General features: G+C 45.5%; 1 protein-coding gene across 1 annotated transcript; it reads right to left on the bottom strand.

Moving 5' to 3' along the window:
- Positions 1 to 61,923: 61,923 nt before the first annotated feature.
- SLC25A28 (solute carrier family 25 member 28) lies at positions 61,924 to 110,339 on the bottom strand. Its single transcript, XM_085606315.1, has 4 exons — positions 109,838 to 110,339; positions 78,383 to 78,611; positions 72,943 to 72,999; positions 61,924 to 64,889 (listed from the first exon to the last, which is right to left on the bottom strand). The coding sequence occupies exons 1-4, from the start codon at positions 110,150 to 110,152 to the stop codon at positions 64,369 to 64,371; spliced, it is 1,122 nt and encodes a 373-aa protein (XP_085462441.1). The 5' UTR covers positions 110,153 to 110,339; the 3' UTR covers positions 61,924 to 64,368.
- Positions 110,340 to 144,179: the final 33,840 nt, after the last annotated feature.

Here is a 144,179-nt window from a genome sequence, read left to right as displayed (position 1 = left end):
CTGAGCGGGTGGCGGGGCTGGAGGGTAGCGGGTATTGAGTGGTAACTCTCATTCATTCGTCCCCTGACAGCGCGATACCAGCGGTCCAAACAGCGGGGCTCATCATTAATACTGAAAGATAGCGAATGGAGCGGCATGTCTGACAGTGGAGGGGGGGTAGTTGGAGGGATTGGGGGTGGGCAGAGGGTGTTTTGTCAATTTGTTATCTATTGCGGAGGCTTGCAGCGAGGCCTCGCTGAACACTTTTGAACTGGATCCTCTGGAAGGGGCTATAGACCGTGCCTAGCCAGACACTGCTGACGATGTGCGGGTTTGAAGGACCAAGGGGGGGAATAGGGGTAAGAGGAGTTCCAGGGGCCTTGGATACGGTATGTGCAAGATGAGAGCTCAGCATTGGGGGCCTAGGGAACGAATCTGTCTTATGATGTGGAGGGTAGTGGGACATCGATGCAACAGAAGTTGTTTGGGAGGACTTGACAGGAACTCTAGAGAATGTGACTTGGTCAGGCACGGCTCATTTCGCATTAGTCATTGTTGTGCTTACTGTTATGTCGAAATAAAGCTGCAATAAAGTTTGTTTAAAAAAAAACGAATAAGGGGGTATAAAGCAACAAGAACAACGGGGTGTTCGGAACATAAGCAGGCGGGGTGAGAGGTGATTAAGCAACACAAACAATTGCTGACCTTATACAATTAACACTGGACTCCATGGTGCCATTCCTAAACGCATTAAAATCTGCCACTTTCTTTATGCTGCAGTAGGATGGATATTTACCAACAGCTGTATTTTCTGCTAGTTGTAGCAGTAGGTGCTGGCCTAGAACAGCCTTAGCTTGCATAAAGATGTTGTTTTTCAGGATGTAAATGGCATCCGCCAGCAATACCAGTAAGCGTTTCCATTGTTTTAAAAACAAAATGCCACAATGTTCACATTTGCAGCGATAAGGATCTGTTACAATACCTCATGAAACCAATCTTGTTTTTTTAGAAATAATTTGTCCATCTTAATAAGCCCAGTATTGACAATGAGCTGGCAAGTCCTTGTACCACAGTCTTGGACTTTCGAGATACCATGGGCAGCTGCGTTCTACTCTCCAAGTTCTAGAAGGCATGCTTCAGAAATTGCAACATACGACGACAATGTGGCCACCATCTTACAGTTGTTGTGTTTCCTGTCCGTAAAAGTGTGAGCAGGGAACAAACTTTATGTTCTCTGCCCGCACTCGCCAAGGTAGAGAACACCGCAGCAGTCATCCTGCCTCAGGGGAATGGGGTCCCTGAGCCGGTGAACTGCATGGGGAGGGGGGCCGGACGCACCTCCCCAAAATGTAAAACTTGGCCCTAGGCGATGGGGCCCACAGGAGTTTGGGAGAGCGGCGGCACACCCCCACTCCATTGCTAATCCAACCAGCCCCCAGGTATGGAGTCCCCAAGGCCTCTAAGAGGCTCAAGCAGGGAGGAAGGGGGGGTGGGGGGGAATTGAACACCCTTCTCCAATTGAATTGAAATCGACCCTAGCAGATGGGGTTCCCGAAATCTTCTTAATACTCGGGGAGCACAGATGTACACTCCCCTCCCCTATATATGCGTGCGGCCCCAAGGGATAGGGTTCCTGAAGCGTCAAGAAGGCTCATAGAAGGTGGAACGATGGGAAACTGTGAATTTAAATGACAAGAACAGTTTTAAACAAATAGTCAATCCCACAAATCATAAACTGTAGGTGCACAGTTTCATTGCACGCTTAGGATGCCCCTCCAGTTCTGTTCAGCAAATAGGAAGACACCTAAATAATATGCCAACAGAAGGGAGTGGCTCTTTGAGTTGACAGCTTGCTTCTCTTCTGGTAATTCATTGTTGGAATTCATGAACCTTTAATAGCAAAGTGTCTACTTGCCTCTAACGCTGCTCAGGATCAGCATCAACTCATATAAAATTGAACCAAATAAAGAATGTAAGCTGTATAGGGTAAGCATTCTCAAAGCTCAATCTGGAAAGTAACAGTTTTGATGTGTAGTTGTGCAGTTTCTAGACACTCATAGTCATGACCTGGTTCATGCGGGCCTCAAGTGGCCCCAGTTTGAAACCAGTACCCGGTTTGCACTCTCTCCAGGCTTGTGGACTTCCTCTGGATCCAGCTCTTGGCCGTGATTAACTGCACAAGCTATGCCCAGTCTGGACTTCTCTGCTTACCTTTGAGACTTCTGAGCAGAATGCATCACCTTAGGCCTCAGGGCCAGCTGATCTCATAGCTTCACTCATGGTCCTGAAAAACGTCATCATGCTCACCAGTCTCACGGTGATAGTTCTCATTAGCTCCAGAGTTCTAGTTCCAGTACCTACTTTAACGTTCTTTCTTCAGTACCTGCTGGAAGGTCCAGCTCCAAGTAAAAGTAGTCAGACACTTGGGGGTTTTGCTTGCATCCTTCCCCTCGTGGCTCTGTAAAGGGAGCACCCTCGTCTTGAGGAAATCAAACCAGGTTTTATTGGTTTTTGACTTTTTTTTTTTACAATCCACAATACAATGATGCATCTGTGATGGAGGCTTTCTGTATCAGGCCCTGCAATCCAAAGGTGTGCTCTGTGGTCTGAAGGGGTATACTACATGCAACTGAGCATGACCACCATAAACCCACTAGGTTGCTATAGAGTGACTATCATGACACAGATGAAATCATAGTGGCAGGAAAGACCTTTTTGCCTCTCTTCTTCCAGGGGGAATCATCTACTGGCTTCCTGTGTATTTTAAAATTGGTCTGCTAGTCCTTTGCACTAGGTTATTTGGTCCATCCACGTGTAATCTCTGTGTGTAAAGGACATGTGTAGCTTAGATTCCATTGTGTTTTCCTGAAGCCAGGTGGTACCTGACATGAACGGTGGAGAGAACCCTCGGATGACAATGTGAAATACAGGACTCTTCTAGGATATTCCAGAGTTACTGCCTAATGGGTCACACTTTAGCATTTGGAGAAAAGGAGACAGAGTGTCCCTTTCTAGATTAGGGAAACATCACTTACACTTTTATGTCTCATTTTTCTTACAAAGAGCTTTCTTCCCATCCCCCCTTTGGTTACCAGATAGTTAAGTTCAAAGAAATAAGTAAAAGGCAACAACTGGCCAAAACTAGTCTCAGAATTGACTGTTGAAATACACATACACTGTCTGCATTTTTAGTATAAAGATGGGACAGAAACTTCCAGTTAAGATGCTAATATTTGCACTGAAGTTGAATTAGCCAAATTATCTGCCCAGAACAAGGAATTGAAAGAGGACCTTGAACGTTTAGAAAACTATTCTCAGCGTAACAACCTAAGGATTTTTTTTTTTTGAAAATTTTATTGAACAATAAATCAGTTACAAGCATGGGCCTACAACCACCAGGGCCGGCCGCTAGATTCAGAAAGGATCATACAGTACTTAAGGCAGTAGTCGACTCCCGGGCCCAGTCCCGTACACGGCTCCGGATAGTACTAGGGAAGCAGGATACATAGGTTTAGCATAAATAACAAATAAAAACAAAAGGCGAGGCATAAGGACAAAAAGTGTGGGTCAGGCTACCTCCGGGGGACTCTACTTCAGACCTTCAAATAGCTATCAAGAGGAAGGAGTACTGATAGGTCGGGGGGGGTCACGGGAGAGGAACGTCTATATTCGGTTATTCCAAAAGTCGCAAGGAACCATCAAGGGTCAGGGGGACAAAGCAATATCGGTGTCCACTAGGGGGGGAGTACAGATACCCCCACGATACGCGTTCCATTGCCCCCAGATTCTACCCCATGCCCCCGGTTTACCACGAGCCACATACACAGTCTTCTCCCTGAACATGCACCAGTCCATGTTCTCCTTCCATACGGACACGGTGGGAGGCCGCTGGGAACCCCATAGCTGCGCTATATCTCTCTTGGCAATCATGTTCCCCAGGGCCGCCCACCGAGTCTGAGCCGCGTTATAATCATTGGGCTCCCACACATTCAGGACACAGCGACGCACCTCTGGCAACAGCGCAACCCCGGTGACTTGTCCCATGACCACATGAACCCGGCGCCAGTATTCAGCCACCTCACGGCACTCCCAAAGGATATGGAGAAAGGTGGCACTGAGCCCACATCCCCGCTTACAGAGCCCGTCTTCAGAAAATCCCATCGAGACCAAACGGGGACCCGTCACATACACCCGGTGGAGAATCTTAAGCTGGACCAGGCGGAGACGGGCTGGAATGGCCACTTCCTTGGGGGACGACAGTGCGGACTGCCAGTCCTCGTCATCCAGTTCCACCCCATCCCCCGTCCACGCCTCCCGGAGGCGCACCAAGAGGTCAGCCCGATTATTGATAAGTTTTTTATAAATTAAAGAGATAGTACTGTCGGGGACATGACCATCGAGTATGCGGTCCTTGAGGGGCGAAGAAGCCGGGATCTTGGTCCCCTCCCCAAAAACAGAGAGCAGGGCATGCCGAACCTGGGCGTAGCGAAAGAACTCCCTTTCCGTAAGTTCGTATTCGCTCTGGAGCGCCGCAAATGTTTTAACCGCACCCTTAATCCATAAGTCTCCCACTCTACTAATACCAATCGTGTCCCAACGTTCAAACCCCTTCGTTGTCCAGAGGCTTCCCAGTCGGTCGGAGGCAAACAGGGGAGTAGCACATGTTAGTCGCTCACTCCAGCCCATGGCTACATTGGCCGCCCTCCAGATCCGTACCGCAATCTTAGTAGGGCCCGTAAGGGTCCGTCCAGCCGAGCTGGAGTAAAGTGCCCTGTTATAATTTCCGCCGGGAAGCAGGAATTTATCCATCTCATACGCCGGATTCAAGCCAGGCGCATACGTGGCATGGTTAATGGCCGATAGCTGTGAGGCCCAATAATACCTGCGAATGTCGGGAAGCGCGATGCCCCCGTCATACCAGGGGAGAGTAAGCTTTGCCAGAGCGATACGAGCCCGTCCGTCCCACACCAGTCTCCTCTGCAGGCTCTCCACCTCCCGAAAGTAGGACACAGGAATGACATCGAAGGAGTTCTGAAGTGCATAGAGGAATCTGGGAAGGGACATCATTTTAAACAGCGCTGCCCGACCCAGCGGGGACAAGGGCAGCCTACACCACCGAGCCGTGTCCTCCCTCAAACGCCGAAGTGGAAGCAGGAGATTCTGCTCATAGCGAGCCACCGGGTCCATCGAGACGTATATTCCCAGGTATTTAAAGCCGGACAGAGATAATTGGATCGGAAGCCGAGGCGGCAAGAGAGGAGGGTCGCCGGAGATAGGATAGACACAGGATTTAGACCAGTTGATCGTTAGACCCGAATTTCTCCCAAAGGAAGTCAGAACATCAAAGAGAACATTAAGCGACTGCCGCGGCGAGGTGAGATACAGGAGAATATCGTCTGCATACAATGAGACCCGATCCTCGAAGCCCGGGGCCCACCGGATCCCTCTGAGCGAGGGCTCCCAGCGGAGCCAAGCAGCGAGCGGCTCCAGGGCAAGAGCAAAGAGCAGAGGGGACAACGGGCACCCCTGCCTCGTACCCCTACCGAGAGCGAAGGGCCGAGAGACCCGACCATTAACCACCACCTGAGCCATGGGTCCCGTGTAAAGAAGCTTCACCCAGCCAAGAAATCCTTTCCCAAAGCCGAATTTGGTCAAGACAGCCCAGAGGAATGGCCACTCGATGGTGTCAAAGGCCATCGTGGCGTCTAAAGAAACCAGCACGGCCGGTTCGGAGAGGTACGCCGCCCTGGCGAGGGCGCCGTGAAGACGCCGCAAGTTAAGAGCGGTGTTACGGTGAGGGATGAAGCCGCATTGATCAGGATGAATCAGATCGCAGATGACGCTCAACAAACGATTGGCAAGGACTTTGGCCAGGATTTTAGGTTCTGCGTTTAGCAGTGAAATAGGCCTATAGGAGGCACAGCGGTCTCGTGGCTTACCGTCCTTGGGGATCACGACTATCGTAGCCAGACGCTGGTCGTCAGGAAGGGAGCCTGCCTCAAGGGACTCCTGAAACATACGACGGAGGAAGGGCGCGAGTTTATCCGGGCGCAACTTATATAATTCAATAGGCAGACCGTTGGGACCCATCGCCTTGCCCGAACGAAGGGACCGAATCGCAGATGCAATTTCATCTACAGACAAGGGGGCGTCCAGCTGCTCACGGTCTTCGACGGACAGGCAGGGCAAAGCAATATCCCTCAGCAGAAGGCAAGAGTCTTCCTCGTCCCTATCAGTCACCGGGGAGTACACGGCCCGGAGGTGGTCAGCAAAACATTCCACAATCTCGCCAGGCTCAGTCAGACACACTCCATCCGAGACACGCAGCTCCGGGACCACACGATTCACTCTCTCCTTCTTATCCAGCCACGCAATCAACTTTCCCGCCTTGTCCCCGGCATCATACAATCGACCCTGCTGCTCCCTATACATCGTTTTGGCAGCGTCAGTGACAAGAGACCTGTATTCAAACTGTTTCAGGCTGAGGGCATGGAGCCCGTCCGGAGTGACACCCGTCTCCAAGGCCGACTCCAGCCCCGAGATGTCAGTCTCCAGCTTCACCACTGCCTCACTCTTATGTTTCTTAGCCACCACTATCTGGGAGAGGGCGTGTCCGCGGATTACGGTTTTAAAAGCTTCCCACAGGGACCTTGCGGACGACACCGACCCCTCGTTTTCAAGGAAGTATTGGTCCATAGCCTTAACCAGACTGTCGCGAGTCGTAGGGTCTCGCAGGTACCACGGGTTGATGGGAGCGATCCGCCCTGCAGACCGCGACTCGGTGTCAAAGAGCAACCACAGCGGGGAATGATCGGAGATACCCTGCGCCAGGTGCCTAATCTCTCGTATCCGACCAGTCTGTGCCGCGGGCATAAGGAAATAGTCTAACCTAGAAAGACTCCCATGCGCCCCAGAGTGAAAGGTGTACTGACATTGGGTCGGATGCATTAATCTCCAACTATCTACCAGACCGAAGGTCTCCAGCAGTCCACCAAGCCACGCCTGGGCAGCGGGGAGGGCCCTGGGTGGGTGACGATCCAGGTCACCCGAAACCACCGAATTAAAGTCCCCGCCCATAAGCAAAAGACTATCCGGAAGTTCAAGCAGCATTCGACCCAAGTCCGCAAAGGTGGAGTTCTGGAGGCCCGGGGGGACGTAAACTGAGACCAAGGAAAGGGGCTGCCCCTCCCACCTTCCAGTCAGACACACATAGCGCCCTCTGTCGTCCGAGATTACCCCAGTGATATCCAACGGAAGTGAGGATCGCAGGAGAATGCCCACCCCCCTGGAACCAGTTGTGAAACCAGAATGGGCCACGAGGCGGTATCCCCCCCTGTTCATTGCATGACAAACATTACCAACCAGATGCGTCTCCTGGATAAACACCACATCAGGAGTCAGACGGCGCAAATACTGCAGTACTACACCCCGTTTGATACGGTCCCCCAACCCATTGACGTTCCACGACATCAGCCTCAACCCGTCCCCCCCATCCCCTCCAATAGATCAAAGGCCCCCCATTCAGTAGCACAGTTCCCGAATCTGGACAAAAATCAGTACCTCGCCCTGCAAACGAAAAACACACAGCAAAACAACCCCTCCCTCCCCCCAACCCCCCCCCAAAAACAACTCCCCCCACCCTGCACCCCTGCGGGCCAGAAAACCCCCCCAACTTGCAGTGTGCCTGTCGCCCTCCTAACCCCATTCTACGAAAAGACCCCGGAGGAGGAAAGGGGCCCGTCCCCGCCCGCCCCCCACACAGGTCCTAGCGAGACAAAATGAACAAAAGAAGTAAAACCCATCTGAACAGTGCAAAATGGCAGAATCAAGGACCAAAAGTCACTCCAAAGGGGACCCGTCACCTTCGGCGCCCGCAGAGGGCCCAGGACGGCCACCTCTGTCTGGCAGCGAGTCCAGCCAGTCACTCACGGCCACAGGAGAGTCAAAAAAGGCAGTCCGATCCTCATGTTCCACTCGGAGTTTTGCAGGGTAGAGCATAGAGTACTTTAGGCCCAGTTCACGGAGACGACGCTTCACCCCCTGGAATCCCATCCGCTGTTTCTGGACAAGTTGGGTAAAGTCCGGATAAAAGTTAATGGATGAGTTCTCATGACGAACCGGGCCGTGGACCCGTGAGGCCTGCAGAATCGCATCTCGGTCTCTATAGTGGAACAGTTTGGCCACGATAGGCCTCGGGGGGGCCCCCGGCCGCGGCCGACCGCCCGGAACTCGATGTGCCCGCTCCACGGCAAAGAACTTGCTTAGGCCTGCAGGGGCCAACTGTTGGAGGATGAGTTCCTCGACCAGGAGGTCAACCGGGCGGTTGTCAGAGGACTCCGGTACGCCTATGACACGGATGTTGTTGCGTCGGGCCCGTCCCTCGAAGTCCTCCAGCCGCCGAGCCATCTGATCGTTGACCGCCTTAATGTCACCCAGCGCGGCCTGCAGGTCCGACACATCCGCACCAAGGGCGGAGGTCCGCGCATCGAGAGCCTGAACCCTCTCGTTAGTTTTAGAGAGGTCTGCCCGAATTAAGGTGACATCGATTGCCACCGTGTCGATTTTATGGGCCAGGGCCTCGTTTTGCGTGGCGATGGTTTCCCTGATGCCATCAATGGCGCCCATGATGTCCTGCAGGGAAAGCTCCGGAGAAACGGTCGTGCCACCGCCGGCGGCATCCGGGGGGGGGGCGGTCGCTCCAGGGGACCCTCTGCCCTGAGTGTAGCGGTCCATGTTGTTGGCCTGGACCGGTCCCCCGCGGAGGGAGGCCTTAGTCTTACGCCCCTCGGGGCCCCCCTTGCCCCCCATGTGGTCACGGATACCGAAGGGGACCGCCGATCAAGAGTCGTAGGGGCACCGGCACCGCAGACCAGCGCCTCACCAAGGACCACAAGATAGCGGTGCGGGGGGACCCAAGGCGATGGGCACACTAGTGGTGGGTGGAGACAAGGCCTCGTGCAGAGGCCAAGGAAACACCTCGCCACATCAAGGGCGTTCGCAGGCCAGCCCCCTGAAGTCCAAAAGTGAAACCGAAAGTGGTAGAGCGGCCACTGGCACCGCACTGCAGCCGCTGTTGTTCAATTACGACACGGCTCCACGGTTCACCCTCGCCCCGGGCACCTCCGTCGGGTGGGTCCCCAAAGTTCGAACAACGACAAATCAGGATTCCCAGGTCCGATTCGAGTTCTGAAAAGAGATACGTGCTCAGCCGGTCTTCATCTGCCAGATTCCATAAACCACATCAGGATATTCTCAGGATAAATTCCGAGGAGCAGCAAGGGTCCGGGGAGCCCTGTGCTCACGCGACCATCTTGGATGCGCGCTAGGCTCCTCCCAACCTAAGGATTTTAAATGTTCCTGAAGCCTTGGAGGGATCCGATATTAAGGGATTTGTGATATCTGTATTAAAGGGATCAGTCTTAAAAGACGCGCCAGAAGTTGATCATGTACACGAAATACAGAGGGTGCATCGTGACCCTTTTAGGAGGAACCTCGCCAAATAAAAACCCAGAAAGATATTGGTTATTTGTTTAACTTATTCAGTTAAGGAACAAATCCTGTCCTCTGCTTTAAAAAAAAGGCTCTATTTCTTACAACAGCTCTAACCCCTTCTCCTTTCGGATTAGATCAGATATTGCCCACACAACTGCAACTAGACAGTGGGAGCTGGGGAGAAGGCTGGAAGAGTTAAATAGAATCGGGACCAAGGCACAGTTGAAGTTTCCTGCGTTACTTCGTGTAATGTAGAACAACCATATGTACCAGATAAAAACTGGCGAGGAAGCGGATGCACTAATAGAGAAGATTAGGGATGAGCGGGGGGGGAATAAACAGGGGGGATAGTGAATAAAGCTCGCTTCACTTTGAAAAGTGTGTTTTTGGCAAGAACTGGGGATTAGTCATTTTTGTTTAAGGGGGAAACATGAGCCGAATAGGCTTAGCCTATTGAATGGGAGGGTTCCTCATGGGAATTCAGGGAACTAGGGGTTGGGGGGGGTTGGGAGAGGGGTCACGGGTGGGTTGCAGCGGGTAAAAAATAAATTAATCAACCTCATCTCACCTTAGAATTCAGAATACTCTGTACAGAGGTAAATGGCAGGAAAGCAAGGTCAAGGGGGTAGAAGGACCATCTTTATTACTTGGAACGTGAATGGGTTGAGGTGTCCTAGAAGGCGAAAGTTGATCCTTAAATATCTGGAACTTTCTTCTGCTCAAATTTGCATATTGCAGGAGATGCACCTGAGCTATACTGAGAGCTGTCTAATTTTCGTTAAAGTCCCTTGGATAAAATGCTATAGTGTGTCAAATCAGACGTCACACAGTAGGGGTGTGGCAATTCTGGTTAAACATGGTGTTCCCTGCTCCATAAATAAATCACAATCAGATTCCTCAGGAAGGTGGTTAGTAGTCCAATTAACGCTAGAGAACACAGATCTAGTGTGTGCCTCTTTTTATGGTCCGAATGTGGATGACCCGACCTACATTTGTAAATTACAATCGATACTGACTCTGGAATCTCCCCCTTATGTTATCGGTGGAGATTTTAATGTTCTGTTAGATCCATTAAAAGACAGATCTAATCCGAGTCACTATGTAGGTGCCCCGAAGATACGTCGTGCTTTATTAAATATGATACAAGATCTGGATCTGGTTGATACTTGCAGGGCTAAGAAGGGAGCCCAGCAGGGTTTTACGTTCTATATTAAAAAAAAATAGCCACTCCTCCAGGATCGACTATATATTTATAGATAGATTAACCCTGAATGGTCTGGATGGGATTTCTGTTCTGCCGAGTCACCTTTCAGACCATGCCCCAGTACAATTTGTTTATCAGGTAAAAGGGTTGCAGCCTCAGTCCAGATGGACTTTAAATAGAGTTAAGCTTTTGGATCCGGTAGTTATAGAGGCTGCGAAGTCTTCCTCTATAGAATTTTTTTCTTTAAATATGGGTTCTACCTCAATGGATTATATCTGGGACGCATATAAGGCGAGTCTAAGGGGGAAGCTTCATGGTATTATTTGTTTTCAAAATTGAGCGGAGGTGGGGGTATTTAAAGGTATCGAGAGGAAAATAAGTCAATTGGAGAATGAGAGAAATGGGTTAAGTAATGGCGATCCAGAGCGCTTATCGCAAGTCCTGAAGGACTTAGATGAAGCACGACAGGAATATAGAGGGAAACTGAATGCAAAGTGCAGAGCACAATGGCACTCTAGAAACATGCAAAATTTCGAATACGGGGAAAAAGCGGGAGTATTGTTGGCCTGGAAGGCCAGAGCTGATCGTGCCAGGAATAACATCAGAGAATTAATAATTAATAACAATGGGGAAACATTAAGTAATTTTGACGATATGCAAACTTGTCTTCCCTCTTTTTTTTCAGATCTTTATAAAGAGGATTTGGCACCATCTTTGAGCTCTATACAATCATGGTTGAGTAATAAATCGCTGTCCTCTCTTTCAGAGGAGAGCAGGAATAGTTAAATGCCCCATTCACTTTGGAGGAAATATCCGAGCAAATTAAAAAATCTAAGAACAAAAAAGCTGCGGGTTCGGACTCACTTCCAAGTGAAGTATATAAACATCTTGCAGAAGAATTGACCCCAGTATTGGATATTTTCTTCAACTCAGTCTACTGTCCCATGGGTAGGGTCCCCGAGTCTTGGAAGCAGGCAACAATAGTTCTGATCTTAAAACCAGGTAAGGACCCTCTAAAAGCAGACACATATCGTCCAATCTCCCTGCTAAATGCCGACTATAAGATCTTTATGGGTATATTGGTGGGGAGGTTGGTCCCAAAGTTGGTCAACACAGATCAGAAGGGTTTTGTTGCGGGAAGGTACATCCAGGAGCAGACGCAACTGTTAATAGGAAATATCGACCTGGCTATTCAGAGAACAGATCCCTTGGCCGTAGTCGCTTTGGACGCGGCCAAGGCATTTGACAGAGTCTGCTGGGTGAACCTTTGGGAAGTATTGGAGGTAATGGGATTCGGACCCATTTTTATCCAAACACTGCGAAATTGTTATCAGGGAGCTTCAGCACGGATCCTTTTAAATGGTTTATTGACTTCAAGTTTTAATATCCAGAGGGGAACCAGGCAGGGATGTCCGATTTCACCTCTTTTATTCAATATCTACATAGAACCATTGGCACAAGCTATCAGGCTGGACGACTCGATCTATCCCTTTAGGTCTGAACATTATAGCTGTAAGATGGCTCTGTATGCCGATGACCTAATACTATACACAAGTAATCCAGAGGTGGTTATTCCCCGGGTTGAGGCGTTACTGGCAGAATTTGGCTCCCTGTCTGGTTACTCAGTTAATAAATAAAAAACAGGGGTAATGTGCTGGAATTCGGATCAATGGACAGGAGCAGTTAGTACAGAGTTTAGATATTTGGGGATCTGTTGTTAAAGCCTTGGAAAAGATCCCTCAGATTAATCTAAATAGAGTCATCAAAGAAATAGATCGCCTGTTTAGTCGATGGAGGAATCTTCCCTTAACCATTTACGCGAAAATTAATCTGGTAAAGATGGTAATTCTCCCTAAGCTTACCTACCTATTTTCTACTATACCTCTTACCTTTCCAAATAAGGGTATTAGTAAGGTTCAGAGTAGGATAGGGAGTTTTGTGTGGGGGGACAAAGGGGTTCGGTTGGCCTGGAAGAAACTAAGACGCAGACTTAGTAAAGGGGGGCAGGCCCTTCCTGATATTAGATGGTATGCGGTAGCTTTCCAGTTTAAAAGCATTTGGATGCTATTTGTAAAACCAGAGGAGTCAGATTGGGGTAGGCTGTTAGGGGAGATGGTGAGAGCTGAAGGAGGGGGTTGGGGCCAGGCTTTTCTATATAAGTTCGGGGCTCCTAAGTTTTTCAAGCAAGTTCGCCTGAAGGTAGTGAGGGCTCCCTTGGAGCTGTGGTATAAGGTTAGACTCAGATTGGGGAATGGATACTATTCAGTCCTTGCCCCCATTTGGGAGGCACCCGGAACACCGGGATGCCTTAAAGACAGTCTGGCGGTGCCTATGAGGCGGGCCGGTATTAACACCTGGTCTGAGTTTGCAGACTCCGATGGGATTCACCCCTGGGAATATCTGAGAACTAGGATCAGTGCTGGATTCTCTAGATTTAAATATCTACAATTAGTATCCTAGTTCGATGTAGAAAAAGGGGAAGTTATAGGAAATGGGGAGGTTGAAAGGTTGTGTCAATCTATTCACCCATTGAAGAAGGAAACCTCAGTATGGTACCATCATTTAATTGAAGCTGAAGATCAGGAGATTCCTCCTTCAACGTCGGTGTAGGCCCAAACCCCCCTTGGCCTCACAATAGAATCTCTTTTTGAGCCCTCCTTGAAGGTATTATATAAGCATGTTAAACCTGCTAGTTTAAAAAAGAACCATTTTTTTGTTAACAACAGACTTTACTATACCCCAGCGAAGATAGCCAAGTTTGTCTCAGCCCCCCCCCCCCCCCCCCACCCCCCCAAGTGTCCGAGATGCCTGCTACCTTTGGCTAACGACCTACATGTCTTTTTTGAGTGTCCGGAACTGAAAATCTTCTGGAAGGAGGTCGGTGACTCTCTCCGAGACATTTTTAAGACCAATATTGATATCAATTTGTCATTCGTTTTTTTGGGAGATGACGGCATAGTCCGTCAAACAGTCTCTCAGTTATTTAGAGGCTTATTACTATATCTGTTTCTATTAGCTCGGAGAGAGATCTGTAGGAAATGGAAAGACCCCCTACCGACGAAAAGGGAGGACTGGCTTAAAGCCTCGTTTGCTATGGCCCGACTGGAATATGATGGTGCAGAGGATAAGCCATTTAACATCTGGCATCCTCTTATGAGTTGGGGTCGTAACTTACGATTAATATAGTTGGTCCAATGATTACACCAAATTCCCTTATGAAAAAAAAAAAAATGAATTGGTCGGGGGACCAACACGAATGCGGTAAGCCGGGAGGCCCATAGATCGTTATAGCGGCTTCATAAGACCCGCAGAGGCGTAAATGGTGAGATGAGGACCAAAAACTAAAAGAAAAATGCTAATATTTGCCTGCCAGAATCCAAGGTCCCACACCAGTGGTGATGGAGCATCTCCTTTGTACTCCAGGGATAGGATATTCACCTATACACACTTACGGAAGAGAGGTACATGCTAAACTTGCTCTTCTCACATAACTGTTAATCCAAAAAGGAAGTAGGGGCACGACTATTATGAAAAGGATCTCTATATCCGAGAGGGGTGATTTGGTGTCGCAATTTATCATCACATTAACGTTTGGACCTTAATATCCCCAAATATTCTTAAACCCTCAGCAGATTCTCCGAAGCAAGATCTGTAGATAGTATGTTGGAACTCACCATTCCGGCGAGACAAAGACATACAGAATGGGTCCCTCAGAACTCCAATTAATTATATCCACATCCACCATCAGGTCCCCTTTGCCAGGTTAAGGACCAGAAACCTGGTGAGTTCTACAAACTGCCAGTAGTTGCTACTTTGTGGCTTGCCTTCAGGAAAGATCTTGACCAACCAATTAAAGGGGGGAATTTGGAACTACACTTGCACAAAGAAGACACTGTCTAGAAGAGAGTTAGTTAAGAAGCTGAGGTTACTATGAATTAGGCCACCATTGCAACTCAGAAGCAACCTCACAACTCACATGGATGGGTGAAGTCAGAGTGTTCCTGCAGCGTGTGCTGACCCATGGAAGCATCCAGTGCCCATGGGGCCTTCCTGAACATTGCCAACACACCTTGCTGTTAACCACATGGAGGAGCTTTCCACCTAAAAATGCAAAGTGCTGAGTAACACATGAACACATTCAGCAGTCACATATGACTGATCAGTACCCAGGAGGAAGGAGTTCTTGTCATAAGAAAGGCCATAGGACGATGCACTATGTTCAGTCGAGCCTGACCCTGGGAGGGCTTCAAACTCTATTTGGGCAGGCAGCTTGTGTTTGAGCCAGAGGAAGAAAACAAGAAGCCAGGACTCACTAGATCACAAGCAAGGCAACCTGCACACATCTACTTCAATGCAGGCTCTGCTAATGCTCTCCTGACTAGGCAGGCACCTAAAAAGCTATGGCAGACTGCGAATCTGATAGCGGAGCCTGGCGAGGAGCAGATAATCCCTACTCAATGGGCCAAGCAGTTAGTATGCCACAGAGAGGGGCTAGACCCAATGACCACGAACTGGTCTTTAATGTAGGAACTTACAACCCCTGAAACAGTGAGGCGGGGTAGGAGGGGAATTCATATTTTCATTTAACCTGAACTTGACCAGCTGGTGAGGGATCATTAGTCTTAACACAGGAGAGAGAACGACATCAGGACAATTTCTCTGGGGATTTCATTAATAAGGAGAGGTCTATTTTGTGTAGTTACTCATTGGGATCTGTCTGAAGTTGAACAAGGATCGTGCTCACAATTGAACTGTGACAAATTATTACCATACCGGTGTAACATGTAAGGCCCGAATTACGATGCTGGTCGGACATCGTGTGCCCCACTGTAGGGGATTACTTTCCAACCGACAGTCGGACGGGCTCCTTGAGCCCGTTGGTATCGTCAGTCGGTCCCTCCGCATGCTGCCTCGACCGCCGCACATCCTAATGCGGTAGTCGGACCGCAACCAACAGGCCATCGTTGCGGTCCGACCGACATCATATGTATAGTATTGTGTTGTGTGCAAACGTAAATTACTTTTTTCTTTCTTAAGTAAAACTACTGGGTGATTTATTGATTACTATTGGATGCTATATTGAGTTCTGAATCTCAAACCTCATACCACCTTAATGAGTCACTCTTGAACTGCTAAGCTTCACTGCCTGAAGGTAAAGTGCTAAAGGGATGCAGTTGGAGTTCACTTTTGGGCTCAATATTAAGGTTAAGACATTTGACACCAGTGGTGAAAGGCTCATATTGAAACAATCTGAGCCTGATAACCCTCGACTGCACTGGCACTGCTGAAAAGGTCCCACATGCACCAACTAAAGACCTTTACCCCGTATTACATCACTACTAACTCGGTCTTGTGGAGAAATATTAACAACTCACCTGGTTCTATGGAGGCTGCCAGTTGTCTAGGTGTCATAACCTCTTCTTTAGATTCTTGGAACTTTTACACTTCATCCTGGTTTTTTTCGAGTTTTAAGTACAACAAAAGTTATGGCTTTCCACCAAATAGTGCTTCAAAACTCAGTACTCCGTTTTCTTTTCACTCACGAAAAGATCCATAAATAAACATGGAATCCCAGAACCTTCCACCATGAGTTTGTACTAGTATAGCTGAACATTTCTTTATAACTTTTTAAAATATTTCTGTAGGAGCCTTAACAGACCGGTGTTAACCTTATTTGCATTAATTTCATAGTGCAAACAAGATCTGTACACCATTATGTACAGAAAAGGCAGGACAGGCCTGTTTAGCAGGTATGTAAACAGATAAGGAAATCCAAGGTACATTTTGTAAATGTAGACTACAGGCTGATCCCTGCTGAATTAATTATTATACTGCCATGACATCACATTCAGCACACAGGACATGACCAGACCGTGGATGCATTTAAACATGATAGGTATGTACCATGCACCACACAAGTGTACCCTCTCTCCTACTCACCCTTCACATGTGCTGCTCGCCCCATGAAACTCTGTGGCATTAGTCGCACGTGAGTAAAGGAGTGGTGAATCCATGTTTCTCCTGCAGGACTAACACCACCACCATACAGGGTAGTGCAGGTCATCGACTGATACTTTGTTGGTGACTTTTTGATTAGGGACCACAATTTACAGGTGAGATGTGGGATTGTGATTTATCTGAGATTCTTGACAAGCGAACCCACCAACCTGGCGTCCTCATCAGTGGTGTAATGAGGAACTGGTGACATATGTCCTCTGCAACACTGATAAGCTAGGCTCGCGTGTTCGCCTTGTTGAGAGGACAGTGCGCCTCAAGTTCCTAGGACAAGATTCCTTATGATATGTTATCTTGGTATGGTATTTGTGTGTCCTTGTAGCAGTCTAGACTGTGGTGCTTTTTATCCTGTGTGTCTTTGGAGACAAAAATGTATTCACTAAGCCTCTTATGTCTGTACTACAGTGGCTATGGGGAGGGGAGGCTGGGACAGGAAAGGAACCTGAAGGACAGGTACATTAACAGGCGGCTGTGACACTTTAAGAGTAGCCAGCCTTTTCAGACAGTAGCAGAAACTGTACTTCATCTTCTGCTGCAGGATTTACTCAATGGAAAACCCTCAACACTCTAGGGGCTCCTCGGGTACAGAAATGGTTCTGTTTTTCCATGATCAGATACTTGACATCAGGATGTTCAAACTTGACACAAAGTTAAAAACACATTGGACAGACCTTCACTTAAAAATGATCAAAACAGATCATTTTTGTCTAGCCTGAAGCATTTTAAAGGTGTGGAGCTTTAAGAGATGACCGAGTTTAGTAGGTTACCCAGGGTAGCAGCTGAGCAGGCCCAAATACCGCAGTTAGTCACATTGTCAAACTATGTCAATTTGCATGGCAAAAAGATGTCTCCATGTTGCATTTTGTTTTTTTTCCTGTTGCAGGTGCTAGGACCAGGCGCACAAGTGGAGTACTTTTTTATTAGAAGTGTAAGAGTGCTGGGTGGTAGGGCTTTTGGGAATCCCTACAGATTCCAGAATGTTCCATCACAGGAATGTTAGGAACTGCATGATTTTAGCAAAGTGTGAGGTTTGCAGGGTATTCTGAGAAAGAAAACATACTGGCATCCATTCAAGTTCGCAATTCCCGGGGATCCTCTATGCGTCTAGTTTTCAAAAATATTCTGAGTTAAGTGGATTTGCCTGAGTGGGTGATGGCAGAGTCCATGCCTAAATATTGGTGCTACCCTATCCCCAAAATGGGTAATTTTTCATGCCAAAAACTAACCCTGGGTGGCTAACTCCGCTCCACCAGCAGAGTTTTGCCAACTCTGCTCTCCTTGGGAATGCGAAGTTCAGGCAAAAACTCCGACTATGCGGCATAGCGGCGTTAGCCCCTGAGCCCACGCCCTGAACAGGAAATAATAATAATATTAAACAAGTTTATAAAGCGCCTGGTTACACTAGACAAGTGTGTCCCCGCGCTACGGTGCAGCCTAGTGGCCCTCTGACATAACATGTAATTTACAGCCCCTCACAGAAAGAGACCATAGTGGTCACTCTGCGGTAAAAAGATATGTTTTCAGTTCCTTATGGAAAGCTGCCTCTGATGCCTCCAACCAGAGCCTCCACAGAAGTTTGTTCCACTGCTGAGCTGCCAGAAAGCGAAAGGAGCGGCCACCCATCCTTACTTTCCTGATGAGAGGTATACTAACCTGTCCCGTCCCTCTGGATCTTAACTGACGGGTAGGAATATATGGAATTAAAAGATTGGATAGGTAGGTAGGCCCCTTCCCCTGTAAGATCCGATGGCTAACACAGAGAGCTTTGAACAGGATTCGTTTCTTGATCGGAAGCCAATGCAAGGTGGCCAGAGCCCTCTTAGAGGGAGCTCTCTTAGGCAGCATCAAAACCAAGCGAGCTGCCGTGTTCTGGATACGCTTCAGCCTCTGAGTGCATTTGACATTAGCTCCCAAATAGAGGACATTCCCATAATCCAGCCTTGATGTTACCAAGGCATGGACCATGGTTTTCCTGCCTGTAATAGGTAGCAAATCCAAGATCTTCCGGAGTCCCCGCAGAACTCCAAAACATGTGCCCGCCACTCGTCTTGTATGGTGCTCAAATGAGAGCTTAGTATCAAGCCACACCCCTAAATTCCTGACCTGTTCGCTAGGCATGGGAGTGGGCCCCAGCAACTGTGGCCACCAAGCCGATGCCCACACTGATGGAGCCTTCCCTGTGATGATCACCTCCGTTTTGTTTCCATTCAATTTAAGACAGTTACTAGCCATCCAGGACGCTAATTCTTGCATACATGTTGTGAAGTTACTGGCTGCCTTCTCATCTGGTTGTGTGAGAGACACAACCAGTTGAGTATTGTCAGCATAGGACACAACCTTAACCCCAAATCTTTCCGTGGTCTCAGCCACCGGAGTGACATAAAGATTAAATAGGGTCGGACTGAGGGTGGACCCCTGTGGCACCCCCTGTTTCAGCCTGATGTTTTTTGGCCGATAGGGTCCCTGCGCTACCTGAAAACTGCAATCTTGCAGAAAGGATTCCATCCATTCCCAAGCCTTACCAACCACCCCACCCTTTCTAAGACACTGTAGCAACGAATGATGGGCTACAGTGTCAAATGCGGCACTTAGATCTAATAAAATTAAGGCCGCTGTTTGTCCCTCATCCACATATTTCTGTATGGTCTCAGTAGACAAGAGCAGAGCCGGTTCAGTCGAGTAAGAGGCTCGAAAACCTGATTGGGTCGGTGGAGAAGACTATGTTTATTAACATGAGCCGTCAGTTGGTTATTAACAATCTTCTCTGTGATCTTCGCAAAGTAAGGTAGGAGCGAAATAGGTCGCAGATTATCCAATTGATCCATACGGACATGAGGTTTCTTTTTCAAAGGGAGAACAACAGCTTCCTTCCATTTTTTAGTAACAGTACCTGTACTAAACGAAAGATCTAAAAGATGTCTGATATAGGGCTCAAGGGTCTCAATGCTCCCTCTCAGCACCTTGGGCGATGCCAGATCTTTGGGCGAGCCAGACTTAATGTTAGCAGCTAACTTGTTTAGGGTATTGCCGGAAGGAACAGTGAACGTATCAAGATATCTGTCCTCGTTATATTACTGGGTACATCATTGTCTATACACCCCTCCCGAGCTGCGACCGGGAAAGTGGAATAGATCTTCCTTACCTTCTCAGCAAAGAAGTCAGCCACCCGATTGCAGGACTCTACTGAGCCTACCAGGGGTGTTTCAATATTAGACAAGGAGGTAATTGCCTTAAAGACAGTGAATAACTCCTTGACCGAGTTCTCCGCTGTTTCTATCCTCTCCTTGTAATAGGAAGCCCGCGTCTTTCTAATTAGGGCATGGTAGCCCTTAAGGCTAGCTTTATATTAACTCCTGCCCAACGCCGAAAAGCCACTTCTCCTGTGTCTTTCAAAGCGCTTACAAGCGGTCTTTGCCAATCTAAGTTCTTACCCAAACCATATTGCAGATTTTCTTTGTCTCCCTTTCTCCTTCAGAGACCAGGGTGCATTACTATCGAGTGCCTCACTGATGCGGCTATCTAAAGCATCCAAGGCAGATTCAATTTCCAAGCCACCCGGAGGCCCCCCCTGTACAAGGGCCTTGTTAAATCATTACCTGTCCTGGTGTCCCCGCAGTCCTCCCAAGACGTACAAAGTAGGGGTTTGCATCTGGCAAGGACAGCGAGGAGGAGAGGCCACGGTGAGGAGTAGGGTAACCCGGAGAGGCCAGATCAGGTAAGTGATTTCACATTTTTTAAAAATAGGGTTGAGTTTTTTTCAACTCTGTGGGACTCCGCGTAGTGGCACTCCGCCAACCGTTATCAAAAATTTGATATCTCTACATTAAACTTTGGGATCTTTCCTGTCGTGGGCAACAGACCCATCCACATACCTGGGTCGGCATTTTTATCAGGGAAGTGTGGAACACAGAGAAGTAATGCTTCCTGTTAATAGTCAGGCCCGTTTCCGTGATCCTATCCACCTGGTCTTAACGAGCCAGGATACCCGCTGGGTGACAGTCTGCGCTATACAAGTATGCCATACAATACAATACAATACAAAGAATAGTACAACGTTTGTTATCAATTGAGCTGCTTTCCATTTTTGACTTCTAAGGGTAAGCCAGTGTAGAAGAAAAAAAACATTTTACAAAATGCCTTCTGAATGGCGTTGTAATAGGGTACCTCAAATTTGTAGTTGTACAAATAACCTCTATTTCTAAACTCAGTATCTTGGGCACATGTTTCATTCATTACATTTTACCATATGAACTGAAGCACAGTTGGTACACAATGAAAATCATTATAAGCGGCAGCTGAGTGTTGGCTCTGGAATTTAGGTCTTTTTGGACAATTTAACGGTATATTACTTTTATACATCAGTCAATGGGGAAAATAATTACAGATGAAAAAGTCACCAATTTGTAGTTGTAGTTCAGGGTTGATAGCGCAGCTTTCACCAAACATGGCATCAACCTAAAAAAAGAGCTTTCGGGAATACTCGATAGGGGCTTTGGCTCCACGTCCATGTTGGTAGCCAGGAGAATATGTTTTGATTGGGCAGAAGTGGTGTGCTTCCAAAGACGAGTGCATGTCCGCCACACAGCTATGATTAATACTGTATTGCATTTGTATATCCAGCTGGTTGGGCCAGCAGCAGTATGGCTGCCTAGAGAAGGTTCACTAACAGGTATAAAGGGTCAGGCTTACAACAGAATGGAGCGTGCTCCTTCAAGGGGCAGACACGTCACAGTAATGCTGCGAAAGTGTCTCAGATAAGGACATCATTTATGTGTTTGGTTTCCCTGGCAGCAGTACAGGAAGGGAGGCCAGTGATGAGGAATGCACTGCTGTTTTCCAGTTCCAGCAGCCACCTCCTTCCATCATTTACTTTAGGCTTCAGATTGCAGTTGTGTGTTTGAAAGCAGTATGGGATGCTCATGCTACTCTAATCTACATGCATTTTACATACTTTACTTATTTTTAATTCCTATACTGACTGTTCCCAAGCAGGGGCGTAACAAACGCCCCCGCAGCCCCCGCGGTGCGGGGGGCCCCCAGTCTTCAGTAGGTGAAGGGGGCCCCCTCAGCTCTTCAGTAAAGAGCTGTGAAAGGCTTGCTCTAGAAAGCAGGTGCAGTCTGCAGCCTGCTCCTCCCGCAGACCCAGGGCTGAACTGAAGAGAAACAAAAGTAACAAGTTACATTGTTTCTCTTCAGTCAGAGCCGGCCGGAAAAGGGATGGGGCCCTGCACTCTTCAGAAACACCGGGCTTTCAGGGAGAGAGGTTAGACTTGTAAAGAGCAGGGCAGATAACATTCTGCAGCGTTGTCGGTAAGTCTAGCAGTTTTGATTTTGAGTTTTCATTGTGAGCTCCTTCAAAAAACATGCTATGTTGTGGGTTGATAACAAATGCCTGATATGTTTTAAAATGCTGCATTTACATTTCTACAGATAGGTTATCTGGGACTTTAATTAGTCCCAGCTGTAAATATCCTCCTGTCGCTGACCCTTTTCTTTGTCTCACACCACTAACAAGTGCAGGATATGTTACCTCCTGCCAGGCCCAAACATGAGCCATGGCCCTCCCAGTGAATCTGCCACCGATGTACAACTACAATAAAAACTGTGCAGATGACTGGTGATTTACGATCCTGCTGCAGAGTAACCATTTGTCTGTTGGTAGTTTTTAAATGCTGATAAACTGAATTTTATGGGAATAGCTCAGTGGGTTACTACCTCTGTCACAGATATCCTTGTGTTACTTGCAGTTCAGAAGTTACTATCCTAACATAGGACAGTGACCTATGAACTGTCTTTAAAAAGCTGCATACAAACTTCGCTTTTTTGTATTGTGATATAGTTAGAACTTCTCCATTCCTTCATTATTCTAATGTTGCCAAAAAGAGTTTGTTTGGGCAGTTATACATTTTTATCAGTAAAGCCAACCCCCAACCACTGGAGTACTCTTTAAATCCTGAGTTTGTGCTTCTCCAGTCCAAACCCCCGTAAAATATATTGCCCACCAGTATGGATGACGTGATTTCTACACCTTGTAATCCTCATTGGTTTATGTGACATTCCCCATAGACTGATTTATTGTCTCTGTATAATGCGTGCTGTTATGTAAAGTACTGTGACACCCTAAACTCATATGAGTAGCGCTGTACAACAAATGGAATGGATATGAGAGAGGGGCAACGGAGAGATGAGGGGCACAAGTGGAGGGTGGCAGTGAGGGAATCCGAGGAAGAGGTCATGGGGTGGGGAGCTACGGAGAGATGAGGGGCGCTGGTGGAGGGTGGCAGTGAGGGAGTCAGAGGAGGAGGTCACGGGGTGGGGGGAACTACAGAGAGATGAGGGGCACTAGTGGAGAGTGGCAGTGAGGGAAGCCGAGGAGGAGGTCCTGGAGTGGGGGTGGAGCTGCGGAAAGATGAGGGGCACTAGTGGAGGGTGGCAGTGAGGGAAAACGAGGAAGAGGTAATGGGGTGGGGAGCTACAGTGAGATGAGGAGCACTGGTGGAGGGTGGCAGTGAGGGAGTCAGAGGAGGAGGTCACGGGGTGGGGGGAACAGCAGAGTGATGAGGGGCACTAGTGGAGGGTGGCAGTGAGGGAATCCGAGGAGGAGGTCACAGGGTGGAGGGGAACTGCAGAGAGATGAGGGGTACTGGTGGAGGGCGGCAGTGAAGAAATCTGAGGAGGAGGTCATGGGGTGGGGGGAACTACAGAGAGATGAGGGGCGCTGGTGGAGGGAGCAGTGAGGGAATCTGAGGAGGAGGTCATGGGGTGGGGGGGCTATGTAGAAATGAGGGGCACTAGTGGAGGTTGGCAGTGAGGGAAGCGGAGGAGGAGGTCATGAGGTGGGGGAACTACAGAGAGCTGAGGGGCACTAGTGGGGGGTGGCAGTGAGGGAATCCAAAGAGGAGGTCACGGGTGGGGGGATCTATGGAGAGATGAGGGGTGCTGGTGGAGGGTGGCAGTGAAGGAATCTGAGGAGGAGGTTATGGGGGTGGGGGGAATTATGGAGAAATGAGGGGCACTGGTGGAGGGTGGCAGTGAGGGAATCTGAGGAGGAGGTCAGGGGTGGGGGGGAACTACAGAGAGATGAGGGGCACTGGTGGAGGGTGGCAGTGAGGTAATCCGAGGAGGAGGTCATGGGGCTCGGGGGGAATTACAGAGAGATGAGGGGCGCTGGTTGAGGGAGCAGTGAGGGAATCTGAGGAGGAGGTCATGGGGTGGGGGTGCTACAGAGAAATGAGAGGCACTAGTGAAGGATGGCAGCGAGGGAAGCCGAGGAGGAGGTCATGGGGTGGGGGGAACTATAGAGAGATGAGGGGCACTAGTGGAGGGTGGCAGTGAAGGAATCTGATGAGGGGGAACTACAGAGAGATGAGGGGCACTGATGGAGGGTGGCAGGGAATCCGAGGAAGAGGTCATGGGGTGGGGGGAAATACGAAGCTATGAGGGGCGCTGGTGGAGGGTGGCAGTGAGGGAATCTGAGGAGGAGGTCATGGGGTGTGGGGGAGCTACAGAAAGATGGGGGACACTGGTGGAGGGTGGTAGTTAGGGAGTCTGAGGAGGAGGCCATGAGGGGGAGTGGCTATGGCGAGAGGAAGGGTAGTGTTGGAGGGTGGTAGTTAAGCTATCTACAGAGAAAGAGGTCAAAAAAGAGGTCAAAAAGATGTTTGCACCAGCAATAAAGCCGGCCCTGTCATGGCCTTTCTGTTTTCATTTATTTAATTAACAGTCAGGTGATTAGGACAACTGTGGAGCATACTTTATCATGCATGCTAATTATTTTTACTGCTATATTCAATGTTTCAAGTTTGAAGGTGATTTTACTATTGTTTTTTACGGGGAATAGTGAAAGTGGAACTGAATGGTTGCTGATATGTGGCTAGGGCCCAAGGTCAGGTGTGAGATAAGGTGTGATGGTGAAGGGTGGTAGAAAAGTGGATAATCAAGCCTGTAAGAGAGTGCGCTGCAGAGTCAGAGGTCAGGTGGAGGTAGTAATGAAGAGGGTTTCTCCCTGAAGGCTCGCACAGAGGGAGCCCGGGTAGGTTCACTTGCTTGATACTCCCACCTTAGAAACTTCCTCTTCCCATCAAAGGGACATTGCATGGAAGAAAAGCACTTTTTGAGAGTGATAACATTTAGAAAGAGACTTTGAAAAGAGTGCGTTTTACTGTGCCTTGTAAGAGTAAGGAGAGATAAAGGAGGGCCCAGAAGCAGGCCTGGCTAGATATATAAGTGATAAATTGGGCCAGCAGTGGCCCACCCGAATGTACCCTTGGCCCACCCAAATAAAAATTCCTGGAGCCGGGCCTACCTCCTGCCCCCAATTTTACCATTCCCCGTCCCACCCTTCGTGTTAGTTGGCACTAGCTTGGTTTTATTTTACCTTTGCCAATGCTTGATTACTTGCTTCACAAGCATTGGCTGCCGCTGCATGGCTCCCACGTTCTGGCCTCACACTTCGGAGCTGAGGAGACCCGTCCCCTGTTGCTGTAGACGCCTTGGTGCTGTTGCTCCACCCTGGTGTAGGCTGCCAGCTCCTCACCCTGCTCCTAAACCTCTTACTCATCAGCTCACAGCCTCACATCTACCGGGGCACATGAGCTGAGCTACCGGGAGCCGTTTGTGTTGGCCTTGGTGCTGTTCTGTGGTATTGCTTGCTGTGCTGGAAGGTGAAAGGGCTCCTTCCTGTCCACCTCTAAACAGGTGCCGGGGACTACAGAGAAAGGGGGCCGGGATTGACAACCCTTGTTGCATGTGACAATAAATGACCTAGTATTACATTCTCTCTATAATGGTGAGTTCAAATCAGAACATGCCAAATGTGGCCCTCGGGGTAAACGCACTGCTACTGGGCGCCAGAGACACACAAAAATCACTATTCGGCTCCCGGGCATCGGCTAAGCTTTATCCAAACAGTTCTGTAGAGCTGCTCACGTGGTATTAAGAAGTGTTTTCTTGCACTTTTTCGTCGAACAGCACGTCACAGAGACCGGTCTGTGTGCAACCCATTAATAAAACAAATTGCACCTCTCCCAGTGGCATAGCGTTAACTTTTGTTGAAATAGTGCCAAGAAACACGCTTATGCTGTTTGTGAGCGCTATAATACATATAAATTGTACCTATTTCAGCTGCACGCAAGTTACCAACTGAAGCGTGTTACAATATCGCTTAATAGAAGGTCCTTGCTCTTCATCTGATGTGTACATAAAATGAAAAGCATGTCATGCTTTGTTAGCACTGGAGTCGTAGAAGAATATGGAAGGATTTGCTGTCTGTGTCTTTCTTTTCTCATCTTGGTCTCTTTCAATCTTACTTTCATTAATCTTGCACTTAATTTACTAACTTTTCCTACTTATGCCTACTGCAGATTTTTGTTTCTACTCATATGTTGCATACTTCCTCTTACTGTGCTACGTAACCTCTTAATTTTACCTTTCTCTTACACCTCATATTTGTTCCCACTCTTACGTTTTATTATTCCAACATACTCTTGCTTCCACATACAATTTATTACGCCTATTTCCTCCTGCTCTTACTCATTTCTCCTCTTACTCCTATTACGTCTTCTAACTGCTATTCTTACTTTTGCTACCGTATTTACCAATGCCCTTATTACCATTAACTTAGTCCTACCTACTCCTACTTGCACTCTTACTCCTGCATACTCCTACTTGAACCTACCTTCCACTACTTTTACATCTAAATACTTCAGCTCTTCTGCTTAGCCCTTCTTATGCCTATTCTTACTCATACTTGGGAGAGGAGTTGGCCTAACGGCTAGGGCGGTCGACCTCGAATCTGGGGAACTGGGTTCGAGTTTCAACAATGACGCTGAACATCCTGTGATTCTGGGCAAATCACTTAATCTCCCTGTGCCTAACAAATATGAATGTGTCCTCATGTAACGCAACTGGTGCTCATGTAAAGCGCTATGATACCCGATACGGGTCAAGTTCGAGCTATATAAAACTCCATAAAATAAATATAAAATAAAAAAAATGAACAGGATCTGCTCGGTCGCATTGGAAGGTAAACAAGCATTTGCAATGCAATTGGTCTCGCATTTGTGAGAGTTAGAGCTATTGACATTGTAAAGGACAGTGTATTCTACCTATGTGTTTTCTGCTTGGAGTGGAGTGAATGTGTGTGGTGTCAAGTGGACATATGTGGTTTGGATTAGAATTGTTAGTTGTGGAATTGTGTTGTGTGGATTGGATCTGTGTAGCGAAATAATGTAATTATGTGGATAGTAATTGTGTGGTATTGAGTGTACTGGAATTATGTGGAGTGGGATTGTGTGTCATGGAGTGGGATTGTGTGTCTTGGAGTGAGATTATCTGGAATGGTATTTTGCGTTGTAGAGTGGTATGTAGTGGAGTTTACTTATGTGGTGTGCTGTTAAATATTATAGCATGATGTGGAATTTTGTGGTGTAGATTGGATGTATTCTGTTGTTGGTTTGAATTCTGTAGTTTGTTGTTGAATTATGTGGTGTGGAATGGAAATGTGTAGAGTTGAAATGTGTGACGTGGAAGTGTTCGCTGCTGGGTGAAAATTATGTTGAGTGGTATCATGAGGCATGGTGTGAAGTGTAGTTATGTGGAATGTTGCTACGCGGCAGACTGGATTTATGTGGAGTGTATTTATGCAATATGGATGAGAGCATAATTATGTGGAGGTTAATTATGTGGTGCTGAGTGGTATTATGTGGAGTAATTATGTGTGATGAATTGTGTGGGGATGAATTGTGGAATTGTGAGACGTGTGGAATTATGTGGCATGGTGTGGTGTATAATTGTGCGGAGTGGAATTATGTAGCATGTTGCAGAGTTGTATTTTGTGGAGGGTAATTCTGTGTTTTAAAGTTGAGTGTAAATATGTTGTGTGACGTATAATTATATAGGTTGAAGTGGAATTATGTATACTTAAATTGTGTTGTGTGGAGTGTAATTATGTGGTTGGAGTGCTATTAAGTTGTGTGGAATGTTATTATGTGATGTGGACTTATGTGGTATGGAGTGAAGTAGAAGTATATGTTTTTTCATTTTTAGGATTGTAATTATGTGGTATGGAATGTAGGGTTAAATTATTTATAGTTGAATTGTGTGGCATGGAATTATGAGATGTTCAAATGTGCTGAGTTTGGTAGAATTAGGTAGCGTGGATTTGAGCAAGCTGTGCACGCTAAGGCTTTTATGTCATGGGGTATAAAGTTGACGATTGTCTATTTTTCTTTGTAAAAATAATTTGGGCTGTTTCTTTACCTTCCGGTACATTTCTGAACAATTTGTTTAGCTAAATTGTAATGTTGCTTTGTGTGCGCATGCAGGGAAGAACGAGTGTATGCAAAAAATCATCCTATGTCTCAGTATTAACTTCCACACCTCTAAACAATAATCCCAATCCTAGAATGAGTTATCCGTTTGCTTTACAACAGTTAGTAAAACAAGGAAGTGCTTTGCGAGTCTGTAAGTAGCAAAGGTTTTAAAGGGACTTTTTTTTGTGCAAAGTATTGCTTTTCCCAGTTCAAGGAAGGGATAAAAAAATATCTTCAGATAATAATAGGGGTGACAGGATGGTGCGATAGCAGAATATTGATTTGTGTGGATCTGGCGAGGACTGCGGGCAGCAAGTGCTTGATACGCTATTTGCATAAGAAAATACTATATAGTTTTTTTGTTATCCTCCATTAGTTATTAGTAAGGAAGAGGGAAGAGAAGCGTTCACCGACAGCATTCGGTTAGTCTTAGGGAGACAAAGAATGCTGTGGTCTGTGGTAGATGGCGCCCAGAAGGCGTACGAACTGCCAAAGAAAGGAAGTGGAAATGCGCTTTAGACGTTGCTGGTATTGATGGCTACTGTGCGGTTGCAGACTTCGCTGGGCTGACAGTTGGTGGGGAAATGCTACGTTGTCATTGTAGGTTTAATTCATGAATCGCTCATTCTCTCTGGTGTTTGTCCTTGGGGTACTTGTTGACTGGTGCTACATATGGGATCTGGTTTGCCTTTGACAGCAGGTATGGTTTAGTGGGGTACATAGTGTAAATTAATGTTGGCGTGAGGAAACAAAAATCGGACCCTTTGTAAATTTGATATTATTGTGTGCATCATGCAGAGGATGAAAAGTAGCAGGAACGGTTTTGATGCCGTATAGGCTAGCAGGAAGAAATGTTTTGAGGTGGTCAGTTGCAGAGATTGTTCAACATTTTTAAAACTTCCATAGTGGCATTGGGGAGGCCAGCAGCTGAAAGGCTCTGTCTTTACTGGTAGGCAGTGGTTAGATGGTGACCGGTCATCAGTCTTTCTGTGGGTGATGGACAGGGGAGCAGTAGGCGGCGGTCACAGGTTTGCAGTGACATCCGAGGGGTGGTTTTAAAGGCGGGCAGAAAAGCATAATTGCGGGTTTCATAGGGGTGAGGGTAGAGTGTAATGGATGAGTTAGTAGCAGGCAAGACGGAAGTGATCTGCGTTTGGAGGTGGTTAACTGAGAGGGCTTCGCTTGAAGGTGGCTCATCAAGTAGGAGGATGTGTTTGGTGGGCCGGCTGGAGGCAGTGTTATGTAACTTTGCTGGAGGGCGCGCCAGCATTTACTGATGTATGTAAATCGCTCGATGAGAGGGCGGATGTGACCAATAGAGGAACCAGAATCCTTTTTTTATGGCTGGGGTGAGCCCCTGCAGTATGGCGGGTCGCTGGCCTGAGGGCTCTTGACTAGCGAGGAGAATGGGGGGCCCCCTCCATGTACTTTGCAGGGGGGCCCCCTCAAGTTTCGTTACGCCACTGTTCCCAAGCCTCACTCTAGCTCCAATCCCTCACCCATTTTTAGGTCTCGGCCGACCCAGCGCATGCGCTGGTCTGGCGAGACTTATTGAGAGGGCTCCAAAAAGAGCTACCAGGCCGCTTTGATGTTTGATCACGATCGCGATCACTTTCACCTTCGCGGCCGCACGGCCTCTTGGCATAGCCAATAGGTCTCGCTTTTGGGACCTTATAAGTATTTAGTTATGCAACTGTTGCATGGCTAAACACTTATAAGGTCCCAAAGGCGAGACCTATTGGCTATGCCAATGCTTGTTCATGTTTCCACCAACTACTCATTTCTGCAAAAGGGTTAGGAGCCAAGTTTGCAGCGGGTCCTCAAGTGATTGCTTTTCGAGAGGAACCCACAACTATCCCATCGTAACGTTTAACCAGCTGCATGCAATGCTTGGTGGTGGTTCCCAAGTCCAGGAGTTTGCCATCTGTGCTGGTGCCCGACTTGGGTCTCCATAAAAGTAAGTGAAGAGGCAGAGTCAAAGTGTGCTCTTCTGTCCAATGCAGGAGTAGTGCCTATAAGTTCACCCTTTTGTATAAGGCGCTCAATTAGGGCCATTTGAAGCCAATACTGTCTGATTTGTGTGCATGTTGCAATGCGCACTACTGTTTGAATGTTCTGTATGCATTTCCGTTTCCGGTGATTTCTGTATTTCCCTATTTGGGTAAAAGTCTGTCATTTTTCCACCCTGCGGTACACAGATAATGTATGTTTCTTTGGCAGCCACCATACGGTATATCGAGGCAGACAACATGATCACACAAACACAGTGCACTTCCAACAAATCTGTATATGCAGCTGAACATCTAGGTCTTTAAAATTCATGAACCACTTTTAAACATCCGAGAAAGGACACATGTCCAATCAAACTAAGACAAGGAGCTACCGGGGAAGACGGGGCCAACATCTGCTCATGCTGGTTCTTTCTTCAGCGTCATAAAGCCCAGAGGCAAATGTAGTACTTAAAAAATCCACATACACACCATGTAACCTGCCACTGAGTCATTAAAACTAGTAACGGCTATATATCTCAATGTGCTTTTAAGTGGACGGTCTTGTGCCCTATTCGTCCAGAGGAGCGGTTAAAGAGCGCATGTTCCGCACTATATATCTGGACGTTCTGTTAAACAGAACAGGATGTGCAGGAAGTCTTTCCCCTAATGTCAGCTTAAATGCTACATATTCAAAATTAGTGATGTGTTGGATTAAACATCAAAGATGTACTAAATTGTTTATCTGGTTTCCTTGTGAAATACCTCAGATATACTCTACTTAGAAAGATAGCTGGCTATACAGACGGCTCTGTGCTGTTTATACCAATGTTCACCTAATTAGCACAAATTCACCTCTAATGTTTTTCCATCACCTAGCACAAATTCTAAAGTTTATCCACGTTTTAATGGGTTTAAATCTTCCACACTTCTTTCATCACAAACTGTAAATAACCGGTTTTACTATTTACAGGGTATAATGGACCTAAAGACTTCCTGTTAATAAATAGATAATTTAGCATGACAAGGTACATAATATCATACCAACCGTATAATTACCAACAGAGTAAAAGAAAAACTCTTTTTTGAAGATGAATGCTGTTGCTACAGCAGGGAAAAACACCACTACCAAATATCTCAGATCACATTTGAAATATCATAACCCAGTATTTCTGATCGACCTCGACACCTAATTTCTTCCTATTTTTGGCTGCCCTTTTTCCACTTTTAGCACAAGCCAGTTCAATTGCGTTGGAAAATGAACATTGCTTTCGATATGTAAGCATATCAAACACATATTTGCCACATAATTGCTTGACATGGGCAGTTAGATAATGGAACTTCTGAAAAGTTTGTGTAAGCTGAAGGTCACACAGCGGCAGAACCATTAACTTGTTCAGTGTGGCTTCAGAAATCGCAAAGTTCTAATCCAAACTTGCCCGCATGGAGTAATCCTGGACAAACAACACTTAATTAAGTCATCCTTTGTCCCTTCATAAATGTTGCAAACAGCAGAAACGATCCAGAACAAGGGTGCTGCTTATTTGTACCTTCAATTTTAAAGGGTGGTTTTGGTTTAAAAAATATATATATATATTACCTATTATAGTAAGGACCATGTTTCCATGGGAAAAGCGTTTTTTTTGGACTTGACTATATCTTTGGCGCACTATGGTGAATCGTCACTAAATTTACCCAAAAAGTGTCACAGTGAGTCTTGTACATGGAAGGTTTAGGGGTGCTCTGTCAAGTGGTGTCCGTGAAAAAGGGGGGGTGGTCAATAAAAGTGCATTTCCCATGTTAATTCCCAAAGACTCTTTAGACACGGTTGCAGCATGAACCGCTGAACGGAATTACACCATGATTTGGAAGAAAGCTAGCTTTTGGTCAGCAGACTGTGCATTTTAGTTAGCTCAGGCAACTACAACTGCGTAATTTCTCTGGTTTTGTACGAGTGAAATGTGAGCCTAACTATATCCCTGTAATCTTTGTTTTTTTCAGTGAAATTCTAAGGGCTGTTTAAATTCTATTTCCTAACTAGAACGTCCTGGTAACCTTTGGTTTATTTAAGGTAATTTCTACATTTTTTCTTCTATTTCCTCACTATAACATCCGTGTAACTTTTGGCTTTTTCAGTGAATATATATCTCACCATTATAAGGGCCTTCCCTGCCTTGTTTTAACTATGCATTTCTCATATTCAAACACATTTAAAAATACTTGTGTACATATTGGAAACCACGGAGTTCCAAAAGGTTCCCAGCCAAGCAGCGTGTAAACAGCATATTCTGTCTTGTGTTCTTTGTGGGACTGAGGATCAACTGCTCAAGTCCCATTCCATAGCTGACAGCTGGTGTGATCTTCGGAGCAAACTGGTGCTGCCAAGGAACCTGATGCTTTAAAAAAACGATTCTTTAAAACTAACAAATCCACGTACTCCAGATTGTCCAGGACGGCTTTTGTTATGTGTTCACTGCATATATTTCAAGAGTATAAGAACCAGTATTTCAGTTTCTGAAGAAGAGTAACCACGGAGCAATATATTATTACATATATCAATCAATCAGTCTTTATTCGATTTAAAAAACAATCATAAAAGACACAACATAGTACTTAAAAACATACATTTCAATAAATACATTAAAATACCTTATTAAAAAGCCTTATTAAAAAAACATTAAACACTTCAATGGACTGACATGTAGTAATAAAAAGATTTTGGGATTAAAATTGTCCCTGGCGCAGCTTAAAAAATAGGGGAAACCCAAACACAGAATTCATTAGAGGCCATCAAGGGTACGCTTGATTGATTTTCTCCGCAATGCCCATGCCCAGCCCAGGTATTTTGCCAATGCGACAGAGACCAATGTCAAAGAGCTAGTGCGCAAAATGCGTAATGCTACAGCGCAGCTCCTTGTGCCGAGAGATTTACACATTGGGGTAAGCCAAACACGCCTTGGGATGGTAAATGCCGGGCAGGCAAACAGAAAGTGGGGAGATGTTTCAATCGCAGCCCCACATGCAGGGCACTGCAGTTCCGAGTTCCTGGCCCACCTTCCAGTCAAAGATCTAAGAGGCAAAGAACCAGCTCTAAACTGGAAGTAGAGTTTCCTGTCGCCCACATTAGTCACCACATCCCAGTATTGTTCAAGGCTGGGGGAGTCTTTGAACTCCAAAAAGTTCCCGGACATCCCTGATGCTCTACTCAATACCTGGGAATCAATTCTTTCCCAGTATGCTATTTTGAGAGAACTTTTTGATGGAAACTGGGCAGTAGCTGGGTCAGTCCACATCCCTTCCATACCCATGTCTTTTAAAGACGCATGTAAGTTCTTCAGCCACTCGATTTTATGAAAGACATCAGATTTTATAATGTCCTTGAGTCCATTGGCATAATGAGAAAGTTCAGGAGTAGTCCAAAGCCTCCGCCAGTATAAAACCGGACGGAGCCTTGCAATATCCTTGATGGACCTCCTGCCCAGATCATACCTAAGTGGGATCAGAGGGGTGCTCTGAGGAAGACCAGTTATACTACGAAGGAATTTGTGCTCCACACTTGTCAAAGTCGCTAGCTGATCAAAACCCCAGAGCTCCGCCCCATAGAGGACAGAGTTTAGGGCCTTTGCTTCATAAACTTGCAAAACCGGGCTTATTGGTTTCGTGAATGACCTACTAAATTCCCTGCTCAGGGCACCAGTTATCTGCTTAAATCGCAGGGAGGCCATTTCAAGATGCCGGCGCCAATTATTACTATTTGAAATTTGCAATCCAAGATACGTAAAATTGGTTACTAATTCTAAGGGTTGCCCATTCATGAACACTCTTTTCCCTTGGAAGCTGTTATGAGGGTTAAAGGCCATAAACTTCGTTTTTGCCACATTAACCTCTAGACCATGATCAAGGCAAAACTCATCAAACAGGCGAAGGGCTTTTTGCAGACCATTAGATGTTCTGGATACGATAAGCGTATCATCTGCAAACAATAATATGGGGATGGAAACACCAGCCAACCTTGGAGCGTCGGTATTAACAGAGAGCATGAGTTCAACTATCCCATTGATATAAAGTGAGAAGAGCGTGGGTGCCATAGTACAACCTTGTCTCACACCACGCTCAACCGGGAACTCTGATGTGTCCTCTCCCGCCCCACCCCACTGGATCCTAGCATAGTTAGACTCGTGGAGACGCATCACCATTGTCAAAATTTCTTTGGGGAGACCTAGCCTCTCAAGGACTGCCCACAACCGGTGGCGTGGAACAAGATCGAAGGCAGCCCTTTAGTCTACAAAAGCTACATAAAGACTGCCATTCCCCAATGTCACCACCTTCCAAAGGAGCTGGACAATGTAAAAGACTTGGTCCACCGTGCTGGTTAGTTTCCGAAAACCAGCTTGGAAGGGTGACAAAATGTTATTATCATCGATCCATTCTTGTATTTGGTTCAGGACCATCCTCCCTACCACCTTCTGAATGGAATCGATGAGGCTAATTGGCCTATAGTTTCCCGGGAGCGTCCTATCGCCTTTCTTGAATACAGGTATGATAACTGCCCCCCTCCATGATTTTGGGACTGGCGCGCCTGCAGCCACAGCGTTAGCCAATAGGGTTATATACTTGCTCCAGTTATCCTTATTGTGGAGAAAAACGTCCGAAGGAACCCTGTCCTGGCCGGGGGCACGTCCACTGGTAACTGAGCGTAGGGCCCTATTAGCATCTTGGATGCAAAAGGGACCCTGAGAGAAAAAAACATAATTTGGCACCCATGCAAAATTAAACGAGATGTTACAAGCATATTGAGGTTTGAAATATTGAACTCACTCTGCCTGTGAAACGTAATTAGAGGGACTATCAGGCCGCCCACCACTGCCCCACTTAAGGATGTTCCAAAATAACCGGGAATCTCGGGTATGGCAGGCGCTTTTTAAATCAAGCCAGCGTTGCTCATCCCAGTTTTTTTTGGCCATTCTTACAGCTTTTTTATATGCTAGTCTGGCGAAGCGGATACACTCCTGTCCACCATTAGACAGAGCTTTCACCAGGTTGGTCCTAGATTCTCTGCAAGCACCGTCATACCATCTATTTTTCTTAGTTGGAGCCTTATTCATGTTCCTCAGGGGCTTCATAAAGTAGGAACCTATTTCAGCAAACAACTTGTCATGACATGCAGTGACTTCAATATTGCCGGGGTCATGGATTAGCATACCCTCAAGCTCAACAATAGAATCAACTAATTTGTTATCTATATCGGCAATGGCCAGGATGTTATGCTCGAGCTCCCCCCACTTAAGTCTACGCATGTTATTTGTTAGAGTTACCTCAGACAGGCACAGAACCATTTCACCAGCTATTAGGCGATTACTAGACCACCATCTGTGAGCTACACAGATAGGGTTATGGTCACTCTCAACTCTAACCTCAACAACCATATCTAAAACTGGTTGCCATAGTTGCAAGCTACATAAAACATAATCAATCCTGCTAGAATGTCGACCATTGTCAAATGTCTTCGCCCCTTGTTTGTCACCTGGCGTTCTCCCATTCAAGGCCCTCAAACCATACTCAAAACAAAGAGCATTAGTCTGGACAATAGTCTCAGTCCACCTTTTAATTGGACTGAGATCAAGCACAGGTACCCCCCACAATTGGTCTTCCACAGCTTCGTCGCCCCACCCAGAGTCAGGGTCTAGGAGCGGTTCGAAGGTGATATTGAAATCCCCAGCTACAACTATTCGCCTCCCACCTGAGTGCTGATCAATAAGGGAAACTAAGTGAGCCAAAACCTGGGAGCCTGTCCTATTGGGGTCTCTCAGATACAGATTGTAGATATCCAAGTCACCCAGGATCCCAAGTGACACCCTGACTAATTGAATATCTTCGGACCCAGTAGGGATTGCAAAAGCCTTAGGAAATATGTCCTGTCGAACCCAGATTGCCAGGCCTCCCTTTGGGCATCCCCTTAGACCCAGGATTGCGGGGACATAAAAGTTCAGAAATCCCTGTAGGAACTGAGGCTCACAGGACCAGGTTTCCTGGAAGAGGCAGACATCAAAGTTGCCTATATAGGCTAACCATTCCGGAGAGTCCATTTTTGATTTTAAGCCTGCAATATTCCAGGAAACCATAGACCCCCCTCCCTTCCTTGGCCTTGGACGTGAGCAGAGTGCGCACACAACTGCTCGTGTCCACGTTGTGATTCCGTAGACAGATCAGGGGTTATTACAACTACATCTGCTATCTCGTCCGCCCCGGTAACAGGGGAGTAACGTAGAGGTTCGTTAAGCTTAGGCCCTCCGGCTGGGATACTTGGATTAAGAGGTGTAATAAATGACTGCGTCCCAGGTGCCGGTCAGGCAAAAGCTACTGAGGAGCACAGATCATTTGCTTCCCAATTTTCCAGAGCTGGACTAAATCCTACAGGAATATTGGGGTTAGAATTGTAAAAAAACCCTAAATCATGTACCCCAATTTTTGACTGGTCGCAAGCCAGTGGGGAGTCACAAATATAATGCACTGTGCGACTATCTCCAAAGTTGACAATAATGGAGTCCCCAGGGACGTCTTTGGGTCTTGGACCTACCCAACTAACCCTTCTAGTAAAGAGGATCTTTCCATCCAAATGATTTGGAAGCGGTCTGTTCCTATTTGGCCAGAACGTAACTTTGTTTTTTAGTTGTTGATATGATTCCAAAACACCTTCCTTTAGTTCCGGGACTCCAGTCAGAACAGCTACATAAGGAGTACAGGCAGGGGGCAAATGAATATGAGCCCTAGGCGATATACTGTTTTTAGCCCCAGGTTCCAAAGACCTTCCTTTATTCACAGACTTTTTTCCAGCATTAATACTGGACACACTCGGAAGGTTGTCTCCCACATTATCAGCACATTGATTTATAAAATTATCAGCGACCTGTGAGTTGTGGAGAGCAACCTCGGGTGTAACCCCGGGCGCTGCTTCATTAGCAGAGGATACCAGCGGGAGAATAGGGAGGGTAGAGGACACCCCTACAGGATTGTCCCTTACCTTGGTAGCTAGTTTAATAACATTTTTAAGTGAGCAAAAATTGTCCAAAACAGTTTGTTCTAATCTATCTACCTTCTCACTAACTAGCTTAACCCTTTCCAGCACAGGAAGGATCAGAGAACGAACAATTTTTTCTATTTCGAGAATCATATTACTTGATTGGGGCTGGTCTAAATGACAAGTAGCATTCCCACTAGGAGATAAGGGAACTTCGCCCTGTGTTGCCCCCATTGGAGATTTTCCCATAACATTAGGGTGTTTAGCCTTTCTCCCTCCCTGGGACACCCCTACTCGTTTCCTCTTAGCATTGGGAGGATTTGCAATTCTTTTACTAGCCCTTGTCTGCGGGTGGGTTAAAGCAGATTTATTAGAAACGGGGGGGCTGCGGGTTGTTATAGCAATGTCGCCAGAGTCACCAGGAACATCACACACAACACTACAGGACTGCGATATAGAAGGACTGGCCCCAACATTCTCCCGTAGAACTAGATCGCCCCCATCCTGGCCCGCTATCTTCGAAGGAGTTTTGGCCACTGCCAAAATTCCCAAGGATGAGCGTCTAGCTTGCGCTAGCTCTACAGACAAGCGTCGCTCAGTTATAGCAAGTTCATGCTCTAGAACTGATACAGCTCTAGTAATGAAATGGTCAAGAGTACCGGTCACAGACCCACCCCCACCGGTGCGTTTACCTTTGGATGCCATTTATACTAAGCATACAAAACTAGAGCCAACATAGTCGTTAACCTAGAAGAGGTCAATTAGAAGATAATATATTACTCCACCAGAACAAAATACTAGCAGTGCAAGATAAGCGACTATAAAGCTAAACAAGGAGATGCAACAACACTCAGGTCCAAACAAAGTAAGTAAGTGCACCCTTCTACCTCGGGTAAAGTGCCACAACAGCAGCGTTGGAGATGTGGCCCAGTCCAGTCAGGATCGGTCAGAGACGGGCCCGCCCTTGGCCCGCGCGCGGCCCGCGCGCGGCCCGCGCTGCGTGGAGCCTGGAGGGTTTATGAACAGCCCGGGCGCTGCCTGATGACGTCAGCGGCAGGCGCCCGGAGCTGAGGATGCTGGGGCTTGTGGTCTTAAAGCCGTTTACCTCACGGCGGCGTCCCAGTTCAATAAAGCGTCTCACCCCTCAAAAAGCCGTTCCCCTCACGGCGAGCCTTTGTGGAGCAGGTACAGAGTGGATTTCAAGCGCGTCCCGCGCTGCGTGGAGCCTGGAGGGTTTATGAACAGCCCGGGCGCTGCCTGATGACGTCAGCGGCAGGCGCCCGGAGCTGAGGATGCTGGGGCTTGTGGTCTTATATTATTATATAATTGAAACACAAACGCCTCTTATCTTCATTTTGATCTCGTTAAATACATTTCTCATACATTTATACTGTCTGCTATAATAAAAGATGTGCACTTATTTTGTCTATGCCATCTACACATAATGATCTTAGACTTTTATCTCGACAGGGAAAGCAAATAAGTCTTCATCTTGTTCAATTTGTAACTGAATTTTGTTAAAAAGGAGAATCACACTTTTTTCACCCAGGTCTAATGCAGACATCTAAAATGAATCCGGGGGTGAAATGATAATTTATTAATGTGCTTTTTTAGGTCTCGCCTAGCGTTGCAGCGCATACGCTGCTCACTTGCGAGATCTATTGTCGTCGTGTCTCTGTCGGGTTTCCTTCGGAAGTGGGGTGGAAGCTCCACCCATGCTTTTGATTGGTTGCAAGTCAGGCTTGTTTGTTCCCTTCCAGTCTCCCTCTTGCCTCGCCCACCCGGACTGGAGATTTTGCACGGATTTACATGCGCTGGTTAGCAATGCATTTTCAACATTCTTAGTTGATAAGGTGCTGACTCAGGGCGCGTTAACCATTCATTGGGAAATCTCGTCACGGTTTCCGAGGGCGGGAGTGAGACAGTGCCGGGTGTGTTTGTGAATCGAGGGACAGGACTGGCGCAGGTAAGCATGCACAATCTGGCCTCAGCGGCTTAACTTTCGGGCATGTTGTGTAGGACCCCTCAAAGCTGTGCATTGTTGTTTTTAAATGCTTTTTCCCCCCAATAAACAGTGCGACGATGTCTTTATTCACGAGGCAGCAAGTGTCACTGTCTGAGTACGGAGTAGTAGTCCACATGGCTGCTTTTGTTTCTGCCGGAGGAGCGCATTCCTTGCGCTTCTATGGTGTCCTGTAAACCAATGCCAGCATGACGTATTTGAAATACGTATTTCTGTGCGTGTATATTAAGCATTTTCAAAATTCTTAGTTGATAAGGTGCTGACTCAAGGCACGTTAACCATTCATTGGGAAATCTCGTCACAGTTTCCGAGGGCGGGAGTGAGACAGCACCGGGTGCGTTTGTGAATCAAGGGACGGGATTGGCGCAGGTAGGCATGTGCAAACTGGCCTCAGCGGCTTAACTTTCAGGCATGTTCTGTAGGACCCCTCAAAGTTGAGAGTTGTTGTTTTTAAATGCACCATTCGTCACAAACATGTTTTACATCTTTATCTCACAAAACTGCAGCGCTGCGTTCTCCTCTAGACCATAGCTCTCCATAGCGCATGTCATTTACCCAACCTCAGCGTTTCATTTTCTACATGGCTTTAACATTTACATATCGCTTTCACAAACTGCAGGCCATTTTATTTGTTTTGTTAGTGTGTGGCTTCTAAATAGTGTCTATGTTGTGGTATCCCACTTATTAGCTCTCCATGGCGCATGTCGTTCAACCAACCTCGGCGTTTCATTTTCAGATAAATATTGCTTTCACTTTCCGAATTTGGGACCTTTTTATTTGTTTTGCTACTGTGTGACTTCTAACGTTCGTGGAAAATATGTTTTGCGGCTTTATTTCGATTCCACTTTCACAACCTGCGGCGCTGCGTTCTCCTCTAGACCATAGCGTCTATGCTGTGCTATACCAGTTGTTAGCTCTCCATTGCGCTTGTCGGTAACCCAACCTGAGCGTTTCATTTTTTTTTAGATACGTGCCTTTTACATTTACATATCAGTTTGACAAATCGCAGACCTCGTGTTTTATCAACTAACTATATGCAGTGTTCTGCTAGCCTAAGTGATATTAGCGCTATCACATATATAAATACAATAGCTAGCATACTAAATAGCAAGGGTGAACAGCCAGACACCATATTTGGCTTATTGTTCGTAGTTGCTTTTTATTAATGCTAACACAATAGTACTTACAAACAATAGTTACAGTCACATAGTATGCGGTTACATAGCAGTACGCACCTTTTCATGTATGCAATAGCTGTTCTCAACCATAAAAGCATCCTCAGTATGCTTCGTAATATCAAAGTCACTAGCAAGTAAACGTTTGTCTACTTAGATACTTCACACGAGGCAGACACATGCCCTCCAGCACTTTGCTTACTGGGAGGTAAGTTTCTGAATCTTATCCATGGCACCATCTACTGTTCATCGTGAATTTTTCTAAAAGTAAAGTGCTGTGGTTTGTAACCCACATGCTGCGACCTCTTTCATGTCCATGAAACCTTCGGTTAAATTGCAAACAGGGAAGGCCAGACTGGAAGGAGCCTTAGATGCATCTGTCCGTTATTTCCTGGTTGTTTTGCGTTCGCTGTCTGCAATCTGCCTGCTTCCATTTTCATCTTGCTCAGCACATCGCGGCAGTTCATTCTTTTTAAAGGGCCTTTTCAGATCTTTACAATTAAACACTAGGTAACCAGGTATTGTACCGGGCGCTCAACTCAAAATCTGGGTAAATGTAGCTAAATTACTTATGTACTCAATGGTGCTCATAGGGGAAGAAAGATTGGTTACCTATACAATCTTACCTTTACCCTCTTGAACAGAGTAACAAAACAAATGAAAAACCCTCCCCGAGCACTCGAAACCAATAAAAAATGTCAATTATCAAATAATCAGTTCATGAAATAGTATGCGGATCCAAATAGTTCACCCTTCAATGTCCATGAGTTTATTCAATTTCCTTTAAATCAGGTATTCTTCTCTTGGCACAGCAACTAATCCACATCCAATAATTCAAATAGATAGTTCTTCAGTTTATGCAAAAGGAAAGCAGCCAACACGTGTTTCGTCATGGACATTGAAACATGAACTATTTGGATCCGCATACTATTTCATGAACTGAGTATTTGATAATTGACATTTGTTATAGGTTTGAGTGCTCGGGGAGGGTTTTTCATTCCTTTTCAGATCTTCTTGGCACTTTTAATTGGCCATATCGCAGCGTTTTATTTTGAGTGTATAGCTTCCATAAATGTAGTGGGGCTTTTGCTGTTGCGACATTAGCCCATTGTTTCAGGTTAACTCACGCAACAGTTCTGGCTGGTATTTCTTCTAACGTGCCTATATGCAGCGCTCTCATAACCTACAGGAATATTAGCGCTATATTAAATATGAATACAATTTCTCCTACTGCACACACAGAAACAGTCAGAGACAACATCTATTATTTGGTATTGGTCGCTTCTGCAATATTTGACTTCGTACTTGTGTGCGCCTGATGTGCTGTGCCACATTTGTGTTTGTACTTTATACTAAACATTTGCCCGTTAGTTCTTGGTCACTTTTGCGTTGAGTCTAGTACGTCATGTTTATCACGCTCCCACATTGGCGCATTGCAACATTATTATTTATACGTGCTTTTTTACACCTTTTCATTTTCACTAAGCCTAATTGTGGCGCATTATTTAGGTGTATAGCTTCCAAAATATTTTAGCATTTCCGCTTTAACGGCAATAGGCTTAGTTTTAAATCACCGCTTGATATAGGTCAGGATGCTCTTATTCCTTATCCTACCTATATACAGCGCTCTCTAAACACGTAGTCAGATTACACATACTGTGCAGGGAAACAAACAAAATCGACATCTGTTCAATATTTACTGGTTACTTCTGCAATGGTTTACAAGCAGTAATATCACGAGTTGTGTGCGTGTAATTAATGCTACATATGTACATACGCCTTATATGAACTAGGGGGGACAGCTAAAGGCCACATCTACCCCTTAATCCCTGGCTGCTTTTAAAGTCGCTGTCTTGTATGCACCTACATCTATAGATTCCATTTCAGCGCATCTCGTAAGTGTATTCTTGTTTAGCTGCCTTTTTGATTTTGAAGTGCTGTGGGAGTGCAGTGTGCTGTTCCTGCCACCCCGGGGTGCTCTTTATCTTTCAAATACATTCACTACACCACAACAAGCATTGGCATAGCCAATAGGTCTCACCTTATAAGTATGTAGGTATGCAGCAGGTCCCAAAGGCGAGACCTATTGGCTATGCCAATGCTTGTTGTTGCGGGGTGCTTTGAAACAATTGTCTGACTGCACAAGCACTTTGCTAAAACAATTAAAATAAAATAAAGAAATTGAATGATAAATGACCCAATATGGCATTTTGGTCTCAGCACCTAGAGTTAAATCAAGACTAGCACACCGACGGGCACGAGGGTGTAGAGAGAGGAAAGCAGATAAAGCTGGCCCATATACATGCTTTATTGCATCGAGTAAATGAAGCATTAAGATGATCCGGTGTCCCCGTATTTCTTCCGATGACACACCTGTCTATCGGTAAACGCAGCTAGCATCTTCCATTCTCCCGGCTACCAAGGGGTCATCTGACTGGCAACGTAATTTGAAACAAGGCATGTAGGGTAACTACAGCTGATGTGCGTGTGTGAATACAGGCAGTTTGTGATTTCATATACGCGCTGAACACCACATCCTCTCCAGATAGCACTTGACCTACTGCCTGTCCCCTGCTGCAAATGTGCGGCGATCAAAAGAGATTAAAATAATAAAGAACCAATGTCTTTAGGCGGCCATAAAAAGAACTGCCTGCTGTCTGTTTCTAAGTTTGAAAATCCCATCTAATTTTCGCTCTGGTACAGCCACATGATCATGCATCAAGTCATCTGCCTGTGCTGGCGCAAATTTAACGAGAGATGTCCTAAGCATGGCCATAAATCACCCGTAAACACCCCGACGCTATTCATAGCCTCACAAACACAGACAAATGGGGAGACTTGGGAATATACACAGACATTCGAGAAAATCTGCTCGTATGCAGAAACGTATAGTACATATGCAGATAAAGCAGGGGCTTCCCGCGGAAAAGTTATTGTTACTTGGCAGTCATTGTTTCTCGGCGAAGGGCTTTGCTGAAGTCGAGCGCCAGCTCTCTGAAGTTCTGGCTGCGTTTCAAACGCATGGCGCAATTTCTAATTTTGCTGCGCGCCCCCAGCTGCGATTTGTAAGATGAGAACATTGCGCAGGTTTGCAGACAGCAACCGGACACGGGGGTGTGCATGAAGCTGTGCAAATGTCAAGCACAGGAAACTTGATTGCAAAGATAGACAAGGAAACCGCGCGTGAAGCCCTGACGTGAGCAGCGGTGAGAGACGCCAATGGGGGTAGGGGGGGGACAAGGAAAAGCACTTGAAGCCCTGAGGTGAGAGGCGCCAATGGGGGGGGTAAGGAAAAGCACGTGAAGCCCTGAGGTGAGCGGCGGTGAGAGGCACCAATTTGTGTTGTGTGTACCGAGCGGCGCTACTTCGAACGGCCGACTCAAGCGGCCGTGAAAGGGAATGAAAGTGAAACCGTATGGACAAAAATATGCACGCGCGTGTGCACATCCCTACACTAAGATGGCGTTGGGCTGTCCACATGCGTGTGCATTTTTTTTGTCCCTACGCGTGTATGTTTAGCTTTGCGGATGACGAGCAGCCACGTTTGTCCATCTGGACGCGCGTGCATTCAGCTTTGGCTGAATCGATTCCAAAAGGTTCTCCCCATGGCGAGAGCAGCTCATGCGCTGCTTTCGCGAGGCGAGACCTAAAAACATTAAGAAAAATTGTAATTGTAATTACAATGCCAATAACTCTAACTGATGCAAGACCTGTTGCATTGCAAATGCTTGTTCCCTCTACAATGAAACTGAACATAAAAAGACAATGATCTTTCTGAGTGCAGTATGAGCCCTGTCTGTGCAAGGGGAGTGCTGGGTGAGCAATGTCAGAAGGCTTTGCGAGCAGTGTGGGTGATCAGGGCATGCAAGATACATGTGTAGGATGAGTTGTACATCTGCAGGGAGACATGTATGCGAGTGCAGGGTGAGCAGTCATATTGGTGGTTTGTGAGTATAGGGTGTTATGGGATGGTCTGCAGAATGAGGGGTGCTTGTGTGTGCTGTGCATACGTGCAAGGTGAGTGATATTCATGCAGCATGAGTGGTGTGAGCAGCACGAGTGTACAGAGTGAGAGGCATATGAATGCAGATTAAGAGATCAAAGTTAGTAGGGAGGAGAGGTATTATGCATGTAAAGGGTGATAAGCATATGTGTGCAGGGTGGTATGTGTCAGGGCTGGGTGATAGGTGTGTGAGCTGTGCCCGAGTGCAGGACTCATTTGCCAAGCGAGCAGTGCAGGAGTGTGCATCGTGAGCAAAGGCTGACTGGATCATGTTAGTGGTGTGTGATTGCTGGGGGAGCAGTGCGCAGAGTGCTGTGTTAGTTATGTGGAGGCAAACTGAGAAGTATGTGAGCAATGTGACTGCAAGGTCACAGCTGTGAGTAATTTGTAAGTTAGTTCTAGAGTGCTGCTGTTACCAATATGACACCCTGGTACGAATCCCTAACAGAAGCTGATTGCCCCTGCACGAACATTTATTGGGCTAATAGCCAGGGCTCTAAACCTAGTCTGAAAAGTAATACATCCTCGATTCCCCTAATCTTCCGCCGTAGACTGTTCCAAATTTTACACCCTGCTACAGAAACGGTTTGTCCTCCCATCTTGACTCATCTTCCCCTATGCTCAACCAGTTAACAGGAACTGGAGGACCTGTGCAATCTATCTGAAACTTTTCTTAAAGATACTTAGGGTCAGTTCAATGATAGGCCTAACAGACCAGGCACGTAGACTTGAACACGATTCATTTTCCCACAGGTAACCAATGAAGCGTTTGTGGAGCTTGAGCAGGTGGAGAATGCAGAAGTAGTTGAACCTTGCCACCATATTTTGTATTCTTTGTAAGCAGGACATGACACCCGCAGGAGCCCCCAAGTAGAGTACTGCCATAGACCAATCTATTCATGCTTGTTCCTTGCACCCCACGATTCCGCATGTTTGCAGCTATGCACAATATCTTCCTTAACCTAAGCAAGAGATGAAGCTTATTTCCCTGACTGCTTAGAGAGTGTCCGGCCTCAAACTGGAACCCCAGGTTACATACTGATGGAGCTGCTCTAGTGGGAGCACCCAATCAACTTGAACCCCATTGTGTATTGGAGGCCATACTTTGGCTTCAATTACAATCAAAACCTCAGTTAAATTTTAACAACTTCAATTGTAACATGGTTATAGCAAGACATTGCTGCTTTGGTTCCAGGTACCATCGAAACTTTGTCTGGATTACATTTTACTGAGTTGATAGCCAGCCATTTCAACAATCATGATTGATAGATGTGGGTCATTGGTGTAATTCATGAATGACCAACCAAAAGAACAGGTCAACATGGCCAGTCGGACAATACAGATGATTAAAAAAGGGAGGGGCTAAGTGAAGAACCCTGTGATAACCCCTCATGACAGAACTGTGAACTCTGATTGAAAAGGGGCCAGGCGTAAAGTCTGCTCTCTCCAGGTCAGAGTATCAACCAGCCTTTTCAAAGCCAAACCTTACCTCTAATGGGACAGTGTCAAAAGGGGCCAATAGATGTACTAGCGCGTTAGCCTGTCAGCTAATCTAAGCAAATTGTCCATCATTGGTACCACTGCTGTGGACATCGTTAAAAGTCGGATTGAGAGGACTCCCGCACATCAAGAAGCTTCATGTAAGCCATGAGCTGATTATTTATTGCTCTTTCCACGATAAGTGGTGAGAGGTTTGTGACTGAGCAGTGTGAGATTAAGAAGTGAGTGGTGTGTGTAGCATGAACAGTTGTTTGTGAGGGATGCAAGATGAGCGGTGTACTACTGTGCAGAGTGAGGTCGGTGAGTGAACAGTCTAGGCAAGTTGTTTTAGTGGCATGTGGCTGCAAAGTGAGAGGTGGATAAGCAGTCTGAGTGCAGTATGTGGAAGATACCTGTGAGGAGAAAAAGAAATAATTGTTTATGTGTACATCTAAACTTGTGTCCTATGACCTGCTGACCAGTGCTCCTCTCCTCAACTCCTGTGCAGATCACTTTTCATCATGTGTTGACAGTGAAAGAAAGCAAACTATTATTTTCTGCTTTGAACCATTTACTGTCTGCACACTAGTTTTGGGAAGCTGCAAATGTTTCCAATTGCAGGAAGCCGTGCTTAAATTATGTTGCTCACCTGTTAAGCCAGAAGAACAACATAGTTAACGTGAGGTAACGCTTTTTCTGGTGGATACAGTATCTGCCTGTGGATTCCTCACCTTTTGAATTACTCCTTATGCAGCATTCCACAGAAACTTTTCTCCATAGCTCTCCCACGTCAACGAGGACGTCACAATGGAACGGCTCCACTTGCGACCGTACGCAACATCAACGGAGTCATATGACCATGAAGGCATGCCAACATCAGTACCACCCATTTTTTCCATGCCTTTGAGGTGAACAGGCAAACCGACAACATTTCCACAAATATACATTTCAAAAAGAAAGAAACAGTAAATTCTAAAATAGACATTTCCTAGTGACCAGAATCACATTATTATAAATAACAATAAAATACATGAAATACATGCCAATTATTTTTTTGGTATATAAAAAAAAAAGGCAGGCAAAGGGAAGGCGGGTGTGCCAGTGAGGAATCCACAGGCAGATACTGTATCCACCAGAAAAAGCATTACCATAGGTAAGTAACTTGTTCTTCTGATAGATACATCGGTCTGTGGATTCCTCGCATTTTGAATCGAATCCCAGAGCAGTCCCGCTCTCGGAAGAGGTTGCCAGCCTATGTTATAATAAAAAATCTTGCAGCACAGAACGTGCAAAGTGGCAGTCCTTCCTCACCTCTGAGTCTAAGCAACAATCCTTAACAAAAGTGTGGAGGCCCAAGTTGCCACCTTGCAGATGTCTACAACAGGGACACCTATAGCCAAAGCCGAAGAAGACGACTTAGCTCTGGCGGAATGAGTTCAAATACCTACAGAGTCTACTTCTTGTCCAGGGCGAAGCAGATCTTGATGCAGAGGATGATCCACCTGGACAGTGTTGTCTTGTGGACAGCTTTGTCCTTCTTCTTGCCCACATATCCAATGAAGAGTTGGTTGTCCAACCTGAAGTCTTTAATCCTGTCCAGGTAGAAGCTGATAGCCCTCCTAGGGTCCAGGCAGTGAAGCCTCTCCTCCGTCTTGTAAGGGTGAGGATAGATTGCCCTAGGTGGAAGGGAGTTACCACCATAGGCAGGAAAGCAGCTCTGGTTCTAAGACCCACCTTATCCGCATGAATTGAGGTAAATGGGGGGCTTAGAGCTAAGGGCCTGCAGCTCACTAACCCTCCTGGCAGAAGTAATTGCAATCAGAAATATTGTCTTGAAAGCTTGAAATCTCAATGGACAGCTATGCAGGGATTGAAAGGGAGACCTCCCCATCAAGAAAGTAAGGACTAAATTCAAATCCCACTGAGGCATGATAAATGGAGTGGGAGGAAACCTATTAGTGAGACCCTTAATGAATCTCATAACTATGGGAGATTTAAACAAAGAGGGTTGGCCCGGTAAGCAAAGAAAAGCAGATAAGTCAGACAAGTAGCATTTGACTGTTGCTACTGCACAACCCCGTTGTACCAGGGAAAGTGAGAAACTGAGAATATCAGACAAATTAGCTCGATAAGGATCAATCAATCAATCTTGCTCTACACCATTTTACAAACCTGGCCCACCTACCGAAGTAAACAGATTTGGTAGAGTGTCTTCTGGCCTATAAAATAACATCCAGCAGGAGAGAGAAAGAGCTCAGGTTGCTCTGTTCAATCTCCAGGAATGAAGGTGCAGGCTCTGAGGGTGGGGGTGTAGAACCTGCCCCTGTGACTGAAAGAGGTGTGCCCTGAGAGAGACAGAGCAGAGGGTGCAACGAGAGGCAAACGAGGTCTGTGTGCCACACCCTTCTTGACCAGTCTGGAGCGATCAATATGGCTTGGGCCCAGTCTTGACGAATCTTTCTCAGAACTCGAGGAATCAAGGGTATGGGAGAAAACGCATAAAGAAGCTGAGCCCCACGTCTAGCTGAAACACGTCCCCCACCTCTCCCCGCATCAGATACTGGAGACTGCAGAACAACGGGCAATGCACGTGCTTGTGAGTGGCAAACCGGTCCAACCAAGGAAACCCCCACATCCTGAAAATGTGACTGACTACCTCTAGATGGTAACGCCACTTGTGATCGGCCGAGTACTGCAGACTGAGACTGTCTGCACACACACATTCAGCACTCTGGCCAGATGATTTGCAATCACACAAATCTGAGTCGCAAAGCCTCTCTGCAGAGACCCTACTCCTCCCCGTTTGCTTATGTGCCACATCGCGGTAGTATTGTCCGTCAGGACCTGAACTGCCGGCAGACCTGGAAGGGAGGAAAGCCTTGAGAGCCAAACGTATCACCCACATTTCTAGAAGATTAATGTGAAGCAATCTTTCCTCTGGAGACCAAAAGCCCTTGACCTCCAGATTCCCCAGATGAACTACCCACCCTAGAGTGGAGGTATTGGTTATCACTGTGGTCACCGGGGAAGGAGGTTGAAATGGCTTCTCTTGAGAGAGGTTGTTCGGAACACTCCACCAGAACAGATCCGCTGCAGTGTCTCTGGCGATTCTGACTACCTCTCTGAGATCTCCATTATGTTGAAACCACTGCCTGCAGAGGCTCCATTGGAGTGCTCTCATGTGCCAGAGTGCATGGTTGACCAACAGTATGCAGGAAGCGAACAGACTGAGCAGGCGCAAGACCTTCATGACTGAAACATCAACTCCATATTGAAAAATTGTAATCAAAGCCTGGATGTCTAGGATTCTCTGTGGAGGCGGAAACGCATGACTCACAGTAGTTTTCAGTACTGCCCCTATAAACAGGTTTCGCTGAGAGGGAACTAGGCGAGATTCGGGTACATTTATCGAAAAACCCAAGTCGAACAAGTCTCGTCTTTACCTACAAGTGATGCAGGACCAGCTCTGGCGACTTTGCCTTGAGCATCCAGTCATCCAGATAGGGGAACACAGGAATCTCCGAACTTCTGATGTGCGGCTACAACCGCCATTACCTTCGTGAAGACTCATGGAACGGAAGTAAGACCGAACGGAAGGAGCGCAAACTGGTAGTGTTGAGATCCTACTGTAAAACGGAGATACTTCCGATGCGACCTCAGGATAGGAATGTAAAAGTATGCAGCTTGTAAATCGATTGACACCATCCAGTCTTCCTGCTGCAGAGCCAGAAGAACCGGAGCTTGGGTCAACATCTTGAATTGCTCCTGTTTGAGGTAAAATTTCAAGATCCTGAGGTCTAGGATTGGCCTCAACTGACGGTTCTTTTTGGGGATCAGGAAATACCAGGAGTAGCATCCCTGACCCCTTTCCTGCTCCGGAACAGTCTTTATGATACCTTTCCGTAATAAAGACAGGACCTCTTGTTACAGGAGCAACAAATGGTCCTCCGAGTACCAGCCCTAGCGAGGGGGGTAAGGAGGAGGAAACTCCAGGAAAGGAAGGGCGTATCTATTTTCTAAGAGATCCAAAACCCAGAGATCTGATGTAACAGATCTCCAATTTTGTAGAAAATGGGACACCCGACCTCTCATTGCACAGACATGCTCTAAGTTGGGTGATCTAAAGCTGCTTCTCTGCAGAACCAGTTGGGGGAATGGGAGAGGAGGAGGAGACTTGCTAACAAGCTGAGCCTCGCAGGCGTCCTATACCTTTCCCGCTTATGATCTTACAGAGGATTTGCCTGTTGCTGCTGCTGCTTCCGACCCGAAAGGAAGCAGTCTTGCCAAACCCGCAAAATCTTCAGTAACCAAAGACTCTAGGCCAGGACTGCACACCAAATGATCTAGCCATGGCCCTTCTAGCTATAAAAACGCTGTAGCGCCAAGTCACTCTTGGTACCAAAGAGGCAAGAGCCATCAAAAGGCAAGTCCAAAAGGGTGGCCTACACATCTGTCGAAAAGCCAGAGCCCCCCCCCCCCCCACTCGGGGGGGCCTTAACCAGGCTGCCTCCTGGTTGCCACCAAGGAACCCATTACCCTAGCAACAGAGGCTGCTGTATCCAGCCTAGATTGTATGCAGCTTGAGTGTCCAACAGAACTGCTACAAAATGGCCCTGAAAGACCTCTGGAAGCTTAGGGATCACTTCTTTTGCAGAATCCATCAAAGAATGAATGCATCGAACCAGTAGGCACGTTGCATTTGTGGATTTTAAGGCCATACTGGCTGAAGGAAAGACCTGCTTAGCTGATTGTTCCATCTCATTAGACTCCCCATCTCCAGGCATGGAAGGAAAAGAGCCTGTAGACTGCTTTGTAGAGCATGATGCATGAACTACTAAGCTCTCAGGGGATGGATATGCAGACAAGAAAGCAGGATCCCCAGGCGCCACTTGTACCACCATGCCACCAATCTGGACACAGCAGGGGCAGTCTGAGGCTTCTGTCATACCTCTAATTAGGCTGATTAAAGGGGAGCAGAGGCTCCATCACTCAAGGAGAGTAAAGAACCTTTGTGAGGAGGTTTGATTTAATTTCCGCAGTAGGCAAGTGCAAGTCTAGCAGATAAGCTGCCTTCTTATTAAGCGAGTGGCATGAAGAGACCTCCTGAGAAGGAAGGCCTTTCGGAGAAGAGTTTCCACTCTGGAGACGTATCCAAGACACTACCCTCCTGCAGACCATCAAATTCTTGCATGAGATCAACAATCTCCTCTTCTTCAGCCTCTTCCTGCTACTCCTGGTATTCTTCCTCCTCCAGTCGCCTCTGTGCCTCCCTTCTAGACCATATCTTGGGTATCAGCGTCAGCGGTGCCAGACGCAGCACCAATAACTTCAGGACCATGTCGATAGAGGCTCCAGGATAGTTGAAGGCGCCGTGCGAGGCCGAGACAGCACCTGACCGGAGCCAGACAGCGCCACGGAATACTCCATCCTTCCCTCCAGGGATTGCACCTGCATCAAGTACCTCAGCGTCGGAAGAGTCGAACTTCCTGGAGTCATGGGCATGAACGGCATAAATGGTGCCTGTGCAAAATGAGGTGGCAAACCTCCCAAGTTGTAAGACAGCTCTCCCATGGGGCCAACTGGCACACCTGTAGGGTTAGCCACCCTGGCAAACAAGCCGAACATCGCATCTAAAAATGCAATGGACCCGTACCTGGAGCCGGAAAGGGTGGGCACGGATCCAGTACCACCTGTTCAGGAACAGCTCAAGGAGGATGTAAGACTGGCGCTCTGATTGGGGCGCCGGTTACATTGGAGCCAGACGTGGGGTGGCCGGAGGCGAAGGAGTCGCTTCTCTGGGCATCGGAGAACCTCTCTAAGCCAGAGTGTGTGCCAGAGTCACCCGAGGAGAAGGTGATACCTCGTCATTTCTGTGGCATCGAAGAACCGGAGACCACGACATCGGTGACTTAACTTTGGATGAACGACCCCTGGAACCATGGTGCCGCTTCTTGTGCTTCCTCCATGACTTTGAGGTGTGCAGAGTTGGAGACTTCAATCTTGTCTTTATTTTTGTCCCTCTTCGGCTTCTTCGCTTTGGCCATGAACAACTTGGCCTCACTCTCTTTGAGGGCCTTCTGATTCATACACCGGCCTGACGAACACCCCTCAACATCGTAGTCCGACAAAAGCCACCAAAGACAATCATAATGAAGGTCATTGATGGACATATGACACCCACATTGCCTACCAGGCTTGAAACCAGACTTCTGAGCAGCCATCGCACTGCTACAATTTTAGGATGAACCTGTAACAATGAAACTCAGAATTGGAGAGCCCTGGAAATAAATCGTCACATGTCGACGGTGTGGGAAAAAGGGACCCGAGGTCCTCACGCAGACAAGGTCTTCTTATGGCTCCGATGACATCGCGCAGAGTCACGAGCGGAGCAGTTTCATTGTGAAGTCCTCGTCGACGTGAGAGAACTATGGAGAAATGTTTCCGTAGAATGCTGCACATGGGGTAATTCAAAAGGTGAGGAATCCACAGGCAGATGTATCCATCAGAAAACCCTATGTTTGTACAGGCCTCATCATACCAGGAACCAGATGAACCCTGACCATGGAGAAATGAATACTTACTGAGTTTTCAATCTTGATAAGAGTCTGTTGGCTGATGTTCTCCATCAGTCACCACTCTACAAGGAGCATCTAAATATATGTGTTCTCCATCGGTCAACACTCTACCTTGGAGCATCTAAATAAATGTGTATCCTGGTATTACAAGAGAAGTGTCTTTTTCCTGCAGACACAGCAAAGGCACACAAGAAATGACCTACAAGGGACTTTTAATAAGGTCATGTACCTACCAGGGACTTTAAAATCGGTCCCTTATTTTGTCAAAATGCGCACACTTGGTTGTTCAGGGGAGAATCATCTGCTCTGCAGCACTCAAAATGCCACAAATGAGATGGTCACAAACAATACCTGCAGCCAACTTAAAGGTTGCGGTGACCCATGTAAAATAACAAAAACCTCAAGGTCGAGATCCTTCACAAAATAAGGGGTGTGTGTGTGGTAGGAGGTTAGGGGTTGAGGTGCAGTTGAACTAGGATGTTAACAAAAAAATAAATTGCCTAGAAAGACTAAAGTGCAGGAGACGGGAGCAACGGATATAGAGATACAGCAGCCCTCCTCAAGTACAGGAAAAAAGGTAACGTTTAAGGTATTCTTGCAGCAGGATAAGGAAAGGGAGCATAATCCCTGGGTGTACATAGACCTAGTCAGATCAGGCAAAAGTAAAAACAAATTGGGACCAGTCAGCTGGGGGTTTCTTTTGCAGAAATTTCATAACTGTGCTTCCCTAAATGAAATTTCATCTACTGATTTGAAACAGGTTGGTAATGTAATGAAAACCAATGGAAAATAAGTTACAAAGATCCTTTTTCCCCTAATTGGTTAATTCTCTATTACTACACACTGAAAACGAGCTCAATACCCATGGAATTTAAAATCATTCCAAATGAAGGAACTGAAAAACTAAGTTGTCATTTTTAAACAACCACACTGGTAAATGCTGCAATTACATTTGCCCGCCTTTGAAAGAAGACAACAAAGAGTCAACTAACAGAACTTTCGATGTGAACCACAAGTGTTTAACAAGCATTGGCATAGCCAATAGGTCGCGCCTTTGGGTCCTTATAAGTGTTCAGCCAGTGCTCTCGGCTTTGCCAATGTTTTTAAACTATGCTATAGAGTATTGTGGCTGCAGTGCAGCATGTTGAAAGGTTATAATAAAAAAGTATTATAAGTATTTTTGTTACCTTATATATAACCAAGAAAATATTCTGTACAACTAAATGACCCAATAAAAAAAAAAAAATATTACCATAAAAATAATTCTTGTTTTTTGGGTCATTGCAATTCTAGCGACTTCTTCCTGGCTATTCTAAAGTTGAGGTGGTGCTTAGTGATGTTGAGGTGGTGTTGACGGATGCTATAGTGGTGTTTAGTGATGCTGTGGTGGTAGTGAAGCATGGTGAGGTGGTGGTGTTAAAGTGGTGCTGAGTTCTGTTTAACTGGTGGTGTGTTGAGGAGATGCTTGTTTGATTCGGAGATGATGCTGCGCTGTAGGATATATTTTTTTTAAGAGATTGTATAAATTACACAATACATCATTTAAGCGCCGCAAGGCAAGCTCAAAAGAAAGCACTGCTGGATGTTTTCCAGCTTCACCTATGTTGAGTAATGTGTGGGAAGGGTTGGAATAATGTTTACCTAAACCAAAACATTATTTCAACTCGCAACAGCAACACTGAAAAAAATTAATTGTTACATTAAAAACAGAATAAAAAACATACAAAATAATATGCTCCAGGTCCAATCGAGACCGCAAATTGCATCACACTGGTAAACAGCACAAAACGCCACACATAAATAGAAGGGGAGCGCTTGAACAGACCAAATTTATTTTTGCTTCAGCGCTGCCAATTGTTACACCATTTTTGATTTGACCTACCACAGAAGGAATCTTGTTTTCAAGTTGTAATATCGGTTTGGTGTTGCTATTAAGCCTCATGTTGTTTCTTTATGTATAGGTTTGAATATGCTACTTACCAGTATGCATCTGTTCTTGGCATGTAGGGCTGCTGACATTCATATCTGTGCATAGATCGCCGCCTAGTGTTGGGTCCAGATGTTTGCACGTTGTTGTCCTGGAAGAGTCTTCGAGGTATCCTGGGATAGGTGACTCCTCCCCTGGACTACAGCGCGCATGGGCATCCTCTCCATCCTCAGATTGTTTTTCGCCATTGTGGCAGTGATGGAGTAGATACAGAAAAGTGATGACCATGCTTACAGTAATTCTGAGAGCTGCAGCTGCTACAGGCGCCGGGGAGGAGGGAGGGCGATATGAATGTCAGCAGCCCTACATGCCAAGAACAGATGCATACTGGTAAGTAGCATATTCAGTTCGAGGCATGTGGGCTGCTGAATTCATATCTGTGCATAGAATGTATAGCAGTGCCCTCTATTAGCGGCGGCTACCAGTGCCAGCTGCAGCGGTCTGAAAAAGGGTTTTGAGAACAGCCTGTCCTACAGCTGCCTGCTGTTTTGATTGCACATCTACACAATAGTGTTTGGTAAATGTGTGTGTGGTGGACCAGGTGGCTGCTCTACATATATCATGCAGGGGAATATTTCCTAGAAAAGCCATGGAGGCCCCTAACTTACGTGTTGAGTGGGCTCGTGGGGGAATAGTTAATGTGCGTTTTGCCTTTTGATAACAAATTTGAATACACTTAACTATCCATCTGGCTATCCCTGCTTTGGAGATGGCGTTACCCTTGTGGTGTGGGGCAAAGGCAACGAACAGTTGTTTTGTCTTCCTAAAGGGTTTAGTCCTGTTGATGTAGTACATGAGGGCCCTCCTTACGTCTAGTGTATGGAGTGCTCGTTCCGCGACAGTTTGTGGGTTTTGGAAGAAAACGGGCAGTTCAATAGTTTGATTCATGTGGAACTGCGAGATTACCTTGGGCATGAATTTGGGGTTGGTACGTAGTACGACCCTGTTGGCGTGGACCTGTATAAATGGCTCTTGAACTGTTAGTGCCTGGAGTTCACTAACCCTTCTTAAGGAAGTGATTGCTACTAGGAAAGCTACTTTCCAGGTGAGGAATTGAATCTCGCATGAGTGGAGAGGTTCAAAGGGTGGACCCATCAGGCGTGTGAGGACCAGGTTGAGGTTCCACATTGGAGCCGGTGGGTGGCTTGGTGGAATGACTCGTTTGAGTCCTTCCAAGAATGCTTTGATGGCAGGCACTCTGAATAGTGAGAGGTGCTGCCTGGTTTGCAGATAGGCTGATATTGCTGTCAAATGGACACGTATAGAGGTGTACGCCAGATTGCATCGGTATAGGTGTAAGAGGTAACAAATGATGTTTTGGATGGATGCGTCCAGCGGGTTAATGTCATTATTACTGCAATAAATGACGAACCTTTTCCATTTGGCTGCATAGCAAGCTCTTGTAGTGGGTCTCCTGGCTTCCTTGATGATGTCCATACAGTCAGGTGGCAGGTTGAGGTAGCCAAACTCTAGGACTTCAGGAGCCAGATTGCCAGGTTCAGCTGTTGCGGATCTGGGTGCTGAATCTCTCCATGGTTCTGCGTCAAATGCGCGGGTTTGATCCGCAGCCTTTGATGCGGTACCACGGAAAGTTCGAGGAAGGTGGTGTACCATGGCTGGCGTGCCCACGTAGGAGCAACTAGGACGAGTGTCAGGGAGTGTTGTCTGAGTTTGCGAGCCACCAGCGGTATCAACGGCGCTGGGGGAAAAGCGTACGCAAATCTGCCGGACCAGTTCATCCATATCGCATTGCCCTGCGACTGCGGATGTGGGAACCTGGCGGCAAAGCTTTGGCATTTTGCGTTTTCGCTTGTGGCGAATAGGTCTATCTCTGGATGACCCCACTGCTGGAAGTACGGTTGGAGTACTGACGGATGTAGCTCCCACTCGTGCATCTGGTGGCTGCGTCTGCTGAGCAGATCCGCCATCTGGTTGTCTTTGCCCGGGAAGTGTTCCGCCATGAGGAATATGTTCCTCTGAATGGCCCACTTCCACATGCTCTGAGCCAGATGAGACAACTGTGGAGAGTGTGTTCCTCCCTGCTTCTGTATGTAGTACATGGCAGTCATGTTGTCCGTCCGGATCAACACGACTTTGTTGCACAAGTGTACTTTGAATGCCTTCATGGCTAGGAAGATTGCCATCAGTTCCAAAACGTTGAAGTGCATCTTCTTTTGTTGCGTTGTCTATAGTCCCTGCACTGAGAAAGTGAGTACATGAGCTCCCCAACCCTGGAGAGAGGCGTCCGCCGTCAGTATTATTTGCGGAACAGGCTCTTGGAACGGTCGGCCCTTGCAAAGGTTTTGTGGATTCCACCAATGCAGAGAGTTGTATGCCCGACCGCTCACCAACACTAGGTCTGTTAATTGTCCGTGAGCCTGATTCCATTGACGTGCTAAGCACTCATGAAGCGGGCGCATATGTAGTCTCGCGTGCGGGACTATGAAAATGCAGGAGGCCATCATGCCTATCAACTGCATGAACACTCGCGCAGGAAGGGAGTGTTGAGGTTTGAACTTGGGAGATCAGCAGTTGCATGCTGTTGATCCTCACTAAATTTGGCTGAGCTGTGGCTGCCAGAGTGTTTATGGTCGCGCCCAGGTACTGTCGTACGTGTGCGGGTTGGAGATGTGATTTTGGGTAATTTAGTGAGAATCCCAGACTGTGAAGAAGGTAAATGGTGAGGGACATGTGGCTGGCACATTGCTGGGCTGACTTTGCATGAACAAGCCAGTCGTCCAGGTAAGGGAAGACGTGAATGTGTTGTCTCCGTAGATGTGCAGCCACTGTTGCTAGGCACTTGGTAAAGACCCTGGGTGCTGTTGTTACTCCGAAGGGGAGAACTTTGAACTGATAGTAATGCCCCTGAATAGTGAACCGGAGATATTTCCTGTGTGATGGGTGTATGGGTATGTGGAAATACGCATCTTTCAAGTCCAGTGTGGCTAGGAAGTCTCCCTGACTGAGTAGCGGCAGAACCTGCTCTAGGGTGAGCATATGGAAATGCTCTCAGAGAATGTAGTGGTTGAGGGGTCTCGGGTCTAGTCTAGCTGAGCGACCCGTCCTTTTTTGGGATTAAGAAGTACAGAGAGTACACCCCTGTCCCCTGCTGGTTGACGGGCACGACCTCTATTGCACCCTTTTGCAGCATACTTAGCACTTCCTGCTGCAATAATGCTAAGTGCTCTACGGACATAGGACGGTGCTTTGGCGGTATGTTGGGTGGAGTGGAGGTTAATTCGAGACAGTAACCGTGCTGGATAATGTCCCTGACCCACCTGTCTGTGGTGATGGTTTTCCACGTGGACAGGAACCGCTGGAGTCTCCCCCCCGACAGGTGGTATGTGGTCGGGGAGGGAGAGGGCGTCACTGTTTGTTTTTGGGTGAGGACAAGGTGTTGCCGTAACCACGTCCTCTGCCCTTGGTGCTGGAGCCACGATATCCACCTCTGTTGGTTTTATCGTAGGTACTCTGTGTGCCCCCTTTAGTGTATTGCTGCTGTGACCCCTGGCCTCTAGCTGCTCCTCTATTCCCGGGGCGACGAAAGGAGCCACTACGAAATTGCTGCGTCTGCAGAGCCCCCATTGACTTCGCAGTGTCAGTGTCTTTTTTTATTTTTTCTAAGGTAGTGTCAACTTCGGGGCCGAATAAGTAGTCGGGGTTGACTGGCTGATTCAGGATGTTGTTTTGAATTTCTGGTTTGAATCCTGAAATTCTTAACCAAGTGTGTAGTCGTAACATGACGCTGGTGTTAATTGCCCTTGCTGCTGTGTCGGCAGCATCCAGTGCGCACTTAATGGATGCGTTGGTAAGGAGTTGTCCCTCTCTGATGAGGAGCTCCGCTGCCTCTTTGTATTCATCTGGCAGATGCTGGAGTAGCGATTCTAGCGTGTCGTAGTGTGAACGATCATAGCGGGCCAGGAGGGCCTGTGTATTGGCAATGCGCCAGATGTTTGCTGCTTGAGCTGCAATTCTTTTGCCTGAGGCCTCCAGCACCTTGGACTCCTTGTCTGGGGGAGGAGCATCACCTGTTTGCGAATGGGCTCGTTTGCGAGCGTTAGCAACTACCATGGAGTCCAGAGGTAACTGACCTCTAATGTACATAGGATCTCCGGGCGCAGGCTTGTACTTTTTTTCCAATCCTGGGGTTGAGCACCCGTGCCCTGGTTGTTTCTTTGAAAATGTCCTTTGCAGGTTTGAGAACACCTTTCAACATGGGCAAAGTTTTGACAGTTCTCTCGGAGGAGGCGAAAGTGTCCACTAAGAAGTCTTCCTCAACAGTGTCAGAGTGGAGTTGTACTCCATGATTGGCGGCAGCACGTTCTATGAGGGCATTGAAGGCAGCAGTGTCCTCTGTGGGAGATGTTTTGGCGCTGTAAAGCTGCGTGTCCTGGGTATCTGGCGCGGTACCCTGGTCTGTAGGGTCATCCCATGCCTGATCTGGGTCCTGCTGCTCATCAGGATCGACATCCCCAGGGTAGGTGGTATCATCGCCCATGTAGTCCTCCACTGCGTCCGTTTCGGAAGGCGTAGGAGAAAAGGACAGGGGATCCTGATAGGAGGTTTGCAAGCGTTCATACAGAACCGGTTCCAACTCTGCTGGCAATTTGTGCTTCAGAGGTATTCTGTAGGAGTCCAAGCCCTTCTCTGGCGTGATCTTCCGTTTGCGGAGCATCAGTCTACCAGTGTCGGCGTCGATGAATTGTGGCTGTGAAGGCTCAGAATGTGATTGTCCAGTAGATGGGGACTGTGTCTGTCGGACACGTGTTCGGATCTCGAACATCTTCGGCGCCGTGGATGGCGGCAAACCAAAAGTGATGTTGGTTGGCGCCGAGGGTGCTTTTGGAGCCTTGTTCGTGTCGGGGCCCGACGTGGATCGGAGGGCTGCCCGTTCCCTGATGCGTTGCAACGACGCCGCGACTTGTCGCACTGAGAACGCCAAAGGTTCTTTGGTGCCGGTCGGTACCGTGGAGGTAGGCGTCGACTGCTTTGGAGCCACAGGGTCATCGATCCGAAGACAGGTATCAACGGTCGTTGGAGTTGATGACTTGGCGTGTGCCGCAGTCTTCGATGTGGACTCAGATGGAGCGGCCATTTTGACTTTGGTGGTCGGGGCAGACTGCTTCGGGGCCGAGGCGCTTTTGTGGGACCGAGGGCCTTCTTTTTCAGGTCGGTACCGATATCTGCTGCAGCGAGTTCGGCGCCGAAATCCCTCTTAGTGCGTTCGGAGCCGACGGCCTTTGCTGGCGTCGAAGGAGTGGAGGTCTTCGAGCCGATCACGGCCAGTTTCACTTTTGGTGTCGGTGGAACTGGTGCGACGATTGGTTTCGTTGAAGGGAATCCAGTCGTCTTTGGTAATAATGGCTCGTGCTGGATGTTCGAGGCCGGGCCCGAAGGCGGGGCCGAAGAACTTTGGGATTGATCTCGGGTAAGGCCCGGAGGCGATCCCTCGACCTGAGCCGTAGAATGACGCACTTTGACTGCCTCCGTATCGACGGGTAGGCCTGGCTCTTCGCTAGAGCTATCTTCTTCGGCCCCAAAGGCCTCATCGTAGTCTCCTACCTCGTCGACGGCTTCTTCCCTGTGAAAAAGCACTTCATCGGCGTCTTCCGATCGGGAATCGTGTTCGGAAGCGGGGCTGGAGTTAACTTCTTCCACGCTCTCTACATCCTCGTCCTCGGTGCTGAAGATGTTGGCCGGGGCAGGCGCCGATTGCTGCGCTTCTAATCACGCTGCCCGTCGATTCCGGAGAGTCTTCTTCGATCGGAATCGGGCACAGGCCATACATTTCGATTCGTCGTGATCCGGTGAGAGACATTTGTTGCATACCGGGTGGACGTCGATGTGTGGGTATTTGGCGTGGCATACAGGACACAGTTTGAATGGGGTCCTCGATTCCATCGTCGATGTAAGGTCGATGTTCGGATCAAACGGATCCGAAAGGCTGGAAGAAGTTTGTAAACTAATCAAGAAAGCAGTCGATACCGAACGGGAACAGTACCGACGAAAACTAAAGGCCTTTTGGCCTTAAACTAAATTTTCCTAACTTGAGCTAAGATAAGCACATCCGAACCCAATGGCGGAAAAAAACAATCTAAGGATGGAGAGGATGCCCATGCGCACTGTGGTCCAGGGGAGGAGTCACCTATCTTGTGATACTTCGAAGACTCTTCCAGGACAACAACGTGCAAACATCCGGACCCAACACTAGGCGGCGATCTATGCACAGATATGAATTCAGCAGCCCACATGCCTCGAACACATGTTTATTTCCAAGACAACTACATCATTCCTTACCCATCGGATAGAAACTGAATAATAATCACTCCTTTAAATGCAATCTACAATTCGCATACATGTAATAACCCAACTAGCACACACCTTCCTATGTAGAGGTAAGCTGTCAAGAGTTGGCCTTTTTCTAGCCTGAGCATTATATAGTATTGTCAATTCATATACAACGCTAATGGCCCTCACTAATACCATAACACTCTGCAGTGGGACATTCAATTGTAGATCAAACAGGCTGCATAATAACTTTTACTGCCAGATCTTCTTACACTCAAATAAAACACCTACAGATCATGTCGACCAAACAGCAATGAACTACACAACGGATCAGATATGAAATAACTGAAGAGATCTACAACATAACACTGGCAAATGTAGGATTCCATTTTGATTCATCAATTCAGTACCCACCTAGCAGCATACCATGACTGCTTCAGGACATGTAACGATGACAATCAGATATGGGTTGATAGAAACAAAGTCAATCTCAGCAGATCTCCTCAACGTCCGATACTGTGTGCGAATGATTTTCCAAACGTTAATGATATGCTGCTCGCATGGATTGTATATTTTTTTAAGACACTAAAATATATTAAAACCTGTAAAAAAAAAAAAAATATATATATATATATATATATATATATATATATATATATATATATATATATATATATATATATTGCCACCAGTCCCGCCTCTTTATCAAAGAACGGGTCCGACACATGCTTTTGGATGACTGCAGATGAGATTTATTTGCCACCCTTCAGACAGGTAAGATTTCAAAAACACCTGGCAGACGCGTTTCGGCGAATGCCTTAATCATTGCCAGCTTTGTGTTTTTTAAAACAAGTTCAAAATAAGTAGGGACTTGACATACTGTTCATAAAGTTCTTATTGGTGCAATGAAAACCAATCACAGTCAAAGTTGTTCCCTTACTGTGAGCAGTATGTGCAGGGAATGCTGGTCACTGTAGTCCCTCAGCCTGTCTCACTCAGGTTAAATAATCCTGAGTCTTTCCACTAGGGTGGTTTTCACCAAATGTATAATCATGCACTTGCTCTGGAGGCCACACTTCCTAAACAAGAGTCTGTACCAGATAGGAGGAGACAAAATAGTCCCAGCCGAGAGTAAGTTATGGGGTGGCACACAAGTGAAATAGCTGAGGTCTCACATGATCATACAGCAACAGCATCTACCACCGCAAGGGTATCAGCATCCGCTTCTAGTCTAACTATAGTGGCCATGTACATCGCAACATGCAGGATGCAAACTACAAAGGTAAATAGCAGAATGTACTAACGATTGAGATATTTAACTTTCTAAACCTGGCGCAAAAATGCCTTACAAAATAAAAACTCAAAGTAAAGAGAAGAAAGAGAAGTCACTTGCCCAAAGTTTATTCTGATACAACCAGCTCTAGAAAAGAGACAAACGTAAATTGAGGTGACTGCAGGATTTGTAACGTTAACACATTTGTAATTACAGTCAGTTGACATGACTTTATATATGGAGTGCTATTTCCGAAGGTACGAATTATCAGTGGAGTCCGGAAATGGAGGTCTGAGGGATACAAAATATTTCATCTTGCATGTTCAGTGCCATCGAAGACCAAGTAATAACATTTTAAACATACCTTGCTATTTCGAAACAGAGTGGAAGGCTTATTCCAATGCACACAATTAATTGTAAAAGGAATCTGGAGAGAATGGGGTGCAAACGAGAGGTAGATTTCAATTTCATAGGCCACCAAAGGCCAAAAACAGTCCACCCCTTACCTTCACAATCAAAAGCACAATTCCACACAAACAACATGCCTGCCTCCTCTTAGAGGCTCAAACAATTTATATTTAAATGATGTTGAACTTTCGAACACTTTTAGGGAGTGTGTGCTTTGAGGTCTTCAACGAAGAATAATACCCTGGGTAGTAAAAAGATCACATTCACAGAAATTAGGTTTGTTGCAAACTAACCATTCATGTAAAGCCCAACTTCCAACAGCCATTGTAAGAAGCAGTTTTTTGGGAATGTTCTGTATAAAGCAAATAAACCATCCTAACAAGTAGGACCAACCAATACTTTATATTTTCTGCAAGTGAATCCCTTACAACCACCAAGTCATTCCAGCAGCAGGTTAGCCACATCAACAATCCTCGGCGCACTCTTACCCTTATCATGCCCAATTATCCAGGATACTCGTCATAAGATTGTTTTTTCGTGTACAATAAACTTTTTGAATGCATTTTATTTACCTGCCTCTTTACAAATAATTGTTCCACGTCTTTAGACCAGGTTTGGTTTTAGGTGTTACTCCAAAGCAGTATGGCTATAGAACTCAATGGTTAAAACAATCATACTGTAACAAAAATCCATACTATTATTGTACAGTTTTCTTCGTAACCTCCTCCAAAGCAGAAACCATAACAATTTGATAATAGCTGGTTTGAAATTGTTGGGGGTAATAACCCAGACGTTTTTCTTAAAGGGAGATGGTAAACTTTAGGTTCAAGACAATTTGAACATATAAATCTCACCCACAGTGTTGGGGCTCCAGCCACGTTTTTGGCTAGTTTAAGTGTGCGTGCTTAATAGCGACAACGGCCAAGACTACTAGATCCTCTCACCAATAGAAAAACCGTCCACATACTTTGGTTAACAGTATAATCAAAATTCAGCAAACAATGATTACTGGTCGAGCGTTTGTTAATTTAACAAGCTCCGCAAATATTGCAGCCGTTTTCTGGAGCTGATTTAACAAAACAATCTGGGTCAGAAAAGCTTAGTCCGGTAGAGTGTATAAAAGTCAGACTCCAGGCAAAGTTGAAACTTCTTCCGCAGCATCGTGGCCTTAATTTAGGACATTGCACAGCTTAAGTCAATTGCAAGAAAACGTTCGTAGAGAAAGACAGTAACATTTTCTACCCGTAAAGTAATGGAGTGCATTTCTGTTTTGCACTTCGTCAAAAGGCCAGCATGGTTTAAAGCAGCAACATATTATTGCGGGGGGAAAAAAGCATTTTATACCAAGGAACTGTATGGGCCGAATAAACTACTAATACAGAAAAGTCAACACATGTATCAAGTTGACGAAGTATGTTAGCCAAAACACTGTATTCCCTGAATGACAGTAAACTGAAATGCGCTGTAAAGTCTGTACCTATGGAGGGTTTCAAATACAGAAAGATTTTTTGCTAGACAATATGAAAATTAGTAACTTCTAGGCCAACAATAGAATATTATAACAATACCATTACTCAAAAAGCAGTGGCCAGGGGAAAATATTATGCTCTGTAAAAGTGAGAGGCATGCTTCTAGGCGCTTTCAATAAACAGTCCCCCCGCCTCCCCCAGCAGTTTGGGGGCCAAAGCAGGGTCCAGCCTACACCATTCAAATTAAAGAAGCCTTGTGGTGGGTGCACAGCAGATTCAAGGAAGGACACAATCTTGTATACTAGTAAGCAAATGGAATGATGGTATTTCCCCACTAAAGGAAATGGCGAGCCAGTCAGGCGCAAGAGAGGGATAACTGTTCTAGTACTTATGTTAGGAACTGTTCTAATGTAACAAACTAATATTAGTTTGGACTAGCAAACGTTAAGTAGTTAGATCACTGAAAGTATTCAGCTAGGGCTAAAATCTTGAGTGGACGAGATTTAGTTAGCTTTAGATTTCCAAAACGTTCCTGGGACTCGTGCATTCTCTTTTTAATCAAAGAACAATATTGTTAAAAGCATTAAAAAGGCAAGGAGAAGCATACTGGGAAGAGATCAACTCTGCCTGGAGTAGAACTAGAGCAGGTGCAACCTTCGCCACTTTTCTCAAAAACAAGTTTAGTGCCCGGCTCTCCTTTCCTCTTTACGTTTGGTGATGAAATATTTGAAGAACTCATACACAGACCATGCAATGGCTGTGGAGGGCATCTGATAGATCACTCTGGCCTGTACCCCTCGGAAGTAGGCAGTCACTCCGCCCACTTGGTACACTGTCCTAAAAGCATTAGCCATGCCTGTGATGTGTCCTCCGACATTAAGGGAATTTACAGCCAGGGTTTCTTGAGTGTTGAGCAGCGTTTTGCAAACGTCCAATGGTGTAGTTGCTGCAGCGGCCACTGCCCCTGCACATGCACCAGACAGCATGTGGGAGCCTGGGTTGTATTGTCTGTGAGGATTCAGGTGTTCCTGCAGGAACTCATAAGTCATAAAGTGAATGGCCTGGAACGGGATGTTCATAGTCAGTTGGGTGGTGTAGCTCCGATAAAAGGCACCAGCGCCTTCTTTCCGCCACACCGCCCGCATGCAGTCCGTCACCCTGCTGTAGGGGGAGTTGTACATCTGCATCCTCTGCTTCACCACTATCAAGAGAAGAGAGGATTGTGTCATCCGAAAGGTTGATGTACCAATAGCAGCAGCAAGTTCGGTGCAAAAAGGCCATTAGTCCGGAAACATGAAAAGAAAAAAAAGGGAGGATTAGTCCTACTGGAAAATACAAATCAAAAAATCATAAATACACATTTCTGCCATTTGCAGTTCACCACATTTTTACAAAATAACAAATTTGCTCAAACTCAAACTGAGCATTTGCACTCAATTGATTAATATGGATTTACAAAATTAACAAGCATCACATGCAGATGAGGGGGTCCAAGCTACATAGAAAAGTATTTGAAAGCATGGGTTTTACCCTCGAAATAAGTATCCAAACATATTTTCCTCCAAACTTTTCAGAGGTCACTTGTTCCCTACTAGCTATGTAATACCAATGTGACATCAGTTGAGTATCACGCGTGGGGAGAATTCAACTCTTGTATTTTTTAAACATAATTAACATTTCATAGGGCTCAATAACATACTCCAATTACCAAACAACATTTCCTCTAGGTACAAAGAAACTGATGATCACAAATATTATATTTTATAGTTACAGAAACCTAGTGAAGGGGCAAATGCAAAAGAGGTGACATACAATTAATGACTAGACAACCTTTCCAGCAGGTAACCGGAGAGAATAGTGTATTAGAACAGTACAGAGGCTCTGAGGAAGTAGATGTGTGTGACTCGAAGAAGGCAGAAAGCAAATGCCAGCAAGGTTGGTATGTGTCAAGAGCTGGCTTGGGATACTCGCTGTGGTTAAGAGGGTCAGACAGAACATGGTGGAGAAATCTGTGTAAGGCTCAATACACTGGCATCGTTGAAGTGAGTCAATGTAAGGAGGGGAGGACACTAGCCACAAATTTGTTTGGTCAGTATAAGATGGTGCGAGAAACACTTCACAGAGGTAGGTGACAGGGAGCTGACTGGTAACAATGGCCACAGAGAGGCTGATCAGAATGGCCACAAAACATTTGCTGTGGAGAGATGGGTCTTTCTAAGGCTGACCAAAAGGAGAACAATTACTGTGAGGAGGTGTCGATGATGGTAAGTGGAGAGCCTGGGCCCATGGAAGGGTTGTAAGTTTGGGAGGGACTGGACAAGGCGAGGTGTAAAAGGTAGCTGGAAAATACTGGATGCAGTGAACCAGTCTCCAGGGACAGAGGTCACTGTGAGAGCAGAAGAGTGGAGGAGGGTTATCATTTTAGACAGAACAGGGAAGGAAATACCGGGTGTATGGGGTTGTGCCAGTGATAAACCTTGCATGCCATGTAACATACGCAGCAGTCCAGGCTAAACCCACTTGGTTTCAGTAGGTGTGACATTTCTTTCAACTCCTCACTCTTCCAAAAAAGTCTGTCCTTTCAGGTGGAGCAATGACCACACTTTCAGGACGAATGAATGGTGAATCTGAATAACCAATTTGTCCCAGTGAAACACTGTGAAGGTCCCTAAAGTCTGCAGGACCAGATTTCACTTATGCGGCTGGCCGTTGCTGTAGCAACTCAAGAGGCCTCCATCCACAACAGGAGTTTTAGGTCACAGGATAGCACTGGCTCAAAGGGTGTATGCATCAGTCTTGTACAACCCCAATTAAGGCCCTGGGAGTGAAAGGATGCCATCCCAGAGGGAAAAGCACACCTGGCCCAATAAATGCCTCTAGAGTAACGCATTGCCTGCATAGCAGACTTCTTAAACCTGTTTGCAATAGACATCTATGGATGGAAGGCAGGTTCTAGGCCAGGATTTATTAAAAAGACATGACATCGATTGAGCAGGAGTGCAGACTTGTTGATCAACAAGAAGCAAAGAAAAACAAAAGCTACTTGCTTCTGTACTGGCAGCTAGTAGAGGATTTTCTGGCAGCACCCTACACCTTCAGGTTCTCAGAGAAGAGTGCTAAAAAGTAAACTCCTCAAGAACCACAAGCTCAAGATAAGCTATGCAACACAGGGGTGTAGCACTCCTCTCCATGGAGAGGTTGTCCGTACTCAGGGGAGCGGGACAGAAGTCAGACAATGTTCCCAACTAGGCAATGCTAAGCAGGAGGAATTGGCACCAGAACACACTCCTGGAACTCCCTGATCTACTGGAGAATGCTTTGAGGCAGGTGAGTCAGGAAAAAGGGTGCAAGAGCTTTCCTATCCACTGGATTGCCAGTCTACCGCCAAAAGAATAAGATCCCCACTCTTCAAAAAGCAAGGTAATCATGGTTAGAAAAGTGAAGGGTTAGAAATGCATCTACAGGAGGCCACCGTAAGCCTCAAAGAGGAGGCTGATCACCTACCACTCATGAATGATTAGAGGCACCTTCTTAGGCGGTCCAACTCTGTTGCCAAAATCCCTACAATGAGAGAGAGTACCAGGAACATGTCTTGTTGCACTGCTGTATCCCCACAGAGTAACGGCCAGCTAGCAGAGTTGTGAGGGCCCTTTTTCCGATGTAGAAGGTAATCATGTGGTCTGTGTAGACCATTGCCACCATGGATATTAGCACAGACAGGAATGTCATAAATGCCAAGATTGCCTAAAGCACCAACGCATTTATAGGTCAACCAAAGCACTAGTGGGATGTTTCCCTGAAGTATGATCCCCAACTATGTTGAGGAGTCAGTGGTGACTGCATGCTGCACGAGGAAGGTGCAAAAGGTGCAAAAGAAACAATTAATGGACAGAATGCCGAACAACGCAAACATTCACCCCCAGGGTTTAATCCATCATTCTTTTGCTCACCCCACCACCCCAGTTTGGACCCAGAGGAAGGTGGCATCCCACCACAAGGTTAAGTGAATGGTCCAACCATTATAAAGTCAAAGACAAGGTTTGGTGACAGAGATGAGCTCTGACTGGTCTTCTAGCAGCTGATACTAGTGCTCTGCAGGATTAAATTAATAGGATCATGCAGGGGCACCTTGAACCCTCCGCTTTAGCAGCTACAGCAGGGGTGGGGTCCTCTATGGGACTCTTCTGTCTGCAACTCGGTAGACAAAAGCTCATCATTAACGCTGGAATAAAACATCAACGTAAGAGCAGAAGCAGGGAGAACTACAGCTGAGTAAATAGAACAGGGAAAGAAAGAAGGAATATTGGAAGGAAGGGTGAAAAGCAAGTATGGATGAATGAGTAGATGAAGAAAAGTGGAAAGCAGGTGGAAGGACAGGTGAAAGGACCGCACAGTAAAGGGATGGATGAGTGAATGGATGGTGAATGGACAGGTGAAAGGATGGATTGATAGGTAGATGGACAGGTGAACGGATTGCAGAGTAAAGGGATAGATGGATGAATTTTAGTGAATGGATAGGTGAATGGACAGGCGAAAGGATGGCAGAGTAAAGGATGGATAGGCGAAATGATGGCATAGTAAAGGGATGATGAGTGGGTGAAAGGGAGTGAATGTATGGCAGTGTGGAGTGCATGGATAGACTGAAGATTGGATGGATAGCTGATGGACGGCAGAATGGATGGATGACAGCAGAATTGATAGATGAATGGATGGCAATACTAATGGATGAATGGGAGTGGATAGATGGCAGAGTATAGGGAAGGATGGAAAAGGGAACGGATCAATGGGTGGGAGAGTATAGATGGATGGATTGATGGATCCAGATTAGGTGGCTGAATGGAATGGAGAAAGATTGAATGATGGATTAAAAAATGAACAGATTACAAATTGTTAAGGTGAAATAGTGGATATCAGTAGGTGGATGGAAGTGTGAAAAAAAGAATAGGTAGATGCACGATAGAAAATACAAGGAAGCTGTTGCATAGAGGGTTCAGCTCACTTGCTTGGTGGCATCAAGATTTTCTGGCTACTCCTTTGTGTGAAACCCAGCATGCGTTCCCTCCCCTATGGGGACTCTTTATAGTCCTATAATTTATTTATTTGAAAGGTTTTATATAGCGCTAGCTACACCCGAGGGCACCAGAGCGCTTTACATCGACAATGAAAATAAACCGGAAAACAACAATAGCAATAGATGAAGCAAATTAAACAAATGGTAAACATGTGGAACCAAAGGGCTGGCCTTGCTGATCAAAATATAAAAAACTGCTTGGTTGATGGACGTTACCCAGAGCAAAAAATGGAACCAGACCAGTTTTTGCATAGTTCACCAAGAACTCTAGCTTGTATGAGGTTTGTAGTGCTAGTTATGGTCACTAATGTTATTGTCAATGAGGACTCTCCAACCTCTCGGAACGTCGTCTGAATGAGAGCAGTCCAAGTCTACATAGCAGTGAACCTTGTAGGAACATCACCCTTGGTACTAGGATCTTTAAAGACCTGAGGGAGGCACTGATATTAAGTTGCAGTAACCTGTATAGGCAAGATTGGTTTCTCATAATGAATAGGTAATTCCTGTGATCATTCAACAAGGGGCATGACAGTAGGTAGGAAGAAGGTAGACCACGCAAATCCTACTTTTGTCTTTGCTCAGCTGTCAATATCGGAGTCAGAGTTGGTATTGTGCATTTTTTGTAGTGGGAAGGGTTCAATATCATAAAGGTGCGAGATAAGGTTTTTAAACGCCCTTGGCATCGGCTTGATCCGGAGGTCCTTTCTACCTGGTTATGCGGCCATTTACCTCAGATATCTTTGGATGTTGACGTGGCTAATCAGTGTTACCACGATTGGCTGACGGACGGCCTAGACAACTGTATCCCAGCCAGATGGTGTAGGAAAGGTCGTAGACCTTCTAATCCATGGTTTGACAACACTTTGTCCCTAGCTAAGAAGAGCTGTAAGCGGCTGGAGTGTGCATGGAGACGCTCTTATGATGAATCAGCAAAACTTGAGTATCGAACGGCCCTTAAACAATATCATAAAGGCATTCGAAGAGCGCGGGCGGACTTTGTGGCTAGCAAAATTCTGTGTAGTTCCAACCCTGCCAAAACGATTCTCTCTGTTGGGGGACATGAAGAGTACAGGTGCTATTGGGGCTGCGCCTGTCACCTCTAATTGTCAATGCGATGAGCTAGCCCAGTACTTTGTTAAAAAGGTGGAACTGATCTATCTGGCTCTTCCTAAGGTAGCCCCACTGCCGGAGGTAGATGGCCTACAAGGGGGGGGGGGGGGGGGGGGAGCTGTCGGGGAAGGTCGTAGTTTGGCAACACTTCCTCCCCTCTCGCCGCAGGAGTTCGAGGTACTATGTTTAAAAATCAAATCAGGCTCCCCGGCCGATCCAGTAACCCCTGCTTATTTTCACCAGCTCTATTCTTCCATATCAGCCGTGGGCCTGGATCTGGCTAATCTGTCGCTGCGGTCGGCATTAGTCCCCCGGGCTTGGAAACATGTAAAGGTCGTCCCCTTGTTAAAAAAAACCTTCTTTGGACACTGCCAATCCGGCCAACTATCGACCCATCTCCCAATTGCCTTTTCTGGCTAAAGTTGTGGAGGCTCATGTGAATACCATTCTGGCCAATTTTGTTGAGCTACATGCTATATTTGATTCTACTCAACACGGCTTCCGGCCCAGACACAGCACTGAATCCGCCCTCCTAGCTGTGTCAGAAATCATTAAGAGCAGCCTTGATATTGGGGACTCAGCGGCCTTGGTCCTTTTGGACCTAAGTGCTGCTTTCGATACGGTGTCCCATATCATACCTCAAGCGTCTGCAGGATATCGGGATCAGGGACTCAGCCCTGGCCTGGATTAAATCATTCTTATCGGACATATCCTTCCAGGTCCTGGCACCCCCCTTTTCCTCACAGGAATTTGCACTACACCAGGGGGTTCCACAGGGCTCAATTTTGAGCCCTTTATTATTCAATCTATACGTCAGCCCTCTAGCAGTGCTGGCGAAAGAGAGGGGGCTGTCGTTGGCGTCGTACGCGGACGACACCCAATTAGTGATATCCTTTTCCAGGAAATGTACCTCCAGCTTAGACAATTTTAAGGACGATCTGTTAGCTATACCTGATTGAATGGCAACTAATTGCCTCCAGCTTAATTCTGGCAAATCTGAGATCCTTCCATTTGGAAAGGATAGGGAGCTGTGGTCAGACCTATACTGGCCGGATCGATTAAAACCTGCCCCACTTCCGAAGGAAACTGTAAAAAATCTTGGGGTATGGTTCGATCAGGGACTAACCTTTGAGAAGCAAACCAAAACGGTTGCGGGGGTCTGTTTTGGACTCCTGCGGGGTCTAAAGCCTTTGCTTGGGTTTTTTCCTCCTTCAGTGCATCAGACTATTGTCCAGGCATCTGTTCTCTCAAGACTGGACTATGGCAACTGCCTTTATTTGGGAGCCACCAGAGCCAGCGTTAAGCGCCTCCAGAGGGTCCAGAACACAGCAGCACGGATTTTGGTCTCACTACCCAAGCATTGTTCAGTTGCACAGGTTCTCCCCAAACTCCACTGGTTGCCAGTGGACAAACGAATACAATTTAAAGCACTGTGTATTTCACACAAGATTCTGTCTAAACAGGCCCCGCCTGGCCTTCTCCAGTTGTTGGAGGCTTATACACCCAAGCGCCCCTTGTGTTCCGCTAACCTAGCTATGGTCTGTCCACCCACGTGTGTGGAGGGCTAGGGCAGAGGGGCACTCGTTCCGCTGGCTGGCGGCAAAATTATGGAACTCTTCCAACTTCTATCAGAACTATTTCTAACCATCTGCCGTTTCGTAAGGCTTTGAAGACTTGGCTTTTTCCTACCTCTACTATTTAACTCGTCAACTTGCTTTGGTCTCTGTCTCTGGTCCTTGTATTGCGCTGGGACGCCCCGTTGCTGGGGCAGCCATGCGCATTATAAATCTGCAATAAATAAATAAATAGGGCAGAACCTCCCCCTTTCCTTTTGCCATACAGGTAAATAACAGGCATAGTATTCCTGGCCCATTTGTGAGAGCAAGACAAATTCACTAACACTTAAGATTGATCCGCTCTAACTCCTGCAAGAGTTCTAGGGATGCCGAACTGAGTACAAGCAGCCTGGATAGTGGGAACCCTGGAAGACGGACCAAATCTGGTGTTCACCACTCAGAAGACCTATGCCTTTTTGGTTATCTGGGTCCGTAAGTGGTTGTGGAGAAAGCAAACTGTCAAAATACATCCCATTACAACTTTCCTTTTTGTACGCACCTTTTCTTTTCAGTTAAATCACATCTTACAATATTTTCTCTTAAATTTTAAGTTCAGGATATTCAAATTACCTTCTAATAAATGGTTTAGTTCAACAGCCTGTCTGATCTTTTCTCAACTCGGTCCAATTAAATGGTTTGAGATTTCCATGCACTCATCCGTTCACGTTGCCTTTATTCGATCAATATTTCAGATAAAACCTAATATATGCCATAAATGATACGATACTACACAATATAAAGTGCTGAAACATAACAAATATTACAGTAAAGGTGAAAACACTCCAATGACCTTGCACACGGAATGCATGGCAAGAGTTAAAGGCAAGAGTTATACAGGGAGCAAGTCCAGAGAAGGAGTGACGCAGACAGAAAAGGGGACCAGGCAGGGGGTAGAGGGAAAAAGACTAGAAAGATTCAAGCTGAATGGAACTATAGGCAAAATAGGACACAGAAAATGTGAAGGGAAGGTTGTAACATTTAAGTGTGCAGATTAGAATGGGTAACACCAGCTAGACAAGCCAGGAAGGTAAAGGAGAAGAGGATGGGACTGAGGCTGGCGCAGCACTGCCACACAAGGTCAGTAGCAAATAACTACCTGAGTAGTTCACCAGCTGCCACTGCAGCCTTGTAACTCCAAGACGGCAGCAGAGGTGGCTCCAAAGGCAGGCAAGTAACACAACCAGTCACTAAGACGGTTTTCACACGATCACTCAACTTCAAAAGGATTACATACATTTATGGAAGCCCATTTGCCTTGAAAGCACTATGCCAGCATATGTCAAGGCATAAAGTGTCAACAGCAATACCTCACAAAATGTTTAAAACGCGATGGTCCAACTGTTCTTCAATTCAGAACTCCTAACAGTACAATGATGCATACGTGTGAAGGCGTTAGGGGTGAACTGATGATCATTAAATAACCAAAAGGCAATCTATTCAACAACTGAAAGCATTACCTTCTGCTGGATTCATGGCTGCATCATGGAGCAGAGTCGCCACACACCCAGCAGCACCTGCAAAAGGAAAAAGTCACGTGAGGAAAAGAACGTTTGCTTTGGCAGAGGTCCTTGGCAAATGGCACTCATCCGAATTTCCAACCCATGGTGTATGTACAAAACATTTCACTAATAGAATGACTCTTCATTAGAGAAGAAAGGCCATACGTGTGCTTTATTTACAGGCATCTTCTCGAATAAATGACTAGTATTTCCCAAAATATCTAATCTCAACCAACAGCCATCACGCCACAGCGACCCATTAAAATGTTCAATTTAATGAAACCTGGAGCACTGTAACGCCCCTCATCGACCCTCAGCTCGGAGAAAACCTATAAATAACTGTTCCCTAAAAAACAAAGATTTTTTCTACAATCACACCAGGAAAAATTTCGAAAATTTCAAATGCATACCCACGTAAACACTATCTTCAACATTTGAGTGCGCAAAACAAATCCCGTTGATTACTCCCTTCCAATTAAAGGTCAAGACAAATAATGACCTTTCAACTAAACAAATCGAAACCTTGTTGGCTGCAACTGAAACAAAATGTCCACCATGGCTTATTGAAAGTGCACAATGCGATAGACTGCAGGTATCAAGGAAAAATGCCCAATTGCTGATTTGGAATATGTTTTTTTCCAAGGCTTCGCCCACACCACAAGCTACTCAAAGGGTGAGAACATTAATACTGGTGTGTCACTGTAAATCACCTCAGGTAACCAGCATTGAGCAGGATAATCCAAATATAGATACTTTCCTCCAAATCACCATGTTAGGGCCAACATGACAATTCTGTGAATAAGTTAAAATATTGGTTTCAAAACGAGGGACAACCAGACATTAAAAAACCAACCAAGGCGTATTAACCAAGCTTAACTAAGTAGTAAAATACCTCAGAATTAGTAAGATGCATGAATGCTGCTAAACACAAAAAATACAAAGACTCCATGGTAAGAATATAAAAAACGCTGGTGGTCTTCAATACTTTCAACTGGGAGGCACAACATACAGTAATTAGGATTATATCTTAAAAGGAGCAGGGGTCTTCACAATTAGTAAGGATGGACTGTTTGCGACTCCACCACAGCACAATAATGGAACTGGCCAAATCACACCTCCCGTCTTCTTGTACACCACCGTGGCATGGTACTGCATGTTGACCTAAAAAATAAACTATGAATGAAATACTATTTAGTCAAATTCCATTGCTGTTCAACGCTTTCACAAATACTTATTCAAAGGCCAATGATTTTGCACATGAAGGAACAACCCTAATCTATACGAACAAGAAAAACTAATAATCAGATAAAATTTCCATAACATGGTGAAGATAACTTCCAAAAATTTAGACAATGGTAAGATCCCATATAAGCAATCAATCCTCTAATAGAAAAAAAAGTACAGTTGAAGTTTAAAATGCACCTTTTATACCCTAAAACAACGGAAAAGTGAGCGAGTCAGCATCAGTGGGTTTTCTGTAGCATTTTAAACCTCACTTGATAGCAAAATAAACAAATCCGCCAATGGTTTAACATGTTAAAGCAACCTATAAAACTGTTTGCTCTCATTTTGCAACCTTCACTCACCGGACAAACCTGAAAAATTTACAAACCAAACTAAAAGGAAAACTTTGCCATTAGCACAGTAAGGAAATAGTGCACATCTCATTAATAAACCCTGCTGTTTGTATGTGCTTGCATGTATTTAGTTCTCTTAAAAACTGACTATACCTTCGAGGCCTCCAGTAAATGTGCAACACTTGCCTCATTGCCTGTCAGCCTATGCCATCGAAGCCAGAGGTTGTGGTAACATGTTTGTCCACAGGCTTTTAAAAAAAATATATATATTTTTTTATTAACCCTGCCATCTGGGAAACACTGTAAACAGGATTCTTACTGAGAGGCAAACTTTACTGCTAGATGGACAGGCTACCCAACAGCTCACTTCAAATCGTCACAAAACAGACTACCAAACAGTTAAGAATGTTGGTTACTACCAGTGACTTAAAATCTTAACTCGAGCAAGTCAAATGCGGAGATCGCAACAGAGAAGTAGAATTTAGTCTACTGGATTTGATGCAGGAGAAAGGAACTCCCTCCTTTCTCTGTGGTGGGATAAGCAGTCTGTACGCACCAGCACCATGATGTACGCCTCAGAGGCAGGCCTCTCACAAGTAGTGCCCAAGTGAGGCAAAACTATAACAAGAGCAGCTCCAACTCACATGACGTATGATTTCAGAACCAACGTTCCAGTTTAGAAATTTGTAAGTAGCATTTGCATGAACACAAAAAAGTAACGTAAGAAGGAGCATGCTATGAGGCGCTCTTGCTTTAGCATGGCCAGGAGACTGTCGAAACAATGAGCACTCGGCCGAACAGTAGGAGAAAAAAAAGTCCAAGCACCTATGAAGTCAGGCAAACAGGCCTAGGAGAGGTAGAACAGTCCCAGGGTGATCAAAGAGCAAACCCTATCACACTAAGTAGTTATGGCCTCACAGATGGCCATTAATCAAGGGGGTAGTAACAACGCTAAGAGTGGCACTGACGTGACAGAGAATCTGGCTCTCAAACCTTTGAAAACTTTATATCAAATGTGCAAGTGGAAAAAAGTAGAAATTTGGGACCGAAAGAATCCCAAGACATTGAGTTGTCAAACAAGCTGTTTGTGCAAGAGCATCCATACATACTTTGGAAACATTTTGTTGTGAGGGAAAGAAAAAGATACAGAACAAGAACCAGTCTATATGTAGTGAAGGAAATTAAGGCTGACTCACTAAACACAAGACTTTAGTTATACTTCAAGTATTGAGCGTATTGGAAGAGGTACCGAAAACAGACCTTTGTCGGCTGCAGAAAGCAGAGGGAGCAAAAAATATATGAATAAACACGTTTTACTCCAATACGTTAACACCATGGAATATTATGGGCGGTATGAGGTAAATGTCCCCTTTTGAGCCTTCTTTATTCTGTAGTTTGGAAGCGATTATCAAAGAAAACTGTTGGTATATCTGTAAAAATAAAAGAACAAACTGTTTACCTAGAAAGATTGCACAGTGAATAGGCTGCAACTAAGTGCAACTCGAAGAAGATGGACAGGTTGCAGCATTCATAGAGTAATGAAATTGATAAATGGACAGAAAAGGAATCTGGATTAGGTTGATTGCAATCAACCAGATTCTAGCCATGCTTGAGTAACAGAGAATGCTCAATGGAAATCCCAGAATCCCTAATGTGCATCCCCAGAAGGAAAAATGCACATACCAAAGCTAACAATGGCAAAATACTAAAAGGCCCGTTGCCTCGTTTTGATCTACATACTATCCAATGTTTGCAGCACCACTAAGTTTTATAAGTAAGAAGCTTACCCGAGATGATCAACTAACTTTCTACCACACTAATAAAAGTAGGGTAGTTATAGAACAGAACACTGTACATTTGCTCCATCATGAGTTAGTGTATTGAGCAGCCTTCCTCTTACAAAAGTTGCATATTGATAAGCCTGATGTATCTCTATTGAGTACAGAAGGTTTCGTTCTTAATCACCTGTTTTCTTACAATTCGGATATCTTTAACATTGCTATGCAGATGGCTCAACCCATTTGATAGGCACAAATTATCCAGACTGAATATGTCCTTTTTGTACATCCCTATAAAATAAGCAAGCACACAGATTAGCAGGGAAAGACCAGGAGCATATATGCTCGCTTGTACTCCAAGTCATAACTGTCCAAACACTGCACAGTATTCTGTACACCGTATAAAATAAAGGCCAAAGTTTTCATCGACATAGCCAGGTCCTCGGTTTTCCATTGTTCCATCAGCATAAAATGTTATTCTGAAACACGGTCCCTCTTTCGAAATTGTACATATCATTTAAAGCCATTTCCCTGCTCTTGTGAACTTATGACACTGGATACTTGTCTTTCATTATTACTTTTAGGCTTAATTGCAGGGGGGTTTTGTGCACAGCAAGCATTTCCTTTTGTTGGTGCCTTGTAAAAATGTCGCCTTTGGTTATTTTTTTCACTTCTGTCTATTTCTAAAGTCTCGACACCTTTGAGTTAGAATTGGTGTGTGTAATGAATAAGATCAGACTAACAGTTAACAGATGGGTTGTTCCAGGAACGCAGTGGAAGTAGTAATTAATTCAAGGGTTTTCTGCTCACACCTATTTCAGACATTTCACGTGGATGATATACCCTTGGTCTGAGATCCAAAGAAAAGCGGCGACACTATCTTTTTCATGACCCATTCAGTTCTGAAGCTTCAAGATAGTAGTCATTCATCCCTGCAAACAGTACACTTTACTGCAATATATTATTTTGCTTTCCTCCACCTTTGCATTCTCCAATGCCCGGCTTCGACCGCCCTGCCCTAGTTCACAGCTTCTTTGCTTATCCCGATGTTTTCTGACAAGTTTCCAAAATTAAAACTGCTGTGGTTTAACTAAATGTCTGGAATACTCAGGTGGAGACAAAATAGAGGTACTTAAAGATGTGCCTGGATTATTTAAAATATATTCGAAAAATTCATAAAATTAATCTGATGACAAGACAGACATTGTGGCAAACCTGTGAGCCTTTGTTATTTCCTCATGGTGAAAAAAAATATATAGTTGGGTCTTAATGTATTAAGAAAAAAATTAATTTCATAAAAATTGAGATTCGCTAACATCATGGCCCTGTTCATGGGGTGTTTGGTCATTGAGAGCCTGTCTACCTATGCGAAAACATCAGGAGCTGTTCACATTACAATTCTCTACATTGGTTTGACATCTACGTATTCTTATAGATACTGGGGAAAAACTAACAGGCCTACTTGTCCTTAGATTCCAAGCCAAAAGGTTTCTGCCTCTTCGCACAACCAATTGAAAAGAGAGCCTGCCCAAGGAATGTAGATGTAAGGAAAGTAGATAAGGTATGGTTTGGAGACGTTGCCACCTGAGTAATAAGATCTCTCAAGGTTTAGTGTGTGACATTAACTATGCATTAACATTCATAAAACATAATACTTAGGTGGAATTATTATCACCACCAAGATTAAAATCGGCACTGATGATCAACACAAAAATGACTATGGTCCCTGCAAATAGCAACTTCTGTATGTCTAAGGATAAGTGAAATGTGAAGACTTGTCAACAGTTAAATGGTTGATTAGGGTCTTGATGTGGGAAAAGAGGGGCCATAAACAAGTTATAATTGCGTAGAAAAGGGACCTTAACAGAAGGAACTTTCTTGAAGGCATTAATACAGAATAGGTTTATTCAAGTTAGTTAGCAAGGAGAGTGGAATACTCTTAATTTGGAGGGAAAGTGTACAATCAGGCTGTTATTTGATAGACAGGGTAAGATAATCTTAAGGTGGAGCATTAAGAAGCTATTGGACAGGAATCATCAATACCGTTGGCAATATGGCTATTGCCCCCAGGGCGGATTTTATCACTCAGTGTCTTTTTTAACTTTTCATAGCAGGCAAAGTATAGAGCATGAGCTGGGCCAGCGCCTGTGGCGGTAACATTCAATCCACGCATAGGTCTCCAAAACCCCTCTGTTCGGATGATCCGCATCAGTGCATCCATCACATTCCGATAACGAGCGGCAGGTTCTGGTTGAAGGCGTTGCATACGGGTCTAAAAACAAAAAGATATTGCTATGATTAAAGACCCACAGAAGTACAAATCACATTTTAAAAACAAACTGAGAACTTGGTGGAGCTCAACACTCAGTAAAAACTAAACTGTAAAAAATGAAAGATTATTCCCCCCTTAAAGTTTACATTTTTGATATCATGATCAAAGAGCAAAAACGCCAATGAATATATAACCCATTAAATGACAGGTGAACTAAAGACTGTTCGATCTACAGTAAAACAATCTTTGACCAGATCAGGTTGACGTTAGTAGGCTGGTGAAAGAAGAAAGGAGAAGTTATCAAAGATCACTGGGTAATAATGAGATGAATGGCCAGGTCTAAACTGGGGTGGCATGATGAGCAAAACAATGATGGATTTAACCCAGATCTCTTGACTGCGGGTGAATATTTTGATTTGTTCTGCATTCCGTCCATCAATTGTCTGTCTTTTGCTTTCTCGCCCCAAGTGCGCCAGGTATGCTCAGACGTGAGTCCTGGGCTCACTGTGCCACTGGAATTAAGCTATCCTGGCTGAAGAGGGGTGAAACACCGAAATCGGTCCTAGGTTGCTGGTTTCCGGTCCAGGGAGGACCTGGCTTGGCAGTTCAGGCTGGACTGTTCCCATGAGGCACAGGGTCAAGACTGATTTGCATATGGCCAGGTCTAAACTGGGGTGGCATGGTGAGCAAAAGAATGATAATTTAACCCAGATATCTTGACTGGGGGTGAATGTTTGGATTGGTTCTGCATTCCGTCCATCAATTGTGTGTCTTTTGCTTCCTCGCCCGGAATAGTTAAAATTACAGAAGGTCTGGTGAGAGGCATTATGGATCTTGAACTAGGTGGCAGTGTCCTCACTTACTTGGTACCTAAAGATTATGAGCAAAGGTAACATACAATTCCAAACTGCTTGTGCTCAGAACTCAATTTTAAAGTAAATGTGACCACTGCCAGAGTACATGAAGGATTGGGCAAGGTTTTAAGCACATACTATAAAGAACGTTTCTAGGAACAAAGTCACTAACAATTAACATGAACCGCCATTTCCAGTTTGATATTAGAAAGACGGAAGAATGCAGTTTTTTTTAGATATTCTCCAATTTAGAAAAAAGTCACAGAAACAAAATCATAAATCTGTAGGAGGCAGCACGCAATTACACCGCTTAATTCACCATGGAATGAAACTTCCGAAAGCCTCGCCTGATGGAAAAGGAACAGAAAGGAAAGCACAGCAGGAGCGCTCCGAGGTCGTCAACAGGGGATTTTTAAATGACAGGGGAGCAGGGAAATCCAGTAACTGGCAGCAACGTGCGCACAGATCTGCACAACAGCATCCGGTGCAGTATGAATAGTAAAGAGACTATGGCAAGTGGCAGCTTCTGAAAGCGTTTCAGAAATTAACAGCATTTATCAATGGGGGCTTATTAGATAACTGGCTTGACATGGCTTATAGGATAATTGGAACACTCCTGACTTTACGAATTTTTGGTACTGCGTTATCTTTGAGAATTATTTTGTGTTCAAAATCTCTTAACATACCAATATTTTTTTTGAAAACAGAAGGAAACTTTTTAAAAGTTTTTCACCAACCTTTGTTCCCTCATCCATTACCAGTACTTTCTCTACTGAATTGGGGTCAAGAATTATATGTAAATTTCCCTGGTCTTTCCATCCCAAAACTGATGGGCCCTTTTTGGAAATATATAACTTACCACAGGATTGACGATTTTTAAATTCAAATTTGAACCACCGAAAACCGATATTAATTTTCTAACCCCCATAACCTTCAGGATCAATGTCCGAAGGAAAAAGTTTTGAACCAACCTTAGCGATGAAGTTTTTTTTCCATACCTCTTCATTAACTATGGAATAGGGTGAACCTGAGTCAGCGTATATTTTCACACGCACTCCCCCTATGTGGATCCAACATTCTGGTTTATTTTCAATCAACAAGCATCCATCCCTAATATTGAGAAGAAGTTTTTTCTTTATAGCTCCAGAACATTCAGAGACCTGTTCATCACTACTGCTCGCATCACCTTCGGAATCTGTATCTACCTAGACACACTTAACAGCTTTGTTTCTCCTTCTACATGCTTTGGTGTAATGCCCATATATACCACATGCACCACATTTAGTCTTTCTCGCGGGACAAGATTTAGCAAATGCTAAATGCTCCAAACTTCCACATCTATAGCATTTAGGCTGTTCACTGTACGATCTGGATTTGCTCCATCCATCAGATTTTGTTTTACTGTTATAACTTTTTTTTGCATTGAAATTTACTTTGGCAACAAGATCTTTAGCAACACTATCATTCTTTAAAGCATTTGCACATCTACTGGATGTTTCTGCTTTACGGACTACAGCAAGAATATCATCGAGACTGGCATCACCATTCATCCATAGGCGTTCCTGAATTGCAGGATTACTGGCATGCATTACCACTTGATCACGTACTAAATCCTCTAATAATTCACCAAACGCACAATCCGTTGCCAATTTTCTTAACTGCATTGCATAATCAACGGATTCATTCTTCTGTTTCCTTTGAAAGAATCTGTATCGGGTGATACCAATACACACTTTAGGAGCATAGTATTTATCTAAATTGGACAAGGCAACCATGAAGACGTTGCTATCCCCACTCACAACTATGGGTTTATTCATTTGATTGTATGACTTCAGTCCTTGTGGGCCTAAAGAATGTAACAAAATGAGTTCTGATCAGCTGACATCTTGCCGTCCGAATCCACAGTCTCAATATAGTTCAGAAAATATTCTTCCATTCTGTCCATTTTAAAGTTGGTTCTGAACCAGAAGACCAAAAAGCTTCAGGATGACTTAATGAAAATGTCTGTTGGCTCATGTTGCTACAGTTACCAAAAATGGATAAAGTTTAAAGAAACAATCGTGAATATCAGCCCAACTGCAGTGGAATTGTTCAGTGAAAACTACAGCCAAACACTGTCCATTCTTCACCACATAAGCAGAAGATAAAGGATAAATTTATTTCCAGAGTCGAAGTTCCACACAAAAATAAAATACTGTTCAACTGCAGATTTGACGAATAAAGGTTGAAATTATTCAACAAAATGTGCGGAAATAGTGAAGGACAATCGGAGAGTAGAAATCACTTGGAAATGCGTCTTGTAATGACAAACGCTCTTCTTAAACTTTATAAGGCCTTCCCAATCCAAGATGGCCGCTACGTGTCATGTGACACACCACGTTCAGTAGGAGAACGTGTGACGCGCACAAGGTTCACTTCAATGACTCGCCGCTTGAGGAGGAGGTCGCGAGCACAGAACAGTCGGCTGGTTACCTTGAAATGCCGTTGAATTTCGAAGCAAAATAACGGTAGGCTGCAACCCAGCGTAAGTTCAGAATTTAAAGTGAGTGAAATAACAAACAGATCGCTCACCCATGCGAAGGTTTGTGCTCCTCGGCGGCATGAGTTTCTTCACGTAGAAGATTACAGTGAACTCTTCCCAATGCGTCGCGTCAACTCTGCCTGTAATTTTTTTCCATCCAAACAGTACAAAGTTCGTTCATATCCCGATCGTCGACAATTGTTAAGTTATAGTCCATAGACGATTCAAGTAGAAGGTATCTTTATTACCAAGGAAAAACAGGCAGGTACAGCAGCACAGCCGGTCAGCAGGCCGTCGGCTAATCATTTGACAAAGAGCCGCCCGCGGCTTCGCGTTCCATGTTCTATGGAACGCGAAGACACCAAGCGTGCCATAGACAATGTTAACTTACACAACATAACACATAGTTTTCACAAGTTGACCAAAAACAATAAAATAAAACTAATTGCAGAAAAGGTACCTTTCCACCTTCAAACCATCTACTGGTGGGGCCGTTTGCCTTGTACCATTCTTAAAATAATCATGGTACCATACACCATACTCACGCCCTTCAAATTACATGTCACTGTCCCCATCTACGCAAGACTGCCAATATAATTGAAAAGGAAGCCCTCCTCTTTCACTCATATAGCTTATTAAGGGATGACAAGACCTACAGTCCTGTTAATGGCATGTGTTGGCTACAAGGTTTTAAGGTTACCGTACATTAGGAAACTGTAAAGACAGTCATCCATACCCTGGCAGTCAAAGAACAACTGGAGCAAATGTGCACATCAATCAAGTGTTCCTATGTAGTCATTGTCAGAGAAGTAGTCCTATTCAGGACACCCCTTGAGTAACTGCCCACTCCTGGGCCCTAAAATGCACAAGACCAGCTGGTTACGACCTATGGCACTGGCATGTTTTAGGTGAATTAGCACCTAGCACAGTAAAAGTTTTATACCCAACATGAAGGTGAGGATTCCACAATACCAGGTTTAAAAGGTACGATTTTAGCAACACAGCTTTAAAATATAGAAACTGTTGAATAATAAGCATGAAAATGACAAATGGCTAAGGAGGAGACAGTCATGACCTGATACCACATGGGTGAAGACAACATAGGTTCAATTCCTTTGCCACAATCTGTCTAATCTCCTTAACTGCATCGATCATACAAGAGTTCACAGATACTGGAGCAGGATTTCCAAGAAGTAATTTATGACTGGAGGAGGCTTGTGTTTTTTAACCATCTAGCCGTAACCCAAAGTATAAGCCAACTATGTCTCCCAAGTGAGAATGGGTTGAAGCAGTGAGACAGCTAAAGAGTGGACCAAAGCATTCAACTGGAAGCAGGAACCTCAAGCATGGCGATTTCAAAATGGAAGCATTGGCAAAGTCAATAGGTCTGGCTTGAAGGTATTAACATGTGTTGCATTCTTTTGTGATGTAGTAGCGTTCAAGTTAGATGGAACCAGAAGAGATTAAGATTCTTTGCTTGGATTCAAAGCAGACATTCCCTGGAGGGTTGGTTTATTTCCTGACCAGGAGGGAAGTGTCAGTTTCGGTTTGTTCCTCCGCTAGAAATACAGTAGGTTTCCTTATCTACATGGAGCGGTCAGCCTCTTCCTTAACAACAGAATTTGGCGACGAGCTGATCAGGAGGAGAGCTGCGGGGACCTTGAACATGTCAAAAGGGTTTCGGTGAATTTCAGTTGGACTGGAATCACTGGCGGAGCACAACAGCAACGGACAACAAAGTTGAACGGAACAGTGGATCTGCCCATAGCTTCATGTAGAGATCTGACTGAGCCACAGTACACCACAAACTCTCTTGCGAATTTATTCAAGTACGAAAGATTTAAACTTTACGGATGCGTGCCTCTGCCCCAGTAGTGATGACGTCTGCAGACAATGCACTCGAGACGTTTGTGCAAACTCCATTGTATGTGTATGGTCTACGTTCTACGTCCATTTTGGTGCAGGTGTCCAGAGAGTTTCGGAGTCAGGTGCACCTCATTGTCAGAAGTAACCGCGCTGAGCGGCCTGCTTTGTGACACATTCTTCGTGTTTTTCTAGTCTTGGAGTATCACTTTCTACAAAGTTCAAGTGAGTCCAGCGAGTATTCTGAACGGTGATACTCACACCACAACTTTACATTTGCAGTGAGTTATGTGAGTTTGCCAGCGGTGATACGCGCACCTGTTCATAGTACTTTTATCATTTTTTTTGTTCTTCAAGGCTTACTGGTACCTTTGTTTTTCACGTGGGTTCCTTGATGCTTTACTTATCTGTATTAATTTGGGTTGACATGTCAGCATCGTAAGTTGCAGCAGCAAAGTTACCCCAAAGTTTATTATAAACCGATCCACCACCTGTTCCACTGGATGATTGGATCCTAGTTTTTGAAAACTATTTAGATGCTTTGGATGGCCAGGGGTTTAGCCAAAAATGAAAGCATTGTTGCATAGTACGTTGGGTATAGAAGTTCAATGCATAGTTAGGTATTTACAGCAAGCTTTGCAAGCCAACAGACAACCTGTGTCGGATGTATACAAGGAGGAAATTTGTAGGCGCGATACGCTAAGGAAGAGAACCTGGTCATGAATCGCTGCAAATTTTATACCCAAAGTCAAAAAAATGAAGAACCCATAGATGAGTTTATAACTAGATTGAGGGAGTTGTCCATCAAGTACACGATTAGGTTCATGACTGATGAGTTGATTAGAGACCAATTGATTGATCAATTTAATCAACAAAAATCCAAGATACTTTGGTCAGCCAAGAACCTTTCTTTGAAAACTGCCATAGAGCTAGCCAATGTGAACAACCTGAATGTTGCATGAAAGAGTTGGAAAGGCGTAACTGTGGGTATGAGGTGGCTGAAGTATCTGAGAATCGAATGTTTGAGGGTAGTGATGATGGTGAAACAAGTGGTGTAACTATTGTTAAAAGTAAGAAAAGGGTTAAGAGAGTTGGGCATGCTAAGCCAAGTTCCAGGTGTTGGAGTAACAGGCATTCTGCAGATTCAAAATTGTATTTCACAACAAACAAAGAATGTTTGAAGTGTGGTTTTGTTGGACATGATGCCTGAATCAAGGTGAGTCCATTGACATTATTGGGTAATTGGAGCCTGACATGGTGTTTTCTAGCAGGTACATCCATGGGGAAAGTTTAAACAGAGCAAGGACCTCCCATTTTGGGATGGGTTCATCATTATGATCTCTACGTTAATGTGAACACTAGGGCTCCCACACAGGTTATGGTAGTGGATGATGGATTGTGGGAAATACTGTAAGGGGCGGGGGTTGTATTACAAGAAAAGTTGGGTTAACTCAAGGTATATGTTTGCAAGATTATGTTGAGGAAGGATGGAGAGCCAGAGCAGCATAAGCTGAGAAGGGTGCCTATTGTGGTGCGAGAGAAAGATAGGAACCGTATAAAAGATTTTAGAAGGGGGTGTCATCGAGCCTGTGAAGGCTTTGATTGGGTGATGGTAAACTCAGGTTCTGTGTAGATTTGACGTCACTCAATCGGTGTGCGATTGCTGCCAAATATTGGGAAATTAGGTTTTCACATTGAAGGATGCTAGTTTTTTTTCTCCAAATTAGTTCTCAAAAGCGCATACCGTCAAATAAAACTGCATGAGGAGTCTAAGCATCCTTGACCTGTATTACCACGGAGGGAACGTTTCAATTCACTGGTTTGCCATTTGGACTATCATCGGCAGCTAGTGTATTTCAATGGATGGTGACGGACGCCTTCAAAGGAATAGGTAATGCTGTGTACTTACAAGATGACATTTTTGAAAATCTGTGGAGGAACACAATCAGGTTTTGAAAACAGTGTTGTGTAGGACTGCTGATGCGTGATGACTTTGCATGAAGAAAAATGTTTATTTCTGGCAGAACAAAATTGAATATCTGGGGTTTACCATATCTGCAATGGGTATTAAACCAAAGAAAAGCTTGCTCAGTGCAATTGAGTTGGCGTCTGCTGCTAAAGATTAATTGAGATCCTTTATGGGGTTGATTGAAACCTTTTCAAAGTTTGGGGAGAATTTCTTGGATAAAAGGTGAATTTGAGTGGTCTGCTCAAAAAGGGTACAAGCTTTGAATTGGGACCACAGCAGGAGGAAAGTTTTGCTAACAATGAAAGATTTGTGAGGCAAACATGTTAGCCCCTTTTGAAGTAAAACTCAAATCCATCATCACAATTGATGTCAGTGGCAGGGGGTTGGGTGCTATACTCTCTCAGAATCATCGTGGGAGAGGGTCATTGAAATTGTTTGAGGGTTTCAGCCAAGGGAAGATTGTATGAATGGTGATTACTACTAATAAAACTGGGAACTAAGGTTATCTCTTCCATGTACCACACCCAGATTTGACCAATGTTCATCCCAGCTAATTATGAGGGTTCCCCGTACAACAGCTACATTATGTTTGTTTCTGCATGTTATAAAAATAGGAATTAGCAGCACATTTGCCAAGTTACACCCGAGTGTGTATGCCTCCGTACAAAAGTTAAGAGAAGATTCTTGTGAGGGAGTCTCACCTGCTAAAAAGCTACCTTGCACCATTGTCTCCGTGATTACAGTATGTGTTAAGTATGATTTTTAGCAAATGTTATTGTGGAGGACGCCCTATGACTGTATAAGTTGACTTCCTGTATAAAGGAGGATAAAAGGTCTGGTCACATCCCAGTGGTTCATTTGGAGGCAGTAACACATTCTCACACTTTTAGGGTTTACACGAAGAATAGTCCAGAGACTATTTAGAATAATAATGGGATCTATAACCAGTATTGAGCATATAATAAGGTAGCTAGCACTAGGAACGTGAGGCCTTTGCTGTTGGTAAGGAGAGCTGCTTTCAGTGTAATCAGACTTTATCGTTTCGCTATGGCCACCGCATTTACTTTGAGGATTCTGGGGAGAACTGCCATATGTATCCTAGTGTTCCCAGTGGGAGAAAGATACAAGCATTTGCAATGCAATAGGTCTCGCATTTGCAAAAGTTTGAGCTATTGGCATTGTAAATGTCTATGCCTTTTATTTATGTTTTAAAAACGAAAACAAAAATAAAAGGCCTTATCATTTGCAATGTCAATAGCTCAAACTGTGCAAACCCACATGTATTAGCTGGCTAAAACCGGTTCATTCACTGGTGCAATCTCATCTTGATGATGCCAACACCATGCTAGCTGGCCTCCCCAAATATTCGGCAGCACCTCTCAGCCATCTAACACTGCTTCACACTTGGTGAAGGGAGCAACAAAAAATAGACATCACATCCATTTAAAGAGACCTACACAGGCAGCTACATGAGGCTAGAAATTAATTCAAAATAGTCTGTTCACTCACAAGGCGATTCACCTTAGCTGGCCCTCCTACTCATACCTAAAAAACAAGCTCCACATCACAAGAGGCCAGAGAAACAGACAAAAAACACTATTTCACGAAACTGAAGTAAAAAAAAAAAAAAAAAAAAAAAAAAATCAAAAGCTCCTTAAACGTTCTCCTATCAAGTCAAGACTTATAACCTCCTCGAAGAACTGCGATGCAATGGAAACTCTAGCCTTCTGCAAGGCTCTAAAACTTCACTATTCATGCTCCATTTGCAACAGGATAATTATTGGACCCACCCCTTGCTACGGGAGCTTCTATTCTGGTTCTATTTTCCTCGCAATTTCGCATCTGCGATGTGAATCTGTGCTGTTATCTAGTTCTATGAAATCTGTCTTTGTATGTGAAGTGATGTGCTACCCATGCGGTGAACTCATAGCTATATAAGCCGCATGATAAATAAAAAATCTCTGCCATCTGTAATGATCATTACAAGACATTACCCTCCACAAACTTAACAAAACACTCACATAAGAGTCTATATTCATGACATGCAAGGACACTACAGCTGAACACTCTTCTGCAGAGTCCTAGATTATTTGTACTTACGCATTTATTAGAGATTTCCATTCCGTAATATGCAGTATTACTTCTTAGAGATCAGGCAAAATAAAGCTTTCACTACATATAAAGCTATGGAGAAAGTCTAGATGGACGAAACACATATAGGCGGTCATTCACTCATAATATAAAGGATTCATTCAGAAAAAAAATGTAAAGAAAAAAAGACGCTGTGTTTTGTTAAATAACTAAATACGGGCATACATGTTTCCTTTACACTAGTGTGCGGTTGTCAATTAAAACCTATTTAAGAATGGGGACCAGTTCCTGGATGGAGGTCACAATCCAAGAACCAGTGCTGCAGGGATATCTACATCAGTACCCACTAAGCACAGTGCATTTCATTGCTCCTCTTTTGTACTTACCAAAAAAACATCAATGCCAAGATACAACTACATGAGGATCTGAAGAGAAATAAATGAATGCCTCTTGGCTTCTCAAAAAATAAAAGTTACTTGCGTTCGAATAAACCTCAAGCGTGTATCCTCGTACTGGGACATGCAAATTGTCACAACCCCAAAGTAAGAATAATAAAAAATAAATAAACAACCTCAATGTCATGTTTGAGTCAGACCTTGGCAGCACCTTTCAGGTATATGACATTGCTAAGAATACAGATGGCCAGGTCATGATGCTCAGGAAAGCCCTGTCGCAGTTACCTACACACGAACTCAGGAGGGCCTGGTTAGTGCCTTGCCTGGTTTACTGTACCACAAATAAGAGTGATCCAAAAAAAAAGTTACAGAATTCCCAACAGATCCAAAACGAAATTCAGATTAAAAAACAAAATCAACATCCTGCAAGAATCTCAGAACGAGACCTATTGGCTATGCCAATGCTTTTTTTATTTATTTTTAGGACTTGTGCCCTGCACGCACCGCATCTGCGAAAATCTCTTATGAATGGGGTGTGAGTGTGTCTGACTCAACCAGAGTGCGTTTTCCAGTGGGAAAGGTACAGTTCATTGGGTCCTTCTTTCCACCCTCACGTGAAAATGGTTTTCTGTCACAAGGAAGAATCTCTGGTCCGGATGTCTGTCCGGACCGGTACCTTGGGCTCGGAGGTATTGTCAAGGAAGCTGCATGGACTCCTTCAAGCTCTCAGGTCTGACCAGCTGCATCTCCAAGGCCCCTTTACGGCCCCACGTCACGTTGTTTAAATGGAACACGGCAGGCTTTAGGACCCGACCTCGCCTCCCTTTCTCCTGGGTCTCTCCAGGGTTATTTCTTAGTGGGTGGTAGCGTGCCGGGCCCGGCATTATGAATGAGAACCGGGAAGGGGGGGGGGGGGCGCGACTGAAATGCCCATACAGGAATAATTCTGCTGTCTCCAAGCAACTGCCCTGCCCGACGCACCAGAGAGGCCCTTTAAAATACAGCCCAGTGAAAGGAGGCGTGATACGGGCAGAGGGCGGGGCCAGACAGGAGGCAGACACAAGGGAGTGGAGTAACCTGCCGGTGGGGAGGGATGCTGAGCGCACAGTATCTCTGCGCTTAAGAGCGCCACACTGGACCCTGAGGGGCAGCAGAGACATGCCCAGGGGAGTGAGTGTGTGTTTACCAACCTGTCCGTTTTGTCTTGCCACAACCGTGGATGGATGGAAAGAGAATGAATGAATTTCATCGCGCTCTCTGTGCGCTAAATCGCCTCAATGCACATCTCAGTCAATACAACTCGCTGTATGTAGCATTCAAACAGATGACTTTTGATGTGTTTTTTTATGTAGGCGAGGTGTTTGGTCTCCTGGGCTGGCTTCGGGGCACAATATTACTTTCTCTACCCAGGGTCCTTGGGGAGTGAAGCGCTTGCCTCTTGTCGAGCTGGTGTGGTTCAGGGGACGATGAGGTTTGCGTCAGATGCGCGCAAGGATTATCATATGTAGTCAAGTGCCTCATCTGTAGACAAAGAAGCAATAAAAACTCGCATAACCGGCGCAAAATTAGAAATTCCTAAGTACGTATTCAGAACCGGTTGTCTCTTAACCGCGCAGCACTTGTTGGAGGCAGGCTGTGTGTCAGTAAGAGCGTTGGGACCTCCGGGTCTAAACCGTATCCCACGCGCCTGTCATCATTAAACTCAAGCAATAAGTTCACGATGGGTGCAATTAATCGAGCACTGCGTCATTACTGCCTTGTGATTGGATAACGGGATTCACCATTAAGGGCGCAAAGCGATGCGTTTCAAATTTATGCACAGCATGGTACAGCCTGGCGTAACACGCTATATCATAAAACAAGCGGCAGTGAAAGCGATCGGGAAAGCGATCTCGATTGAAAAACAAACGAGTGGTGCGCGCGCCACAGCGAGACATGTGTTTTAAATTATCGCACCCGTGTCTGGGCACGATGATTGAAAACACATGTCAGCAATGTGCGTAGTAGACACCAATAGGCCCTGGGCGGAGCAATGCGCCCGCCTTCGGCCAATAGCGTGCTGTCTTTCATAAAAAGATGCACGCAAAGGCCCAAAAGGAAAAGCACACGCACGAGCGATTCCTGGCTCGATTTTGAAACCCAGTACAACAGGTCTCCCGCTGCGTGAGTAATGTTGCGCACTGCAACTCTAGGCGCGAGACCTAAAAACCAAGCTGTTGTAATGACATCTTACCAGACTGCCCAGGGCCATTGATGTAGCGGATGATGAGGAGTATCATGGCCATAATCAGTGCAGCTATTTAAAGCACTGGGTATATGCCAGTAGTACACCTCGCTGGACAAGAAGTAGTGGGAGAGGGCAATGAGCTAGCGTAAGCTCAGTGAAGTCGGACTATGCTCACTACAGTGAGATTGACCCTGGTGCAGGATGACCCTGCAGTAGGGGTGGTTATGAAGCTTTAGCAGTATGTTGTCTGTGCACGGAAAGCGCTGTGGATGTCCGAATATGGTGGTTTTGTGTAGGCAGGTGAACTGGTGGTCTCTGTACAGAGATGGTAATGCATGGCATAAGTATACTTTTATCCAGCAGGTGAATAGCATTGACAAAAGCAGGAGGTATGGCTCTAATGTACCAATGCTTTTAAACACTGGCATGTATGGACGCTGTTTGCATATTGTTGTAAAGGAAGACGAGGACCACTCCATGCAGGGAAGGAAAAATTCGAGATTTCTAGCGGCGGTTCAAACAGAAATGGACACATCCCAACTGGTCAGGGAATAAACAGACCCTCCAGGGAATGTCTGCTTTGAATCCAAAAAAGGAATCTTTATCCCTTCTGGTTCCATCTAACTGGAACACTACTACATCACAAAATACAACACATCTTCCCCCCTTTCTATCAAAACAAAAACAGTTTAAAGTGCAGAAATAAAACCTAATAAAAGAAAGATAAATGCTATTTAACGTACAAAGCCTTTCAGGTATCCAGGGGGCCTGCGATTCCTGGTACGCCTGGCGACTTTCTCCCACACCACCAAGGGGGAACACTCACATCCAGAAAGAGACAGTCCGGGACCACCTCCATCTACTCCACCATCCTCGCCAGTCGTAACCATACCTACATCTCCCATGTCCTGTGCCAACAAATAACCACTACCTTGTGGTAACTCCTCCTTACCAGTCACCCCGCCCCTCTGATTAAGTGCCAAACGTCGAAAATCCAAATTTTCATCATTCTCCAACATCGCACCATGACGATAAACACTTATAACCCTCAAGGGCCCTTTAAATTTAGAGAGACCTCTGCCAACTCTCCCTGCCTCCACTTTCACCAAGTCTCCTACCGTGATGCGACTCCCAACAACCGGAGCATCCTGAAGTTCACTGCACTTTCCACCCACTCCTTCATCCATGCAGGTACCAAAGTGGACCCAAGAGCTCTGCCACGCATCAATTCAAAGGGGGACTTCATATTCTGACCTTGCTTAGTAGTGCGATAGGCCCACACCATCTTCCGTACCACAAGATCATTGGCACACGCCAGCTGTATCACCCTTTGACTAACCGGTTGGCTCTCTCACAGAGACCATTGCCTGTGATGGTAACAGATGGAACACCTTCCTGAAACAGCCCACCCAAAACCCCGATTGTGCTCTCTGTAGTAATCTCCTTGAGAAACTTTACACATAGCCATTTGGAAAATACATCTACCACCACCACAGCGAAACTAATGGTCTTGCAGTGCCTCGCGTTAATGCCACTAAACAAACGAGGTTAGGCAGTCTGAGGTGTGATTTCTAGGACTTTTCTTCAGGTTTACACCAAGTCGCTCAGTGGAGCCTTGACTTTTCCAGGGCCACTTACCCACTGCATATGCATATGTACAGTGTCCACTTAGGGCCGGGTGTGACAGTTATCACGGTCCTGTTCATGCTTGGATTGCAGACTTTGTTTGGGACAGGCAGTACATTATTATGGTGCCCATCTTCTGCCACCTAGGATTAACCTTTGTTGGAGGGCCTGCTCTATTAGCTGTTATCGTTGCCTGGTTTCTTTTAGCCAAGTATGAGTGGTGCCAGTGGCATAGCATGTTCGTATACAATCTCGGTGAGATTAGTCCCCTAGAGCTGCCTGTGGTGAATAGGATTACACTCCTGTGGGTCTGCCCTGTCACCATCTCCTAGATAGGATGTCTTTACTGGGACAAAAATGTGATTGTGCCTTCATCCGGTTAATCTCCCATCATGGTTCAGTGGATGTCTTTACATCCTTCAACTTACTGTTCCCGCTCGGAGCTTCAGAGAGGCCGGTCCACCTGTTCTTGAGTCAGCTGGTATCTGATCTCATTGAGCATGTTGCATTCTTTCTTTTCTGGCTTGTAGTTGGTTGGTGTTCCACCTATGTGCTTTGAACTGGGGGGGGGGGGGGAAGACACAGACAGACAGGGGGGGGGGGGGGGGAGACACACAGACAGACAGACAGGGGGGGACACAGACGGGGGGGGGGGACACAGACGGGGGGGGGACACAGACAGGGGGGGGGGGACACAGACATGGGGGGGGGGACACAGACATGGGGGGGGGCACAGACATGGGGGGGAGCACAGACATGGGGGGGAGCACAGACATGGGGGGGAGCACAGACATGGGGGGGAGCACAGACATGGGGGGGAGCACAGACATGGGGGGGAGCACAGACATGGGGGGGAGCACAGACATGGGGGGGAGCACAGACATGGGGGGAGCACAGACATGGGGGGGAGCACAGACATGGGGGGGAGCACAGACATGGGGGGGAGCACAGACATGGGGGGGAGCACAGACATGGGGGGGAGCACAGACATGGGGGGGAGCACAGACATGGGGGGGAGCACAGACATGGGGGGGAGCACAGACATATGGGGGGAGCACAGACATGGGGGGAGCACAGACATGGGGGGGAGCACAGACATGGGGGGAGCACAGACATGGGGGGAGCACAGACATGGGGGGAGCACAGACATGGGGGGAGCACAGACATGGGGGGAGCACAGACATGGGGGGAGCACAGACATGGGGGGAGCACAGACATGGGGGGGAGCACAGACATGGGGGGGAGCACAGACATGGGGGGGGAGCACAGACATGGGGGGGGAGCACAGACATGGGGGGGGAGCACAGACATGGGGGGGGAGCACAGACATGGGGGGGGAGCACAGACATGGGGGGGAGCACAGACATGGGGGGGGAGCACAGACATGGGGGGGGAGCACAGACATGGGGGGGGAGCACAGACATGGGGGGGGAGCACAGACATGGGGGGGGAGCACAGACATGGGGGGGGGAGCACAGACATGGGGGGGGGGGGGGAAGAGTCTCCTGGTAGTCTGTTTCAGAAGAATACGTTACAAGCCTTATGGTCACAATGAATTTCTGTAATCTCCACCATTGTCTTTAAAGGCATGGAAACAAAGATAGGAACTGACGTTGGAGGGTGACCCTGTGCCAGGTACAATTGCGCAACATAACATCCAGGGATGCTAAATAGTTAAGCTGTAATTATGGGACAACCTACTGGTGCTGGAGGGTTATTTCAACTTGCCAGATCCAGTTTGGCACATCGAGAAAATTAAAGCTCATCAATTTGCAGGTAGAATATTCACCAGCAACACTGGCCCCAAAGAGAAGTTACCCATTTTTCTCAAAAGGCAGTAGGTTTGCAGTTCCTCAAGGTGGGAGAAAAGGGAAAAGAACAGGTCTCTTATTGATTGCCCTCACACACCTAGCAAGGTGTCATGCTTCATCATTGGGCTGTGCTCCTCGTTGGGCCGGCACTGCAATGCCCAAAGGGCTCCCGCGAAGGGGCTCTTTGTCAGAGATCTTTGAAGAGACAGCCGTATAGGTGCGTGAGGGTAAGTGAACAGTGTAGTGAGTGAGTGTGCATGTGGTCTAAAATAGGTCTGGTGCTGCCACAGGGAATTGTATTTATTCAGGTGGTGCTCGTTCAGCAAACCCCGTCTAACCATGACCCCACAACTGGGGGTGAGTGGTCATTAAGCACACTTCTTCCGTGCGAACTGTTTGCAGTTTCTTCATATAATTTAGTACATTGTTGCTTGTATTTCGCACTCCGAGCACGACACTGGCTTTCACTAAGGTAGCCAACTTAAACCACGGCGTCTAACCGCGACCCCATAACTGGGTTCTGAACTCCTCACCTGCACTCTAAATTGAATCGCCCGCTTTACGCAGAACTCATGTTATCCATACCCATGAATGCACAGCATGACACCATCCTGGAATTTGCTGTCTTGCACTACTATCATGAATTATGTCACAACGTTGCGATTGTGTGTTGTTTTTTCTTCTTTTTTCCAGGTCTCTCATTTGCAGGTCCCTCTACCCCCCTGGGACTGCATAGATCTTTGCTGGTGACGTACTAATTTTATTTTCACTGGCATTGTAGTAGTTATTTCTGAGCACTTTTTCTCACCACCAGAGGCCTGAAGAATTGCCGAGCGATCCGTTAGGGGCAGTAGGCAAGAAACATATCGACCACACTTATTCATCAGTCCCTGTCGATCATTAACCATCCAGACAGGGCCCACATATTTTAATTAGGTTGGCGCACCACCTGAATAAATACAATTTGCTGTGGCAGCACCAGACCTATTTTAGACCCCAAGCACACTCACTACACTTTTCACTTACCCCCACGCACCTATACGGCGGTCTCTTAAAAGATCTCCGACAAAGAGCCCCATCGCGGGAGCCAGTCAGGCATTGCAGCGCCGGCCCGACGATGTGCACAGCCCAATGATGAAGCATGACACCTTGCTAGGTGTGTGAGGGTACTCGATACTTTTCCCTTTTCTCCCTCCTTGAGGAACTGCACCCCTACTGCCTTTTGCATACCTTTGGAGCATTGTGCTGGACCTCATAAAAAAATCTCTCGGCTCCTCCTCTTTCACAAACCTATTTCTCTCAACCAGGCAACCAGACTCCATTGTTACAGTTTGTGTGAAACATGAAAATCACCATAACGTGTGAAGCAGAGAACCCAAAGCACATACAATACGTGTAAGTATGAAATAAAGATAAATATGAAGAAAACTTTCACTTCATCTGAAAATAAAGTTGTGCATAACTCGCGATTTAACAAAGCTGCCAACCAGGCCAATATCACCGCCACAAGACTCTTAGGCCTACGGCACAGCTGAAACTCTTAACAAGTCCAACAGTTTAAGGATGAGATCTGGCAAAGCTTTAAGTACCACGAGGGGGATACAAAGCAGGCCAGAGAGAATGAGGCGGCTAATAAAACAAACACAAAAAACATTTTAAGGTACAATATACAATATTTTCAATAAATATGTGCTGTATAAATACTGCATGCATATTCCTATGAGAGTCCCATTTTAGCAGAGCTCCAGAGATTTCAAAAAGCAAGTAGAGCAGGGCATTCTACACATGGCCTAACCGATACACACCAACAGGCCCCACCAGACACACTGTCCAAATTTGGCATGACGCTACTAACTCGCTTGGGTGGTGTCAGAGATTGACATTAGCTGCGTAGTCTATGTAGATCAAAACGGTTTGACAGATGGAACCTCATCGGGATTTTCCGCATCAAAGATATTTGGGGAAAGGGTGGGGTTAAGTCCTTTCCCAAGCTCCAGAGGGAATATGAGTTGGCAGACTCGAGTATTTTCGGTTTGCACAGGTGCGACACTTCACGCTCATACTGCGGGGCACTACTCCTCCTGACTCTTATAAATAACATGGGAGACCCCCTCCAGAAATTGCGGGTGAAATGGTTGGGGGACGGGGTGGAACTGGATGATGAGGACTGGCAGGAGGCGGTGTCCTCTCCAACAGTAGTCGCTATACCGGCACGACAGATTAGTACAGCTCAAAATTCTCTACAGGGTATATATTACGGGACCCCGTCTGGTGTATATGGGGGAGAGCTGATGGAGGGGACTGCAAGAGGACATGTGGACACATGGGTACATTTATGCACATAATCTGGGAGTGTGCTGCTATCAGCTCATTCTGGGGCAAGGTCCACAACATTATCAACACAGTACTCTCAGTCAATCTCCAACCAGAGGCGCGAAGGTGTCTCCTAAACATCTTGGAGCCTACTGATCTCAACACTCACCATACACAATGGACCACATTAGGGCTCATGATCGCGAAAAGGAACATTGCACAGCTATGGGGTGCATCTCACCCACCCACAATAGACGCATGGGAGAAAGACCTTGATTGGTTTATGTATAGGGAGAAGACGGTTTACTTGGCCAGGGGCTGCCCCAAAAAGTGGACTAGAATATGGGGCCCTTGGAACACCTACCGTGGAGAAATATGCTCACCGCCTCGTTGTATTGAACATGATGACCCCCTTTCCCCGTAGCATTCCTTTTCCATGTAATGATGTACCAATCCCCATCCTATGTCATGGCAGTGCACAGATGTGTGGATTCCTCTGTAATGTCTAAAATTGAACCGATGTTTAAATAAAAAGATTTTTTTTTTTTTTTAAAGCAAGAAGGGGTGCAGGAAGCTGTTGTGCTCACTCGTTGGTATTTCAGACCTTTCCGCACTGCGAGTATTCGCCTACCCTTGTCTTGACTGTACAAAGCTACCACAAATCTTTCAAATCATACCAGATTAGGAGAAAGGCTTGAATTACCTTGTCTCGATGTTTTTGCACACTCTCCTGTTGCCAAGATGTTTTAAAGGGGTAGATACACTGAAATCCTATAACCACAAACTAATTGCTTAACACCATAATTACAATATGCTTCAAGACTAGATTCTGCGAGTTTAAAAAAAAGTTCGTCAAAATCGGGCTGTGGCGTAAAGAGAGCTTCAAACATCACCCTGAACTGGAAATGTATTCTTTCGGCAAACTTAACAGCATTACTTTTTTCTAAACACGACACCCAAGAAGAAATAAACTATCTGGATAAAGAAAAAGCAAACCGCGCAGATCGTGCTAATAATGCATACCTCGGAGAAAGCAGGGGCGGTAACGAACAAATATTTAAAGAGGAAGAAGCGCATGGAAGGAATTTCCCCAACATACACGTTCTATTGCCTATACAATGAAGATCTAGGGATTCTCATTTACAGCACTCACCCAAAACGAAACCATCTTGAATGTATTTTTAGGTTTTGTTTACATCAATAAAAAGTAATAAGGCACTCCTAGATCGGAACCGCTAAAAGATAAAAGAACGTACCCATGATAAAAACACGATCAGGGGGCAAAACCAGGATTAAGACTCCGGACACGTCAGTACCAACTTGCCACGAGGCCGCATTACAACATAATGAGGATGCACAGAAGGTATCGACTGCTGCATGAAACTACTACAACTCAAGACATAACTAAAAAAAACAACGCAAAGCCAGCAATTTCGGAGTTTTAAATATAATCAGCTAAGTGGTGCACTGGACTATTTTGTTATCTTTTCGGGTAACTATTCTTAAAGGAAAAACATGGATTAATCGGTGCTGAGAACACCCAGAGAGCTTCGAGGTACGTTTCCTCCTGCTCTGTCCCATCAATATGCTCAGATCAGTGACATCAGCAACGTACTAAAAGACGAAATACGGCTACTGTTGCTATACAACCTGAAGAGGGGCATTATGAAGACTAATACATTGTTTCATTTATAAGAAATACCAGGTCAAGTGTGGCTTCTATAAAATATCCCTTATTAAAAAATATATTTTTCATTTTGCCAGCTTGTACGTATTCCCATCAGTGGATAATTACTATAACTCTCTAAAAGAATTACTCAGTTTCCTAGAGTAAAATGCTTGACATTTCAAAGTTACCCGGAGGTCTGAGACACCTGTTGTACTCGGAGCGTATTTGCAGGCAGTGAAAGGACATGTAGTTTACGATGTGTCATCGTTAGTTAGTATCTGAAAGAATTTCTGTGTTAGGCAATGAAAGAAAAAGCACAATGTGCCACAGCAGGCACACCTATGCCCTGCTCACATGCCTGAAAACATAATTTTAACTCGTCAGGGACTCGTCCCATTTGCCATCTTACTGGCCAGTTCTTGCAGGTTTCAGTATTGATGGGAAGAAAGACCATTGACAGGAGGTGCTATATTTTCGCCCTAAAACCAGAGAAAAGTGCAGGCAGTGCATCATTTTTGGTGATCTAATCCCACTATTTCCCCTTTAAGTTTCACCAACCGTAGGCAGCTAAAACCATTTAAATAAACTAGCATTGGTAAATGCATTAGGTTTCTCCTATATGATTAATAATAAGCTGTTGCAAGTTGCAGCTTGGTGAGTAGTTGTACAATATAAGTTACAGAAAGTCTTAAAATGTTATGCCTGGTTTATGTACAAAAAGGCAATATATTGTGCTGTTACTAGTGGTATAATGCGGGTAAGTAATAGCCACATTTTGAAAAATGAAACAAAAGAGGGAAATAATAGAATCGATTGATGTAATAGCAAGATTACATTTTTAGAGGAGTTCTGACAACGTTTGACCCCAGTTCCACTGCACCTGCTGCACCATTCAAATCATGACCCTATTGCCTGTAAGGTAATTGCATTTTTGACTGCCAGTTTAGTAGTAAATTAATGCAATACTTGGTGTTTAGAGGGGTTCCTAGAGCTTTGGGCCCCGGTGTCATGGCACCTGCTGCACCACTGAAATCTTTACCCTAGTGCCTGCAAGGTAACTACACTTCTGACTTCTTGCTTAGTAGTTAAATGTAGCAATATTTGGTGTTTAGAGGAGTTCTGACAACTTTTGGCCCCCGTGCCACTGCATCTGCAGCACCATTGACATCATGGCCCTAGTGCCTGCTAGGTAGCTGCAATTGTGAGTGCCTGTTTAGTAGCGAAATATTAGGTGTTTAGTGGGGTGCTTAGAGATTTTGGTCGTGGTACTACTGCACCATTCAAATCATGACCCTATTGCCTTCTAGATAAATGCATTTGTGACCGACTTGTTTAGTAGTAACATTTAGCAATAATCTGGGTTTCGTGGGGGTCCCTAGAGTTTCTGGCCCAAATGCCACGACACCTGCTGCACCGTTCAAATCAAGTCCCTTTTAACTGCAAGGTAACTGCAATTGTGACTGCCTGTTTAGTAGACAAATATAGCAATATTATGAGCTTTGAGGAGTTCTGACAACTTTTGGGCAGGTGCTACTGCACCATTCAAATCAGGACCCCGTTGTCTGCAAGTTATCTGCACTTGTGGATGCCTGTTCAGTAATAATATATTATAGCTCTAGTATATTAACTGAACTTTTAACGTACAATGTTTATTACATTTAGAATTTTATCATAATGACCAAATAGATTACATTGAAAAGAATCAATCAGATATTGCCTACAAATTGCAAAGAACGGTACTGGGACATGAACAGGAAATGCCACAAAAGTTCGAAGGCTAAACCGTCTGCTTTCCACAACTAAGTAATAAACAGCAAACATTCCAGCATACTATTAAAAGCGGTCTGCCTTTTCTGTGGGAGGAGATCTAATCTGGACAGTGAATGGGGCTTAAACAGTGTGAAAAGCTTTAGTAGACGCATCGTAAAGGTGTACAGCCAAGAGAAAATAAAAAAATAAAAATAGGTTCCACACAAAAGCAAATTAACACAGTAATTCGGCTATGGGAACTGATAAAGGCCCCCTTTTAAGATATATTACATACAAGAGATTTTACAAGCACAGCGCAAGCACCGTGCAGGAGAAACCTAAGAGAGCTTAGAGTAGGTTTAGAGGGACCCACTACTTACAACTGGTTGGCTTCTACTTCACCCTGGTTTCCGTGCTCCTTACTGGTCATGCCTCCTGCCAGCTGCTCACCTCCTCCTGCAGTCTTCTTAGGGATTCTGTCCCCACCATGGAGCATGGACCAAGCACAACTTCCTGTTTGCGGCCAGTGTCCTTCCACTAACTGCGCTCTGCCCAAAGTACTTTTTTTTCTTTTTATCTTTTGGCCATGCATGGCACTGTAGGGCCCCCCCCCCGCATTCCATCGTCCATTTTCCCATACCCCATACACTCCCTCCCCCCACCTGCTGTCCACTTCCCCACCCTGCCATCTGTTTTCTCACACCATAATAACGGCCAGCGACAATATAAAGTACACACAATGCAAAGCATCCCATAGAGCCAGCCTTCTGGAGAAAACAAAAAAAATGCTGCCATTATGGAGTTGCATTCTTACTAAATACTGGGCGAAATGCTGGTCTGTGTTCGGTTACTACGGTCGCTCGCTTAAATACACTGTTCTTTATTTATTTTAAAACACTTATCCGAAAAGCATAGTCAAATCTAAATTTAAGAGATGCAAGATGCCATCCCCACAACTGAATTTGAAGCTATGTGCTTATCTATACAGTTCATCCTGTTGTTCAAGACAGAACAGGGGAGGTTGACCCACCTAGAATCTCATATTTCTATTTTAAATAGCCAATGAAGTAAATAAAACAGCACTTTCCTTCCTAATAAAAACATCCAAATTCTCACACTAATGGTTTTTACTGCATGGCCGAAAAATGTGGCCGTGTAAAAACCAAGACATGAAATCATAGACTGCCATGTCACCTTTGATGTTTTGCAATACAGTTCCTTTTTTGTGCATCTTGCCGACGGATATTTAACAAACCGAGATCTTGAAAGTTGTGCACATTTGCAGGGTCATTTGAACATTAAACGCGGTATGGTCAGCTCTCCTAGATGTGCCCTTTGGAATTTGCTCTCAATACTCTGGCTAATCAATGGCCGACAGAAGAAAAAAAAAAATTTAACATTACAGTTTTTAGTCTTTCTCCAGCAAGCAGCTTTTCAGCTGTCTGGGATGCAATAACCTACTGTGGCCAAAGCAAAAGAATTGCAGCAGACACACTGGTTACCATAGGTTGGCTTGATTGTCATACATTTGCTTGCTATTTATTCGATGGACAGCCTTCCTCTTCTTGCGTTTGTCCCACTCCCAGAACATAGACTCTTTGGCATCCTTTTGACTGATTAACTTGCATACTGCTCCCTTGGGAACTTTATTTTAATTTAAGCACTCCATTAGAGTGCATTTGTTTACAGGCTCTCCCACTTGTATGCTGCTTTCTACCCACCTTATAATAATAATTTTCTGTTATGTTAATGTAATTTTTAGCCGGGACTACTCATCCTCAGAGGGATACCCTGTCACAGCCAGTCAGAGTCGGAGAGCATTTACATGAAAGGGGATCCTAGTAGACTGCGGAAGGACACACACCATGGGTGCATTTTTGTGACCTGCTTTAAAAATTGGGTCACTAATTAGGTCTACTGTTCAAGACCTTTTGATTTTATTAAATATCTATCTAGCTGCTGACTCCACTTTCACAAGGAGCATAGTGGCACACAACATCTTTTTCAGTGCCAAGAACTACTGTGGCAATGTGCACTTTGAGACCAAAACATAATTCTTGCTTTTAGTCAATGTTTTTGTTATAATGGTGAGTAACCAGCAGCTCCCACAACAGTAAAGTTATTCAAAACTGATGGCATAACAAAACGCGCACTGATAAGAACCAAAAGGCTGACCACCAACACCAGACCTATTGGCTTTGCCAATGTTTGTTAATTTTCAGGTTTACCATAATAGTCAAAACTGGCTCTACTCTGAGTTTCCATTATGAATATTTTTGGGAAATAATAATAAGTATCAAACACATATTACTAAATAATGCTTCAAAGAATTGATGCCGAAAACTTCAGTAGTTTAGCAGAAAGTTATTTTTTCTAGTTGAATATTCTTTGTGAACATTTAATTATGAAATCAAAGAATCATTAATCTTGCTTTCAAGCTTCTGCGGGTATTCGCAACTAATCAGAGAATTATCTAGGAGCATTATGTTTACCAACGTCTGTACACATTTTTATACTAGAAACACTTAGTAGTGCAATCCAGCATTTCCTTAGACTGCTCACCCTAAAAATAAAGGATGTGCATTAATGAACCACAAATACTAGTTCGAACAGCACAAACATATGGATACAAATCTTACCTTACCTACAGAAATCCCTCTGTCACAGATCTATAATGTGGTGTAAATAGGCAGCCAAAGGGTTTGTACTGCAGAGGCATGGGCTTACTTGTCCCAAGGACAAAATATGCATGAAAATCTTTTGTCCTTGACTCTAAACCAAGTGTCCTGGGTGTCGGGCTATAGGAATACCACACCCCTGAAGTAATAGGGTCCTTTTGCATAGATGCTCTGTGGACATGACAAAGCAGTTTAACTATGGCATGTTTGCATACTGGCAGCCCAGGGACTGAACTTAGAGTGGGAAAAGAAGGTGATCTGCCCTGCAGATTACAGGCCAAATGGGTAGCCATGTTCTGGAAGGTTTGGAAGCAAGAGAAAAGATAGTCTGCAATGCTAAAATGCACAGCAATCCCATAATCTAGGTGGGTAGAGCCAATATCCTGAAAGATGATTTTACAGCACTGTATCGGCAGATAGCTGAACCTCCTGCAAAGTAGATGCAGGATTGCATAACGAATCCCACAAACAGCGGTGACCTGATCTTTCATGGAGAGCATATTGTCAACTGTAATAACCAAATTCCTTACCAATTTCTTTAGAATATGGTCTGGGTTGAGTGTACTGGGCCACCAACTGTCCTAGATAATGTCAGCTTTCCCTAACAGATTCACCTCAAAGTCGCCCCAAAACTGAGTTTCATATGCGTTTCATTTACCATCCCAAATCTCCACCACATCCTTTTATTTCTATGACTCATTAACTGTCTTTCTGTGTGATGACATTGTTCACATTAACTGTTTTATAGAATCCCTTTTTTTTCTTACTCCGTCAAGGATTTTCCTCGACTTTCATATCTGCATCAAAACCTGCTGTATAGTGCTCCGATACCACTGAGGTGTAATTAAATACTTGGATATGTACGGCACGGCTAATCACCTAAGGTATCCAGGCACTGTCCATAGGCACAGGGAGATAAAGTGGTTTGCCCAGAATCACAGGATGTTGAGCCAAAGCAGAGACCTAAACCTGTTTCCCCAGCTCCAAAGTCAGCAGCTCTGTCCGTTACACCTCATCCCCTCCCTCTTGGGCAAATCATCAAAAAAGATATCAATCAGTTCCATAGAATGCATCCTGAGCACTGTTACAAGCAGGAAAATATACTACTTAAAAATTATTCTCTGAAACGTACATTACCCACTGCAAAAGGGAGAACAGATTTTAACTTTGCAAGGAATACATTTTACAAACCATACAACACCCAAAGAGCTGCTCAGATGTATTTTTTCCTAACAGCGGTAACCAAATCAGTCCACACATTCATTCTTTCCTTAGTTGTCATAATGCTATGCGTAGGAAATTCACCTTTTCTGTGTGATCACCCAGATTTTTCACCTTTTGCTGGACCCTATATTTTACTTTACCCCTGCCAACCAGGAGCAGAATGTCTGTGCCCACCATGCCCAAACATGGCTTGATTGACTTACTCCCAATCAGCACATTTATTTTCATAAAACTCTGTAGCATGTGGTGTAGAAAGTGCTTGCAGAGTGTGGAAGTTAAATGACACTAGTGGACTGCAGCACCAATTAATTAATCTCCTACAGTGGCAGGACAAACATGGATTTGGGATTTTCCTATGTAACCCGATTGCTGCACTGTAAACTCTGCAGTATGGCCTTTCAAAAATACGCTTTTCAACAGAAGAAAACCCCTCTTTAAAATATTAAGTCACGCCTGTGTAGACGTTGTCCCCCACAATGAAGGGTGCATGGTATTTAAAAGTGGGACATGCAGCAAATTAATTTTACCATGCCGTTACAGTAATAAGGCACAAAAAGATATTTTCATTGTAGCCGGTCTAGCTGTCCTATGATGAAAACCAAAGCCTGTCTCAAACTGGATTCTAGTGTTTAGATGTTTAGATGAGGGGGGGGGGGGGGGGGAGGACACCAGTGATTTTCCAATGACAATCCAACACACCCCAAGTTTAGAAGGGCTGAAGACTCCTCATCTTGAAAATGCCCCGACATGGCACTTTGAGCATGCTTGCAGTAAGGTAAACAAGACCAAATAGAATGTGCCGGGTTGTCCTTGCAAACTTTTAGCCTGTTGGTCAGGCGTGCCCAAGAATCATCCCACCCATTAGATGATGCCAGACATAAATGTGGCATCTCCTGGCACCCACTTCAGAACACTTTCTAGGAACCTGCGGGAGGTAAGAAGTGAATTGGACCTACTGTCTGCTACCTCTTGTACCCAGGACAAATAAGTGGACTCCAAGGGTCACTTGGGCGACTTCCTTTGTGGCTACAAGGAGACAAGCTGCAAGAGGCCTTTTCCTGGAAGTATCCTGCTGACCAGTAGCAACTCGACGTGAACCCTGCTGTTGGCCACAGCATCACACCCTATGAGTATTTAAGTTATGGTATGCCGATTTGTATAGTGCACTAATCACCCAAGAGGGTATCCAGGCTCTTGAGCAAGGTGTGTAGGTGGGTGATCCCAAAATGCTTATATAAAGAGCCAGAGATTCAGGTTCTTGCGGAACTCAATCAGGTGAGGAGGCAACTCTGATGTGTTGAGGGAGGTCGTTCCATGTCGTGGGTGCAATGTAGGCTCTTGAGCAAGGTGTGTAGGTGGGTGATCCCAAAATGCTTATATAAAGAGCCAGAGATTCAGGTTCTTGCGGAACTCAATCAGGTGAGGAGGCAACTCTGATGTGTTGAGGGAGGTCGTTCCATGTCGTGGGTGCAATGTAGGCGAATGAGCAACCTCCAGTTTTGCTTTTGCGGATGCGGTGCGTGAGAGTGAGGCAGAATGTATGTGTCTGATGGTTTGGTAAAAGTACATGCGGATGTTCAAGTATTCTGCTCCTGTGTTGTGTAGGGTTTTGTATGTGCGCATGTAAAAGTATGAATTGGCTACGCTAGTGAATGGGAAGTTAGTGAAGTTTCCTGACGTACGGTATGATGTAGGTGCAGCGTGGGAGGTAAAGTATGAGTCTTGAGGCTGCGATCTGGATGGTTTGGAGTCTGTGTAGGAGTTGTTTGGAGATTTGGGCGCAGAGTGTGTTGTCGTAGTCCAGCCTGCTGTTGAGGACTGCTTGTGTGACACGCCATCTGGTGTTCTGAGGAAACCATTTGAAGATCTTTGGCAGAATGCATAAGATGTAGAAGCAGGAGGTTCACAGTGTTGACTTAAGCTCTCATGCTGAGCTGGTCTTCTAGGATGATCCCTAGATTTCTTGAGTGGTCCATGGGTGTTGGCCCCAGTACTACAATCTTGTCGGAGTTGAGCTTCAGGCAGTTGGTTTGCATCCAGTTTGCTACAATGGTCAGGAAGTTGGTTCTGGTGGTGTTGCCTTTTCCTTCAGGGAGGATGAGTTGGGCGTCATTGGCGTAGGAAACTGCGGTGATGTCTTGTGATTCGATAATATTGGCGAGCAGTGTCATGTACATGTTGAAAAAAGTGGGGCTGCTGAGGGACAATCCCTCTGGGACACCGCATATCAGTTTGTTTTTGATGTGAAGGGTGGCAGCCTAACCATGCGGTAAGAGCAGACCCTTAATGCCAATTTTGTTGAGTCTTCTTGTTGTGGTTAAGCAGGAGAAGGGCCGCCCTTTCCCCTCAGTCCAGGACATTTCAATTGTAGTCGGTGGCCGTGGTTCTTTCTGAATCCTGATTGTGTGGTCTAGAAGATGGTGAAGTTCGAGGTGGGTTGTGAATGGCTTGTTAACTGTCTTTTTTCCCAATCACTTTTGTTGGATGGGGGAACAGGGAGATCAGTCAGAAGTTGCTCAGTTGATTTGGTTCGGATGTGAGCTTCGAGGATAGTGTTGAGTTTTGCAAGTTTCCATTCCTCTGGGAAAGTGGAGAACGGGATGGAGGTGATGATGATGTGGTGCTGTTCCTAAGTTGTAGATGTGGTGGGGGGCATGGGTCTGTTTGTGCCCCTGAGTGAACGGTCTGCATAGCTGCTGCAGTGTCATTTCTGGTGAGGATTGTCCATTTGGTCAGATAGCCTTCTTCGTTGCTGGTGGGTAGGTTAGCGTTTTGGTTGGGTTGGTGTGAGAGGTTGCTGTATAGGTTTGTGATTTTGCTGTGAAAGAAGTTGGATAGATAATTGCAGAGTTTTTGGGAGGCAGCAATGTTGTTGAAAGTGGCTGAGGGTGAGGCGAAATACTTGACTATCAAGAAGATCTATCTCCTTGCAGCTGTTGGTGCTTCTTTCGACACGGTACACTAGGGCCTTTTTCTTGGTGTCTCTAATTTGCTTGTGACAATGTCTGGGTATCTCCCCTAATGTCCTGGGAGGTTTTGAAGTGTACTCCACTGGCTGACTAGAACTTGAAAGACTAATTCATAAGATAAAATCTTTGACAGGGACCAACCTTGTTGGAGTATCTGACCCGCACTTCATCGCACCTAGGTTGCTTTCTACTGCAACCATAGACTGTCATTGGCACCATTTATACTTAATTCTGTTTGGGATTCTTACGATTCGGTATTTTGAGTTTTTTAGTTTTGTTGCTGCATAAATATTTTACGTATTTCCTTAAATTAGGCCGGTCGCCTTTGTGCCATAGCTACCAGGATTTTGATCTCAGGTTAATTTAGTGACTTTGAGAGTTCACCTGACAAGAGTAATGATTATTCCTTTAAGTGGGCAGTCGCCCTCCCCAAATAATAATAAAAGTTATTGCACTGTGCATTTCAAAATTATAGAAAGAAGCAAAATTGTGTTACTACGAGTTCAGAAGGGAAATTAAAGCAGTGACAAGGGCACTGTAATCACTGAATGCTGAATTATCATACAATTAAAATGTTTTCCCACTCAAGGAGAAGAAACACAATAACTAGTGTTTGCTTAGCAAGTGCCTCCAATTTTCTCGCTACTACGGGGAAGTTCCCACAGATAAATCCCACCTGCTTTTACCAAGCGAAATGTGCCTGGGGAAAACCCCACAAGGGAAGTATGTCCTCACAGCTCTGTATCCAATTTCGGCCAGAAGCTCATGCGTCTGATTTGAAATGTATTTAGAAGACTTGTACTGACAGCCTTAGTCCATTAATTCCCACACTTTTCCATTTGTAAGAATGAGCATTTTCTAATCTTTAATACAAACCTACCGATGCTTACTTATCTAAAATACTGACAAACCCATTCTTTGTATAAAGCACTGAAAAAAATATTAAAGCTAACATTAATTCCAAAACAAAAGAGTTTGACATAAAATCAAGTACTGATAAAACAAAGTTTCTCTTCAATAGTTCTTTATACTCATGACAATAAAGAGAACTGGCATTTTGTGTCGCTTATTGTGGATGTATGCTCTCTTCTACACCAACAAAGGTATTTAATATAGGTACCACGGTCAAGCCACCTAAGATCAATGCGAGATGGCAGAACACTGCACAAAAATAGAAGACGTAACTGGGTAACCATGTTTTGCCAAAAAAAAAAAAGTTCACAAAGCCTTCCTACATCTGAACTGGAAACCAACCTAACTTCAGGCAACATGTACCTACCTATAAAAATAATATGCAGAAGGTAGTGGGCAGCAACCCTTCTAAAATGCCCAGAGAGGTATTTTCCTTTTTTTTTTAAGTTCCAGCCGTACCACCTAAAAATCTCTCAATGCATATTGTATGTGATGGAGGTCATGCCAATTACTAGCTTAACTGTTATGGCCTCCACCAAGAGAAAAGTTATTCGGAGATGATCTAGTTTCAACACCTTAGCCTCCATTGCTGCTAATCATTTAGAACAAGGTCTCTTAGGTAGTGTAGTGTAGTGTTAGGTGTGGCATACGTTTTACGTTGGTGCCTTCGGTTGATTTAATCCAATGTCAATTCTTTAAGGGGGTTACTTAGCAGGAATGTTTTTATTGAGCAAAGATAAACCTGTATTTTTAGGAGGAATTTTATGCTGCCCTAGATCGTTTTAAATTAAAACAAGAGGTACTGGAATCTATGTCCATGTTGGAGCTTAAGCCAATTTCTTAAAACGTGAAGCCCGGCACTCAGGAAGGAATTAAATATGGCTTTTCTTGACTCTCAAACGTTAGATAGGAGGTAGTTTGCACTGTGAGTTTGCATGAAGAGAATACAACCATACCTAAAATTTAACATGGAACAGAAAATCAGACAACTGCTATGTATGCCAAATGCTACCACTAGGAGTATTATAGAAGACTGGGAAAGAATCTAGTAGAAATTAGCAAACATGCAACATATGTACTCGGGGAATCCGAGATTTCGATCATGTGGTCTTTGGTGCCTTGATGTAAATAAGGGCGGAGTTATTAGATATATGCTTGTTGCGGTTTCAAACTTAGGACTAAAACACATTTGATCTCTCTGTAATTATCTGTGACAAAAGGAAGCAACTAGGTTACAGACAACTCATTGCTGAAATAATGCAATGCCTTAAACTTAGGAACTTCAAAAGAAAGCTGGCTTCAGTTTAGAGGGCGCTGAATGGTGGGTCTTGACTGGCGGTAGTGCTAAAGAAAACACACCTTACCTCTGCGACCAATTTTTACTTGCATGTGATCAGTGAAGTCTATAATTTAGTTTGCTACTTGTATATCACTCATAAGTGTCTCCCCTGGACCGTACGAAATAAAGTAACTCCAAACCAAGGGCCCACTCTAGGAAGTCCCTGGGAGGAACCTTGGTTTCCTACTTTTATTTGACCATCAGGGACATTGACGCTTAGCCTAGGAACGTAAGGCCGTCTCAGGGACGCGTAGACCGATACCTAACAGGCAGAAGAAATGTCCCTCCTCCAGACACCCTACACTCCCTTTCACTGCAGACCAATGCCCTGAAAAAGAAACTGCAATAATACGCAAGAAATACACTTGCACCAAGGGTCGTTGAGGGATTGGGTCACTGATCATGTCCATCTTTGCATTCTACCGTGCAAAAAGAAGGAGTTAAATAAGATTCACATTACTTTATGCGAGGGCACCAGAAGCAGAATTTCTACTCACGATTGCAAAGCAGAACGTAATTTAAGTCATGCAGCACAAATGTCACTACAGACTTATACGGCGCAGGACAGTGATTGGACAGGATCGTCTGCTGTTCTGAGTTAAATACGGCTTGTTGCTGATCTTCAGTCCACTTCCGATAGCTCTCGAGAACCGCACTCGGGAGGAAAGACCTCTGTTTATCAGAATAATGCCTCAATTGCAAAAACATGTCATCTCAATGTCAGCCCGGCTTTAGAAGAGCTCTCCCGCGCGCACTGCTTGTTTGGAAAATAACGAACGCCGAGCACAAACAAATAAAAGAAGATCTAGCAACTCCGACTAAACATTCCTAACTTAACTTCATAATCTTTAAAACCCTGTCTCTCTGCAGTGCCAAGGAAGGGCTTTTACCACACAGAACAAGCCACAAGAGCTACACACCTGTTCTTTCTACGTGGAAACCTGCTTTCACCCAACCCTCCAGCCAGCATCCCCTTCCTCCAGCAGCACATGCCTCGTACCCCAGTCCCCGCTCACCTTCACGCAGTCCACGGGGTACATGAGGCAATGCTCCATGATGCCGGCCACGGCCCCGGCCAGCATGTGGGTGGTGACGGTGGATCCCTCGGGCAGTGCTTCGTACTCCAGTCCCTCCTCCTGGTCATCCTGATCCGGCTGGGCTGGTACCTGGCGGAGCTCCCGGGCTCTGCGACCCTCGGCGGGCCCGACCTCCCCCACCCCTCCAGGCCCCGTTGTAGTCCGGCCGCCCCGCCAAACCCAACCGTCCAACATGCGGCCCGGCTCTCCAGGCCCGGCGGAGGCTCGCTGCTTCAGCACGGCCTCCAGCTCCATGTCACTGTCCGCGGGCCTCTTCCTTGGGCACCGCTCCCCTAGCCTCGGACCCGCGACCGCCGTGCCAGCGCCTCTCGTACCCCGGAGTCCGGGTACTCTGGCAGAGGCCTGAAGACACGCCCACCATGGCGTCCATTGACATCCACGGCACAGCCCACTTGAGCAACAAAAGCGGCGATTGGTTGTACCTGCTGCTGCTCAAAGGCTCGGTCGCAGGAAAACTCGCAACCCTGAATTCTGGTTGGGTAAGGAAGCTGACAATTAGCAGAACGCCAAGCCTCGTTTGTTTTTATATAAGCGCGGCGAGCCTCCGCGCCTGTTTGTGAGTCAGCGTTAAAGTCTGCAGAGGGATGAGGGGTCTGAGCTTGGGGCATGCTATTCCAGCTACCGGCTTAATTAATAACGTTTCTCTAGCGGGACCTATGTGATGCCGCACAATAGCAGTCATGCTTTAAAGAGTATGTTTTGGCACCGGGCACAGAGGTCACGTGTAGGAAAATGAATCGGGAATTTGCAAGGTCGCACTTACAAGGTCAATTTGACCTTAACACTGGCACAAGTTTTGAGAGTTGCTTCAGTAGTACTACTGGCATATGAGGACCTATCGGGCTGTTCCTATTCGAAAAAGGAAAGGGTGCATTATTTTATTGAATTAACTTTTGGTAAAGCGCGACTCAGGCCCACCCTATAGTAGTTTATCAGGGTCGCAGCTAAAATTAAAATTCTCCTGATTTTGGGCGGAAGGGAACAATTCATACATGTACAGTTTGTGGCCTGCAAAGTAGGCGATTAACATAAAATAGGCTAAATTCCCTCTTAGTATGCATTAGAGTGGAGGGAATTTTAAAAGGGAGAAACCTAGTCAACATTCTATGCGAGACAAATCGAAAGTCTTCCGCCTGAACCGGAAGTGGTATGTTTGGCGTTTTTAACAATGTGGGTGGAGCCCTCTTCAGAGCTTGAGTCAAATTGTTAGTAGATAATCCTGTCTTCTTTATAATGCAAAGTATGGGGTAGTACTTTCCTGGAGAATACTTGATGAGCAAGGCAATATTAAAGCACATGGAGCTACTGTTTCAGCATCACGTTTACTATACCGCTCAACTTTATGCAGGACCTTGGTGGGTGAGATTTCTGGATGTGGTCTCATGCATGTCAACAAGGGTGATCAGACATCCCTGTTTTTTTTAGGATTGCACTCTTGTCAGTCATGCACCCCGGAGTCTTGAGAGATGATCCAGTGGGTTACCAGCCTCAGGTACTCAAACACCAAATACTCACCAGGGTCCATAAACCCACACGTTCACATAGGCTAGTAAATACCACTGGGGGTCAATTTTTGTAAATGCTTTATAAGATTAGTTACCTGACATTCTTAGCTAATCTTTCACTGATCAAAAAGTTCTTTCCTCTGGTCAATGGACCTATTAGTTGGAACTAGTTGATGGTGAAATGACATAGAATTATTTTTGCTTTACTATATTGGAAATAACCACTGACTCTGGAAAAGTTTTAAATGTTTTATCTAGTTAAATTCATGTGAGCCAAAAACAAATTACAGTACGAATTCCGTTTTTCCAAGGAACGAAAAGTCGATAAATTCAATAATCAGTCACCTATATCTGTTGGACTTGGCCCTTATTGTCCTAAAATTTTTCGCTTTTCCCCCTAGCCTTTTTACCATGTGTGAAATAATACCTACTGCGCAATGGCGTGTGCAGATTTATTTGTACTGTTGTAGAGAAATGATATTTTTAAAATGGACGCCATTCCTGTCTGCACATGTGCCGCCTGTCTGAGGTGAGTTGGCGGTCTAGCTGTCTGCTTCCCACCCCCCAGCTTTTGGAGGGAAGCCTGGCAGACAGGGTGCTCTACACCTCCCCCAAAACCAGTTGGGAACGGTTCCCCAGGGAAATCTCCAGAAGCTTCCAGCCCTTTCTGGTAGGTGGGGTGAGGGGTGTATAAATAGCGGAGCTCGGATGCCATGTGCTCAGACTGAGCGTGGACCTGAATGAGAGGGGACACTCTGCCAGGAGGTACCGCCGCATGGGCCTGTGTGCTGGCCCCTGTGCCCAACTGTATCCCTCTGCTGTCCATAGGGCTAGTGAGAGCCATCCTTACTGGAGTGAAGACCGGTGACCCAGGAGGAGTGCTACTTTATAGGGGATGACTGTTCCTAGGAACTGCGACCCTGTACTGATGAGTGCCCCCTGACCGCTGATCTTGCCCAGTAGTGCCTGAGGCTCTCCTACCTAGCGCCTCGTGAGCGCTGCAACTCTGCCCTGCCTGCTGGCTAGCACCTGGAGAAGAAGAGCGCTTTATCTCACTGCCCAGGAGGTGAGGAGCTGATACCTGCAGCGCTGTGCTGCGAAAGCACTATCTTTCCATTGACTGTGCTTTTCTGCCTGCTCCCTAGCGCCTTGTGAGCGCTATATTCACATGACCAGTGGAGAAGGAGCGTGGATCCTGCAGCGCTGAGGCTGCGACGTGGGTGGGATCCCCCCTGGGCTTTCCTGCCTAGCGCCTCGGGGGCACTGCATTTAATGTGCTGCCAGGGAGGGCTGTTGTTTTACAAGTACAGCAGGAGCCCACCCTGCGTTATTGCGCTCTTGTGCCTAATTAAGAATAGCGGGAGCCTACCTCGCGTTCGACCAAGAGGAGCGGGTGCCTAACCCGGATTGGCGTTTTATTTAAAAACGGGAGCCTACCCCGTATTGCCCCTGAAAGAAGAAAATTGCCCAAGATCACCGCCGCAGGCCCGAGTTCCCGCGCACCAAGGGTGCTCTGGAAGAAATCACCGCCGCAACCCGGGCGCAGAGAAAACCCCGGGCTGCTGCGCTGCTCACAGTGACCCGGAAGCCAGGCAGGAGCGCGCCTGGTTGGCGGCGTCGCCCGCCGGCCAGAAGGAGGGAGCCGGAAGGAAGCGGTGGTGTGGAGGGGCTCCCGTGGTGACGAGGGAGCCCTGTGTGTGGAGAGAAGCCAGGCGGGAGCCCACCCCGCGCTGGCCCCGCACTGAAAGACGTCCAGAGCCTCGCAGGCTCCCCAGCTGAAGTCCTGGATCCCAGGAGGGGGCCCGGGTGAAGTCGGAGAGGAAAAGAGGTCCCGACCAGCGGGAGAAGTGCTGCGGAGAGTCGGCGGGGCTCCCATGGTGAAGGGAGAGCCCCGCAGTGCCAGCAGCCGCCTGGAGAGTACGGCGGAGGGGGCCTCGAGGCACATGGTCGGTGCCTGCCCCCACCGCATTGAAGTCCCCGTGGACCCAAGGAGCGGAGTCCTCCAGTGAGCCCGGTGAGTGGGGCTCAGCCTTGCCTTGGTGGGGGTGGTGTCGGGGCACGTTGTCGGTGCCCACCTCCCCCCTATCTTGCTCTGAGGGCACCGTGGTGCCCGGATTGGATTTACAGCTGCCCCGTCTGACAGCGGGCAGCTGCAGCGTCTGGGACAGTTTCTTGTATTTCACAGTCCCAGAATAGGGACTCCCACGCCCCCAGGACTGCCCAGTAACTTGGTGACTGCATTTTCCACAACTGCCCCGCTGGACAGTGGGCAGTTGCAACGGGGTGCCTTGTTTTGACCTTCGAGTCCCAGAGGGGGCTCCCCAGGCGCAGTTGCGCCTGAAGCTAATCAGCCACGATTGGGCAATTTCGAGGTTCAGAGTCCCAGAGAGAGGGGGCTCTCCAGGCGCAGTGGCGCCACAGGCTAACCTGGAACGTTGGTGACATTTATAATATGCACAGCTTTTCCAGTGTTTTCACTGCTGATTGATGCATAGTGTATTTGATGAGGCCTAATGCTAATGTGGTTTATGCATACTGTGCCTGATCTAATGTGTTTCCTGCCTGACCTCCTAGGACTATGCCTCATGCTAATGGGATTTATACCTAATGGTTTCTTTCCCCCTAATGCTTACATGATGTTGGTGTTCTGCCTAATGATCTCTGCCTCGCGCTAAGGTGTCCATGCCTCAAGTCATGCTGCGGGGTACTAGGTTCATACCAGATTACGTTTTATGCCTAATGTGGTCCTCTGCCTAAGGTTATGCCCACTAGGATGCCTAATCTAAGGTTGCCTAAAGCTAACTGGATATATACGTAGAGTGATTTTATGCTTATGCGAATATGATGCATAAAGTGTTTCTATGCCTGACCTGAAGCATTTATGTCAATGAGGTTTATGCCTATTTTTGTGCACCGTGGGCTTTGATGCCTATTGTGATTTATGACAATGAGGTTATGATGCTACATGTTTATGCCTACTCGGTTTATGCAAAGGCGATGTTGCTACGTGCATGGTCTTGCCAGTAGGTACTGGCTGATATACCCTTATTATTACTACTGGACTTTCATTGGTTCCTTACACTTACATTACTCCTAATTATATTGTGATGATGTTGGCAGCGGCCCAATTGGCCCTGCCCTGTAAATAACCCCATGTAAATGATTGCTGGGTGTCAGTTGGCACCATGTTCATACCTGTGATAATATCCTAACGTGGTCTGCATAATACATATGCTGTTTTTTCATGCAACCTGGTGTGGAGTCTCTTTTTGTAGTGTGCCTGGTGTGTCGCCTGTGTGTGCTGCGCAGAAGCTGTACACATTTCCTCTGAAGATTGGCCCACCCGCTCAGCACCACTCTACCCCGTTTCTCACATTGCTGGCAGCGATGGGATAGGACTTGTGTTTGTGCAGTACCACAGCGACAACGGATTGCACTGCAAACTGAGCATTTAAAATAATCACAGGTTTCGGGGATTATTTTTCCTGATTGTGCTTTTCTCCTGAAAGTGGTGTTTTTGAATTGTGTTCCACAGTTGCATGGGAGGAGGGTGTATCCCGGGTGTATCTCGCTAGGATGGGTTTAAACTACAATGAGGATGACCTTGTGGAGTACACTGAGCAGGAGGTGATGGACCTCTGCAGAGAGAGAGGGATACCCACAATAGGCAACATCCGCAGGAAATTGTACCTCTATGAGGCCCTAAAAAGGGGGGAACCTTTAGAGCGCTGTGGGGACCTTTCAGATTACCCCTCCGCATATCTAAATGGTGGACTAGGTGGACACCCTGAGGAGGACCTCGAGTGTGAGGAGGACTCTGAGAGTGAGGGTGCCCAGTCCATAACCCTGGAGGGTGGTGACACTGAGGAGGAAGAAGATGACAGGGCGGAGACGCCAGTAGCTAATGAGGACCCCATAGACAGGGAGTCCCGTGCTGGGTCCAGTCCTGGGGGCACTGCCCCACCCCTTTCCCTGTCCCCAGAAGAGTGGGTAGATAGGAGGGAAGAAAGGGAGCACCAGCTGGCTTTAGAAAGGCTCAGGTTAGAGCACGCCAAGGAGTTAGTGCAGCTGAGGGTGCTAGAGAAAATGCTAGAGACTGAAAGGGTCCTAGCGCAGGAAAGGATGGCGGAGGCCGAGAGGTCCTTCGCTAGAGAGAGACTAGCTCAGGAGGGTAGGTTGTCCCCTGAGAGTGGTTTCAGGAGTCTGGATTCACCAGAGAGGGTGGCATCCAGTGGTGGCAGCGAGAGTGATTCCAGTGTGGGAAGTGCCACTCCCAGAGCCCAGAAGAAGGTGCCTGATCCCCAGGAGGAGGGGGGCAGGTTGGAATTTAGGGGTGGCAAGAAACTGTCCCACCAGCCCTGGGGGCAGTTTGCGGATGTATGTTGGACTGTATTGGAGGATTGGGTGGTCGGTAGCGCGGTGAATGATTGGGAAGGGCTGTTCCATGTAGTTATCAAGGAACACATGCTAAGGAATTGATTCCCAAGGTTGCGTCACCAGCTGTTGCAGTGTGGGTTCTCCGACCCAAGGGAGCTTGCACGGGAGGCAGACCTTTGGGTGAGTGCCAGAGAGTCTGAGAGGGCATTGGGGAGTGATCCTGAAGGGAATGGTGCAGGGATCTTCCAACCCAGCGAGGTGGGAGAGGTGCAGAATAGCCCAGCTAGGGCCCAGGGTAGTGAGAGGGTTGTAGGGCCTCACTTCCTATCTACAAGAATTAGTGAGACGGGGAGGTGTCCAGATGTGCCCCAACCGCAGTCTTAGGGCCTGGAGAATTCCATAAGGGAGTCCCAGGTAGGGAGCCTAGACTGTCCTGATAGGCCGTCCATTGAAGGGGAGCCCATAGTGCCAGGAGAACCAAAGTGCGTCTGTAATCAGAGCTCCAGGGGTTCTCGGGTCTGCTTAGTCACAGGGTTTAGATCCTGGGCTGGGGTGCCAGGGACAGGTACTGCCTGACCTGGCGGGAGGGATGTCTGTCCGCAGTGTCCCTACCGGTTTGACTTCCAGGGGTACTTCTCCAGGTGAGAGGGTGCGGAACTCTGGAAGGGGGTGCCGAGGGAGGAAGGACTCGCCTCTGGCACCGGCTCAACCATAGGAACTCAATCCTGGGTTGGGAGTCCCGGTTCAGGTATTGCCTGACCTGGCGGGAGGGACGTCTGTAATCAGTGTCCCCCTGGAGTTGTCTTCCAGGGCTACTACTCCAGTTGGGAGGGTGCGGAACTCTGGGAGGGGGTGCAGAGGGAGGGAGGACTCACCTCTGGCACCGGTTCAACTTAAGGGTTTAGACCCTGGATTGGTGGATCGGTTGCAGGGTCACGGCGCTGGACGAGTGAGAGAGTGGTGGGCTGAGGGTGGCCCGCATAGGAGGAGAGTGCGGAACCCCAGAAGGAGAGGTAGGGGGAGGAGAGCCTCGCCCCTGACGTCTGGTCAGCCTGAGGGTGCGGACCCCAGGTGGGAGGACCAGTGGCAGTTTGGAAGTGCACGGAGGAGTAGAGTGGTCAACAGGTACTATGTGCCTGGGGCTACTGCCCCCCCACTCTGGGAGATGGCAAGGACTAGAGACATCTGGATGGCCTAGCGCCTGGTCCTGGCCGCGGACAACTAGGGAGCACCAGTGGAGTGGCTTAGTTAGTCCAGGGAGGTCTGAGAAAGGGAACCCCCAGGTTCCAGAGTGGCAGAGAACCTGCGGGGGCCCCTGCAGGTGCGGGCCCACTTCCATGTTTTCTCGCTCCAAGCACGGAAGCCTATCAAGGCATTGATTGGTCTACCCTGGCTTTTGGCTGGTAGGGGGTTGTGTTGGACTTGGCCCTTATTGTCTTAACATTTTTTGCTTTTCCCCCTAGCCTTTTTACTATGTGTGAAATAATACCTGCTGCGCAATGGCGTTCACAGATTTATTTGTACTGTTGTAAAGAAATGTTATTTTTAAAATGGACGCCATTCCTGTCTGCACATGTGCCGCCTGTCTGAGGTGAGTTGGCGGTCTAGTTGTCTGCTTCCCACCCCCCAGCTTTTGGAGGGAAGCCTGGCAGACAGGGTGCGCTACACCTCCCCCAAAACCAGTTGGGACCAGTTCCCCAGGGAACCTTCCAGAAGCTTCCAGCCCTTTCTGGTAGGTGGGGTGAGGGGTGTATAAATAGCGGAGCTGGGATGCCATGTGCTCAGACTGAGCGTGGACCTGAATGAGAGGGGACACTCTGCCAGAAGGTACCCCCGCATGGGCCTGTGTGCTGGCCCCTGCGCCCAACTGTATCCCTCTGCTGTCCATAGGGCTAGTGAGAGCCCCCTTACTGGAGTGAAGACCGCTGACCCAGGAGGAGTGCCACTTTATGGGGGATGACTGTTCCTAGGAACTGCGACCCTGAATTGATGAGTGCCCCCTGACCGTTGATCTTGCCCAGTAGTGCCAGAGGCTCTCCTACCTAACGCCTCGTGAGCGCTGCAACTGTGCCCTGCCTGCTGGCTAGTGCCTGGAGAAGAAGAGCGCTTTATCTCACTGTCCAGGAGGTGAGGAGCTGACACCTGCAGCGCTGTGCTGCGAAAGCGCTATCTTTCCATTGACTCTGCTTTTCTGCCTGCTCCCTAGCGCCTTGTGAGCGCTATATTCACATGACCAGTGGAGAAGGAGCGTGGATCCTGCCGCGCTGAGGCTGCTACGTGGGGGGGATCCCCCCTGGGCTTTCCTGCCTAGCGCCTCGGGGGCGCTGCATTTAACGTGCTGCCAGGGAGGGCTGTTGTTTTACAAGTACAGCGGGAGCCCACCCCGCGTTATTGCGCTCTTGTGCCTAATTCAGAATAGCGGGAGCCTACCCCCTACCAAGATCACTGCCGCGGGCCCGAGTTCCCGCGCACCAAGAGCGCTCTAGAAGAAATCACCGCCGCAACCTGGGCGCAGAGAAAACCCCGGGCTGCTGCGCTGCTCACAGTGACCCGGAAGCCAGGCAGGAGCGCACCTGGTCGGGGCCTTGGCCCGCCGGCCAGAAGGAGGAAGCCGGATGCAAGCGGTGGTGTGGCGGGGCTCCCGTGGTGACGAGGAAGCCCCGTGTGTGGAGAGAAGCCAGGCGGAAGCCTACCCCGTGCTGGTCCGCACCGAAAGACGTCCGGAGCCTCACGAGCTCCCCAGCTGAAGTCCCGGATCCCAGGAGGGGGCCCGGGTGAAGTCTGGAGAGAAAAAGAGGTCTCGACCAGCGATCTTCTAATTAATTTACTTTTACCCTCCGCAATTCTTCCACGATCATCTTCTAATTATTTGGCTTAAAATTCTAAGTCTGCAAATTGATTCTTCTTCAGCATTCGCTCAGCGCTCGGACAGCATCCCAGTCTCTCAGCATTCTGGTCTTGCTGCGATCACTGTTCTAACTAAACTACTTCAATTATACCTTTCTAATGGCATGTATCACCCATTAATGTTTCAACTTCATGAAATTCCAAATTCGGACGGCAAGGGGGGATGATCATCACACCATGCTAAGTTTTAATAACTTTCTTTGGTTCTTTGTGTAATGTTCCCGCCCCTTAATTCTTATTCCCAAGCTTTATTTCCCACCCGTATTCACATCTTTATCAAACAAAAGTATACATATGACATTCATTTCTATTCAGGATGTCCAGCAGGTCCCCAGGACATGTTACAAAGATGGTCTTCGACAGGATTCAAGAATGACATCATGGCTTCTTGGCTTGTTATTACTGCGCCTGCGTGAAAGTCACGTGTAGTATGGATTTCTGTCTCACTCGGAGGCCCAAATACAAACTAGTAGAGAGGTCAAAAAGAAACATATTAATTTCAAAATAAAATGATTTCACTGTATACTACCTACCTATCTCTACTCTAATCCCATTTACTTATAAAGGCTCTTCCCACATTAGCACTTAGTAAATAGCTTGTTTTCGTTTCAGCAAGGCAGATGCTTAGCATGTGAGCTCTCAAGCGGCCATTTTAGATGCGATTACGCAGGTGCAGGAAATTCCCTCCAAGCAAAAGTCTGTCATCCTGCATAGATGCAGTTGACGCATGCGCCGTACAGAATCCCGTATTAGCAGCCATTTTAAGTCTCACTCAGGTTACTTGTTAGTAAAACACGTAAGCAAGCTTCATCTTGCTAAAATATGTAATGTGGTGCATATTAATTTACGCAATACTCTATTAATACAGTGTTACGAGTTAAAGGAGAGGATTGCATCCGAGAAAGTCTCTTTTATATGAGTCCTTGCTCCATTAATCCCCTCTCTGATGGCATTTGTGCCATCACAAAATTACCCATCACTAAACCAGATGCCAACTTTAACAAATCTCAGTTCCCTTTCCTGTCTTTTCATTTCCTTCCTCATTTTTATCTTTAAAATGTTTCATTTTCTTCATACTTTCTTTTCTTTCCCTTTTCATTTACTTCATATCTCTTTCTCTTTCTACAACATTTGCACCATGTCATTATTGCTAAGACTAATATTGTTATTACAAGTATAGGTAGTATTATTTGGCTTATAAAACCTTTGCCTATATTAGTAAACCAAGTCCCCATTGAGGTTATGCTATTTGTTAATTTCTTCCCTATACAATCAACTTCCAGAGGTTTCAAATCTTCATTGATCTAATTGCAACCATTTCTGTATTGATCATTAAGAACCCTCCAGCAGTATCAGTCGATACACGATCAACTACTGTTGATAACTGACACATTTTTCGTGAATTCAGAATGACTCCCACTGAAGGTATCAATGCACTAAATATATCACCTACTATTTCTGAAAAACTAGCTCTTTTCCTGCGTTAGTTTGTTTGTTTTTTCATTGCTTCCAGTGATTCTTTTTACATGATATACTTTAGGGAATACTATTCCATAATAACAACTCCCGTACCAACGTGCGGGCAACCTAAAATAAGCTTTATTACCGCACACATAATAGACTCCAGGAAATACTGGATCTGATCCCCCTTTTAGTTCCCCATCCACCAATAATCAATTATGTTCACATTCACTGGAACCAATAAATGCATTGTTATAGTCCGTTTTTAATCTATGGAGGCAGATCTTCCCTTTCTTTTCAAAATCTAGGGACATCACAGCATGAGTCTTGCCAGCTATATAACTCTCCTCTTTCTCAGCCCATGGAGGAATCTGAGGTTTCTTTTCAGAAGCTTTTCTTTGGAAGTCCCGTCTCCTTTCCTCTACTAAATTCAAAAATACCTTTTCTTCTTCGTGTAATGAACATGTTAGATTGTTTTTGTGTGCTTCTGCTATATCTGTTGTTTTCATAGTTAAGAAACATTAAACTGTGCATCTTTAGTACTAAGGACTGGATTCATACTCTTGCGAATAGGAACCTCTGGAAATATCACATCTACGTTAGAATAATAATACTGTAACTTTCCAGTTCTATAAAATAAACTAGTTGAAATACTACATGAAATACCATATGTTAATTGTAAATGGTGATAAGTAACACCTTTTGCTACTGAAGCTGGTAATTTCATACATACATAACAACCACTAATCTCCATGGTGTCTACGTACTGCACTAATAACTTTGTTAATACATTTAAAGCAGTGTCATTACCGTGCACAGTGTGATGTAACTCTAACTCATCTGGTGCTTCTAATTCTACTCTGTTTCCTTTTATATTAGCTACCTTTCCATTAGTATCTGTGTTATTTTTCTTTTCTGTCACCATCAAATAAGGGATTGCTATTGTTAATACTAACTAAAATATGAGTACTAAAAATATGCTACATATACATCTTCTCCAACATTTCTTTATACAATTTTGTTTTGGTCTTCCAGTAACCCTATCATCAGCCATTTTACTTTAAGAAGATTTCTCTTCTTTTCTTTTGCTTTGCGAATTTTATGTCTTTTATCTTCAAGGAGGTCTCACTTCTCCTTCGTCAATCTGCTCAACAATTATTTCTTCGTCACCTTCTTCATTCAAATCTAGATTCTCAAATTCTTCAAGAATCACATAGGACCATTCGGGACTTTTGAATTTATTATTCAAAATTCTCAGTCTTTGGTTTCTTTGCCTGGGTTTTTCAGTCAATTCCCCAGACTGACTAGAGACTTAATTTAATTGTTCAGGTTCTTCACTTATTGTTTTAAGTAATATTTTAATCTTTTGACACCACCAGGCCAATTATTACCTTTTCTGACCTTTTTGGCTTGTACTGCACTTTCACTTTCCTTGTCTCTTTCAAGTACTCTTTTATTTTTGTAAAGTTGTGGCACAATTTGGTTATCTTCGTCTTCAGAGTCCTTCTCTACCTGTCCTTGTTCAGGGCTTATTATTGTGTCTTTATCTGCCTGTACGTGTTCTTCCTCTATCTGGTCCTGTCAGGTCTTATTTCGACTTGTTATTCTTCTACCTGAACTAGTTCTTCTGTTCCTAACTGGTCCTGCTCCGGTCTTACTGCACTTTGCTTTTCTGCAGCCTGAACGTGTTCTTCTAGGCCTATCTGCCCCTCCTCAGATTCATGACTGTGTTGGTTCTACTCTGTCTGAGTATATTTTTCTCTCCCTGTCTGATTCTGCTCAGGGTCTCTAACAGCTTTATTCACCCTTTCCTAAGCTTGTTCTTCTGCACCTGTCTGATCCTCTCTAGTTTCTTGCCTTTCTAATATGGTTCTGCTTCTCGTTTTAATAATCACCTCAGGTATGTCAACCACTGGTATCCAATCTTCCTGACTTGTGCTTGGTTGTTCTCGGTCAGCCACTTCAGAATCTGTTATTCTAGATCCTTCAGCTGCACAACCTTCAGCGGCCCCAACTGTTTGCGTCAGTTGTGGTTCTTTTTCCTCAGGAGCTGGAACTTTTTTGGTATTACTGGCATGTATCCAGTTAGGCAAACCTGCACATTTCACTGCTGTTATTGTAACCAGTATGACCTGTCGCGGCTCATCCCACCTGGGTGCTAGGCACAACTCTCGGTGTGATTCTTCACCACCACCCAGTCTCCGGCATTTAGATCATGTGCTTGATCCGGCTGCCTGGCAACTGCGTCTTCTCCAACCTGGTGAGAGACAGAATGCACTAGGTCAGCCAATCCTTTACAATAGTCTAGTACCAGATCATCAGTTATACTCAACAGTTTGTGTCCTGGTATAAATGCAAGTCTCAATGCTCTTCCCAGGTAACGCATCTGGCCAACACAGTGCTGTGGATGCACACTCCTTTGCCAGTCTTGATTTAATTGTGCCATTCATTTGTTCTACCACTCCAGAAGCCTCTGGGCGATATGTGCAGTGCAGTTTTTGTTCAATTTTAAATGTTTCACAGATTAACCGAATTATTTCATTATTAACGTGAGATCCTCTATCTGATTCCATAGTTACTGGAAAACCAAACCGCGGAATTAGCTCCCTCAACAGCAGTCTGGCAACTGTTATGTTGTAATTTCTTGTAGTAGGGTATGCCTCCACCCACCGTGAAAACAAACAAACTTTGACAAGGATGTACTTCAATCCCCTGCATAATGGTAATTGTATAAAATCTATCTGCAACCTCACAAATGGTCCTTCTGCTTTTCCAATTCTTACCCAACTGACCACTGTTTTCCTGTCTGGGTTTATTTGTTGACAAGTTAAACATCTCTGGCAAAGACTCTCTGCGACAGCCCTAAATCTCGGATTGTACCAATCCTGTCTAAAGAGACTGATCATGGCGTCCCTACCTACGTGTGTGTCTCCATGATACATTCGGGCCATTTGAGAGAGTAAACAATTTGGCATTACTGGTCTGCCATCTTGGTAAATCCACACGTCATCCTCTGTTCTCCTCTGACACCCTGTTTTTATCCACTCCTCCTTTTCGCTCACTTCCACCTCATCCTGTAATTGTCTCACTTCATCCCATGTTTCTAGTGCTGAGAGTAGCATAAGTTGGCATCTGATTCCACTTGTTTCATTTTCCTGTTTAGTGCCATTTTATTTCTGGCACAGTACTGGGCAATCTGGTCAGCGTATCGATTACCAGCTACCACATAGACATTTCCTGACTGATGTGCAGCACACTTGACCACTGCCACTTCTTTTGGCAATTGTATAGCTTCCAACAATTCTTTCACAAATGTTCCATTTTTAATAGGGGATCCTGAAGAAGTCATGAAATCCCACTGCATCCAGAGCTGGCCAAAGTTATGGACAACCCCGTAACCATACTGGCAATCAGTGTAAATGGTTACTTCCAATTCTTCCCAATTTTGCATGCTTTAATTAAAGCTATCAATTCGGCTACTTGTGCAGACTTGACTCCTGGTAAATAGGATGCTTCGACTCTTCCAGCCAATGTGCATACAGCATAAGCGGTACTTAATCCTCCTTCCTCATGTCTCATACACGAGCCATCTACAAATAGCTCATGCTCAGTTTCTTTCAGGGGCTCTTCCTGTATGTCTGGATGGGGCTTGGTACATAACTCAGTGACATCCAGACAATCATGCTCAACTTCATCTCTTACTTCTTCCCCACATACATCTGGCAATAAAGTAGCAGGGTTTAGTATAGTACACCTGACCACTGTCACGTTTTCTGCTCTTAAAATGATTATTTCGTACTTAGTCATCCGACTAGGGGTAAGGTACTGTGTTCGTGTTCTGGTCAAAAGAATTTCCACTGAATGTGGAACGAATACTTTCACTGGATGTCCCATTTAAATTGACTCACTTTGTTCAAGACTCATACAAGTAGCAGCTACTGCCTTTAAACAGCCAGGTAATGCTGACACTACAGGGTCCAAGGTAGCAGAAAAGTATGCTACTGCACGTCGCATCAAACCATGTCGTTGGGTTAACACTGAAAGGGCACAATTTTCTCTTTCACAACAGAATAGTGCAAATTCTTTTGTATAGTCTGGCATACCTAGAGCTGGAGCTTCACACAAACAATTTCATAATTTCACCAAAGCTTCCATGCTTTCATCATCCCAAACTACTGGGTCCTTTGCCCGTTTCCGTGTCATCTGTATTAGTGGTTTAGCTAACAAAGAAAAACCTACAATCTACTGTCTACAATACCCCACTATACCAAGAAACATTCTGATCCCTCTCTGGGTTTGTGGTAACTGCATTTGTTTTTTATCTTTATTCTTTCAGGGGTCACTTTTCTCACTCCTCTTTCTATTTGGTGTCCCAAATAGTTGACTCCAGTTCGACAAAATTGTAATTTCTCTGGAGACTCTTTGTGTCAGCCATCAGCCAAATGATTCAACAAGGCAATCGAATCAGTAGCACAATCATCTCGCGACTTTGATGCAATGAGCAAGTCGTCGATATATTGGACTAGACCTAAATTTCCGGGCATCACTAGTGTTTCTAGACACTTTTTCAAAATTTGATTGAAAATTGAAGGACTTTCTGTATACCCTTGAGGAACTCGATTCCATACTAAAATACGGTCCTCAAACTTAAATGAAAAGAGATACTGGCTGCCTGGGTGTAAAGAAATGGAGAAAAATGCTTGGCACGAATCAATTACAGTAAACCATTCTGCATTCCATTATATTTGATATAGAATCACTGCTTCATTTGGCACTATAGGGCAACAAGGCACAACAATCTTATTGATATTCTTAAATCTTGTACTATCCGCTACTTTCCGCTAGGCTTTTTAATGCCAATTATAGGTGAATTACAAGAACTGCTCATTATTTCTTTTAAAATGCCTTGTTTAATCATTCGATCAATTTCTGATGCAACACCTGCTTTAACTTCAGGGCTCATTCTGTATTGCCTAGTATTTGGGTAAACTGCACCTTCTTTCACAGTCACCTTTACTGGATCTACATTTGCCATTAACCCTACTTCTTTTCCAGTGAAATCCCACACCTTTGGATTCACAGTTGTTTTTAATTCATCTGGTAAATCATCTTTTATCATCATTGAATGCATTTCGTCTACCTCTGTGCCTTGTTTTGCTAACATTATTTTGTACATACCGTCTTCCTCAGGGGTCTGAATCGCAACACCATCCGGTGTGCAAGTAATTGTGCAGTTAATTTTGCACAATAAGTCTCTTCCTAGCAAGTTTAATGGACTAGAGTCGCACACCACAAATTTGTGCATCTCTCTGAAATTGCCAATGTGCACCTCCATGGGTTCTGTGATTGGGGTTCTAATCTGCTTGTTTGAAACGCCTACTTCTTGGATGGCTTCTCCCGAGAGGGATACGTTTGGGATGTCTGCTGTTCTCACAGTAGAACGGGTAGCACCAGTGTCCAACAAAAAGGTAATATCTTATCCTTCTACCTTCCCATGAATGTATGGACCTGACTGATCTACCGGTAAGGATGCGCCAAGTGCGCACTCCTCTTCCTCCCCCCTCAGGCACCGTCATTGATCATCTTCATGAATGTAACTATTCTGCAAAAGAAATTGTGAAGTTACAGAATTTTTCTTACCTCTTCCTCCAGGAAATCCGGTGTCCGCACTGTACTTTGCTTTGTTCACAAAATTTGGCATAGAGGCAGGTGGCACCTGACTCTGCTGATTAACAACCTGCTGCGGTTGACTCAATATCACCTCATTCTGCGTCTGTGGATTTAAATTTTGATTTGGGCCATTATTATTCTGAATATTTTTACACTTGTTTTTCCAATGTCCCAATTTTCCGCACCCATGACAAGGAAATTTCTTCTTTGCTTCCTCTCTACTCATTCGTTCGTCCTCTTGGTTTTCCCCCATTATTATCATTCTGACACTGTCCTTGCACTTAATCATCAGTGTGTCTGTTTAATTTAAGCTCTTGATGTTTTGCCAATTTCACTTGTCCCCACATCACTTTTTCTTCCATCTTTTTACGGCTATTCTCAATATCGTCTCCGCAATACCTGGCATACTTTAGAATCTCATCAATAGGTTTTCCCTGCCAGCACAACATATGCTGCTGAATCATTTGGGAAATTTCTGGTCTTATACCAGACACAAATCGATGCACAAAATGACCCATATCCTTATCTCCAATGTTTTCAAATCCGCTATACTGCTTGAATACCTGTAATAGGCGTTCATAATAAGCATGTACAGACTCATTTATTTCTTGGGTTGTTCTATCTATTTTTACCCAATATGTTTCTTTCATTTGGATTTTCCCTTTCAAGAAAGTGATCACCTTGTGATATTTCTTCATTACTTCCTCTGAAGGGGCTCCCGTTTTTTCATCTGTTGGGTACTCCTCACTAGGCCAATCAACTGTGATTTTACATTCTGTCCATAAATCAGCAGGCACCACTATGTCAAATAGACCATCCAAATCTTTCAACAAAACCTCAGAAATCTTCACAAACCTTTCAACCTGCCTGTACCCTTCAACTGGTTTTTCTCTTAGCTTTGGAAAATCATTAGTAAATGACAAATATTTTGTCGAGTCCATGGAACATGTACATATCCCCCTCCTGGAACTTCTCTCATTGGGCACAATCTCTCTGCTTTTCCTGATTCTTTCAACAAAAATTCTGATGTTGTTCGACTTGCCTGTGCTTCCTCCTTTTTCCTCATCCACCAAGCTTTCCATTTGTCTAAGTCATTAACTCTTTAATCTGAAATTTTACTTCCAGACACATTCATATTTTTCAAATCCTTATCAGTAAATTCTGCTCTATATGGTTTCTGTAATACTTTAGATCTCCCTATTTCAATTCCCATTTTGGAGGCAAGATCTGTCAATTTCTATGAAATATCTTTGTATTTCTAGTGATACTTCTACAAATGAACAGTAATTCTTCACTGTAAGCATTTAGCCTATCTAATCCCACGTTTCCAGCTATCATTTCTTCCAATTCCACTTTCAATTGGTAAATATCTAAAATCTTTGGTGGTTGGTTCGGTTTGTCTATTCCCTGTGCCCATCTCTCTAATTCTTCCGGGGATACTATTGTGGCACTTTTGGTTCCTGTAGATGTTTCTAATCATATTTCTTTTGAACAGCAAGGTGTAACTCTTCTCGGGGTTTCATTTATCTGTCCTCTTATGGGCAAATCCATTAATGAAATTACCGAATCGCATTCACTGGCTTGATCATCAATTATTATATTTGATTTTCTAGGTTCAATTATGGGAGTTATCATAACTGGTGGTTTGGGACAATTCGCCTTATACCCATACAATGGAACAACAGGACCTATAGTCACTGGTATAGTCAATGCTTCAGGGTGTGTATTCAATTGGGTTATTTTCTGTATCAATTCTTCTCTATTTTTATTTATTGCTTCTCTTTCCTTTTCCTGGAGCACCCTTCTATTTATTGGATCATGTATAACCTGTGGAACCAAAGGTGTTCCCAAGGCAGGGGCACTTGGAGTAGTTCTACTCGGTCCTTCCTGATATGGCAGAGGATTTTTTGTTAGGATGTCCTCCATAAACTCATCTTCTGATTCCCCACAACTTGTCATTGTTAAATGCTTAGTTTTCCCTGTACACTTTCCCCCGACTGTTCCTCAGCCAGTAATACCGGATACAGTCCTTCTGTAATCATTGCTTGTCTCCATTGTTTCATCCGACTGGGCTCTAATTCATTCATACGCATTCTCAAATTATGAAAGATTCTCCTATTGAACGTACCATTTTCCGGGAAAGCTAACATTCCATCCATTTTGGTGTATTCTATCCAATTTTCTAACCACACACAGGTATGCTAGCCTCTCTCCATCATCATAAATGAGGCAGGTGTCTTCGGTGGTGGGATAAGAATTCCCTCTCTAGTCTTAATGGGTTAATCTTTCTTGAAGTAATTTTTCATTTTCTGCATAAACAAAATTTTTCTTTTTTCTTCGTACATTTTAGGTGAGGATCTTTTTATATATTCGTCTCTTGCAAATCCTAAATACATTCTGTCTGGACGATTCCCTATTAATGTTGGATCGTATTTCCACATACAAACTCCACTGTCCAATACTATTACGGCTTCTATTTTTGACGACCAATTAGATTCTTGCGCACACTCGGGGTTTCACCAATCTTAGTGCGGCTTCTATTCTTTAATCCGATCAAGCTCAGGCCCACCCAATTCTTTTAGCCAATACTAGCACGGCCTTTTGTGACGTCAGTATCACTCCTTACTACTGCCCCCCCCTTACAAATTTGCATCAGTCACACACCCGCTGTTTCAACCAATCCCAGTGCGGCGCTCTGTGACGTCAGTGCAACTCCGGCAACTGACCCTCCCTTCACAAGGTAACACGAAAACTTATTTTCTTACAACTTTGCATCAAATTTTCATTAATAACAACGTAAAAACATTCACTACTCTGTCTGTTCCACTAAATCCAAAGAATAGTTTATTTCTATTGCTGCAAGTAAGACCTTCCGCTTACTTTTCATATACTGCGAGTACAACCTTCCGCTTACCCTTCACTCAAGCTTGGATGAACCTATTACTCTTTCGGTGTTACCCTTTCTAGGTGATATAAGACCAAAGTTTCACCAGCGAACTCGTTTGCGATCAATCACTCTTACATTTATACAAAAATAGTCCCTAATTTAACACTGCCAGCCCTGAATAGCTTCTCAGTGCTATTCCAACAGACGAGTAACCTCACTGCAGTGTGGCTTCCATTTACCACCCGCTATACACTTCCCAGGAATTTCCAGACAACATAAAACAAATAAAAAACGGGTTTGATAAAACATAAATCAATGACCAATACTTATCAACAAACTAGTCAATAATAACCATAGCTCTGCTACCAGAAAAGTGATCCAGCGGGTTACCAGCCTCAGGTACTCAAACAACAAATACTCACCTGGGCCCATAAACACACACGTTCACATAGACTAGTAAATACCACTGGGGTCAATGTTTGTAAATGCTTTATAATATTAGTTACCTGACATTCTTAACTAATCTTTCACTGAACATAAAGTTCTTTCCTCTGGTCAATGGACCTATTAGTTGGAACTAGTTGATGGTGAAATGATTTAGAATTATATTTGCCTTACTATATTGGAAATAACCACAGACTCAGGAAAAGTTTTAAATGTTTTATCTAGTTAAATTCATGTGAGCCAAAAACAAATTAAAGTACGCACTACGTTTTTCCAAGGAAGGAAAAGTCAATAAATTCAATAATCAGTCATCTCTATCAGATCGATGTTTCACAATGAAGGTACTCAGAAAGAAGAGGATAGAGAGAGAAGTACAATGACATACCACACAGAAGGATATTTACCTAGAATGGTGTGGAAATCCAACCCCTTGGCCAAGGAGCTGGAAAGGGTCCCCTGGGATAGATCAGGAGACAAAGACTTCAGGACAGGTATCAGGACAGGATTCAGGACAGGATCGATGACCTCTTCTAGATCCGACGCCTGCATTGCACCCCTCTCTGACACTATTTTCCTATTTTTCCGCGATCTTCTTCTAATTAATTTCCTTTTACCCTCCTCGATTCTTCCGCGATCTTCTTCTAATTTTTTGGCTTAAAATTCTAAGTCTGCAAATTGATTCTTCTTCAGCATTCGCTCAGCTCTCGGACAGCATCCCGGTCTCTCAGCATTCTGGTCTTGCTGCGATCACTGTTCTAACTAAACTACCTCAATTATACCTTTCTAATGGCATGTACCACCCATTAATGTTTCAACTTCATGAAACTCCAAATTCTGATTGGACAGGCAAGGGGGGATGATCATCACACCATGCTAAGTTTTAATAATTTTCTTTGGTTCTTTGTTTAATGTTCCGGCCCCTTAATTCTTATTCCCATGCTTTATTTCCCACCCGTATTCACATCTTTATCAAACAAAAGTATACATATGACATTCATTTCTATTCAGGATGTCCAGCAGGTTCCCAGGACATGTTACAAAGATGGCCTTGGATGGGATTCAAGAACGACATCATGGCTTCTTGGCTTGTTATTACTGCGCCTGCGTGAAAGTCACGTGTAGTATGGATTTCTTTCTCACTCGGAGGCCCAAATACAAACTAGTGGAGAGGTCAAAAAGAAACATGTTAATTTAAAAATAAAATGATTTCACTGTATGCCACCTATCTCTACTCTAATCCCATTTACTTATACAGGTTCTTTCCGCACTAGCACTTAGTAAATAGCTTGTTTTAGTTTCGGCAAGGCAGATGCTTAGCATGTGAGCTCTCAAGCGGCCATTTTAGATGTGATTGCGCAGGTGCAGGAAATTCCCTCCAAACAAAAGTCTGTCATCCTGCGTAGATGCAGTTGACGCATGCACAGTACAGAATCCCACGTTAGCAGCCATTTTAAGTCTCACTCTGGTTACTTGTTAGTAAAACACGTAAGCAAGCTTCATCTTGCTAAAATATGTAATGTGGTTCATATTAATTTACACAATAGTCTATTAATACAGTGTTACGAGTTATATGAGAGGATTGCATCCGAGCAAGTCTCTTTTATACGAGTCCTTGCTCCATCAAAGACACTGTTGGGAGGCTTAATTGTCTATGTTTCAGCTTGAGACTGCCAGCAGGGCAATGCAGGTTAGACTGGCCTTTAGATGCAGCCCAGCTGTTTATATAATTCCCAAGGTCAAGATTCCTACACCAAGATGACCATTTGTATCCGCTGTCAATTCAGCTTTTCAACCTTCGTGAAAAATCTTAAACTTTTTTCTAAAAGAGTAAGTTTTACACTTGACAATATATATGAAAGATATTGCAGAGTTTCCTCGACTAGACCCTGACATATTGACTTATCCTATCAGATCTTGGTGACATTTGATATTGAATCTGTACTGCACGATTAAAGGACGTCTGAGGAATCCTCCTGTTTCTGCCTCCTTATTCCTCGTCTGGGACTTTTCCTACAGTATGCATCTGGGAAGGTACAAACTATCATCTGGAGATATTTGCTGAATAAACAAGATCCACATTTGTTGTTTACGTGGATAACAAGTAAGACGTTCCTTCATTATAAGCCAGCAGATAAAATCTGTTTGCTTCATCATGGCTCATCCCATCCTCGGTCCATGATAGGGAACCTGCAGGTAGGTTAATTCTCTTAGATAACAAAAATAATTTTATTAGTATTTGAGGTTTTAATGAGCAAATTGAGTACCTGAGAGAATAGTTAGAAACAGGATCTTAACCTCTTATTGTGATCTGCCAGGCATTGCAGAAAGCCTCACACATCCTTCACACCTCTCTATGGAAACACCATAAAAAATCTATGATCTTATAAAAAGTCTATCAGCCTACAATCCACTCACTACTCAAATACGTAACATTACTTGGAACAACTGGCATATTTATTTAATTACCTCAGCCATGTTTTGCCTTCAGAAGAGTTACAATTTTGAGACATCACCTGGTACATGCACAACCAAGCTTTGAGGAACCGAGACAGTGGACATCGTAGGTCATTGCTGGCCCAATGGGCCATCACCTATGCAGGTTTGCAACGTTTTTAAAATGAACAAGTATAGCAAAGAAGTGACCCTAACATGGGGAAGATGTGGGCTCAGAAGAAGTTCTCAGATTGCACCAAGACCTTTGTGAAATACAGAGTCCAGTGTCTGTGTGGTTTGTTCTATATTGGCAACACCACACGTAAAGTTTAACTGCACATACAAGAACATGCAGCACTTTCATGAATTAAAGGATCATCAACGAATTGGTGATATATTTTACGGTGACTTCACACAAGCCAACAGATCTGAAATGGACTGTTTTTGAATAAGTGAATCACAGGCTAAAAACATGAGAAATAGTTCTACATAGGAAATAAGCTAAGTGGGTCTTTTCTCAAGCTCCTGACCAATGAGGATTGAATGATTCATTAGAATGGAATTGCGTATCTAATTCATGATGTCAGAGCAGATGATTGTCCCTGAACAGGGTAGGCTCCGACTCATGTGAATCCACTGGTATTCATGACTTGCCTGATGTGTTTACCTAACGCATTTTTCCACGTATGGTTTGCAGTGTTGTTTTGTTGACCAACACACAGTTGCATACCATGAGTAATATTGTCTGCCACTTACTCAGTGATTAATTCTTCTTCTGATATAAACAACTCCAAGTGATCAAGAGATAATGAAGTACTCGGTATTGTATGTATAACGGTTTCTGGTAGAGACGTCTAACCACAGATTTCTCACCTTTTGCATGCTTCTCTAGGTGTCAGGCTAGATTCAGAAATTATTTCAGCAGTACCCCTGGGAGACTGCATGTGGCGCCAGCGGTTCTGGGTCGACGACATTCCACGCAGGATGTGTCACATGTGGGCCTATATAGGCACCACCCATATGTGGTATTGTCAGTTTATTTCTACACCAACAGATGCAGATCCAGAGCTCTCCCTTGTCGTATTAAAACTCTAAATTGTAGCATTTTGTGTCACCACCTAAGTGTGCAGGTTCCCCTGTGGGGAATGTCACAAATGTCTGTGACTGACCCATATTTGGTTTTCCTGTGGTTCTAGCCTCGGATCATACCCTAAGGCCTGCAGTGATTGAGCTTAGAAGCAGCCCAGGGCCACTCAAGTTTGGGAAGCTACACTCTTTGTGGATGTTTGGACAGAAAAGTCCTCTGCATGGTAAGAGACGTGAACCCCTGCCCTGAGTGCCCAACTGTACTGCTTTCTGGATCCCTAATACTGATTCTTTTCATCATAGGCGAACACAGATCATGCATGGGTTCCATGACATAGGCCTGTCTCATGGATTACAGTCTTGTTGGACTGGAGAGGTGTCCAAAGCATTACCCTCATGCTAGTGGAAGGCTACTGTCTTCACCAGGAGTTAAGCAGTACGAGCACAGTGTTGGCAGCATACCTTGTACTGATCAGTAGTAGTGAACAGGACCTTTTTACCCTGTGTCACTAGAGTGAGACCTACAGGTCACTCACATTTTCATATGTTCTGCTGCTGTGTGCTTAACTCACCCTTGGACAATATCAGGAAGATGTAGAATGTTGTATAGCGCAGGAGTGGTGTGTTAGTTGTGTGTGTGCCTGGGAAGGGTATAGTACAAGGATGGAGCAGTACTGTGCAGCATGTGTGTGGTTGGTACATGTACTGGCAGTATGTAGGCCTGAGAGGAATACAGTAAATAAGAGATGTAGTGCTGTGCAGTGTGTACACAGGGACAGCATGTGCTGGGTGTATGCTTGCTTGCGTGAAGTACAATACATGCAGGGTGAAGTGTTGTGCAGTGCGCACATACTGAGTGTGTATGCTGAAAGAGTGTGTGTTTATAAATAGCACACCCTTGTTAAATATAGAAAACCTTCAGTGCTGAACAGTGCACGCAGACTGAGTGTTTGTGCTCGATGCATGAGTAAATGTAAGGGTGCAATGCATGGAGGAACATAGGACACAGCTAAGGACATCTCACCTTCGCCAGAACTCCAGTTGGGAGCCAGAGAACTCACTCTTTTTGTTAGGGGAAGTGCAACTTACCTTTTGAGTCTACCGAACAGGAGCAGCTCTGGTCAAATCCAACCAGCAGTGCTGCTTGATAGAAGGATTCCCTCACTCCCAGTTGCTGCCACATCCATTGAGAGCAGCCGAACCTCGCCGTACAAGATCCAGTCTTGGGAGCACCCAAAGAGAGGACACTTGCTGGACCGCTGAACACTGTCACACCGCCGGAGTGGGTAAGACTGACACTGAGGCCCCAGGAGATTTATTGCTGAAGGTGCTGCAGCACCATAGACAGTTTTGATTGGAATCCTGAAAAGTCTGAAGGGAACTCTTGAGTACAGCTTAATAGTTTAAAAAAAATCAATTTTTTAGGTCATAATAAGCACATTATGCAACGTATTCGAATAAGAACGTCGGTACATGATGCCCGATGCATTAGATATTAGACTGTGACTGGTTAGCTATGAAATAGTATTGGTGTCAAGCAAACAGTGTGTATATTGAAATGTCCGCATACATTATAGCTTGCAGTCCATGCATGGGGTGCATACCACAGTATCAAGCATGTACACTTAATCAGAATCCCACATACAGCATACCAGAGTTCCAAGGCCCCCACACCCCCCCCCCCCACATGCACAAGAAGTAGGGACAGCAGTCCGCCCACCCATCAGGCATAGCAGAATAATAATGCCACCCTGGATTCACCAGACTCTGTTAAGGTCGCCATGTGGAGTTCGGGACCCTGCAAAGGCCCCTAGCCTCTTCCCTCCGCAGCTGAACCACCTAAGCCGTACCCCATTTTAGTGTCACTGCATGCCAATGCTGTTTTGTCGTCAGTGTAGTTGCTTGCCAGTGCATCACTACAGCACGAAGAGTAATAAGCATTGCTAAATCTATGAATCTGCGGGTCTCTTTTTACGCCTATATAACTCCAGTAATGCACCTTCCAGAATTTGAAGGTCTGTACAATCTGTCAGTGCGGTTAGAATATTTGCTGCAGCGGTTGGGCACGACCAGAACATATGTACCATATCCACATTTTGCGCATGCACCTAGGACAAAGAGAGGAAGAGCCAAATAATTTATGTAAGGCAGTGAAGGTGAGGTATGTCGTATGCAGTATATTATGTTGTATGTACTGGAATTTGGCATTTCTGGACACCTTACGTGGATAGTGAATGATTCGTTCCCATTCCTTAAGTGTCAGGTCACAGCTTATATCCGTCTCCCAGAGTCAGCGCATGGGTAACAAGGGATTGTCTGATAGTTTGCATTCCCTAATGAGGCCACCAGTGAATTTTGAATAACCCTGAACACATTACACAAAGGAGTGTGGTACAGGGATTTGCTTGACAAATACTAGAGCCCCGACCTCAAGGGGGATTGTTTTGTTGCTTTTGAATCCAAATTCCTTTGCACGTGTAGAGTTAGAAATAAAATACTACTTCTTATAAAAACAAGTATTTGACTGGACATTGGTTTATTGTTCATACTGTCTGCACTTTGAGCTATGAGTCATGTTAACTGACCTCTATCAACACCCCCCCCCCCAGGGAGCCTTGACTGCTCGACCACAGTACCCCTGAGAAGGCACAGAGTCTCCAGGTCATGCTCCCGAAAATGGTCTGCTTTAGCGCAGATTCCGACCATGGTCCTACGGACTTTCGGAGACATCTCAACAAATCAAGGAATTCTGCAATGCTATGCTGTGCCTTTTTGGTATGTTACCAGCTACCTCTGGCTTACCTATGGGCCACAAGGAGTTGAGAGGCCTACTACCTGGGCCTCCGCCGGTGGGTTCACCCTATGCGGCAGTTAGGCCCTCTAGATCTGCTCAGGGCTGCGGACAGAGTTTGGTAATGGTTCCCTCCCAGGTGCCACAATCCACGCAATCCACACCAGCAGTTGTGCCTCCTTCAGGGCTTTGATAGGGATTCTCATCAGTCCCCACAGGTACAACAATCTATACAGCACTTTCGTAGGAGCGTCCACGGTACCCATCAAAGAGAATAACAGAAACAGCAGGCAACCCACCCTTCCACACCACCAGTTACTGCCTCCTCCCAACCTCTTTAGCGTGCCCTTGTTGGCACACAGCCACACTGTCGGAAGCAGGATCCTACACTTTCTGCCAGGGTGGCGGGCAGTAACTTTGAACTAGTGGGTTTTACTCATTTCCACAGCATGGTTACACTTGACCATTTCTCAGATCCCCGCCTCAAAAACAACCACCCTCAGAAAAGCGAATTGAGGACCATTTGTCTCTCATGCAGCAGAAAGTGTAGCAGGAGCATTCCGTGCTTATAAGAGCGGTGGAGCCGGAGTGGGAGGGGTAGTCAACAGACAATGACGAGGAAAAAAAAGAAAAGAAGACCACTTACCTTGCGCTTGCTGCATCGCCAAACCAGCGAGGTGGGTATCGCAAGGTAAGTGGTTTCCCTCGTCGTTATCTGTCCATTCCCCCCCCCCTGCCCCACCGCTCTTACCTACACAGGCTGCTCCTCAGGTGTAGGCTCTTTTGGCCAATGGACCAACGGAGGGTCTCCGCACCAGAAGTCAGTTATGATTTCCGTTCTTGATACTTCCTGGTATCTTCCTGGTGCAAAAAAGGACTTGGGCCTCTGTCCCATATAAGACCATCGCCCTGTGAATGCGTTTCTGAAAAAGGACAAGTTCAAGAAGCTCACAGTGCCCAGGTCTGTTCTGCCCTCGACCACGAGAAACTGGATGGTAGTGCTGGACCTTCATGATGCTTATTTTCACATTCCCATTCTGCTGGCCCTGCAGTGTTACCTGCTGTTCACAGGAGCCCACAAGCAGTTTCAGTTTGTTGTGCTTCTCTTTGGGCTTAGCAGCACCCCTCAGGTGTTCACAAAAGTAATGGGGATGGTTACAGCACATATTCTTGAGTCAGAGGCCCACTTTTCCCCTACCTTGACAATTAGCAGTTGAAGTCGGGCTTGCCCCAGGTAGTTTTGTCCCACCTCCAGACCAGGCCGAACCTTCTAAAATCATTGGGGTTTACTGTCAATGTGCCAAAGTCACACCTTACTCTTTCACAAATGCTACCTTTCATCGTGGCCATTCTGGACATGGTGCAGTTTCGTGCCTATCCCCCAAAGAGAGTCCAGAATATTCGGGCTATGATCCAGAAGTTTCATCCTCTGTTTTGGATCATGGTGAGGATGACTCTGAGGCTGCTGGGATAGATGAGCTCCTGTATCCTGCTAGTCAAGTAAACCAGATGGAATATGCAAGCACTGTAGTGGAATCTGAACTTCCAGTGGGCACAGCATTAGGGGGATCTTTCCAATCTCGTCCAGATTTCGGAGGAGACTCCAAAAGAAATGCAGTATTGGCTGCAGGATTGTGATTAGGTGAGTGGCAGAGGATTCTCCTTCCCCCACCCTCTCTTCTGGGTTGGAGAGGCCATCTGGCAGAAGTGGAGATCAGAGGCACCTGGTCTTCATCAGAGGCCTTCTGGAGCTGGGAGCCATCCTCTTGTTGTTGAAAGCATTCCTTCCCTTCATCAAAGGTAATCTGGTGCATGTACTCATGGACACAACCGCCACGTGGTCCTGCAACAAGCAGGGCGGGGTGGGTTTGTGCACCCTATGCCAGAAGACTTTGTGTCTCTGGACATGGCTAGACCACCAAGGAATTTTCTGGTGACACACTGCCTGGTGCATACCTTCAATGCCAGAACAGATTAATTAAAGTGTTGACGCCTTGCTTATCACTATTAGCAGTTACATCTGGAGGTGGCACGGGGACTTTTACTTGAATGGGGAGAAACTTGGCTCAATCGCGTCGTCACAGGTCAGAATGAGCAATGTCAGCGCTTTCTGCTCATTGGAATTTCCAAGCCGCCTCTCACTCGGAAATGCGTGCCACATAGATTAAAACTTGGTACTCCTGTGCACCTTTACAATGATACCTCTCCTGCTCTGAGTTCTAAAGAAGATCACGACTGACCGGGCCCAAGTCATCCTAGTAGGTACAGATAGGGCACGGAGAGTATGGTATTCTGAATTCTGGGCATGAGCATCTGTCTTACAATCAGGCTGCAACTTCAGGAGGGTCTTCTGTCACAGTAGTAGGACAGGGTCCTGCATCCAGGCCTGTACAACCGCCACCTACATGCTTGGAGATTTAGGAGAACCAGATGAGTGCTTTCAACCTTCCTTGAAAAGTAGTTGATGTTAGCTTGGCAGCTAGGCACCCCTCAGTAAAATCTGTGTAAGCCTACAGTTGGGATACGTTTGTGGCCTGGTGCACTTCTAAACAGATTGACCCACACCATGCCAAGCTGTCTGAAGTTTTATTGCTTCTGTTGTCCCTACCTCAGCAAGGCTTTGTTTGGGGCACTGTTAAAGAATACTTTTTGGTGCTTTCAGCTTTATGCTATTGCAGACAAGCATTCATTATTTAAATCTCCAGATGTTATGTGGTTCCTCCTTCTCCTTTCGTTTGCCTCAATGGGACAGTAATTTGGAGCTCACATTCCTCATTTGCATGCCTTTTGAGCTCTTTTACATTTGTTGTTCAAGATCAAGACAATCTTTCTTGTCACTATAAAATTAGCGTAGAGGGTCTGCGAGCTGCAAGCCCTTTTTGCTAACCCGCCTTATACCATGTTTTACTCGGAGAAGCTAGCCCTCCAGACAAAAGCTTCCTTACTTCTGAAGGTGGTGACTCCATTTCATGTTGGTGAGACCATCACCCTTCTTGTATTCTTTGCTCCACCTCACCCCTGTATGGTGGAGGAAAGGCTTCACTCATCTTCTATATCGATGGTACCAGAGACCACCGGGTAAGCGATCAGTTGTTTGTAACGTTCACTAGAATGAAGAAAGACAAAGCTGTCCAGAAAAGGACCATCTTGCATTGGACCGTGCTCGGCATTACGATTTGCTATGCAGTGTCAAAATGTATTCTCCTGAAAGCATGCATGATCATTCTACCAGGGCCAAAGCTGCTACCGCTGTGTTGGCCCGCGGGGTTGGTTCCTGTTCTAGACATTTGTCTAGCCGCTCCATGTACGTCTCTCCATATGTTCACAAGGCATTATTATCTGGACAGCCAGGTCCATCATGAAGGCCATTTTGTCATCTCACTCCTTCAGGACTTTTTGGTTTAAGCCAGCTCATGGACCCACCACCTAGGATGTGTTGCTGGGGAATCTATTCAAAAAGGGAGGAATCTGCGGTTAGAAGTATCTATCAGAAGAATAAGTAGACTCTAACCCGAGATTACTCACTGACCCACCTCCTCATTCCGTAAACTAGTCTCTTCACATAAAAAGATCCCAATCTATGAATCTGCACTGATCACAACCAATCTGTTTGGTTCCTCTTCTGCTGGCACAGGAGAATCAAGAAATGCAAATTCTGTCAGTGCACATGGGTGGCGCCTACATAGTCCCATGCATGTCACATCTGACATGTAACAATATCGATGCAGAGCCTACAACACCACCTACTGGTGCATGGGTTACTACTGAAAGCATTTCCAGATCCATTCTGACAGCAGAGGAAATATTCAAAAGGTGAGGAATCTGCAGCTGTATAGATTCTCGACTAGAAAGAACATTACCGAATGGAAGTATCTTATTCTTCACAGTACAACTTACATTCACATTGGTGCTAGATGAGAGAGGGCTGGGCCTGATAAAAGCCCATTTCACTGACATGGCATATAAATAGGGTTGAAACAGGCCAACCTTCCTAAGAAGGTTGAATAATTCCACTATAACTTTTTTATCCTACCCACTAGGGACATCTTGAATAAAAGAAACCTGGTCTACTAGGAGGTCGTTTTAACGTTCCTTTTTGTTTTCCCTCTTTCCACTAATCATTACCTACACCATGCTACTGGGTACCCTTTTTCGTATGCTATCCCCAAGAGTTCCCCTGTTATGTCAGGGTAGAAGCCCACACACTTGTCGTGTCACATCAGTGTGAGGAGGTGCCCGATGAAGAAGCATGCCACCACTGGGTGCATGAGAGCCTTCATCCTTTACAAAAGGTATTTCCTGGTACACTAACCAGTTGGGATTCTTCCTAGTGGATCAGTGGCATAATATAGTTGAAAACAATATCGATTCACAGAACAATCGCAAAAAATATTGTTTACAAAAATATTGCCATCCTATACTTTATTAATACAAACACTAATATCGATTTCTTTTTTTTTTTAAACAAACTTTATTGGGATTTTCATGTGGAGGTACATCGCAATACACATCACATTGAACACTGTGATTATTCAGAAAGTACAGGCTACAATTCGGGCATTGTGCGCCATCTGTACCCATTATAATGTTGTCCACAATACATTCCAAAATGTCCCAAGACAGCTGGGGAAGCCACCAGTCCATCCCAGTGTTGTGCATTACATTCCTAGCCTACAAACTATTGTATTCAAGGGGAGCTGTGTCCGCTCAACTGTCCCACAACCCCCCAAACCCTCCCGGAACCCACCCTCCGCACCCAACCAAGCCACGAAGAAAGCAATCTTAGTCTGGGGGACTCAGAGCATACCCCTGGGGGGAGGGAAGAAGGGCGGGCCGGAGTAGAGACCTACCCCACCCCAAGCCCACGGAAGGGGGAGGAAGGAGGCCGGTCCATGCAGCACGAGAGGGGGACCAAATGGATAAACAAGATCCACACCATGAAGTGTGGGGGGGCGAGCCCCACCCGGCGGCAACCATCCCCCGACAGGAAGCGGACACATCCACACGAAACACCCCACTTCCCAGAACCAAGAGTCATACACACCCTCTCAGCCATAACGACCCACCTCCATCAACAGGAACAACTGCTTATACGGGGGAACTCCGGGGGGTAGTCACCACAGCCCCCCCTCCCCCTCCCCCATCTCGCTCTTGAATAGTTCAGCCAGATGCGCCCATTCCAGGGAGATAGGACGCTTGCGCAGCCCCCGACTCTCCTCACGGTACAGCGCCTCTCGCTCCACCATCGCCCAACGTAACACCTCCTCTCCTCAAGCCTCTACACGTGGCGGCGTGCGGGACTTCCACCGCTGTGTTATCAGGCGCTTTGCCAGCATTAATGCCAGGTTGGCGAAACGGCGCAACAGCTTTACTTTCAAGGGGAGCGGCAAAGCCACAGCATGTGTACCAGGTCGGCGTCCAGCGCCAGGCAGCGGAGGCAGGTTGCAGCCGCCGCGTTGTACATCCTACTCAGTGTATGGGGGGTAAGGTACGCCCTGTGGAGGACAAATAATTGAATAAATTTCAATCTGCAGTTGCGGGACACTTTTTTAGGATACTCCAAGATATAAGCCCACTCCTTATCACTAAATGCCTGGGACAAATCCGTCTCCCACCGTGTCCGGAGAGCGACCACAGAGACCTGAGTGTGCTCCCGGAGGCCCCGGTAAAGCCAACAAACCAGAAATCGTCCATGACCCATTATGTGGAAGGATCGCAAAAGGTGGAATGTGGAGGGTTCCGCCGGTGTCGCCTGCCAGTACGTCCGAATATATCGAGAGATCGCAGCGTGGAGCAGAAACTGGGTGTCGGGTACCCTGTTAACCCTCACAAAATCTTCGTGGGACATCAAGTTGCCCTCTTGGAAAAAGGCCCCTATAGTTTCCACCCCCTGTTGTGTCTATGGCCGTACTTGTCCGGCGCGCAAAACTCCCCGCCTCGTAGGGAGGCCGCACAGCGGCATGTTTGGTGAGTACGGATTTTGGATTTTGGCGTATTTACATGCCCGTGTCCAGTAATGGAGCGCTATCCTCAGCAGGGCCGGTGGGTCCAGTGGCTATGGGGCGCCGGGGCACAACAGCGCTTGCAAAGCCCCTCGTGCCAATTGGGTCGGGGTATAGCCAGTTTCAAACAGGTTTTTTACCGGCCAGCCAATAGGCCAACCACTGCAGCTGGCCAGCGATACAGTATGCCCTAAAATCGGGCGCACCCATCCCGCCAGCTCCGTTCGGTAGCCACACTTGTCCTCGGCATCCCACGACATGACCACATCACTCGACACCTCTGTGACCTCCACTGGTTCCCCGTTGAAAAAAGAATAACCTTCAAACTTGTCACACACGCCTAAAAAGCCCTCCATTACACTAGACCCCCCAATACCTCAACAAAAGAATCTCCTTCCACACCCCCAAGAGAAACCTCCACTTGCCCAACCGAGCCCTAGCCACGGTCCCCCACAGCCACAGGGCCAGAGCGGGTTGCAGATCTTTCTCCTGCATCCCAGCCAAGTCCCCCTCCGCATCAGACAAAGCCCGACATTGCACCTATTTAGAAAGGATTTCAAGATCTGGCTCCTCGGATGACCACGGAGCTGCTCACCCCACTCCCCCAGCACCTTTAGATCCCTGCGGGCGAGTAGCGCACTTCAAAAATCCTGATTGATTGATTAATTGAGTGTGCTGCAAGCGTGAGGTGCACGTTATATGTGATTATTGCCTACAGTTGGCTGCAAGTGCTAGTAGTGCTTTCCATGTGGTTATTTGGCCACAGTTGTTTTGCAAGTGCAAGGAGAGCTTTCAATGTGATTAGTTGACCATAGTGTTCTGCAAACGCAAGGAGTGCTATCCCTTTTATTGTTGTGTTTGAGATCTACTGTAAGCGGCAGGTGCTCTTTGACAATTCTGAGAGATACGTTAAAGTGGAAACGCATGGAGCATTTTTGACATTGCTTCTGTTCAAGTGTTTTCTGTAAATGCGTGGAGCGTTTTCAGTGTGTTATGATTATGGATTGATACACGCACAGGAAGTGAAACCTATGCATCAAGAATCTACATCAGTGTATATTCAGTGTATATTCAACTGATGTTATTTTGTTGGGTGTTACCCAACACATACCTGTATTCTCTGCAGTTTATTTTTTCCTTATATTTTCATCAGCACACGTCTGTACAACATGGGGAAAAATAGTACTCAGTGACTCCTCACCTGATTCATATTCTGGTTACAGTATTAAAGAGGATTGCTATCACCCCAAGGTGATTATATACCAATATTAGTTTGTTTGTCTGGTAGTGCCTGTATGTGGGAATTGATGCCTCATTCACCTATGTCAGTCATATTTGTGTCCATAGGATCCCTCACCTTGAAGGGTTCCACACACCACTTCCTCAGTTATCCAGGCTGCACCTGATACTCCAATAAGACATATATACAGACATTCCTCCCTTTTTCAGCTAGATTACAGTGGTTGGGTAGGTCACACAGGTTGGTAACTGTAAGTCTTTCCTTTCTGATATTGTTCTCCCTTATTCCAGGGTGCAATAACTTACACGTTGAAGGAATATCTCTTCAGAGTCCAGGACCTCCTTCCTGGTCCTGTTTCTACACATACACGAGCAAGAGAAAAGGGACTGTGGAGTTGGTTCACATAGTCTTTGCAAGGCCAAACCATGGACTCAAGTTAAGGGTAATGGTGTCTTGACAGAAGGCGAAGCCCAAGGTGACTGCCTCGCCCAGACGATATGAGCAACCCAGAGATCACTCTACAGAATATAGCCGCCATGTTGGACATACTGAAAGCACTAGTTTTCTCCCCCATTAGCACAGTGTCGCCTGTACCAGGAGCTGGTGCACCAGTACCAGGTGCTCCAACCCAGATTCAAGTAATCACCCATCATTCCATTCGTCTAGCGGCTCCTGAGCGTTTCTATGGTGAGAGTAATAAATTTGGTGTTTTTTTAAATCAATGCCATCCACACTTCAAGGCCTGTGCCGTAGCTTTCCTGGATGATACCTCTAAAGTAGCTATTATCCTTTGCTACCTGGGTGGGCACTCCGCTCAACGATCCATTCCGTTAGTTGAATACAATGATCCCATATTATACGATTTTGCAGCCATTAAGGACACCATTAGCAGAATGTTTGCCCACCATACCTGTATTCAGGCAGTGGATAATGAGCTCCTTAATCTAAAACAAGGTAGTTCTGATCTACTCCATTATGTAACTACATTCAGGCGTTTAGTGATAGAAGCTGAATGGCCTGAGAACAAAAAGATATCTGTTTTCTATCGTGGTTTACGTGACGACCTAAAAGACTTGATCGCACTGATGGCAGACCTACCAGATCTTCATTGATCTGGTGGTCAAACTGAATTACCAGTTGTTAGAAAAGATTTTTCTGGCTGGGTGGGGTATGCACCTAAGCCAGACAGAACCCACCACTCTAGTCAGGATAAGGGGATTACATGTCTAAAATAACCCCTACTCACCCCCTTGGTAGCCTGGCACGAGTAGTCGGACTTATCGCCAAGGCAATGTGTAAAGCATTTGCACATAGCATACAGTAATACAGTGAAAACACTTCCAAATGACACCACACCAGTTTTAGAAAAATAGCCAATACCAAAATGATTTTAAAAAATCCACCATACAGTTATCAAAATATGAATAATGTAAAGATAGGCTTTATATACAGTTCCTT

This window comes from Triturus cristatus, chromosome 1_2 (assembly GCF_964204655.1).
Source record: "Triturus cristatus chromosome 1_2, aTriCri1.1, whole genome shotgun sequence".
NCBI classification, from domain to species: domain Eukaryota; kingdom Metazoa; phylum Chordata; class Amphibia; order Caudata; family Salamandridae; genus Triturus; species Triturus cristatus.
Note: the sequence above shows the minus strand (reverse complement) of the source record. Positions and strands in the feature narration are given on the sequence as shown.

Excerpts from the sequence above, each read along its gene's own strand:
- SLC25A28 (XM_085606315.1), bottom strand. The coding sequence starts at position 110,152 with ATGGAGCTGGAGGCCGTGCTGAAGCAGCGAGCCTCCGCCGGGCCTGGA. Across the intron at positions 73,000-78,382 it reads CAATAGCCATATTGCCAACG|GTGCTGCTGGGTGTGTGGCG; the intron begins GTATTGATGATT and ends TTCCTTTTGCAG. Across the intron at positions 64,890-72,942 it reads AGCCATGAATCCAGCAGAAG|TGGTGAAGCAGAGGATGCAG; the intron begins GTAATGCTTTCA and ends TTCTCTTGATAG.